The sequence below is a fragment of the Sminthopsis crassicaudata genome, chromosome 2, assembly GCF_048593235.1.
Source record: "Sminthopsis crassicaudata isolate SCR6 chromosome 2, ASM4859323v1, whole genome shotgun sequence".
Lineage (NCBI taxonomy): Eukaryota > Metazoa > Chordata > Mammalia > Dasyuromorphia > Dasyuridae > Sminthopsis > Sminthopsis crassicaudata.
In genome coordinates this window covers 674,274,711-674,418,889 of record NC_133618.1, presented here as the reverse complement: position 1 = coordinate 674,418,889, position 144,179 = coordinate 674,274,711, and the positions used below count along the sequence as shown (strand labels likewise).

At 45.9% G+C, this 144,179-nt stretch overlaps 2 protein-coding genes across 5 annotated transcripts; one reads left to right on the top strand and one right to left on the bottom strand.

Annotated features, from left to right (window-relative positions):
- The first annotated feature begins 43,670 nt into the window (after positions 1-43,670).
- Positions 43,671-57,504, top strand: CTBP2 (C-terminal binding protein 2). The gene is given in 12 exon segments (XM_074297127.1): positions 43,671-43,871; positions 43,873-44,019; positions 44,021-44,722; positions 44,724-45,297; positions 50,157-50,311; positions 51,139-51,283; positions 51,370-51,576; positions 52,147-52,361; positions 52,487-52,617; positions 53,068-53,195; positions 53,556-53,673; positions 56,063-57,504. Coding segments are annotated over 12 exon segments (2,889 nt in total). The 5' UTR covers positions 43,671-43,685; the 3' UTR covers positions 56,244-57,504.
- Positions 57,505-60,272: 2,768 nt separating this feature from the next.
- On the bottom strand, positions 60,273-137,923 carry ZRANB1 (zinc finger RANBP2-type containing 1). Of its 4 annotated transcripts, XM_074297131.1 has the most exons (11): positions 120,437-121,522; positions 118,677-118,770; positions 103,388-104,238; positions 83,792-83,979; positions 77,884-78,037; positions 76,067-76,138; positions 75,196-75,394; positions 64,394-64,514; positions 62,899-63,028; positions 62,326-62,555; positions 60,273-61,633 (listed from the first exon to the last, which is right to left on the bottom strand). In XM_074297131.1, the coding sequence occupies exons 3-11, from the start codon at positions 104,199-104,201 to the stop codon at positions 61,487-61,489; spliced, it is 2,055 nt and encodes a 684-aa protein (XP_074153232.1). In that variant the 5' UTR covers positions 104,202-104,238; positions 118,677-118,770; positions 120,437-121,522; the 3' UTR covers positions 60,273-61,486. The 4 variants fall into 4 exon arrangements, with proteins under 4 accessions (XP_074153232.1, XP_074153230.1, XP_074153229.1 ...); XM_074297129.1 differs by lacking the exons at positions 118,677-118,770; positions 120,437-121,522 and adding an exon at positions 137,545-137,923; XM_074297128.1 differs by lacking the exon at positions 118,677-118,770 and having other exon boundaries at positions 120,172-121,522.
- Between the last annotated feature and the right edge of the window lie 6,256 nt (positions 137,924-144,179).

Here is a 144,179-nt window from a genome sequence, read left to right as displayed (position 1 = left end):
ACGTGTCAGCCCCAAGTGCCCGGTGGCCGTGGCTGACCTGCCGCCGTCAGCTTCCTGGCCTGACGCGCCGTCTGGCCTTTGGGGTGGCGGTTGGTCAGTTCTCGGCCTTGCGTCAAGCTGTTTTCTCTAGCGGTTTGTGTCCCTCTTCCTAGTTTCCTCTGCCTCCATCCCTAATTTCCTTGTGATCATCCGCCATGGGGTTCCTCCCAGGCCCCCAGCTGTCCCTGCCGCTGCTCCCTGTGGCTCGCTTCCTTTTTGATCTCTTTGGGATATAGGCCCGGTGATGGCATTGTCCTCGGAGAAGGTGATCCTATATATTCATAGCAAGAAAAATGATAATATAAAAATCATGTTATTCTTATGTTTTTATAGCAGCGATAGCAATGATCAAGTGTAAATCATATTATTCCTATATATTCTAATCAGTTCCAAGTTTATCTTGGATATTTGATCCAAGATAAGTTTCCTTATCTGATTTTAATTGCATTTAAATGTATCTGTGCAGTAGCATTTCGTCTCTGTTCCTCATTTGGTCAGGAACTAGCATTATCCACAGTTGCAAGAAGTATTTATTTCCGTTCTCTTTTCTTTCTGGGCTGATAGGTTGGGACGTGCGGGTCCAGACATAATTTGTCCCAGACGATTTCCTGGCTTTCCCAGCAGTTTTTGGCAGCTTTTAAGGATTAAGGCTAGTTGGTGGGATCGGTAGAACTGTGTCGTGGTGGTGGTTTGCTTTTGCATGCTGTGCATCTCCTCTCTATTGATCAAACTCTTTTTTTTGTCAATAGGAAATCATTTTTATTAGCACTGTATGGTATAGATTGGCGCCTTCCTCCTCATTTTTCATTATTTCATTATCAGAGACGTCTCTACTCTAAACATTCACATGGATTATTTGTGCGCGACCTGTGGTGGAGCCCTCCAAGCTCCTATTGATCTGATCAGCTAATCAGACTCACCACTCCTTGACCGGGACGCGGCCATGTCACCCTCGTCCTCTGAGCACAAAGGAGCGCAACCCGTCGTTTTTTCCCCATAAATTTTCATTAAGAGATTCTTGACTTCTTCGGATAAATTCTGCTGTTCTTGTTTGTACCTTTGAGACTAACAGTTTGGTTGTTTTGATCAGAATGGCAATGAGTATGGAAATTGGTGTAATTATTTTCATGTCTGGTATAACTCCAACCTGGTTATACGAATACAGAAATACTTCCTTTGCTTTATTTGTTCATTATTACTACAGTGTGCCAGAAAGACTGCCAAATGAGGAGGCTGCGGTGGTTAAGCCAGGCAGACCCTGTGGTCACGCTGCTATTAGTCTGATTCTCAGAGGGGGGGATGACATACAGGGAGCAAAAGCTGGAAAGCTCGTGGGAGGGAAATAAGAACAAGGTGTAGGGTGTGACTCGTGTATGGCCAGGTAAGACCGGTGATCTTCCAAATGTGTTGCTGTAGATTCTTTGCTAATGTTATTCGATATTTTGTGTCAGTGTTCACAGGCGGATGGCTATATAGTTTTCTTTGTCTGCTTTGTCTCCCCGTGGTTTAGTTAACAAGATCACATCTTATACTTGGTAGGTTTGCCTCTTTGCAGCAAGTTTACAGAAATTAGGTAGTTGGCTTATTTTCAAACTTTATATATGAATGACTCCTGCTAAAAGTGCAGTTAAGTTGAATCAGGAATTGTTTCATTTATGTTAGAGACACATATGAAATGATTCCTTTTATACTTCTATTTATCAGTCCTTATCTGGATGTAGATAGCATCTTTCTTCATATATCCTTGATAGCTAATTTAGGTAGTGGTAACAGTCTCGATAACTTGCCATTTCAAAGCCAATTTTAAACAATGCAACCTTCTCTCGGATCTGCTTTTTTTGCTCATCATTATTTCCTGCATGTCATTCAATGCTTTTCTAAGATCCCGAGCTCATAGCGCAGTAGCACGCCATCACAGCCATGTTCCCAGTTTTGATCAGCCATTGCCCCACTGATGGGCATCCTGTAATTCCTATTCTTTGCCGCCACAAAGGGAACTACTATCCATATACTAGAATATATGGAAATAGACCAAGTGGTGGTGTTGTCTAGGCAGTTTAGTAACTCTTTGGCATAATCTCAATTGATTTCTTAAGAAAAGGACAAATCCGGGAACTCCAATCCCAAGCATTTATTAAACTCCCACTTTGTGCTTAGCTCCCTGCTAGATTGTATATAAAGATAAAAAAGAAATCCTCCCTGGCCTCCTGGGTGATTCAGCTCAGTCTTCGGTCAGGCGTCCCAGTGACTGCCCCGCCAGAGTTCCAAGGCATCTTATTTTTGTTGGTCGTTTCTATAGCTGTATGCAAACTTTCTAACTTCTCCTTCGGAATTAGAAGTCCTCGAAGGCAAAGGGGGTGCGGGATTGCACCCCAAGCAGGAGAGAGCAGATATCTGGGGGTATGCAGACAAACGGGAAGCAAACCGTTCTTGCCCTCAACTAGCTTACGTTCTCAGGAAGTGATGGCAACGATGAAGACTCCAGGACTCAGAATTCCGTAGCATTTGGGGGCAGGGGTGAGGGCTCATTTTGTAGAGACTGGCGCCCTGTGGGGGGGGGTTGCCCACTGGACAGGTTGTCTCGAGATCAAACCCCCGCTTCCCTTTGTGGTTCCACGAGAAATGTTTGTTCATTTAATTCAGCTGTGGGAGTAGAATTGGAAGGGGAATGTTTTGGTGAACACGAGGAAGAGGAGTTTTTTCATAGAAAAAGGGCGGCGTGGGGTGAGCCGCGGGAGGAAGGAAGCATTTTGCATCTCTAAGAACAAAGGTTTTTGTTCTGGGTCCAGGGAGAGCCTCCTTTCTCCATACCTTGTGGCGTCTCTGCAGGCGAAACTGTCGCCTAGAACTTGGAAACCTTCTGACGCCATGGGGCCCCATTCACTCTTCCCAGGCTGGAGGGGCCGGCCAAGCTGATCGCATTGTCTCATAAAAGGAAGTCTCATAGGAAAGACCGCTCCGGACCATGTCTGCAAAGAAACAACAATACACGTGGTGTTCCCTTTTGTTTTCTTTCTACTATGAGAGCAAATGACAGCTAGGGGAAGATGATGAAGATAATGATAATGATCAAGAAGGTTCAGGATAAATTCATCCAGTCTCAGGTGCTGACTTCATCCTTCTCAGAGAGCATCGAGGAAGGGCATGGTTCTGTTTGGAGATTAGTTTATTCTACTTTGCCAGGACATTGGACTCTTTTTGTTTTTAGCCAGAAAAGTCAGAGCCCGGCCAGCACTGTCCCAATCTCGTTCTTCTCCCACGGCAGTTAACCGGCTCGCCGTCACCAAAGTCCTTCGTCATGTCCTTCTATTGCCTGCTGACGGCCGAGCTTCGGTTTTACCCTCACACACTTTCCTTCTTTCTCCTTGACACTTCGGACACCATTTTTTCGCATCTTGCTCGCTGCGTCCCAGATTTGTTTTCATCGTGCTTTGCGCCATTTTTGATGCGCCCCGTGACGCTTTGATGATCCCATTTTGTGCCCTGTGATTCTTGGAGAACACATTTCCCTCAAACTCCAAGCATTTCCACGGCACCATTTAACGGCTTCGGTAGGGTGATTGCCGGGCTTTCGTTCCGCTGGTAGAATTTACGCGCCCGCTGTTTTTTCTCAGGCGTGGACGGCCACTTGTCCAGCCAGGTTTAGACAGGATTCCTAATCAACTGTGAGTCAACTCCATTCAGAATGTCCCGTCCAAGTCGGCGGTCTGTGGTGCCGTAAGTTTATGATATATGAATACAGGCTTCCATGTTAATAGAGGTTAATTCAGCATTAATTCAGCAGACTTGACCCAAGATTCTCTCCATTGTGTAATTTCACATTCTCCAGGACAGGAGCCAAAAAGATGCCGAACGGTCACTCGGTGGCGTCCGTGAAATAGCTTCTTTTTGTGGAATTTGGCTTTGGGGGCCCCTGGATTGCCAAGAGTCCTCAATGCGTGTCATTGAGGGCCGGGTCTTCTTGTACATCCTTTCCATGAAATCCGTCTGAAAGCTTTGCCCGTTCAAAACCACATTTTCATATTTCCATTTTCATAAATTGGATTCGAAGAAAAAGCCAGTTAAAAAGGGAATGAAATCCTGCAGGGAAATCACATTTTTATTTCCAAGTGTCTTAAGTGCCCGGTACCAACAAATGAGTGTGGAGAAAAATTAAAAACTATTAAAAAATGATTGACGATGCTCTCCCTGTAATTAGACTGACAGCGAGGCTGCTGATGAAGGGACGGTGTTTGAATACGCAGGCTCTGATTGCAGCCATTATGGCCGCGCTCGGGCTCTGAGCTTCCTCTCGGCTGTTTCCCCTTCGGCCGGGCTTCTTTATTACAGCCAGCGATTGAAATCATGGCCCTCGTAATGATCCGCCAGTTGATGATTTGGTTTTTGAACTCTTGGAGGCTTTCTATATAACAATGATCAGTTATCCCTCTCCAGGTGCCCCAGCGACCTTGTGCCGGAGGTGGGCAGGGCCCGCTCCATCGGCCTTCCTGCTTCCTTGGGAGCGGATGGTTCCGGAGGCCTCTGCCCGGAGGCCCTGGGCTAGCCCCGAGTCTCTGAGAAGGGGGAGTGGCTCAGAGTTGCAGCTGCGGGAGAAGGCCGTTTCCCCCAGTCCCTCTGCCTTGGGCTCTCCTAACTAGGCACTGATTTTTCCCATTTCTGCCCCAACTCGCCCCCGAGGTGGGCAGCTCAGACGCCGCCTCCTCCGAGAAGCCTTCCTCCTTGGCCAGCAGCAGCAGCACTCCCTCCTCTTCCTCTTGGAAACCTTGGTTCATTTCTCACAGCCCATTGGTCTCTGAGTACAAGAAAGGGGCGATTGTGGGTTGGCCTTCCTCCTGGGAAATCGGTCAGAAAAAAGGTGTCGATTCCAAGCGGCCGAGTCCCGGACCTGGGGGGACCCGTCACCGGGCGTGGTCCTGCTCCAAGGCAAGGCCGGACTGCCAGCAGGGTGCCAGCCTTTCACTTGGCACAACGCTCTGGTCGTTAAGATGTGGCGAGGGTCTGCGCGGGGTGCTCGGACCGCCTCCGGCCTCATCCCCCAGAGTTCCATCGAGCCGCTGCCGGCCTCCTTCGATGTCTCCGTCTGGCTTTCCGCTCCCTCCTCTCCCTTCTTAGGAGCGGGACAGGAGAGCCTCGCACCCGGACTTAATTTCCTGTGCCCCCGCTCCGGCTCGCCACCCAGACACAGGATCCGTAAGGAGGCTTTATGGTTTCCTCCAGCCCCAGCCCTCTGCGGGTCTTTTTCCAATTACTTTCCTGGTCTTGTTGTTTTCATTCTCGGACTCCCCAGCGCCGTCCCCCTTTCTCCCAGCCAGAGCCTCAGGACTTCCGTCAGCATCCTCAGAGTCAAGGATTGTGATTCAAGAACCTGATCTTTCTCCTGGGCTGATCCTGAGAATCGGCCACCCTTCCCGGGGCCCAAGCCCAGAACCGGCCGCCGGGAGGAGGTCTTGCCTTTGCAGATGGGCGTGGGGCCCTCGTCACCTGCACTCCGAGAACCGCTTTTAACGTGGCCAGGGCCGGATGCCGCAGGATCGGCTTCCTCGGGCTGATTCCAGCACTCCATCGATCTCCCAGATTGCCGGGAGGGTCCACGAGACCCAAACGATGGAGAATCCTCGACCCTGAGGACGGCGTCCCGGGATCCCACAGAGGAGCCCTCTCCTGACCCAGGAGGACGTCCAGCGGTGGAGGACGTGGAGTCAGGAGCTCTCAGATCCCGGTCAAAGGGTCTGTGTCCCTCCTTAGCCTCCATTTCCTCATCTGTAAAATAAAAAGCCCAACTCGGGGGTCTCTACGCCGGGTTCCAGCTCTCAATTTCTGATCCGGTGAGAGGGATTGAGGAACCACCCAGATGGAGGATTTCCCACTTGGCGGAATGTTTTCCCTGGCCGAGCCCTCCAGAAATTCCACAGAAATGGCCGATTCTACCGGAGGACATCGGCACGAAGAGGAAGCTAGATGGGCTCTCGCTGGGTTCCCAATTTTCTCAGTCATTTAGAGGAAAAATGGTTTCCGGAAATCTGTGCTTGGCCTGGGCCAGATCCGCCCAAATTGCGCAGCCTTTGCCCTGCCCCGCTCTTTTCTCTCTGCTCTCTGGTCCCCAACCATCTCTAAAGTTGGGTGTCCTCTGGGCGGCCATTATGGTTTGGTCATCATTAGCAGGAGGCGGAGGAGCAGGGGCCTCTGAAGGCTTCCCTGGACCAGGTGTGGGGGGTCCCACAGGTGTCTGGATTGGAGGCTTTATGGAGGTGGGATTAAACTCAGACCTGCCAGGGCTCCCCTAATCCTTCATTTCCTAGACCAGGAGCCTTGGGTCCAGGAGAGATGGGTCCAGGGTCCCCAGGAAACAGTGGCCCCTCCCGCCTTCCACTCCCTGTTTGCTCCAGGTGGGTCCGGCCCAGCAGGGGGGGGCGGAGGGGGGGGAAGTGGGTGGGGCGAGGAGCCTCCACTCTGAATTCAGTTTATCTCTTCTTGTGTAATTAGGGGAATTAGATTAGATAAGGGCAGCCTTGGGATTCTGGCTCTGCAGCTGCCGGGCAACCTCCCCCCAGGCCGCCCTTCACCTTCCCTGGCCAAACAAGGACCCTCCCAGTCTGAGGGGAAAACTTTGATCCCTTAAGGCCCCCCCCACTTTATAGCTAACTAGTCACCAGCAGTTAATGAGTGTTTTAAAAAATGCCTACAAGCTGCTGGAAATACCGGAGGACATTTCCGGCTTGTCGGAGCTGGGACAAAGGCGCGGAGGTGGGAGATGGGAGCAGGACAAAAGCAGGGAGGTTGATGGGGTTTCATTTGTGAGGAGGGAGGGCAGGATCCCAGTTCGAGGAAGGGAAGCTTGGGAAGAAAGGCCCTGAAGGAAGCTTTGTAAACTGCCCAGAAGGTATTATCCTGGAAGGAATCTGCAGGGAATGGCGGGCTGGGGGCAGAGCCCGGCCTAGGCTCGGAAGGCTGATCTCCCCGTGGGGACCTCCACAGAGGGACTTGCCCAGTGTTAACTTCCTATAGAGAACGGCAAACGCTATTATTTATTAATTTCTACTTTACCGCAGTTTAATCACCATTATTCGATTACTTTCTCTCTCTCTTTACCGATGGATTATTCTCCTTTGGCTTTGCCCGGCCCCTTGGACGCCGCAGACTGGAGGGACGGGCTGGGTCCTCGGCCAAAGCTCGTGCTCGGGGTTCGCTCTGGGCTCCTAGCCTGGGGATTTCGTGCTGCTCCCCAGGCTTTGTTTCCAGGAGAACGAAGGGGATGGGTACCCGGACATCTCGAGCCTCCATTGGTTGTCGGGGGTGGCTGAGAGAAGACTCGTTCATGTTTTCCTAGGCTTGAATTAGCCCCCTCCTAACAGCGGTTAGCTGCCTTTCGTGGGTTTTAGGTTGTAAATGGCCGAGTTACGGGGCGGTCCTTGTCCACGGGGCATCTGGCGACATAATTACCCGCGGAGTGAAACGTGAGGCCTTGGGGTCTCCCCGGGGAGTCGTGGCCCGAAGATTCCAAAATCCACGCATATTTTTATTTAATATAATGCAGGGGCCGAACAATAAAAACCAGTCCTGGACGATTTGAATGGAGTCAACAGAAAGCGGGCGGGCCTGCTGACAGCCGAACGTTTTCCGGGCTCTGGGGGCCGGCGGGGGAGGGGGCGTCTCGCTCTGTCCAGGATGCTTGAAAGGGCCTGGGGGAGGGGCGCTCTCCACCTTGGGACCTTTCTTCACTGCTTCAATTCAGTGGAACTCCCCGTGGACCTGGGGGGCCGGAGATACCAAGCCGCCCCCCCCCCCCCCCCCCGGCCTCCTCGGACTCGGGACGTTCCCGTGGGGAATAAAAGGGGAAGGGTCTTGGCGAATAGAATGGAGTGTGCTTCTTAGGCGGTGGCCAGGGCTGGGGGTGCCCGGTATCCCGCAGGTGCTCCCCGGTGTCCCGCAGGTGCTCCCCATTGCACTCTTCCCAATGTGTTGGGACCCTGCACCTGTGACATAGAAGTGGGCGATGTGGGGGACAGTCAGTCCTGGGTTCAGATCTCTCTGAGGCTTCCTCCTCTGTAAAGCGGGATTGATGGCCCCAGGAGTCCGGAGGGGAATGGGCCGGTCTGGCCCCCAGAGTATTCCAGCCCCGCAGGAAGGGCCTCCAGGACCGTTGTCTCGCCTCTCCGTGCGGGGTTGGGCCCCCTCCAGCCTGGCTAAGTTCCAGACTTTCCAGGACGCCCCTCCCATCTTCCCCGTTTTCTCCGGTTAGCCTGGAAGCTGTCCCGGAACCCTGTAAGCACTCAATGCTTGCCTTATCTCAGGCGGCTGGAGGGCTGGCAGCCTGTGATTTCAGAACGTCCCTGGCGGCCTTGCCCTTGCTGCCCCCCAAGAACGAGGACTTTCCTGGGAGCTCTCGGTGCATCCGTTGGACACTGGCCCTGCCTCCCGCCACCCTGGTGCAGGGAGTGCTACAAACAGCATGCCGGGGCTTGGTAAGGGTGAGAAGGGCCGAGGGAGTGTGGTTTTCTTGGCGGCCACGGACAGTTCTCCCCCTTGTGCCTCAGTTTCCTGCTATGTCAGAGGAGCTTCCAGTCTCTCTGAGTTGGGATGCTGGAGAAGGAAAGGGCACCTCCAGGTGGTCCATAAAGGGGCCCCCCAGCGAGGAGGCAAGGAGTGTGGGGGAGGGGTCACCCTGTGTAACAGACCAAGTTAAATCCGTCACCAACGGCTCGGGCTGAGGTGTTGGGGAGAGGTTGCAGATGTTGGGATTTTCTGGGTGAAAAAGCCCAGCTGTGGCCACCTGGGTGGGTTTAAGCTGGTCCTGGAGAACGTTTTCCTGTTCGTTAGGTGGGGAGTAAAGCACGTGTGTGAGGGACGGCTCTGAAATTCCGTCCAGAAGCCAGAGCGACTCGGCGAGGGCCGGGCGCCACCCGCGGGCTCTGGGGCCGTCCTGCCTCCTTTCGTCCCCCCGGCCACGCGCGGTCTTGCCTCTGTCCCCCTTGGGTGCGGGGGCACAGCCCCCGGAGGCGGGCCTGCCGGGCTGCGTCTGCCCCGGTGCATCTTGGTCCTGACTTGGTTTCCTCTCAGCATCACCTTCACCGGTCACACTCCAGTGCACTTGAAGGGTTCCAGGGTGGAAAGTTGGGCCGTCTCCAAGAGGGAAGACGGTATTGTGGAGACTCCCCGGAGTCAGTCGGGATTGCAGGCGTTCCTCAAGAACCAAACGATCGGCGAAAAGGATTTCTTAATCCTAGGGGTCCTTGCTGAAAGTTTTCGTTTTGTAAATGCAACTTATTCTTCAGCCAACAGAATTGCATTTACTTTTGTGCGCTTTTTTGCACCCTTCATTCGTGAGGGAGGGGGGCCCGTCCTTGTAAACGGCTCCTTTGGCATCGAGCGCGTCTAGAACGCGTCCCCTCTTTGTCCGGAGTCCGTCCGCTCTCGGGAGGGGCTTCGCCTGCGTTCCCCAGCGTTGGACCGCCGGGGTTAGCTAGAAAGAAGGGCAGGAGCTTGGGCCGCGGGCCTGCTCCCGCAGCTCCCCGGTAGGTTTGGACATGGCCGGGCTAAGACGGGATTATCATCGCTCCCATTTGTGACATCAGAGAGCAGTCCCCCTCCCCCCAACCCAGGTGAACACGGTCCGCTGGAGTCAGTCTGGTGAGGGGAGGGACCCTGGTCCCGTGTTCCAGAAGGACTCCAAAAGAACATGCTGCCCGTCGAATTAGGGGCTGTCCGCTTTCCAAGCCCGCGCCGTTTGGCCCCAGAGAAAGCGGTTTGAAGTTCCTCTGCCCTATTGTCTTCCGCTGCACCACAAGCTATTTAAAAATGCGTTGCCCTTGCCGAAAAATCTAGAAAAAGGAAAGAAAACGGGCAGTGATTTATTTCTTTAATGCATTTTAAAGAACCAGGTCCCTACCTGGAAAGCCGAGCTGGATAATTAAATAGAATTGCCACTAAACTTGGGGTGCCGCACCTTTGGGGGGGAGCGGGCCACCTGGTCCCCATCGGGGCCCGTCTCGTTCCACATGAGAGCACGGATTTGTTCTGCAGGATGCAGTCTGGGAGATTAATAAATTTTAATTAAATAATCATTGAATGCTGGCAACAGTGAACGGTTCGATCTTCCCACTGGCAGGCCGTTCGCCGTGCTCGCAGTCAGCCCGCGGCACGGCCCCCCTTGCCTCAGTCCCTGCTTGGAGGCTCCATGTAAATTCTCTCTGGCCGGAGTTATCGAATGCCTTTGTTTATTTGGAAATTTTGTCCCGTGTTAATGAATTTATAAAACTTCCATTCCCCATAAACCCGTCACTGACACAAAATATCCCCGTAAGTCAGGTAATGTATTTCAGCTGCTCCTCCGTGGGTGCTACCCTTGGGCTGATAAATTGTGTGGCTTTATTTGGCTGGAATCAGCAATTTTACGTGGTAATTAATTTTTACTGCTGTGGGGAGTCAAAGATGGAGACTCAGGGTTTTTTTGCACCGACGGGGAGCTAATGTGGAGCCTTCTTCCCGGGGCAGGGGACGTGGGGGCTTCTTCGGTGGGTTATAGGTTAAGTTTGCGGCCTCCTCCCGCGTCCTTTCAAGGACCGAGCTGAATTCGAGGGCTGGCAGAAATAATAGGGCAGACCCTATAGAACACGTTAGAGATCCGGCCCTCCTATTTTACACATGAGGGAACCCAGGACTCTCCAGGGGAGACACAGCGAGAGTCTAACATGTGATTTCAACTCCAGTCTTGCCTCCTCTTCCAGGGACCCATGTCTTCCCTCCCTCCCTCCCTCCCTCTTTTTCTTTTTTCTTTCTTTTTCTTATTTCCCCCTCCCCCCCCAAAAAAAGGATGATTTGACCACATTGACCCTTGCCTAGCCTTGCGTTTCAGATTTTCTCCTCCTTTCCCCCACTCCTTCCCCAGATGGTGAGAAATCTGATATATGTTAAACATGTTGAAATATATGTTAAATCCAACATGTAAAACATATTTATATAATTCTCTTGGTGCACAAGAGGAATCATATCAAAAAAGAAAAAAAAAAAGAAAGTAAATGAGTAAGAAAACAAAAGGCAAGCAAACAACAAGAGAAAGAATGCGAACGCTATGTTGTGATCCACCCTCATTTCCCCTAGTTCTTTCTCTGGGTATGACGGCTCTCTCCATCACAGACGTCTGGAACTGGCCTGAATCATCTCACTGTTGAGGAGCCACGTCCATCAGAACTGATCCTCGTAGAGTCTGGTTGTTGCCGTGTACAACGATCTCCTGGTCCTGCTTATTTCCCTCAGCATCAGTTCCTGCCAGTCTCTCCGGCCTCCCTGAAATCCTCCTCCTGATCCTGTTCTGACAGAACAGTAATCTTCCATAATCTTCACGTAGCATCACTTATTCAGCCCTTCCCCACTGATGGGCAGCCGCTGCGTTCCCAGTTTGGGCTGCCACGTGGGTCACAGAAGCGTTTTTCCAAATGGTGCTTGGGGACGTCCCACCCATTCGTGGCTGACGCTGTCCGGGGATGAGAAGAGCAGGCGCCGACTTTGCCGCTTGTTGCTTCCCATTTGTTGGCTTAGCTGTGTCTTGACTTTAGGGTTGGGGAGGGTCACCGGGTCCACCCTGGGGCCCTTCATGTTCATAGTGTTTTCCAATTTTCCCAACAATTTTTGTCAAACGGTGAGCTCTTAGCCCAGAAGCTCTGGGGATTTGGGCTTATCAAACACTAGCACACTCCAGCCACGGTACATTCTGTGGTTGGGAAGAGGCGGAGGGCTGGTTTGCGATGGGGAAGGTCGCCCTCATGGAGCCATCGGGAAAAGCGTTCTGTAAGGGATGGCCAGGCCCAGCAGCCTGGACCCCCGGCGATGGCAGCGCTCGCCTCGGGCCCGTGGCCTGTCTGTGCCCTGCCGTGTCTGCTGCTCCTTGGGGAACCGCCATTATTTTGTCTGGATGGCTTCTAGCGTGGGCATTTCCAGGATGGGGACCTACTCCTTTTTTCTTTTTTTTAGATTTTGATTTAAAGTTTTGAGTTCTATCCCTACCTTCCCCTTCCCTAAGATGCCGTCTCACTTCTTCCTCGGGAGCGTGTTTCATCAGTAGGAGGACCGATTCCTTAGGTGGAATTAGGAATAAAAGCTGTTCAAACGCTCCGCTGCTGATGGCGCACAACCCAAAATGGAGGGCCGTGGGTCTGAGGGCTTCCTAGCCAAGATTCAGGTCGGAACCCAGGACCCTTCGGCCCCGGCTCCAGTCCCAGGCTCTGTGTTTTAGATGAAAAGAGACTCGCCGTCAGGAACTAAGTTTCTGCACAGACAGCCTGAGGTGGAGGACCGAGCCCACTCTGGGGGTCAGAGTCCCCCCAACGGCTGACTGACCACGGGCCGTCCCGGCCTGAACTCCTCTGGAGGGTAAGAACAGATGCCCGTTTCTGATGTAAGGGCCCAGTCGGGCCCTTTGGAGAACATTTCCCTTCACCAGGAAAAATAGCGGCCCTTCCCTGACTCAGGAGGCAGCGTGGCTCCCACTCCCCACGGGAGACAAAACACCCGGGGTCGGCCTTTCTCGAGCATCCGTCCTCCTCGCGCTCCAAGACGCGTCCTGGTGGTGGTTCCAGCCGGGAGCCACGCTTGCTCCGGTCAAGCCCCAGCACCTGTCTCATTGGTCGCAGGCCCTCGGGTCGAGTTCGCCACCGCCCGCCTATGGACAGTGCGCCCCCTCACAGAGGGACGGCCGCGTGTATTTTTAACCTCGGCCAGATGCTTTCCCTCCTTCAGTCGTAGCGATTATTTTTCCTACCTCCTCGAACCTGTGAAGGTGAGAGGGGCGGTGAGACTGGGAGAGATCCCGCCTGTTTTCCTCCTGTGTGTCTGACTCAGTTTCCTTGAATGGGCTCATGCGCTAAATCCTCCACGTTGCCACGTGATGGCCTTTTGCAGGGTCTTCCATTTCCTGCGTCCATTTTCAGAATGAGAAGTAGGGCTAAAAACAGAGCAGCCGTGTACGAGGAAGGCCAGTGGCAACAGCGAGCGGAGGATCTGGTTTTTTTTCCCAGAAAACTCTTTTTCTTGGGGCTTACGGCCTTATTAACAAAGCACGGAGCTCCTGACTCGCCGTGACCACGCTCCGGGGGGGTCTCCACGGAGGAGGTTTGAGACGCCGCCTCTTTATCACTTCCATCTGTCCCCAGCAAGGATTTCCTCCGCTATTGCTCCCTGGTGCCGCGGCGAGCGTTGGCAGGTCCCGGCCTGATGCACTGCAGGCTCCCCCCAAAGTCCTGTTTTTTTGCTTCCTAGCAACTCGGCGGGCCGGCTCGGCTACGCAGGACGCGGAACGCCTTCCATCTGCTCTCTGCCCCGGATGCGACCACCCGAGGAGGGGTCTGAGGGCTCTACCTTGAAACCCGCCAGACGGACCGGGAGGCGATGAGAAGCCCCTCCTTGCCCGCTGGGCCAGCCCACTTGTCCTTTCTGCAGCTGTTGTTCGTGTCGTCCCGTTGCTGAAGTCTGAAAATACACAGAATTCTCCTGTTAACGGACGTTAGTGCCTGCTCCTTCTTTAGTTCCTCGGGACGGCTCTCTGGTGTGTGGGAGCCCCGGGGGCCCCTTGGCGAGCCTGAGGAAGTTTGCTAAAGAGCCTATTGGAAATAGCCTCACATCCACAGCCGAAGCCGTGTGTTTCCGGGTCCTTTCTGCCTGAATTTTTTTTCTAAAATTTTAAGTTATTTAGAGTTGATGCCTTTTTCTGATTTTTTTTTTTTTTTTTTTTAATTAATTGTTCCTGTGTTTGACTTGCTGCTTGCTTCTCATGGCTGTGCGGGTCCGGGGGTCGGGAGGACGAGGAGAAGGGAAGCTTCCCCTGCCTCCCCCGGTGTTGGCCACTGGGGTAAGAGACTCCCCGGGGGTCCGAGGGACCCCTCCGTCCCCGCGCCCTCAGTTGAGCCCCCTTGTGCTTGGGCAGCAGGTTTTGCGGTGGAACAGCTCACAGCTTTTCTCACGTGCGCGGGTTCTGCTGTGTTGGTGATTCAGGAGAATTTCACTGGTTTGGAAAACCGGGAAGGTTGCTGGACATTAAATCCTCTGCCCGTAACGAAGTCATCTGTGCACGGACTTCCGAGTCAGAGGCTCCTCCTCCACCCTATTCTTCCGGCACTTCCGGTGCTTTCTTAAGCCAGGGGTTTCACTGGGATCTGTGAACTTGGTGTTTTTTCCTATTTTAATATTTATCGCCGCATAAACATGAATCGGAGCGGGAAGAGGTCCGTGGACTCTCTGGAGGGGTCGGGGACACCAAGGCCCGGCTTTGTTGTGGCCGTGAGGGTCTGTGGGCTTGGTCTTGACAATGGGAGGGGCCCGGACCCCCATGTTCCAGTAGCCCAGATGTTTCCCCCAGAGCTGGGGGGACCTTGCGACCTCCCACCTGTTCCCAGCCAGTGGGGATCCCCTACAGGATTCCCTTTGTGCCGTGGCTTCCTGTGGGAGCCGGGCCGGGCACCCTGAGCTGCCCAAGCCCGGCTCACCTGCCAGGGCTGTGATGTAGACCGGGTCTCACCCCAAGCTGCCCGGCCCAGCTCTCCCTGCCAGGGCGGTGGCGCAGACGGGGTCTGGGTGACCATGAAGAGGGGAGGGGGCCTCTGGACAGAGAGCCCCTGGAGCTCGTCGACATAGGAGCGGCCTGTTTGACGCCCTGCAGGGAACCTCCCCTTCCTGTTTACTTAGGAAAGTCCTGGGGGGGGTGGCCTAGTTTGGCTTTTTGGTTATCGGGGGGACCCCCGCCTCTGCCCTGCACTTGGGGCCTTTCCCCTTTTGGGGTGCCGGGGCGAGCGGGTCGTCAGGACCTCGGAGCACTTGCCTCCCCACTAGGGGGGACGCCCGGGGAGAGAACAATGGAGTGCTTTTGGTGCCGTCCCCTGGGGCCTGCAGCGCTGAGAAGGAGGGGGTCACGGGGAGGGTCCCAGCCCGGCTTTTGTTGGCAGGAAGGCCTGCTTGCAGGGCGGACCCTGGGGAGGGGGCGTTCCGGCAGCGCTAACTTGAGCCATGTGTGGCTCCTTGGAGGGGCGGGATGGCCAATGGGAGCCAGTAAATCACCTCCATTTCCTGCTGACCGCCTCGCAGCGGCAGATGTTTTTCCTCACACAAGCACCACTAGGCCGGCTTTCCGGCCTCAGCCACCGTTAACCCTTCCCTGCCCGCCGGCCCAGGCGGCCCGGCCTCCTCCGAGGGCTCGGTTAGGCTGAGGGCCTGTTCTTGTAAACGCATGTGGATCAGGGGGGGCCGCAGGGAGCTGGACCTCAGCCGGCGGATGCCAGGACACGCTGCGCTGCCGGGCGGAAGCACAAAAGACCCCCCGGCTTCGGTGCACTCGGGGAAGGCTGCCTTGGTCTGCGCCCCCTCCATTGTCCCAAACCACCACAGCCTCCCGCTCCTGTCTCTGTCCGGGGGCCCCCAAACGCTTCCTGAGGGTTCTCTGTCCATAACAGGTGGACAAAGCCGGTTCTGAGTGAGCCGTCCACGTTGGGCAGTTCCCTTAGCACCGGGAGGGCGCCTGTGCTGCCCGCGTCAGCTGTCCGTCGTGTGGTCCGGGAGCCGTGGGCACCCGAGGAGCGTCCAGAACAAGCTTGGGGCTGGCGGGGGGGGACTCGCCTCATGATGGCGGGGATCCGCTCGCCTTCCAGGGAAGCGGTGGGCACCGGTTTTGTTGTTTGCTCTTCGATGCTCATGGAGAGGGGCGTGGTGGGCATGGGGTGCTCCCCAAGCCGGGCCAGGCCCAGAGCCCTCCTCCTCGGCCCGCCCACCGGCCCAACGTTAGAACTGGGCGTGATTTTTATCAGGGAAAGTGACAGAGACACGGTCTGGCCTTTCTGTCCTGCTGCCCCTCAGGTCAGGGGCTTTCCCACCCCGGGTCAGGCCGGAGCTGAGCCTCTCATCCGGGCTGTCTCCCTGCTGGGGCGCGGGCTCCCGGCATAGGGCACCGTCTGGCCGTTCTTTTCGTCTCCCCGGCGCTCAGCATTGTGCTTTGTGTACAGTAACTGTGCAATAAATGCTTTCTCCCTTCACTCTCCCCCTCAAGCCCAGTTAAGCGGAGCCGAAGCCGCACAGCAGCCGCATCTTCCCGCCTGACGCTCGGTGACCTTCCGCTTTAAAACAAGTTCCAAATGAGCATTTCCAGAGAGAGAGAGTGAGAAACTGCACATCTCCCCGAGTTTCTTTTTGTGGTAGAAATTTCAGAACTCCGCCGCTGCCCCTCCCGCTGCCCGGGCTTTTACAAAAGTTCCATTGGCCCCTTTGGATGGGGGAGGGGAGAAGTGCCACTCTCGCCCCTCCCCCCAGACGACGGTCATCCTCCATCCCCCGGACAAGCTTCATGGCTGCCTGGGTCAGATTTCGGGTGGTTTGGGCTCCGGGTCGTAGCACCTTCCTGCGGACGCCCCGTTCCCCACCCGGTCTCACCCATCACGTTTCCGTGAGTTTGGGTGTGGAGCTGGATCCGACCTTTTGGAGACTCCTCGGGAGCAGAGTCAGGTGCCGGGGAGAACTTTAAGCGCAGGTTAGAGTGGAGAGGGGCCCGGCGGGTGCACACGGGGACCACTGGGCCTGGCGAACCGGGTCCTGGAAGAGCCGATCCCATCTCACAAACTTCACTGTGACTCGGTGGTCTCCTCTGTGAAAAGGAGTAAGTAATTAAACCTTAAAATCTAGGGCCTATGAGACGAGGTCGGGGTTCAAATCCTGCGCTGATGCTTTCTCTAGCTAATCTAGGGGAGGTTGTTTAAGCCTTGACCCCAAATTCTATTTCTGCACAGGACGTTTCCTGTGATGAGACCCCTGGTCATCTCATCTCCTTCACTGGAGGAGGCGTGGAGGGGCCTTTGGGAAGGTCCTGGCCTGTCCATGGTCCCCAACATCTTGCCCAGAGGCCGGCCTTCCTGCCTCCCAGTTCAGACACTTTGTTTCCTGCTCTGTCCCCATCTCCTTGAGCAATTTGGAATTAGAAAGCAGGGCTCCCCAAAAAGCGATGGAACCGTTGTTCTCAGGCAGCCCCCTATGGCTCCAGACGGGGAATTTCCCATAATCCTTTGGCCCACTGCGGGCTTGCACAGGGTGCTAAAAAAGCATCCACCAAGCTTGTTCTGGGCTGACCCTCCAGCCTGGCATTTAGCCCATTGCTAAGTTGGGGCTTAATTAACATTTGTTGCCTGACTGACCACCTGGACTACAGGCTTCTTTTTGTAGTGACCCCAGTTCGAGGACCACCTGTGGCAGTGATGGAGGAAGAGGGAGTTTTATTTGCAGTAAATCCCTCTCCCCAGTCCCCTCAGGTAGCGGCGTTTATAGCAGGGGCCCCTTGCCGGTGAGGTCTCCTTAAGTTCCCAGAGTGCATGGCTGCACGAGTCGGGCGCCGGACCCCAGAGTGCCTTTTGTTAGCTCCATGACTATTGAGCACAGCCTGGAAATTGATTTTAAGTGTCCGGAGGTGAGTAAAAACAACTGTGGCTTCGACGTAACTCGGGCTCGGAGTTTCTGCTGGTGTGAGAGAAGGACCCAGAGCTTCCTCAGGGCCGCCATCACCCGGCTCCTTCCCCACTGCCCCGGCCTCCTCCTGGGCCCGGACCGCAGGTCGTTGGGGTTTGTGTCTCACGTTTAATGATGTTACATCTTGTCAGCTGAAGCCTCCTGAATCTTCTCTGTGAGCAGCGGCGTTTTTATTTCTTATCTGGTGGCTGGAAGGGCACTGCCCGTTTGGCGCAGGAAGTGCCCGCTAGGCCCCATTCTGTACCCCTGCCCCCGAGTCTGCCTGTGTCTGCCCCAGACTTAGCCCGAGGCCCCGCGCTCCCTATCAGCCCAGAGTAGCATCCCCTGGAGGAAGAGGCCTCCGGCTCGGGGGCTCGAAAGGCCCCTCCACGCCCTGGCACTGATGCTGACTCCATCCCTTCGGACGGGGCCCGCCTACTGGCTGAGGTTTGATTTGACACATTCTCCAAATGGACTCTGGAGCTCTTAAACTTCCAGCCCCAGGCTGTGTGTATGTGGTCAGAGACAAGGAAAATGGAGGCTTCCTTCTAGAATCCCGGAGTACCCAGCCCAGGGGGGAGGAAGGGCAATCAGACACCCCGGGAGCCACTGGAGCCTGAGGTTTTCCTAGAGAATCTTTGGGGTTTCCTTTCCCTTTATCATTCAGAATGAGCCTTCATTTAAGAAAAGCCTCGCTCTGGGCCCTGGGCCTTGTGCTCTGAGATCTGGACCCTGGGCCCTGGGCCTTGTGCTCTGAGATCTGGGCCTTGTGCTCTGTGCTCTGAGATCCGGGCCCTGGGCCTTGTGCTATGAGATCTGGGCCCTGGGCCCTGGACCTTGTGCTCTGAGATCTGGGCCCTGGGCCCTGGGCCTTGTGCTCTGAGATCTGGGCCTTGTGCTCTGTGCTCTGAGATCCGGGCCCTGGGCCTTGTGCTATGAGATCTGGGCCCTGGGCCCTGGACCTTGTGCTCTGAGATCTGGGCCCTGGGCCCTGGGCCTTGTGCTCTGGGATCTAGGCCCTGGGCCTTGTGCTATGAGATCTGGGCCCTGGGCCTTGTGCTATGAGATCTGGGCCCTGGGCCTTGTGCTATGAGATCTGGGCCCTGGGCCCTGGGCCTTGTGCTCTGGGATCTAGGCCCTGGGCCTTGTGCTCTGAGATCTGGGCCCTGGGCCTTGTGCTATGAGATCTGGGCCCTGGGCCTTGTGCTCTGGGATCTAGGCCCTGGGCCTTGTGCTCTGAGATCTGGGCCCTGGGCCTTGTGCTATGAGATCTGGGCCCTGGGCCTTGTGCTCTGAGATCTGGGCCCTGGGCCTTGTGCTCTGAGATCTGGGCCCTGGGCCTTGTGCTATGAGATCTGGGCCCTGGGCCTTGTGCTCTGAGATCTGGGCCCTGGGCCTTGTGCTCTGAGATCTGGGCCCTGGGCCTTGTGCTCTGAGATCTGGGCCCTGGGCCCTGGGCCTTGTGCTCTGGGATCTAGGCCCTGGGCCTTGTGCTATGAGATCTGGGCCCTGGGCCCTGGGCCTTGTGCTCTGAGATCTGGGCCCTGGGCCCTGGGCCTTGTGCTCTGGGATCTAGGCCCTGGGCCTTGTGCTATGAGATCTGGGCCCTGGGCCTTGTGCTCTGTGCTCTGGGATCCGGGCCCTGGGCCTTGTGCTCTGGGATCTGGGCCCTGGGCCTTGTGCTATGAGATCTGGGCCCTGGGCCTTGTGCTATGAGATCTGGGCCTTGTGCTCTGTGCTCTGAGATCTGGGCCTTGTGCTATGAGATCTGGGCCCTGGGCCTTGTGCTCTGTGCTCTGAGATCTGGGCCCTGGGCCTTGTGCTCTGAGATCCGGGCCCTGGGCCTTGTGCTCTGAGATCCGGGCCCTGGGCCTTGTGCTCTGGGATCTGGGCCCTGGGCCTTGTGCTCTGGGATCTGAGCCTGGGCCTTGTGCTCTGGGATCTAGGCCCTGGGCCTTGTGCTCTGAGATCCGGGCCCTGGGCCTTGTGCTCTGTGTTCTGAGATCTGAGCCTGGGCCTTGTGCTCTGAGATCTGGGCCCTGGGCCTTGTGCTCTGGGATCTAGGCCCTGGGCCTTGTGCTCTGAGATCTGGGCCTTGTGCTCTGGGATCTGGGCCCTGGGCCTTGTGCTCTGAGATCTGGGCCTTGTGCTCTGGGATCTGAGATCTGGGCCCTAGGCCTTGTGCTCTGAGATCTGGGCCCTGGGCCTTGGGCTCTGGGCTCTGAACCTGGGCCTTGTGCTCTGGGATCCGAGATCTGGGCCCTGGGCCTTGTGCTCTGAGATCTGGGCCCTGGGCCTTGTGCTCTGTGCTCTGAGATCTGAGCCTGGGCCTTGTGCTCTGAGATCTGGGCCCTGGGCCTTGTGCTCTGAGATCTGAGATCTGGGCCCTGGGCCTTGGGCTCTGAGATCTGGGCTCTGCGATCTGGGCCCTGGCTGAAATATCTGCCCAAAGGGCCCCCCCCCCCGCCCCGGTGCGCCGCTGTGGTCACACACTGGAGAGCGCTCCATGAATCCCTGTTACTGTTAACGTTCCCGGGGTTTCGCCGCTGGCTGCGGGCTTTTGGATCGGAGCTTTCTGCCAGGCGGCCTTGGGGGTGGGGGTGACGCCGCCTGGGCCCAGGGCCGGAGCACTTGGCTGGCTGAGTGAGTGAGGGCCTTTCTGGCTCGTTTCCTTATGTGAAAAGTGACTGTCAGAACCGCTTCCCCCCGTTTTCTCGGTGTAAGCCCCCCTCCCCCCACTGAACAGAGTTGAGTGGGATCATGGCCTTGTTGCCAATCCCTAACTTAATCCATGTAAAACTAAACGAGCACTTTTTCACAGTCCGGGGACAACTCTTCTTTGATGCTTATGATAAGTAATAATAGCAAATCATAGTTACTGTAAAGCTTGCTTTCGCCTGCTCTCGAGAGCAGGGCTCAGTCCCGGGCTCAGCCGCCGGTCATTGATCCGCCCTGGGTGTGGCGGGGTCCAGATGGAAGACCAAGGCGTCGGGCCGGGCCCGGGGAGCAGCGGGCCGGGCCCGGGAGGCGCTGATGAGCTCTGGGGCTGGATGTGCCGGGACGGCCCCTTCCCCCTCCTAGCAAAGGTCCCTTCAGTCAGGGTCACCTGCGGGTCTGCAGCCAAAGCTGGGGCGGTGTCCTTTTGACAGCCCTCTGCTGAAGCAGGTGTCGACCATCTCCTGCCCTCGAGGAAATGGCGATTAAGTGGAGGGAGAGGGGAGACGGCGGGCCATTTGTCCCTGGGGAGCCACACGCCCCCCCCCCAAAAAAAAAAAAGAACGCCACCTTGGCTGTCCCCTCAAGCTCTGAATGTGGCGTCCCATTTATTGGCCCGTGGTCTTGTGGCCTGCGTTTGGTACCCAAAAATCTAATCACTTAAGAGCAGCACTTGTGGCCGGCTATTTTCTCCCTGGGGTTTCACCGTGGACGGCATTTCCATAAGTTGGCGGGCAGCAGATTTATGAACTTAAAATGACCATCACCTCGGCAAGAGTTCTTTTAGGGGATGTTGCAATAAAACTTAAGATTCCTCCACATTAGCACTCAGTGAATTTTTAATTATTTTAACAGGTTATTTCATCCAAGAAGTTCTTCCCAACCTCCATCATCTTGCTGACATAGAAGGTCACGGGCTAGTCCCCAAGGAGCCCATTTGAAATTCTTCCTTACGCAGCCAATTTGGCCCTGCCAGGGAATGGTGGAGAACGGGGGTTTCTGCTCCTTTGATCCTTTTGTTTTTACAGCGTCGTCTTCCTCCCGAGCCTGGCGGGGTGATTGGAAGGAAAGGGAAGAACACCATCATGTCTCCAGGCTCTCCCCTACCTGCCACGGGCCAGAGAGACCCGTTGTTTCCTCAGTTCTTCCAGGGCCAACTTTGGCCAGCGTCATGGACGGATTTCCATTTTTATCCTTGTGCTCATTGTGCACGTCATTGGGTCTTACTTTACTCTTTTATACTTGATAGAAATCTTCACAGGCTTCTCTCTGTTTCTCCCTCTTGATCTTTTTGAGAGCGGACCCATCTGATGTTTGGGTCTTCAAAGCATTCGGGCCTAGACCAGCGAACCGTAGAAAAGATTGAGACTCACTGGAAGGAAGCCGACCCGCAGGAAGGGGAGCCCTGCCCTCCTTAATCCCTCGACCTGTCACTGTAACGTTCTTTTTCTCTGGATTGTAATCGTTCTCCTGGGGACAGGTTTCTTGGGGATCTTCTGGGAGCAGCTGTAGTTCCGTTCAATAATCCCAAATGCAGCCGGGAGTTAAAGTCCGGATCTCCTCTATTGTGTCCTTCAAAATCCTGAATTTTTCCTGGGCCCGGTGAGCTTTCTTAGAGGCCCCTCTCTCTTGGGTTCCCGAGAGCTCTTGTCCGAGTGTCTCCAGCCAGCACGAACGTGGAAGTGGGAATGAATCTGACTCTGCCTCCCAGAGCGTGGGATTGTGGGTGGGCTTGTGAATCTCCCGGAAGTCCATGAGCAGGCTTTTCCTTTAGACTCTCGAATCCTCTGAATCCTGGCTCTGAATCTCCTCCCGTGGGCTTGTCCTTTGCTATGCTCTCTAAAGGTGTGAAGTCTACTGTGTGAACCAATGAGTGAACTAAGTGCACGAGTACAGAAGTACCTTGTATGAATCCTAACACGTTACCTTCCTCTCCCTTCCCTGCACCTCCCTCAAGCCTCCTGGCTGTCCAGTTCATCCCCAACTGGGCTCCCTACTTACTATTCCCAGAATGCAGAGTGGCCGGGCCATTCCTGGGCTCAGCAAGTCTCTGTGGCTCCCTGTTCCTGAAGGAGTCTGGCTTTTAGAGGAGACAGACCCCCCCGACCTTGAAGGGGGGCTTCTGTCCTAATGTATCGGTGACTTTAAAAAGAGGCGATCTTGCAGAGAAAGGGACTGAAGGACGCCTTCATTCGGTCCATGGCCTGAGTTTTATTTCTGTCTTTGGTGATGTTTTGTTTCTTGGGTTTAACTCGGTGCTAGATGTGGATAGAAAAGGTGATTTATGGGTTTTTTCCTTCTCTTTCCAATAAAGATTTTTTTTAATCAACTCTTGCCGGTTGCCTGGCCAGTGGCTCAGTGAGCTGTGATCCAGAACTCTATTCCCAGAAGCCATCTTTTCCGCTTTATTGGGTGTAACGATGGCACTTTTTAGTGACTCTGAATAGTCAGTGCTGCCCTTAGCCCCATTTCTCAGCTGAGCAGGTAGAGGCGCAGGCGGCATCCACAGGCCCAGCAGGTCGCCAGGCTTCCTTGAGACGTGCGGTTCTCACAAAGCCCAAAGAAGGATCTTTGATTCTGACAATTTACTGATTTACTGGCAAATCCGTGTATTCGTGCTTGATCTTCTGCCGCCTTGTATTTACACTCCCTCACTTGGGGACGTCCCTCAGTGCCCTTGGCTTGCCAACATCCCTGTTTTCTCCCCGCTGCGTTTGCATTGTGGGGTGTGTCCAGCTCCTGGCCCCAGTTTCCGGGTGCCGTCTCCCCCGCCCGGCTTCCGAGTCCCCCAGAATCCTTTGCCGCCGTAGCCCCGGGCTCGGACCCCCGCTGGCTCGGCCACCTTGTACCCCGAGGCTCATGTTTGTGGCGGGGACAGATATTTTTGTCCTTAGGATTCTCTTTTTGGTTGTCGGCCTTTTCCCAAGGCCCGAATCTCTCGGTCTCAGGACAATTACCCTCGTCCTTCCTACTCTTTTTGGGAAAAGTCGAGCCTGCTCAAGTTCTCGTCCCGCATCCCCTCCAGGAAGTTCCCCCTTCTCATCGTTCTTTTCCCTTCTAACACCGGCCACGTCCAAGGTCCGTCCGGCTTCTCAGACTTGCTGGTCCTTTCCTTGGGTTCAGGGGTAGCCCTGAGCTGGAGGACAGGTGTCCCCAGAGCCCTTTGTTGCGGGTCCCTTTGGAGCTTGGTGGGATGCCCGGGGGGGCAGTCTCCTCTGGGTGGGGAGGTATTTCTGCAGGAGAATTAAAAGGGGAGCTGGGGGCGGGAGGCGTTGGGAGGGCGGGCCGGAGAGGCAGGCAGCGGAGACCCAGCGGTCGGTGTGCCTTTATACGGATGACCGCGCCGTTGGCAGGTAAGCTCAGAAAAGGGATGGGGGCCTGGGAGGTCGCAGAGGGAATAACTGACAGTTTGTGCCCTTGGAGATGAGAGGGAGGCAGCTGGGAAAGCGGGGGTTGGAGGGCTGTCCCAGCGGTTCCAGTCCCCTCCCTGATCCGCTAGCCGTGCCATCCTCGGCCAAGGGCAACCGCGAATCCGGTGTCCAAAGTGACCTTCTTTTTCCTCCTAAAGAGCTTTTGTGGTTGGAGCGCAGGTCGTTAACTCTTTTAGAAAACATTCTGAGCCCTGTCTTGGTGCAGTTGGTTTCCTTTTCATCCTTTCGTTTACAAACCCTGAGCGGGGCTCTGTGGGCCTCGCCGGCTGCCCTCGGACCTCCACAGCTCGCCGGGGAAGAAGGGAGAGTTAGTGGCTCTGGCACCGAGGAGGACTTTTCACTTTGGGGGGGGGTGAGCAGTTACTGGGCCAAGAAGGGACTTTTCCCGAAGGTCAGACCGGGCCGGCCCATCCTCCTTCCGCCCGGTGGGCCGAGCGAGGAGTCCCGGCCTCCCGGAGCGGCCTCTGTGCCGCCTCTCTCCACTCGCCCAGAAGCAGCAGGAAAAGCGCCTGTCTGTTCACACCCCACTGATTTTTCTGAAAACAAAAAATATACCGCCCGGGCCAGACCCGTCAAACCAGATTTTTGGAATCGGCCGGGGCCGAGCCTCATCCAAAAACTTGTCAGCCCCTCATCAGATTTCTCCTCTAAGAGCCGTTCGAAAATCAAGTCGATTTTCCGTTAACTCTTAAAAGTCAGATTGGACTCAACGGCCTCCAAGCTCTCTTAGTTAGCTCTGGGGATTTATGCTGGGCCCCTCCTGGGCCACGGCAGCTGGGGAGAGGATACCTCCAGTCCTTCCTGGCCGGCCCGCTCAGGCGCGGCTCCCACACTCCGGCCCAGGGTCTTCCCCGGATCTGAATTTCCTTGTTTGTGCAAAGTGTTATCTTCCCGGCCCCTCAGGAGGTGAACAAAATGGCTTTGACATTGGGAAAAGGCTTAGCAGCTCTCAGCCCTTGGATCCTCCTGACGGCTGAGCAGGTGTGGCCGGGGCACAGGCCGCTCCTCAGATAAGGGAAATGGGCGCGGACGGGGAAGTGACCGCGGGCAGCTGCTGGGAACATTCAGAGTCTGGCCCTCCTGACCCTTAGGCCCGTCCTGGATCCACTGGGGCCCAAACAAGCTCTTGCAGGATCTCCCTCCCTCCCTCCCTTCCTTGCTCCTTGAAGGTCACGGGGGCCCCGGGACAACAAGAGTGACCGGCTCCCCTCCAGCCCCCCACGCAGGGTCTTTCCAGCACCCACTGAAGAAGGAAGTCTCCCAGGAGGCCGCGTCCCACTGAGCCTCCCTCTCGTCCCCTTCCCCGTTTTCTCTGAGGGCCCCTCCCGTGACACACGATGCTCCGTCCTCACCTGTAGGGGCTCACGGTGGGGGGGAAGGAGGGAGCAGGGCCTCGCGCTTGGCCCGGGGCTGGGGGGCGCTGCCGGCTGGGGGGAGCTGCCTCTCCTTGTGGGTGATTGGGTGGATAACGAGGGGTCGTGGCCGCCCAGACCCTGGTTTCTCTGTTTCCTCTGAGGTGGATTGGGGCGCCGGGAGGACGTGCTGGGAGCTTCGTCTCTGGGGGGCGCACTGGCCCGCTCTCTCCCTGGGGTGCCCAGCCTCCCTCTGACCACTTGGGACACGGGGCGCACTCAAGAAGCAAGAAGTGGCCAAAAATGTTCCCCAGCAGCTACAGATGATGGGACAGAGGGGGGGAGGCAGGAAGAGGATGTGTATACCCTGTGTGTGTGAGCGTGTACGCCAGAGTCTGTGGGTCTGCCTGACACGCGCATGTGCGCGCCCCCTCGCGGTCAGAGAGCCGGCCCAAGGACGGGGGGGCACAGGGCCCAGATCTTGGGCCGGAGGGGCCGGGGGGGCAGGGCTTGGTCCGAACTTCCATTTCGTCTTTGCTTTTTAATCTGGAACAGAACGGGGGGGAGGGGCAGCTGAGCTCCTGGTCCTGGGCGGGGCCCCCAGTGCGGCCCCTGGGCAGAGACTCGGGCTGCTCCGGCCGGGCCGGGCTACAAGGCGGGGCAGGGAGGGGGCCAGGCCCGCCCAGCTCTGAGGCCGGCGCGGACATCACCCCGAGCTTTCCCCCGTGACGCCGGGAGCCTGGGCGGTGGGGGGGAGGGGCCCCGGCAGGAGCCACATTTCTCCAGCTCCACGACATAGTTTTAAGTCTTATTGGGGTCGCAGCTTCGCCCCTCCTCCATCGGCTCCTGTCCCCGTGGGCCCCGCCTCGAGAGACTCCATCTGAGTTTGCCCCTCCCCCCGGGTGGGGGGTTCTGGGGGATCCGGTCTCTCCCCCCCCCCCCCCCCCCCCCACTGTTGTCAGAATTGGGTCAGGGGTCCTTTGCTGGCCGCCCAGAACTTGTTCCAAAGAATCCAGAAGAATTCCGGGGACTTGAGCGGGAACTGATCTCACGCCTCCTCCCGTCACAGAAGACGGAACCAGGATCCGATTCGTGGAGACGGCGTGACCCCTGCCCCGCTGCTCATGAGCCACCAAGGCAGCATTCGCAGCCGGGCCTCGGACTGGTCCTTCCAGGGATTCACGGCCGCCCATGTAAGGTCCCGCTTCTCATCCCGTTACCATGAAGACCGAGACCGTGTCAGAGCCTCCCGGGCGGGCTCAGAGTTCCCAACAGCCACGGGAGACTTGGGGTTCAGACTCACTTCCGGGGGCCGACGTCCTCATTTCTCCATTACTCCGTTTCATCGACTGCCGTGTTTACATGGTGGCAGATAAAAGGTCGCAGTGATAAATCATCCGGCAGGCCGGGAGGCGGCGTGGGGGGTGGGCAGCGCGGCCCCCCGAGCGTCCCCTGCGTCCCGGCCTCCGCGTCCTCGCGTGTTAAGTGACTCACTTGGACCCGGATTTGGGGGCTCCCTCTGGCTCGCGTCACCTTCTGGGCCTCAGCCCACGCATGTGGCAGAGTGAGGGGAGGCCGTTGTGTGATCCCAGAGAAAAGAAGCGGGGCTCCCAAAGCCGCCTCCCCGGAGGCGGGCTCCGAGCGCTTCCCGGGACTTTGCCAAGGCCGCCCTCCGGCCGGGCGCTGCAGGAAGGGTCAGCGTTCCCGGGCCTGGGCACCAGACCGGCCTGTGCCGTCTCACCTTCAGTGGGAACTGCCCGAGGGAGGAGATCGCCGCCTCGGGCCAACTTCTGCCTGCGGGAGCCGCTTCAAAGAACAAACTGGGAGAGAACCCAGACTCCGGAGCTTTGGGAGCAGGCTCTGTGGGGGGCCCCGGGCTTCCTGGAGCGCTCTCGGGGGAGCCGTGCTCGGTCTGACCCAAGGAGGGAAGGAGGAAGGGAGCCGGGAGCCCGGTGTGAGGGTGCCCCCTGGACTTTCTAAAACTATTAAAAAACAAACGAAATATAAATAATTAAAACTGCGTGTACAGACACACATACAAGTGCACCTATGTGCCCGTGTTTAGTACACATCTTCCCCCGTATTCCTTCCAGGGGCAGCCGGGCCTGGAGTCAGGAAGATCTGGATTCAATATGGCCTCAAAGCCTCATTAGCCGGGTGACCTTAGGCAGGTCACTTCACCCTGTTTGCCTCAGTTTCCTCATCTGTAAAATGAGCTGGAGAAGGAAATGCAAATCATTCAGTATCAAGAGCTAGACGCGCCTGGAACAAAACGGCAACAAAAATTGTCCCCCCTCCCAGAGAGTGGTCCCATACAAAGAGGTATTTAAAGAAAAAGAGGAGGGAGAAAACAGAGAAAGCAAAATAACCAATAAACGCCGAAAACCTACAAGATGTTCCCAAATCCAGTACTATTTGCAGTGTGTCTGGCGTCCTCGCCCCTGGCTCGCCGCTTCTCTGAGAGCGGAGTAGGGTCTCCTCTCTTTAACTTGGGGCAGGTTTGTGCATTATTTTGTTGTTCGTCGCGTACGTTGTTTCCGTGGCCGGTCCCATTTCACTCTGTACCAGTTCGGGTAAATCTTTCCACGTTCGTCGTGTTTATAGTTTCTCAGAGCTCGTGGTATCCCGGGGAATGACGGACGTCCGCGTCGTTCCCAGTTCTTCGCTGTCACAGAAAGGGATGCGATCCATATTTTGGGTTTTAGGGGAGTCTCTTTTTATCGGTGGCTTCCTTGGGGCACAATCTCTGCATCACATCCCTATCTTTTCTTGGTAACTGCCCCCTCTCCCATTGTTTCCGGTCATTTTTAAAAAGAAATAAAAACAGGTTTGCAGAAATGGCCACTGTTTCTACAAAAGGGGGGCCTTTCAGGGTGACTATGGGGGCGAGCCTCCAGGACCCCCTTCCCACCAGACTGATGGACTTCCCTCTTGTTCAGTCCTTTCTCAGTTGTGGCTGATGCCGTTTCCTTTTCCAGACCATTTTACAGAGGGGGAGACTGAGGCCCACGGGATGAGTGATGTGCCTAGGGTGGCCCAGCCCAGTCTCCCTGCGTCCAGGCTGGGCACTGGCACCCCCCGGTGGTCCTGGCGCTCCGTTCCCGGCAGGTGGGCGGCCGGCTCCTCGCTCCCCGTCGGGCTCCCCCTGGCCTGCACCCTCTTTCTCCCCGGCTTTGTTATTTCAGATACGGACCGGGCTTTTTTTCACGTTGTACAGTTGGGAGCTGCTGCGAGAAGCGCTGCCCTGAGCGTCTGCTTCCTTCGGAGCCCGCCTTCTGCTGCTGGCCTTGGGCTGCCAGCCGGGTCGGGGCCTCGGGGCCGTTCTAAGCCCACGTTGGCTTTTGGAAGGTTGGGCCCCGGCCCGGATCCCCCGGCAGAGCACGAGCGGGCTGCCCCCACCGTGGCGCCCTCTGCCGCTTCCATCGGGCCTGGGACGCCCCGGCTAAGTCCGAGCAGCTCCATCCACGCGGGCCCTGAAGCCCTCACGGCGCCGGTCGTCCCAGGAAGAGTCAGGCATCCGGGGGCTACGTCCGTGATCTCTGGTCCCGGCCAAACCCAAAGCCGGTCGTCCTGGCCCTGCCCGTCTTGGGCCGGCCCAGATTAACTGCAGTCGGCCCCCCTGGGGGACGTGCTCCAGCCGGACTCGGGGCCTCGAGGCGCCCGGGCTTTTCCCTCTGAGGGCGAGTTTTCCAGAGTGATCCTCTCCCCTCCGGTGTCTCCTCCTCAGCCTCCCCGGCAGAAATGCCCCAGACGAGCGGCGCTCGGAGCCGCCGGGCCGCGTCCCCCGAGAACCGCCAGCAACGGCGCCCAGCCGGGATACTCTGTCCCCTCCCCTCGCCGCCCCCCGCGCTCCTTGAACACATTGAAGTCCATTTCCCTAACATAATCTAAGGCCATCATCACGTCCAAATGTTTTTAAAGAAATTTCCATTTTGAAAGACACTGCAGAAGCCGGCAAGGGCACGCAATGACTGTGAATCTGCGCGGTCTCGGCCGGCCCAGGGCTGCAGCCGCCCCGCCCGGGAACTGGCTGAGCCCCTCACGGCGCGTTCTGGGCGATGAGGGGCCGGGTCTCGTTCTCCTCCCGTGGCTCATCACCGGGGAACTGGACAAGATCGGGGGGGGGAGTCTGGTAAAGGCTAAACATTAGCCATTGTGGCCAACTTGGGATGGTTTTGCACAAGCGTCCCATAATGGAGAAGATGGGTGCCTGATGAGGGAGGACCCGCCTGCACGGTTCAGGGGGAGGAGTTCTGTGCCCTTTGAGGGAGGACCCGCCTGTCACAGTTCAGGGGGAGGAGTTCTGTGCCCTTTGAGGGAGGACCCGCCTGCATGGTTCAGGGGGAGGAGTTCTGTGCCCTTTGAGGGAGGACCCGCCTGTCACAGTTCAGGGGGAGGAGTTCTGTGCCCTTTGAGGGAGGACCCGCCTGCATGGTTCAGGGGGAGGAGTTCTGTGCCCTTTGAGGGAGGACCCGCCTGTCACAGTTCAGGGGGAGGAGTTCTGTGCCCTTTGAGGGAGGACCCGCCTGCATGGTTCAGGGGGAGGAGTTCTGTGCCCTTTGAGGGAGGACCCGCCTGCATGGTTCAGGGGGAGGAGTTCTGTGCCCTTTGAGGGAGGACCCGCCTGTCACAGTTCAGGGGGAGGAGTTCTGTGCCCTTTGAGGGAGGACCCGCCTGCATGGTTCAGGGGGAGGAGTTCTGTGCCCTTTGAGGGAGGACCCGCCTGTCACAGTTCAGGGGGAGGAGTTCTGTGCCCTTTGAGGGAGGACCCGCCTGCATGGTTCAGGGGGAGGAGTTCTGTGCCCTTTGAGGGAGGACCCGCCTGTCACAGTTCAGGGGGAGGAGTTCTGTGCCCTTTGAGGGAGGACCCGCCTGCATGGTTCAGGGGGAGGAGTTCTGTGCCCTTTGAGGGAGGACCCGCCTGCATGGTTCAGGGGGAGGAGTTCTGTGCCCTTTGAGGGAGGACCCGCCTGCATGGTTCAGGGAGAGGAGTTCTGTGCCCTTTGAGGGAGGACCCGCCTGTCACAGTTCAGGGGGAGGAGTTCTGTGCCCTTTGAGGGAGGACCCGCCTGTCACAGTTCAGGGGGAGGAGTTCTGTGCCCTTTGAGGGAGGACCCGCCTGTCACAGTTCAGGGGGAGGAGTTCTGTGCCCTTTGAGGGAGGACCCGCCTGCACGGTTCAGGGGGAGGAGTTCTGGGCCCTTTGAGGGAGGACCCGCCTGCATGGTTCAGGGGGAGGAGTTCTGTGCCCTTTGAGGGAGGACCCGCCTGTCACGGTTCAGGGGGAGGAGTTCTGTGCCCTTTGAGGGAGGACCCGCCTGTCACAGTTCAGGGGGAGGAGTTCTGTGCCCTTTGAGGGAGGACCCGCCTGTCACGGTTCAGGGGGAGGAGTTCTGTGCCCTTTGAGGGAGGACCCGCCTGTCACAGTTCAGGGGGAGGAGTTCTGTGCCCTTTGAGGGAGGACCCGCCTGCATGGTTCAGGGGGAGGAGTTCTGTGCCCTTTGAGGGAGGACCCGCCTGCATGGTTCAGGGGGAGGAGTTCTGTGCCCTTTGAGGGAGGACCGCCTGGTTTTGTGCTACAAGTTGTACCGATGGGCAGACTCCTCCTTCAGGAGGTTGTGGCTTTCCAGGCCGTGTGGCCTGGGGCTGGTTTTCCTCGGAGGTCTCTCTTGCCTCTGACTCCCCCAGTCCCCCCTGTGTCCGAGCCGGGTGTGAGTCCAGAGTTTGCCAAATCTGGTCCGAAGGGAAGCGGGGCTCCCGGCTCTCTTGGCCTCTCCGCCTCCCGGGGCTGCCGTGAGCATCGGATGTCTTTGTGGTTGCCGAGCAGCCTCTGGACCTCCAAACACAATGGCCGTCCGGCCGCCGTCGGTCCCCCGAGGAAGTGCTGGGGTTTCCGGATTGTGGGCTCGCTCCCACAAGGAGTTTTGCCTTTTCCAGGAGAGGAGCTTACCGAAATCCAGTGTTGTCTCCACGGCCCCACGTGGTTTCTTAGTTTTTTATTCTGACCGTCGCCTGCTCCTTCATCCCCAAAGGACCGTTTCCAGGTGCAGAACCCAGAAGAGGATGGCATTTAAAGCACGAATTTCTGCCCCGGGCCGTGCTTGACTTCTGAATGTAATTGTATGTTCGGAATAAGCCATTTTCTCTTCCCTCCCTCTCTTCCTCCATCCGGGGCGTGCGTCTGGTCCCTTCAGCAGTTGGGTTGTCGGCCACGTTGTCGCCGTTGGGCGCACGGTCCCCTGGTTTCTGTCACAGCTCCCCGGAGCCTTCTCCTCAGCCTCCTCTCCATTAAGTCCCCGGTTGGGTCAGCCACGGATCAGGCGCCCATTTTGTTCCGAAGCCCTTCTCCCCTTCAGGACGTTCTCTCCCGCCATAAACGCCGCCATTTTCTCCAGCTCTTCCCCTCACTCTCAGATGTTCTTCCAGGCCGTGGATGGCCCCAGGGCCCCATTGTGGCTGTGTGGGGGGCTGGCGCGAGTGCTGGGGGGGAGTTGCCCTAACTTGGGGGCATCTTCTCCAGACCGATCCCCAGGAAGTTTCTGTCACTTAAGCAGCCGCGAACCTCGAGCCGGGCCGGGTTTCCTGGGGGGAGGCTTTTGGGCAGCGCACTAGAGCCTGAGAGTCCTTGCAGAGAGAGCCCGGGCAGCGCCCATCGTTGGGCCAAACAGCCATCCCTGAGCAAGTGCACTTGGAGCTCTGGGGGAGCTGTCCCCACCCAGGAGACATTTTATGTTAATTAAGTGATCACAAGTGGCTTCCCGTGGGGGCCGAAGGGGAGGGGAATTGCTTGTTTCCATAGAACTGGGTGGAAGCCCCCGCGGGAGGAGGCGGAACCTCTGACGGCCGGGTGGGGACCGAGAACGACCCTTCCTAGATCTGTGGCTCCGAGGTCCCGGACGCCCCGGGAGGGAGGGGGCCGGTCTTGGTCTTGCGGCCTGCTGGATTGCGCCTGTTTCTGCCCAAGGATGCCCTGGTGGAGAGCCCCTTCCCTGGGCTCCCGCGTCCCCCTCCCCAAACAACTCCGGCCTCCCCGGGGGATGAAGCTTTCTTAGACCAGCTCCACCGCGTGGGGGTGTCTGGATGCGCCCGTGACTAGTCTCTCCTTTGATTGCGCGCTCGAGACTCCGGTGATCAGGTTTTTGGTGGGTTTTTTTTCAGGAAGTCATCTAATTATACAGATTAAAATTCAAAGGGAAGCAAAAGCGTGATTAGGTCTCACTCTGGGAATTTGGAGAGGAGGGTGCGAGACGCTGCATCGCATTAGAGTCGTCAAAGCACTTCACAAATATTAACTAATTAATTTTTGCAGGGGGGAGGGGGGCCAGGGGCGTGTCCTCCAGCATCCTCTCTGCACATCTGCCCCGCAGCGGGAAGAGGCACCTGGGCCTTCCTCCCGGCCCTGCACAAGGCGGGGGGCTCTGGGCGTCCCCTCGGCCGGACTCCACGCCGGCGACGGAGGCTCTGCTTTCCTCCCGGGCCCCCCCGTTAATTTGTTGGGCCCTTTATGAAGTGCAAGTGGGGCAGAACCAGCTTACTGGCTTTGGAGAGGGAGATCTGTAGCTCCCGAGTTTCATGTCCAAGTAAGAGACCCCCCCCCCCCCCCCATTAATTTCGCTTGCTCTGTGTTGAAGCTCATCCTCGCTCTCGTTTCCGTACAAGAGAAACGGGGACTGATTTTCAGAAACTCCCTTGATTGGGATGGAAGTTTGGGGCCTTCGGAAACGGCGAGAGCCTCACTCCGGAGTGTGGTCCCCCCTCCCCAAACAAGTCATCGTTGCTATGAATCGCGGCGGTTTCGCCTTGTTCCTGGGAAGTTGCCCATTACCAGGCAGGAAGAGGTCCCCTGCCCTCCCTCCGTCCCGTTCCGTTGCGCCGCGAAGCCCCTCACTTTACTCCCCGGGTTCTGCATAATTGAGGCCGTTTGGAGCCGTCGCCGCGGGCCCGGGAGGTTGTCGTTTCTGGGGCGAGGTCGTTGTCGCGCTCCCCGGCAGACCCGGTCTGACCGCCGGCGTTCACGTCGCACTCGGGGCCCGCCCTGGCGGGGAGGGTCAGTGCGCAGTGTGGGGAAGGGCCCGAGGAGAGAGACCCTGGTGACCCTCCTAGGGGAGGAGAGGGCAGAGCAGGAAAGCGGCGGGGGCAGGTGTAGCTCGGCAGGGTCGAGGTCGGGAAGTACCGAGCTCTCCAGGCGCATCTTCAACATGAAGAAGATCCAGCTCTCCTCCAGCTGATCCATGACGGACAGAAACAGCCGCACCCAGAGAGGGAGCACTGGGAAGCGAATGTAGACTGTTAGCACTGCTGTCTGTCTGCCCAGGTGACTTGACCAGGCGCCTGGTGGGAGTGATTCTGATGGGGTGGATCTGGTGGGAAGGACCCTGACCACGGGGAGTGACCTCTCCCTTCCTTGGAGGGCCCCTCGAGGGCCCGACTCAGCTACACCCGAGCCCGGTGGGTGACTGCAGGAGGCAATGGCAGAGCCCCCCAAGGAGACCCCAAGGTGGCGCTACGGGAATTGGACACAACTTAGAAGCCCAAGGCTAGTGGCTGCTCCTGGGAAAAGGAGCCGGAGCCCCGGCAGCCTTTGGGGCGAGGGGGGAGACCACGGGCACAAGTTTACTCCGGCAGACTCATGCCAGCTGCAGGGGTGATCAGCGCGGGGGTCAGGACGCTGGGCAGAGCCGAGGCTGCCCCCAGGGGGCCCAGGGCCAACGGGAGAAGAGCAGATTCGGGGTACGATGGAGCGGCAGGGCGAGGGGCCTGGCGCTGCGCAGAAAGGCTTGGTGCAGAGGGGTGCTGGTCGAGCTTCATGGGAGTTGGGGACTCGGGCAGAGGCCTGGAGGGGGGGGCAGCCACGGCTCGTCCAGAGCGATGTCGGGGGAATATTGGAGTGGCCCGGCCTGGCCGAGCTTCTCTCCTTGGAGTGAGGAGAGCCCGCTCGTCCCCGGGGCTCCTTCCCGGTTTAAATCCGGGAGGCGGGGGACAGTCCTGGGCCCGCTTGGGTTTCCTGAGATCAGCCGTTAATACGCAGGAGCGATCCGCGCCGAGCCGGCCCTGGGGGTTGGGGGGCAGAGAAAAGCAGGGCCGCCCTGCCCTGCAGCACTCGCGCTCTCCTGAGGACTGGGGCTCGGGCTTGGGGCCGATGAGGAGGGCGGGTATCCCCGTGCCCAGAACCCGCCCCCCTCGGCCCAGCCTGCGCAGTCTTACCGGGCGTTGCTTTGTCGTTGCAGGGTCTCCGGAGGCGTGATGCCCGCGGGCCCCGGGGAGCGTTCCTAAAGCCCTAGTGCCCTGCTTTTCCCCTGCAGCGAGAGTATCGGGACGTCCAGTCCAGAATGGCCCTTGTGGACAAGCACAAAGTCAAACGCCAGCGATTGGACAGGATCTGCGAAGGTGAGTCCTGGGAACGGCCTCGGGTCCGTCTTCTGGGAGCGTCCTCCCGGCCTGCCCACGCGGATGGAAACACAGGCGGTGCTCTACGTGGAGGCCGGCCGGTTCTGGGCGGTCGAGACTCGGCGCAAGGCCAGCGTGCTCACCCACCGCGGGGGCTGGGAAGCCCCCTTGGTCCTGCCGGGCACTGCCATCCCTGGGGCCCCGAAGGGCTGAGGTGGGGCCGCCCGTGGGAGGGGCAGGCGCAGGCCTGGGGGCTGATTTCAGCAAGAAGTATGGGTCTGGATGCTCTGGGCTCTGTCCTGTCCCGCTGGTCCCCTGGAGTCATCCTCCTGGGGCTCACGTCCAGATCTGGGGGCTCCCACGGCCCCCGACGTCGTTCTGAGCTCCCCTTGTGACACGGGCGGTTCGAAGCTGCCGTCCTCCCCCGATTCGTCGCCAGTGGGGCTCCTGCCCGCTCCTCCCCCCGGCATGAGCGGCTGTTCTTCCCTTGTCTCCCTGCTCCTCCCTTGGGCCCTCATTTCTTCCTCTAACGAGAGCTTAGATGGGTCAGAGGCTCGTCATCCTCGTCGTCGATGGGCCCCCTATGACCCATCCTGCTGGCCGTGTGCACCCTGTCACCTTGGGAGGGAAACAGTGTTTCCTCTGGGCCTGTTTTATAGACGAATGTACAGAGACTGAACATGATTTGCTATGGTGAGAACTCTTTAAGATGGGCAATGGAATAAGCATTTATTAAGCACTTAGTGTGTACTGGGTGCCGCCTTTACAATTATCTTCCTCAAGGTCCTTGCAGCGTCACTTCTGCATCCTTACCTCTGAAACGATGCCTTTTACACACGGAGACCCAAATCATTTTCTCAGAATCCCCGTCACTTCCTGATGGCTTCCTTTCGTCCCCGGGCCACGTTTCCGCCATAGGGGGTCAGTCTTCCAAATTGGGTATGATGAGCTGCGGCGTCCCGTTCTGTTTCCCTGGCGCCTCTGCAAACCCTTGGAGAACCGGAACCTCGTCCCCCAGTAGATCGTGAGCTTCTCGAGGACGGGGCGGCCCCCTTCTGGGTGTGCTCAGCGATGGGTCCTCCCAGCGGGTGCCGGATAACCGCTCCGGGGGGGACGCTTGGGGCCCCATTCAGCGTCCCCTCTCCTAAGCTCCTCGAGGGCTGACGAGTCCCGCTCCCACTCCCCAGTGGAAGCTTCCTTTGTAACCAGAAAGTCGGGCCCCGCCCGCGGATCCCCATGGCTCCTCCACATCGGTCAGCCCAGCCGCTCCCTGCTGTGTTTAGAGTCGCGTCTCCTGGACTTGGGGAGGGGCTTTGTTTGTCCCCTCCCCCTTCATTTTCTGGAGTATCATTCCCATCTTCCCCATCTTCTTGGAATTCTTCATATTTGTCGTTCGGAACTTCCCATCTTCCCGTTTCTTTCTTTCACCGCTTGGTCCGGCCGGCCGTTCCCAGAGACTACTTTTCGTAGGTCACGGGCTCAGGGTTACGAAGGCCATGGACGCCGTCAGCCCACGCCCCTCACTCAGTCACGCCTTGGCTTCCCTCAGATCCCCGCGCTTCACCCTACGTCATTCTCTGAGAACCCGGCCGACTGCAATTCCACGTCATATTCGGGTCCCCCAAGTTGTTTGTGAGCCTAATTCGCAGACCCGGCTAGAGCCTTAGAGGCCCCTGGCAATACAAAGGGGGAACAGGCCAGAAAGGGGGGAACAAGTTGTCCCATGAGCCGCGTGATGGGCCCCGATCCAGCTGCCTCTTCCCCCTAAAAGCGGGGCCAGTCCTGGGATCAGTCATCGGGCTAGCCCGAGTGCCGGGCCAGAGTGCGCTTCTGACCACAGATATCCCCGGGACCCGGGCCTCGTGAGGCCCCAGGAAGGGACTTGAGAGGCCCGAGCCGCCCCGGTCCCCGTTGCTGTTTCTCGTGTTTCTGGCCCGCGGTGCGTGTGCAAGAACGCAGATCAGAGGGAACGTCGCCTCCCAAACACCGACCTCATCTCCTCTGGAAAGGTTTAATTTTACACGTCACGGGCGGCGTTCGATGGCGTCACGCGGCTGCCTTGGAAAGCTCCCTTTGTCAACGAGAGAATCCTCTGTCTCCTCGAGTCGCGGCCGCGTCCGGACCTCTCTGATCCCACGTCCCCGCCCTCCCGGCGCGATCCGGACCCCCCGAGGCAGAGCGGCCGCTTTGTCAGAGTCAGTGACCCCACGTCCTCCGCTCCCGACGCTGCGAAGATGGAGTTGAAGCCCCGGCGTTTTAGCTCACCTGACTGCGCGTCATGGAAGGAGTGGGACCCAAGGCCCGGCAGCTGCCCCAGGCTCGGCCCCCCTTCCACCAGAGTTCAAGGGGAGTCTTCCGTTTCTCTACAGAATATATGCAGGCACCGCCCTCAAGATAAGGGACCCCGTCAAACCTGCTCCGGGCCGTCTCATCGCTGCTGGAGAGAGAATATTTGGGGACAGAGTAGGGGAGGGTCGGGGACCCCAAACGTTTTAAAGCCTGTCGAAGACGAGAAAGGGGCGGAAAAGGCTCATTTTGTCTCGAGCCCCCCGGTGAGGTTTGCATTTAAGATGGGTGAGAATCATAGAAGTCATGGGTTGGATTCTGCAAATCCCGATTCTTTGAGCCCGCTCGGGGGGTCCCTTAGTGTTGAGAAAAGTGACTGGGGGGGGGTTGTTTCTGGAAAGTCAGCTGAGGGCGGAGGAATGTGGGTGGGGAGGCGCCATTCACATTCTTGGCAGTTTCCACATTATTTTTCCCTTCATTGAGCACCGTCCAGTTCCCGGCTTCATCCCGGGGCGCTGGGAGGTTTAATCATTTGCAAAGGTCCGATGTTGTCTCGGGTCCTCGTCACGGCCTCCCCGAGGGGGCCCCTGTTCCCTCTCTTCCGCCCGAGACCTCGCCTAGGCGACGGGGGGCCCGTCCCTGCCCCGCCTGGTCTCCCAGCTCCTGGCACCGCCCAGAAGCCTTTCTCACGGCTGGGGAGCCCTCACACAGTCCGCTTGGGATGACCAGGAAAATTGGGGTACACGCTTGAGTTCTCTGATAAAGATCTCTGTGAAAATGTGACCCCATGACCCCGGACCGGCAAGGACTTGAGGCTCTTCCATTGGCCAGAAGGTCCCCTGGCGAGGGGAAGTCTCAGCGGGAAGTTATCCAGGCGGGGAGTCCCTTCCCATCAGTCAGGTAGCAACAGGACCCTGCAGGTGAAAATCCCGCTGGGAGATTGGGGGGGGTTAATAAATATAAGTAGGGCCCAAAAATAAAACATATACACGTGTGTGTGATTGTGTATGTATGAGTGCGAGCATGTGTATGAATGTGTGTGTGAGTGTGTCTATGTGAATATGTGTGTGTGTGTGATTGTGATTGTGTGTGTGTATGTGAATGTGAGTGTATGTGTGTGCCATTGTGTGTATGTGTGTGTGTATGTGAATATGTGTGTGTGCATGTGTATGAATGTGTGTGTGAGTGTGTCTATGTGAATATGTGTGTGTGTGATTGTGTGTGTGTATGTGAATGCGTGTGTGAATATGTGTATGTGTGCGTGTGAATGTGTGTGTATGAGCGCGAGCATGTGTGTGATTGTGTGTATGTGAATGTGTGTGTGTGTGTTTGTGTGTGTGATTGTATGTGTGATTGTGTGTGTGTGTGTGTGAGTGCGGGTGTGTGATTGTGTTTGTGTGTGAGTGCGGGTGTGTGATTGTGTGTGTGTGTGTGATTGTGTGTGAGTGCGGGTGTGTGATTGTGTGTGTGTGTGATTGTGTTTGTGTGTGAGTGCGGGTGTGTGATTGTGTGTGTGTGTGTGTGATTGTGTGTATGTGAATGTGTGTGTGTGTGAGTGCGGGTGTGTGATTGTGTGTGTGTGTGTGATTGTATGTGTGTGTGTGATTGTGTGTGTGATTGTGTGTGTGTGAGTGCGGGTGTGTGATTGTGTGTGTGTGTGTGAGTGCGGGTGTGTGATTGTGTGTGTGTGTGATTGTATGTGTGTGTGTTTGTGTGTGTGATTGTATGTGTGTGTGTGATTGTGTGTGTGTGTGTGTGAGTGCGGGTGTGTGATTGTATGTATGTGTGTGATTGTGTTTGTGTGTGAGTGCGGGTGTGTGATTGTGTGTGTGTGTGTGTGATTGTGTGTATGTGTGTGTGTGTGAGTGCGGGTGTGTGATTGTGTGTGTGTGTTTGTGTGTGTGATTGTATGTGTGTGTGTGATTGTGTGTGAGTGTGTGTGTGTGTGCGGTGTGTGATTGTGTGTGAGTGTGGGTGTGTGATTGTATGTGTGTGTGTGATTGTGTGATTGTGTATGTGTGATTGTGTGTATGTGAATGTGTGTGTGTGTGAGTGCGGGTGTGTGATTGTGTGTGTGTGTGAGTGCGGGTGTGTGATTGTATGTGTGTGTGTTTGTGTGTGTGTGATTGTATGTGTGTGTGTGTGATTGTGTGTGAGTGTGTGTGTGAGTGCGGGTGTGTGATTGTATGTGTGTGTGTGTGTGTGTGTGTGTGAATGTGTGTGTGTGAGTGCGGGTGTGTGATTGTGTGTGTATGTGTGTGATTGTGTGTGTGTGTGATTGTGTGTGTATGTGTGTGTATGTGTGTGATTGTGTGTGTGTGTGAGTGCGGGTGTGTGTACACGCAGGTATATATTTCTCTAGGGGTCCTACAAGCATGAACATCCCCCCCCGCCCTGACTGGGTCTGGCAGTTTCCGTTACCGATCACATCTGATAACTTCCTCAAAATCCCCCCAAAAGTCGTGTTTCAGAAGCGGGATTTCCAGGCTCTACGTCATAGCCGCATGTTCCAATTAAGCAATTATGTAGCTTCCACTAATTAGGTGATTAGCTGTAATTACACTAGTTCTGTAAATATACAATAGGCAGCTAGACGTTAACTTAAACCGGGCAGACGGAACCCCAGAGCCGCTGTGACTGTTCTGAGGCGGCGGGAGACGGCCCGAGAACAGAGACCTCGGGGTTCTCCCTCTGCCTTGCCGCCCCCCGTCCCTGCCCTCACCGCTGCTCTTTTTTCGCGTCCTGGAGCTGGGGGTGAGTGGGGGCTGGGACCACGTGAGCGCCCGAGCGTGGGAGTCTAGTCCAGGAGACAGGTCAGCTCCGTGCCGAGTGCGGGCTCTCGCGGCAGGGAGCCCGGGCCGAGGAGGCCGGAGCGGGTCTCGGCCTTCGGTGTGCACTTTCGCCCCCCGGGGCCCGGCCTAGGCTGGTTTCCGCAGGACCATGCGTCCGTCACACAGGGGGCGCGTCCTCGGAAAACGGGCACGCGGCGAGGATCCGCTTCTGGCGGCCTGGAGGCCGGGCTCCCTGTCAGGGTGGCTCCCGGGAGGTCTTCGGCACCTGTCAGTGGGGGCTGACGGGGGGGGGGGGGTCACTAATGAGGGTTAGAGAGTCCCGGAAGGGCTCGTGCGGAGTCCTCGGCCAGAGGGACAGGCCGGCTTGGAAGCGGCTCCCGTGGTGCAGGCGGGGAACAGCAGGGCCCCCAGTCCTTTCTCCTGTGGGATAATCCAAGCCCGCGGGTCCCAGCCCCACATTTCCAAGAAGCCCGGCAAAGGATTTTCCTGGAGTGGTCCAAGCCCCTCCCAGGCCCGATGCTGGGGGGCATCGGACCCGTCCCCAAAGCCATACAGACACTTGGTCGCGGGAGGGCTCGGTCGGGAAGCGCCTCGGGTGGGAGGCGGCCCCGCGCTCTGGGCGTTGGGGCAAGGACGCCGCTGAGGGGAGTCCGCGTCCACTTCCTGCAATCCCTCTCCCCCCGCGTCCCAGCCCAGAGAAGCTCCGCGGAAGGGGCTTTTGTCCCTGGGACTTGCGGGTCCGAGGGGGCTTTGGGTTCCGTCCTGGATTTTCCACTTGCTTCTACAAAGACTGGGGGGGGATTGGGGCGACTCCCTCTCTGCCCTCCCCGTGGCTTCCCTGGGATGAAGGCGAATCCAACGTGGCCGCGAGTCTGGTTGTGAGCTCCTCCCAGCTCCGATGTTCCCACCAGGCTTCCAGGGAATCTTTTCCAGGACTGGAAGCCCGGGTCCGGCCCCGGTCCGGCTGTGCGTGGCCGCCGCGAGCTCCTCGGGCTGGCCGGTCCTGAGGGCCGCTTCTGGTCGGGGCTCAGCCTCCGTAGTCCGCCCCGGCCCGGAGCCCTCAGCCACGCTCCGAGCTCCGGGGCCGCGATGGGTCAAAGCCGCGGCTCCGCTCCAAGGGCCGAGGGCTCTCAGATGCTCCGCTGGGCGTCTGATTAGTGAAAATGATTCCTGTGGAGTTCAGCTACTTTTCCCTTTGTCCTCGTCCGGTTTGGAGGAGGCGGCGGCTGAAGCAGGCGCGCCCCCTCCCCCCCATGCTCGCTGTGGAGTAAAACCGGGCTTTCCCCAGGGCCGGCGGGGATTCAGGAAAACCAAACCAGGCCCGTTGCGGAGTCGGCCGATGCCTAGACCCGGATCCCTGAGCAGGACAAAGGGCCGGCTGCACAGCTCGGCCGTGCTCCGGCTGGGGGGCCTGGGGGGTCCCTCCCCTGCCCTGCCCTTCCTGCCAGAAGCGGCCCCCCCAGCCCGCCCGCATGCCCGCCATTCAGTGTCCCACCCAGACAAGGGCTTAACTGTCATCCTCGTACCAACAGGAGAACAGGAGTACGAGGTCTCGTGCTGTGTACTGCCAGCGTGGCTTCCCCTGCCCCCAAGGAGCCTGAGGTGGTCATCGGCCAGCCAACTGTATCCCAAGCTTCGGGTTTTGCTAGATATGGAGAGAGGAGAAAAAAGGAAAGGATCAGGCGTTCGGTTTCAGGCGCCTTTGGGTTAGTCGGAGTTCAGCGCAAACCGTCCCAGAGTCCTCCTCCTCCTCCGCGGCGCGGGAGGGCAGCGGTTCCCCAGAGCGGGCCCGTGTGGCAGCAAGGAGGAGGGAAAATTTAACCTCAGCGTTTGGCAGAAGTCAGAGATCCTGACCCCGGACGTGCTCCCGTGGGATGATGTTGCATATGATAATTATGTGTTAAATGATGTAGATAATGAGGTTATTTACTATTTGCATAAATCTTTACAAACATCTCATATTATTACTTGGCGATAGGGGTTATTATTATCCCCATTTTAGGGGTGGAGAAACTAAGGCTCAGAAAGGAAAGGCTATTATTTGCCCTGAGGGTGGAAGCCCGGGCTTCTTCACCGAGTCCATCGCTGGGCATTCCTTCATGGAGCATTGTTAAGCACCTACTGTGCGCCGGGCCATGTGCTCATTGCCCACCCCTTAGCACATAGTGGGTGCCCTCGCTGTGGCTAGCGGAGCTAATGCAGAGCCGGCCTTTCTCGGGCTTTTTGGGGTGCCCTGCGTCAGTGCGTCTTTTAGCTCTTTCCGTGGGCGGAAACGGGGCTACGTGAGCTCGGGAAGCTGAAACGCCCTGCCGGGGCCCGATTCGCCCGGGGCCACTCAGCAGGCATTGGCTGGGGACAGCTTTGAGCCCGAGTCCTTTGGGGATGCATTTCCTTCAGTGTAGACACACGCACCCTCCTCCTCCTCCTCCTCCCCCCTGCATCAATCCCATCCAGAAGGAGAGGAAAGTGGGGCAGTCAGAGACAGAGACAGAGAGACAAGAGACCGAGGGAGGGAGGGAGCGGAGGCAGGCGGCCGGACAGACGGGAGGGCTGGCTCAGCGTGTTCCGGCCCGAGGCTCCCGTCTCAGGAGGTTTTCCCCAGCCCCGCCAGCCTGGATGATTTAAGGTGACTTCTCTCCGTAATCCCCCGCTTTTGCTCGGCTGTCTCCGAGGGAGGATGATCTGACTTGTTTTCAAGCGCACATTGGAGGGGATTTGGGAGCACGGACCAATGCGAGGCTCTCGGGGGAGCACGTGACTCGGTGAGCATTTGGGTCAGAGACAGCGGCCACAGGCAGGTGTCCACATTAATGAGCTTTCCCAGATTTGTGGCTCCGCTGCACGGCATGACTCGCTCGCGGCCTCCGCCAGACTCGGGACGATGCTCTCCGCTCTGGAACGTTTTAAGGTAGAGCCGTCGCCCCTCCGCTTGGCGGGAGTTGGCCTGCGCCGGGTCTGCTGGGTCCCGGAGGACCTGCTGGCCCGTGGCCCCTCCCTCGGAGGCGGACCTCATCTGCCTCAGAAAAAGCCCCGGACTGCGGAGTGGAGGCTAAGCGAGCGGTTCCTTTGGGGCCGGAGGCTGGTCCGAGCCCGGCAGCTTTGCTCAGGGGGTCCCATGAGGATGCCGGCTGCCCCCCACTCCCCAAAACTGCCGGGGAGCCGTTTCCTTGGGACAAAAGAAGCCGCGGCCGGCCGCTACCTTGAGGAATTCATGCTTTCCCACGTCCAGCCCTCGTTAAGGCATTATTCCTCCGAGTCCTGACTCCGGGGAGCGGCGCGTGGGCTCCCGGCCCTGACCTGCCCGCCGGCAGGACTCCTTTATCTGGAGGAGCCAGGAGCTCCCTGCAGCCGCAGGATCCTCAAGGCGGGAAGCGGGGGGCAGGAAAGGGGGCCGGCCTTCCTGCCTCTGCTGTGCCCTTTCCCAGGGGCCTCCGAAAAGGCTGGTCCTTCCATCATTTTCCTCCCTGGAAACTGTTTCTTAGGACAAGGAGGAAAAGACATTCGGGCTGGGTTTTGGTCCGTGTGTTTTTAACTGGGGGGGGGGGGGGGGGGGTTCCGGGGTCAGTGAGCTCCTCCGCCCCTCCTTTGGCTTGGGGGTGCCCCGGGTCCACCGGGCTTCCCGTTCCGCCCGTCCTGCTGCTCACATCTCATTAGCGTTGGTCCTGGCCGGTGGATTAACTTCTCAGGGGGATTAGGGGGGGCCTGGCTTAGAAGCCGGCCTTTTTATCTCCCCTCTGCTTGAAAGTGGGACAGACCGGCCTGAAAGCCCGGCGAGCCCCCGAGGGGGGAGGGGCCGCTCGCAGCGCTCCGAGGTCTGCCTGGGTGGGAGCCGCGTCCCCGGGCGGCCTCATTCCGTGCCCTGTCACATGGCACAAAGCTTTGGAGGCTTTCTTTAGCTCTTAATCCCCAGGCGCTGGTGCCCGCAGCCCTGGGAGCCATCGGCCGTCCGGGCTGCGGGAAGGGATAAGGGGCCGGATTACGTGGGCCCGCCGCCCCCGGGGCCGCGCGAGACAGAGGAGACCTTTCATCGCCGCTGACGAGCGGAGCAGGAGCCCGGTTTGCTCTGCTCGAGTTTCAGAGAATTAATAATTCAGGAAAGACTCTGAAACGCAAAACCGCCGGCGGGCCGCGGCTGCCGTCGCCCAGGGGTCCGCGGCCCGCCCGCCGAGGGATGTGACCCAAGGCGTCCGGCCCCGCCCGCAGACGCGGCTTTCTCCAATGCCGGTGCCCCACAAGCCCGTCGGCCTCGGTCGCTCCCAGAGCTGGGATGCTGCCGGCTGGTACGACGGCGCCCCGGACTACGCCAGACCGTCGCCCAGCAGAAGGAGCTCTCTGAGCGCCGGCGGCGAGCCGGGGTGGTACGAGGGGCCCGAGATCGTGATGCAGGGGGGGGCCCGAGAGACCGGACCCCTTCCTGTACCAGGAAGTGGCCTTCGGGGCCGGCCCCCTGAGGAAGAGCTCGGCCCCCGAGTTCGTCTACTACGACAGCAGGCAGGTCGCGCTGTCTGGGCGGAATTCCCAGGAGTTCTACGGCGACCCCCCCCTCGGCGGTGGGCAGAGCCCCCAGAGAGCCTCCCTACTTCAGGGACCAAATGGTCGGCAGGCCGGGGCCGAATTACGGGATGCCCGCGAGCCGCCTGGCGTGGGACCAGACTCGCTCCGAAGGCCCTCGCCTTTACCGAGAGCCCGAGGGGAAGATGATCCCCGAGGGCCCCAGGGCGCGCAGCCGGGAGCCGGGCCCCGGCAGGTTCGGGCCCGAGCCTCCCCCTCTGAAGTACGGGGCAGAGGCGCCCCTTTATCCCAGCCGGCACCTCCTGAATGACGTGGGCGCCAGGCCCCCGGAGCTCCCGCCCGTCGCCAGGCAGACCGCGCCGACGTGCCTGGTGGTGGACCCCGCGGTGGCCGAGGCGGGCCCCGTGAGCCGGGGCTACGGCGAAGCCCTCGGGGCCAAGGGGACGTATGAGCCCTACGAGCCCCTCGCGGCCCCCTCCCAGGCCCCGACCTCGGACGGCAAGAGGGCCGTGGACCCCGACTTCGTGGCCCTGCTGCGGATGGAGGGCGTGTCGGAGGGCACCGTGGGGGCCTTGCTGCAGCAGGGCTTCGACTGCCCCGGCGTGCTGGCCGTGATGGAGGAGAACGACATCAGGGCCGTGGCCCCCAACCTGGGCCAGGCGCGCCTCCTCTCCCGGCTGGCCGGTCACTGCCGGGCCGAGCTGCAGCTGCACCGGCAGGACCGCAAGGACCCCCCCCGCACGCCCCAGGCTCCGCTCCAACAGCTTCAGCCACCGGGGCGACCTTCTGGCCAACGACTACGCGGGCGGCGGCTCCGCCAGGCCCCCGTCCGCCTTCCCGCCGCGGGCGGCCTCGCCCCGAGCCGAGGCGAGCCGCAGACCCTCCAGCGCGCCGTCCCAGCACCTCCTGGAGACCGCCACCTACTCGGCCGCCGGCATGGCCCAGCCGAACCCCGGGTATCACTCCCCCGTGCCGTGCCCGCTGAACGCCCGCCTGGGGCCCTCCTATTCCCCCCAGGCCGGCATAGCCATGACCGCCCCGGCCCAGAACAGCCTCCACCCCGGCCCCAAGACCGCCTACTCTACCGCTTACACAGTGCCCATGGAGCTGATGAAACGGGACCGCACCGCCGCCCCCGCGCCCCTGCCCAGCCCCCACGGCAGCCCCCAGCTCCTGAGGAAGCCGGGCACCCCGGCGGACGCCGCCTTGCCGCCCGCGGGCAGCCAGAGCCTCCACACGCCCCACTCTCCGTATCAGAAGGTGGCCCGGCGCACCGGGGCCCCCATCATCGTCTCCACCATGATCTCGTCTGAGCAAAGTAATTGCCTGGGTCTGGGTGCTCGGGCGGGCCGGGCCTCCCGTGCCGAACGAGGGGTCGCCGGTCAGGTCCCGGGGATGGATGTGGGGTCGGACGGGTGGGGGAAGGGCACAGGATGGGGGCCCCCCAGGTAACTTGTCCAGAGCCGTGGTCCTGCTCGCTGGGAGCCGGGCTTTCAAAGGCCGCCCCCCCCAAGCCTTTCCCGCCGAGTGACCCAGTTCCGACGGAGCGACTCTCGTTGCAGGGCCCTTTGGCACTCGTCGCCGCCGCCGCCTCGCCCAAGGTCTGAGCTGTAGGAGAAATGCTTTTTTCCCGGCCCGGGGAGGGGGCCCGGAGCCACTAATGAGGTGGGCTTGTCCTTAAATCAGCCGTTATCCCTTTTCATGCCCAGCGGCGAAATGAAGGGAAATGGGGGGTCAGGTTTAACGTCTGGTCAGGCAGAGTCACTGGCCATTTTTGGTCACAAACTGTCCCCTGGGGACGCTGACCACCGTCCCTTTGCGGTCTGGAAGGACATTTTGTCCTCGCCCCAGAGCCCCCCGACCCCTGGACATGACCCCCGACCCCCCGGGCTCCAGAAGGAACCACTGGCTGCCAGAAATCACAAAAGGAAGCAGAGGCTGAGCTCACCCTCCCCGAGCATCCCGGCCTCCCCGAGCATCCCTTCCTCCCCGAGCATCCCTCCCTCCCCGAGCATCCCGGCCTCCCCGAGCATCCCTCCCTCCCCGAGCATCCAGTCCTCCCCGAGCATCCCTCCCTCCCCGAGCATCCCGTCCTCCCCGAGCATCCCTCCCTCCCCGAGCATCCCTCCCTCCCCGAGCATCCAGTCCTCCCCGAGCATCCCTCCCTCCCCGAGCATCCCTCCCTCCCCGAGCATCCCGGCCTCCCCGAGCATCCCGCCCTCCCCGAGCATCCCTCCCTCCCCGAGCATCCCGGCCTCCCCGAGCATCCCGGCCTCCCCGAGCATCCCTCCCTCCCCGAGCATCCCTCCCTCCCCGAGCATCCAGTCCTCCCCGAGCATCCCTCCCTCCCCGAGCATCCCGGCCTCCCCGAGCATCCCTCCCTCCCCGAGCATCCCTCCCTCCCCGAGCATCCCTCCCTCCCCGAGCATCCAGTCCTCCCCGAGCATCCCTCCCTCCCCGAGCATCCCTCCCTCCCCGAGCATCCCGGCCTCCCCGAGCATCCCTCCCTCCCCGAGCATCCAGTCCTCCCCGAGCATCCCTCCCTCCCCGAGCATCCCGGCCTCCCCGAGCATCCCGGCCTCCCCGAGCATCCCTCCCTCCCCGAGCATCCAGTCCTCCCCGAGCATCCCTCCCTCCCTCCCTGAGCATCCAGTCCTCCCTGAGCATCCCTCCCTCCCTGAGCATCCAGTCCTCCCTGAGCATCCCTCCCTCCCTGAGCATCCCGGCCTCCCTGAGCATCCCTCCCTCCCTGAGCATCCCTCCCTCCCTGAGCATCCAGTCCTCCCCGAGCATCCAGTCCTCCCCGAGCATCCCTCCCTCCCTGAGCATCCCGTCCTCCCCGAGCATCCTGGCCTCCCCGAGCATCCCTCCCTCCCCGAGCATCCCTCCCTCCCCGAGCATCCCGGCCTCCCCGAGCATCCCTCCCTCCCCGAGCATCCAGTCCTCCCCGAGCATCCCTCCCTCCCCGAGCATCCCGGCCTCCCCGAGCATCCCGGCCTCCCCGAGCATCCCTCCCTCCCCGAGCATCCAGTCCTCCCCGAGCATCCCTCCCTCCCTCCCTGAGCATCCAGTCCTCCCTGAGCATCCCTCCCTCCCTGAGCATCCAGTTCTCCCTGAGCATCCCTCCCTCCCTGAGCATCCCGGCCTCCCTGAGCATCCCTCCCTCCCCAAGCATCCCGTCCTCCCCGAGCATCCCGTCCTCCCCGAGCATCCCGGCCTCCCTGAGCATCCCTCCCTCCCCAGACTGAGCCTCCTTTCACCACAAAACTCGGCCCTCTTAGAGGTTGTTGGGAAATTCCAGAGGTTTAAATGTGAATCCGCCCCCTCCCCCAAGGAGGGGGGCCGCTTCCTCTGCTCTGAAGGTGAATCGGTGAATTCTGTCCCCCCTGGAAGGAGAGGGGGCCGTGGGGGGCGCGGGTTACCTTGTGATCATACTTAAAAAGCCAAAAGAGGCCGGGTTAGGTTTTGTTGGGGGGGGACGGTCGCCTTTTGTCCTAGAACTGACCCTGGGCTCCTCTCTCCGGGGGCTCGATGCCCGTTCTGCCGTGGGGGAGCAGAGTCTCGGGGGTCCTTGGCCCCCCCGGCTCATCTGCATGAGCCCCGCATTTGTTGCTGCAGCGATCTCATCTGATAATGGGCAGCTTGCAAAGCGGATCTGAAAACACATTCCTTAATTATGCGTTGCTAGGCGACGGGAAGGTTTGGTCATAATCACAGAAAGATTATCTCCTCCTTGAAGTCATTGAAAGGTTTAGCCAAAGTCGGACCTGCAAAATTGCCTTAATTTTTTTTAATTTGACGCCCCCCCCCCCCCCAGCACCGGCCGCCGCGTCGCTTTTCCCGCTTGATTGCGGGGCGCCGGGCGGTCCGGGCCCGAGATGACAGCCCCGGGGACGGGGACTGCGGCCTTTGTCCCCCGGCCTCCTGTCGGTTTCAAGGAATTTCGTACAGTTAGAAAAGGAAGCTCAGCAGAGAACAAGTCCATCTCTCTGTCCAGCAGACCGACTGCCCGCCGGCCAATGCCGGCCCCCCTCGGCCACGCCCCGGCTCCCCCTCCCCGGCTCCGTCCCTAGTTTGTAGAGGCCGGGCCCATCTTTGTGCCCCCCGGTAGCCGAGGGGAGGTCCCGGCCAGCTGCGGGACACCTCCAGGCGGGCAAACCCGCCAACAGCCCCAGGGACGTGGCTCCCGCGGACCCGCCGGCTCTGTCCGGTCTGAGGGCAGGACAAACACCGCAGCAGGTCGGGGAGGGGCCCTAAAGATCGGGCCAGGAAACAGCGGGCGGCCTGGCGGGGGCCACGGGCCAGGGCTCGGCGCCTGTTTGAATTTTTTTTAAACATCTCTGTTCTTTCTTCCCCTTAAATAAAAACATGGGACCTCATGCTTCCCCAGCACAGGGCCCGGGCAGGCCTGAGTGATTCGGGGGGGGGGGGGGCTGCCGTCCTGCAGGGGGCTCCAAGTGGGGGCCTCGAGCCCATCCCTGGCCCTGGGGTGAGCAAATGGGGCAAATGCCCATTAATATATATTTTTTTTCTTTTACTATTTGTGTTTGATTTATTGACTATTTTTCTCCAGTTAAACACTGAAAGGTGCTTTCTTTCCCTTTATTTTTAACATTTTTGAGTTCTAGGTTCTCTCCCTCATCCCTGCCCCCAATTAAGAAACCAGTGAAGTTATGGAAAACATTTCCAAGGTGTGAAAGAAAACTGAGACCCCCCCCCCAAGAAAAGCAATCCTCAAGGGAAATTGAGTTAAAAGAGACAGATGGACAGAGACAAAGGGGAGAGAGAGACAGGGACAGAGACAGACAGAATACTTTGGTCCGTGAATCGGCTCCTTCTCTGGGTACACCGGGGACGATCGCACTGCCGACCACGGCACAGTCCCTCCCGGCGGCCGTCCCAGGACGTGGCCGTCCCCTTGTGGACGCTCCTTTTCACTGGGAGTTTGTGGGAGATTTTCCAGGCTGCTGCTGTTTTCCCGAGAGCATCCTGCTCGTTATTTCCCAGACGGCATCCCGTCTATAGAACCGTTCCCCACTGCTGGCAATACTTTCTGTGCACACAGATCATTCTCTTTTGGTATTTGTGCCCAGGAGTGGCGCTGTTAGGTCTGTGCCCACTGGGCACAGATTTTCACCATTAATCCCTTGGATAATGGCTTGCCCATTTAAAACTGTGGGGTCAGAGGGCACCTTTGGACAGTGGGATCCCTTTTCATTTTAAGCGCTTTGTTGCAGCTGCAAGCGCTGGTGTAGACAGGCCAGGCTGACCCTCTGCGTCTTCGGGAGGAGAGGGGGCTGTGGATTTCCAAGACTCCCCCAGACCGTCCCCTCAGAACCACCTTTGCCCCCCGATGGTCTGCTTTAGACTTCTGGGGGCTCTGACCACCTCCCCACTGTCCGAGCTGGAGTCCTGGGCACCTCCTTGGGGCGCCGCGGTCTAGCTGCCAATTACTGCTCAGGTTTTGGAGGGCACCCGCAGACCCCCCGAGGTGACTGCCTTAGTTTGATTCGATGATCACATTCTCCCTAGCAGACTGTGGGGCTCAGCCCGCCCCCCCCCCCCCGAGGGCCCAGGCACCTTCTGCCCCTCCGGGCCCGGCCAGTCTTGGCGAGGGCTCCCCCATGAGCCTCACGCCCAGGTCAGGAGGCTCGCCCCGGCGGCTCGGGGAATGCCCGGGAGTCAGAGCCCACCTCGCTGGAAGGAGATGTGATTGACACCAGCAGCTAACAGGCCGGTGGGGGAGGGAGCCCCCAGATGGCCTCCCAGGCCCCGGAGCCACAGCAGATGGTGGCAGCTCATCCTGCTCTCCGAGCACTCCCCCTCCCCCACGTCTGGGCTGGAACGGCTCCAGGGGGTCCTGGGACCTCAGAGACTTTGAGCTGTCCCTTCCCATCACTGGGCGTGGCGGCCCTTGGGTCAGAGTCAGAGCCCGCGCTCAGCCCACAGACCAGGGGCTGCAGGAGAGCGGGCCTGGAGATCCAGGCAGGTGGAGGGGAGGGGCACAAGCGGGCGCCCGGCCCCGCTGCCCACACACTGGCTCCCTCCGGCCCTGGGTTCTGGGCTGTCCAGCCCCACGGGCCGGGGGGGGCATCCGGTCAGCCTTCGTCCTCCAGGGCTCGCCCCTCCCCAAGCCGCAGCCCGCCGACAGGTCCCTCCCTCTTGTGCCCCCCACAGGCATCCGCCCCCAAATCATGAACGGCCCCCTGCACCCCCGGCCCCTGGTGGCGCTGCTCGACGGGCGGGACTGCACCGTGGAGATGCCCATCCTGAAGGACCTGGCCACCGTGGCCTTCTGTGACGCACAGTCCACTCAGGAGATCCACGAGAAGGTGAGTGGCTTCCTTCCGGGCGCCCCACCCCTCCCCCCCTCCACACTGCCGCTCTGACCCCGCCTCAGTTTGCTGACCTGTGAGTGAGGTAGGGGTGGCCCAGCCCGGAGGGGGAGGGGCAGCCAGGACCCCACCCCTTTCCAGATGAGCCAGCTGAGGGTCCAAGGCTCCCTGGGTCAGAGGTCAGGCAGGCTCGCTCGGATTTGTCTGGACGGAAGGTCGCAGTGAGGGCACAGAGGGCAGCTCTGAGCCCCACCCCCGCCCTCTGCAGAGCGGGGTGCCCGCTGGGGAGCCCCCCGCACCGCTGCAGCCTCGAGGGTCAGAGCCTTTTGGCCCCGACCAGAATTATCGCTGTCCGTGCCCGGCTCTTCTTGGCAGACCCTGCTCGGGCTCGTTTTACAGATGAGGAAACTGAGGCAGGCAGAAGGAAGGAACCTGTCACAGGAGGAGGAGAGTCTGGCTCGGTCTGGGTGTCCCCAGAGCGCAGCCTACTGCCTTGTATACAGTGGGGGCACAATTAGTGCTCTTCCACAGCTCAGCCCGCCCTGCTGCACAGAGCACTCGGCTGGCAGGAAGGGCCTCCCCTGAGGGAGGAGTCCCCGGAGGCTCTTCAGGGCCAGGCCGGGCGGGGAGTGCTCCCAGTGACTGACGCACATTGATGGCTCGGCCTTAGCCGCGTCCACACCCCCGGGACACGTCTGCCGGCCCGAGTCTCCGGCCCCACGCCAGCCCCTTTGACATATGGGGAAACTGAGGCCGTGCCCAGGGGCCCGGGACTCGGATCCCCCCGGCTCAGACCGGCCCCTGACCCCGGTTCTCCTTGCCAGGTGCTGAACGAAGCCGTGGGAGCCATGATGTACCACACCATCACCCTCACGCGCGAGGACCTGGAGAAGTTCAAGGCGCTGCGCGTCATCGTGCGCATCGGCAGCGGCTACGACAACGTGGACATCAAGGCGGCCGGGGAGCTCGGTGCGCCGGCGGGGGGAGGGGGGGGGGGGTGAGAGGATGGCCCTCCCAGGGCCGCCCCGGTCTTACCTCTGCCTCCCCCTCCCCAGGAATCGCCGTCTGTAACATCCCCTCGGCGGCCGTGGAGGAGACGGCCGACTCCACCATCTGCCACATCCTCAACCTCTACCGGCGGAACACGTGGCTGTACCAGGCGCTGCGGGAGGGCACGCGGGTGCAGAGCGTGGAGCAGATCCGCGAAGTGGCCTCGGGGGCGGCGCGCATCCGCGGAGAGACGCTGGGCCTCATCGGCTTCGGTACGCGCGGGCCGGGACGCCCCTCCCACCCTCCACTTCACAAATGGGGGACTGAGGCCCAGGGAGAGACGGGGGCCCGCGGGGCCGCTTTGTCAGACCTCAGTTTCTCCATCTGCGAAGTGGAGGCATTGGACCCGAGTCGTCCTCCCAGCTCGGCCCGACCATTTGATGCACACTTTGAACTACTGGGCGGAGGGCGAGCGGAGATGACCCCGCAGCTGATGGCCATTGGGCGGCCATCGAGGGCACCTTCCTCTTCACAAAGGAGGCTGGTTCAGAGCGCGGCCCTGGGCAGCCGAGGCTGGGAGAGGTCTGCCGGCCCACCCCGGGCTTGTCCAGGCTCGGGCCTGGCCCTGCGGGGTTTGATCTGTGTCTGCTTGGCCACCCTGGACTCTGTGGGAGGCCCCTTCAGGGCAGGGACCCGGCCCCGGTGTGTGTGGGCCCCGGGGAGGGGGGGGGGGGCGGTACGACAGGTGCCGCCAGAGCCCCTCAGCACCTGGTCCTGGGGGGCTGGCCTGTGGCCACCGGTCCGAGGGGGGAGAACGCTGCACGCCCTTTGTGTCTCCGCAGGTCGCACCGGGCAGGCTGTCGCCGTCCGCGCCAAGGCCTTTGGCTTCAGTGTCATATTCTACGACCCCTACTTGCAGGACGGCATCGAGCGCTCGCTGGGCGTGCAGCGGATCTACACCCTGCAGGACCTGCTCTACCAGAGCGACTGCGTGTCCCTGCACTGCAACCTCAACGAGCACAACCACCACCTCATCAATGACTTCACCATCAAGCAGGTGAGGGCCGGCTCGTCCCTCGGGCTCAGGTTCCCCCGCATGAGCCCTTTGGGCACGGCCCCTCTGGCCCCTGCGTGTCCCCTCCGGGCTCGGGCCCTTCACACTCCCCTCCTTCCCCCCTCCAGATGAGACAAGGCGCCTTCCTGGTGAACGCGGCCCGCGGGGGGCTGGTGGACGAGAAGGCCTTGGCCCAGGCCCTCAAAGAGGGAAGGATACGAGGGGCCGCGCTGGACGTGCACGAATCGGAACCTTTTAGGTAAGTCCCCCGGGGAGCGGAGGAGGGGCTCGGCAGCGCCTTCTGCCCCAGCCCTTGTTAGGGACCACACTGGGGCCTGCAGGAGCCCTGGGGGATCCATGTGTCTGTGGGCGGGGGTGTGAGAACTTGGGGCAGCCGGCGGGACCCAGGAAGGTTTCTTACAGCTCCTCTTGTTAAGGGAAAAAGGCAGGAAATGGAGCTTTACAGCGCAAACCCTGTCCCCTAGCTGTCCCCCCTCCTAAGGCTCATTTTGTAGCTCAGCAACGTGCGGCCACTAGATGGCCACTGTCACTTTAGAGTGCCCGGGGTCTTGTAGGCGGAAGGGCTCCGAGGAGGGCCTTTGTGGCACGCAGCCTTCAGGCCAGGTGACAGACTGCCCAGCTCACCCTTTCTGTGCCCCGGGGGCTGCGGCCGTTGACACGCCCCGCTCTCCCCTCCCCGTCTCCCCAGTTTTGCTCAGGGCCCACTGAAAGACGCACCAAACCTAATCTGCACACCGCACACGGCTTGGTACAGCGAGCAGGCGTCTCTGGAGATGAGGGAGGCGGCTGCCACCGAAATTCGCCGGGCAATCACAGGTATCCCCGGGCCCCACTTCCCTCTGACCCTTTTGATTCCCCCCAAGTTACCCTCGACAAGCAAGGCACGGGACCCTCAGACGGGGGGGGGGGGGGGGGGGTGCTGTTCCGGGGGTGGAGAGTGCACATCCCTCATCTCTCCCCACCCCCAAAAGAAATAACTCTCATTCCAACCGAGTGTGACCCAGCTCCGTAACTCCCCTCGTTTGCCTTGTTCCCCCGTCCCCCCCTCAGCACGGGAGGGAAGCCTGGAGCCGAGGGATTCCCAAGACCCGGGAGCTTTCCTGTCCATCTTCGGCGAGGGGCTCGGAGGGGACGCGGTTGGGCCTCCCTAACCGCCGCCCTCTCCTTGGATTGCAGGTCGCATCCCAGACAGCCTCAGAAACTGTGTGAATAAGGAGTTCTTTGTGACCTCGGCCCCCTGGTCTGTGATAGACCAACAGGCAATTCATCCGGAGCTCAACGGCGCCACCTACAGGTGAGAGGGGGAGCTCCCGGAGCCTCTCTGGAGGACTTCCAGGGTGTTCCGTTCCCTAGAGGAACCGCCTGTTGGAAGCCCCCGTCCTTGTGCTTCCGGGGCGCTCCCTCTTCATGTGATCCCCCTTTCTGATATCTGAAGATCACTTTCACCATCCCCCAGTCTTCTTCTGGCTGAATATGTGGCCCAAGGCCTTGAGCCCCCCGGCATTTTCTGTAGTCCAGAAGGTAAAAACTACGTTTCCTCTCCGAGTCAAGAACAGTGTTTTGGGGTATTATTCATTTTTAGTCTGCTTCCCTTAAAAGCAAGAGACGGTTTTTGACAATCCATCCTCCAGCCTGGAACAAGGTAGAGAAATTAAAATGGTAAAAAGGCCATAAAACGCATCCACTTAAGCCAATGACAAATACCAGGAGAGAGCCCTCCCCACTTCCGGACACCGAGCCCGTGGATGGGCGGTGGATTGTCGCATGCTGGCTGGCGGATCGAGGAGGCGACAACGTGGCACTGGTTGGGAGAACTTGGTGGGCTTTCCACGCTAGGATTTCCTATGTTAATGAAACCAAGGATTGGCCCTCAACCTCAAACATTTTAGGTGAAAATGAATTGTAATGGTGGATGAAATCATAATAACCAGTGATTGGTTTAGGCAATTTTTGGAGGTTATGCCCCCATTTCCTCGCATCCCACATGTAGATCTGCAAGGAGCCGTGCTCTCGATTCCCTTCTCCACCCTCTCAGTCACCTTGTGTGGAGGACATCTCAACTCCCCGACACTGAACTAAGGGAAGAAATAGCAAGGCCCCATGTGTTCCCCAGTTATAAATGCTGCTGCCAGAGGATCCCACTCCTTCCCCTGCCATTCCCTGGGAAGCGGCTCGGATCTGAACATTCCCCGATTCTCTTAACTGCGCGGCCTTCCAGGGCCATATAGTTAGTGTATCAGAGTGGGAAGGAAGCTTTGGGAAGATCTGCCATTTTACAAGTAAATACATCATCATTTGTTCAAATGAATAGAAAAGCAGATGTAATTTGCGAATTTGAAGTGGTTGGGCCCGTGGCCGCCTCTCAGGTCCCCTTCCATGAGACAGAATTTCTTAGTTCTCTTCAGATTCCCTTGACCTTCTGTGTCATGTGATCATTTCTGATTTATGTTAATAAAAGAACAAACTTTGTAAGATACCTCTCTCACATCACTCCTCACATGCTCTAAAGCTGACCCAGCCATTGCAGAATTTCTAAAAGGTTGTTTGTCCCACTTGTCAAGGACAGAACGTGGTATTCTTGGGGGGGAAACTCTAATTGTTACTTTGTGATTATAAAGAAAAGTGACTGCTTTCTGATTCCCACACCAGAGTCTGGCGTGATTTGATTAAAGCATTTTAAACATCTGTCCGTCCTTTGGTCTTTTAAATTCTTCTCTCTTCTCAAAGAGGGAGAGAGGAAATCAAAGCTGAATTACCTTATTCAGAACATTAAGGAGGTGTCTGTCAAGGGGCCGGAGGCTAACAGACTACTGCCCACGTTCTTCCCGCTATGTGGAGACGGTGAGACGTCTTCTGTATTTGGCAGCAAAGGGCTTCCACTTCCCTGGGTGACGCCTACTCATGGAAGCCAGTGTGATAGGATGGGGCAGGTGGTCTTTGGTTCCTGCAAATGTCAGCTTCTCTCCCCCTGCCTGATACACCGGGCCAGGAATTCTTGTGGGATCCTATGTTTCCAGCACACCTAAGGTCTAAACCCAGCCAAGTGCCCTTCTTTTTGTTACTTTTAATACATTTCTGTGTATATACACACAAACCTCCCACCTTTTCCCATATATGTACTGCTTTGAACTGCTTCAGTTTATTAAACAGTGATGAAGCAGTAAATTTCATCCCCCAAATTTCAAATTTAGACAAAGTTAAATTCTAAAAGTTAAATGAACACTGTACAAAAACAGTTATTGTATTTCCATAATGTGTGAACATTAAATTCCTCCATTTTGAATTTCAGATGTCATGTCACATCTGAAAAAAAAAATTTCATAAATAAAGGTAGCCTCCAAATGTGGAATTTTGGCAGTGAACTTGGGAGGGTTGCCTGGGTTACAGACTCTTATATGCATATATTTGCACAGGCTTTGAGGGTTGAGGACAGACCTCAAATCTGTTTTCAAGGCAAACCCCTTAAAAACAACCAAATTACAACAAAATTCTAAATTTAAACAATCCCTGCTTTGTGTAGGTTTTCTAAAGAAATGGAATGCTCACCATTTCCAAGTGACGGCCTTCAAGTACACTAAGCCCATTTCCCTGGGGTCTTTAGAATTCAGACAAAAATGCTGGTAATTGACTCCCACTTTGTTTTGTAACTTGCCTTAAAACATAAAATTTTTTTTCCCCCTTAGATACCCACCTGGCATCGTCAGTGTAACGCCCGGAGGAATCCCTGCAGCTATGGAAGGCATTATTCCAGGAGGTATTCCGGTTACTCATAATCTTCCAACGGTGGCACATCCTTCCCAAGCTCCCTCTCCTAACCAGCCCACAAAACATGGGGACAATAGAGAGCACCCCAATGAGCAATAGCAGATAATTTAACGAGAATAATCATTTACATAAACTTGGGACCAAGGAACAGTAAACAATAAACAGGAACTACAAGAAAAGGAATGGGATGCGGAATTCACCACGTGGATTCTGGACTGACGCATCGCTGACGCTGCAGTGTTAAATGAGGAGATCCAAAGGCAAGACGGGGAGAACCAGTCGGAAGTCACCGTGTCTGCGTGCGAGTGCTGGCAAGCTTGGATGTGATAACATTAACAACAAACTTCTGTTATTGTGTGTTAAGTTTTTTTCATCTGTGCACCAATCACAAGAATAAATAGGTCTTTTTCCTTTCTCAATCCACTGGGAGTAGCAGGTCCTGAACATCTGCTTTAGAATGTTGCATCAAACGATCCAACCATCAGAATATGAAATTGCAGAGGGGAAACCTAATCATGGGACTACAGCCTCTTCTGTCCACATGTGGCTGGTTACCTCTTTGCCTAGGAGGATAAACTATCACAAAGATGAGGAGAAAATTGTTTTCCTGTGTTAAGACACTACAAAGCATAAGATACCTGAAGATAGCCACGTTTCCTGTGTACAGTGAAACCTAGTTCTCCCTCATCTGAACTCTATACACACACACCCTGAGCGGTTGGCTTTAAGCTCAGTAAAACCCTCTTAATGATGCAAAAAAGAAAAAAAAAAAAAAAAAAAAAAAAGAAAGAAAAAGAAAAAAAGTATTAAATTTCACAAGCTGTTTGTACTCAAATATATTTTCTCAGTTTCAGATCCTCAGCTATTTTATTGAGTGGAAAGTCTTGAGCTGAAAGAGCTCAAGAAGAATAATGTTGCATTTCCTTATGTCTCAGGAAACACTTTTTATGGTAATTTGTCAGATTGTCTATGAACAAAACCCACTTTTTTAGACATTGATAAAAGTCTTCTTTTCTTCACGTGATATTTTATACAAGAACACTTCAAATGTGTTATTAGGTGTGACTGATTTTAACAAATCCTATTAGATTTGTATCAGCTAGTTACATGTTATATTCATAGTCTTTTGTGAATCATCGCCTTTTTGTTTGAAAAAGATGGCTTGTTTTGAGCCTTTGTATAGGTACATTCCTGTTTCTGTGACAAAAAGAAATCTTGAAAACTGTCCCAAACAGAAAACCAAGAATGGCTATCAGCAAGCAGTATGTTTTGTTTTAGTGTGTTACCCGTTCTTGTATTTGTTTATTGTAAAGGTGGACATTTAGCGTTCAGTGCAGTTTTCAATAAAAAGTGATCAAAACTTCTGTTAAGTTCTGAAATTTCAGGCCCTCCGGGCCATTTTAACTTTGAAAAAAGATGCCGATATTGCAGAACAAAAGGCCTTAGATCGTGGAGCATCCCAGTGAAGCTAGGCCATTACAATGACCGGTGCTCACCATGTTTTATCTTGGTGCCATCCGTCACTGTTGGAGTCAGCTGGCAGGACGGAGGAAAGACAGACTGACTAAAGGCTCAGTAAGACCTCGCAGAGTTTTCTATACAGACGACTAAAAACAGAATTAATTGGTTTGCTGTAAAACTTAGCTTGTTTAGAAATACTTAAATTGAACTTCAAGTACTGAAATTACCTTCTTTAACCTTCTGTGCTATTGACTTCAAGGTATTTTAGCATTAAATATTCATAAATTTCTGCTTTTGATTATAAAATCGGCCCCAAATTAACCTTTTGTAAAACATTAACACAAAAGAGGGCTTTTTTTTTTGGGGGGGGGAAGGGATTACTAGGTTTACAGATTAGAATTCAGAGACATGAAAAAAGTACTTTATCATCCACCATTTATTATTATTATCAAAATGATTTAAAATCTATTTGTGGCCTTTTTTTCTTCCAGGAAGACTGATTTCTATACTTTAGGGAAGCAATATGGCATTGATTGACTGAATGGTTTATGCGAATGACTTCCTACAGAGTGACTTCCAGTACCTTTAGTACCTTCCCTTCATTACATACACTTTTTTTTTTTTTTTTTTGGAAATGTACTTCTCCCCCAAAAGAAACATTTTGCTAACATGTAAAGCTAAAATCAAGGAAAAGTCATCCTGATGGTCTAAACTCACTTGAAAGCTGGGTTGTAATGTAACATCCATAATACAAATACAAAGACACAATTTCAAAGTCCTGGACAATATATGCTACTGTGGCAGTTAATTTCCAAAGGAAATCTGTAACACTGGGACAAGCACAGATCATTTCCTGAAGAGTAACACTGAATGAAACCCCTAAAAGAACAGGAAATACCTACTACCAGCTGAACTAAGGCCCCTCCTGCTTGGTGGTATAGGGGAATGATCTGATTGGGTTGTCATGAATAATCTCCTCTTGATCTCAAATCAGCATTATGGGCACCCCTTCCCCATAGATTTGGTAACTTCCCTGGCAGTCTTGGCATTGACTGCATCTAACAAGCCCTACCACTTCTCCAAGGCCAGGTCCAACTTCAGTGGCCAAAGGCCCGCCGAAGTCTTAAAGCTCAGGGGTGGGTGGGGCTGAGATGGGGGGGAGGGAGAAGAACCACCAGGGATCTGAAGGGGAGATGAACCGATGGAGAGTAGTTCTATACAGCGGCCCTTTAGGATGTGACAAAGAGAGCGCACATCTTACAAAGTTAAAAAAAACTCATCCTGGAAATTGTGGTTATCAGAAAGAAGCTATTTAGCATAAAGGTCATTTGCCCACAGGGTTCATTTTCATTTACTGAAGATTTCATTGTTTCAAAATAAACATTTTGCTCAGAATAAGCCAACCTACTGTGGAACCATCTAAAAGCCCCATAACAAGCTAGAAGCATGGAACAGTAGAGCCAGCAATTATTCCCATAGGGAAATCTCTTAACATGTTGTACTAGCAATGCTAGCTACATTTTTAGGGTCATTAATCTGTAATAAAATAGTAAACAACTGGACTCGAGCAGAAAAGCCTGCAGAGCCAATCTGCCAAGTCTTACTGATGAGAGGATAGATGAGTTATACCTAACTTCTCCTTGGTAGGTCTGAGTGTATAACTACAGTGATAACACAGTGGTTTTTCTCAAAACTTTTTATTTCTGGCATCTCCAATTTGGAGGGTAGTCTCTGCTTCCAACAAAGAGAGTGTCGGGAAGGATGTCTGCCTCCAGAAGGGTTACACCATTTAAGTGTCACATTCTGTATCTATTTCCTAGATAAGGAACACTGATCCTACTGAGGAAAAAAGGTCTAACGAGGCCCTTGGGATAAAGAAAATGCTTTCTTTGATCACCAATTCTAATAGCTTACTGTAGAAGAGAAAGCATAATCCATTGGTAATGTTTATATTAAGACTTTTGTAAGAAAACCAATCCTTTCCATTTCAGAGGGAAAGAGCAGACACTGAGTAGAACCTGTCCCGTGCCCGTGTCTTTCTAACTTTGGGTAAGCCACACAAGTCCCTTTGGGTAAGCCTGCACAGAAGCCTACATCACTCTGCCTGGGATTTTAGCAAGCACCAAAAGAAACTTCTTAGACATGTGAGCGAACATGACGTTTCATTTGGGAAAAACTGTAGTGACTTCTGAAAAGAATGAGACTGGGGGCTACAAACTGACCCAGCACTATAGGAGTAAGTTTTGAAACTTGGAGGTTTTGTCGATAGGACCCAGAAGCTGTGCCCATTTCAACACCTTCTAAATAACAAATTCTTGAAGGTTTTCACAGCCTTCAGCTATGGAATTCAGGGAAGGAGGAGGACTTTACTAGGAGACTTCTTTCCCAATTCATATCTCAAAACAAAGACCTTCTATAATCACCCACACTACCACCCAGTTTTCAAAATGCTCATATCACTAACCTTTGCAGCTGTCTGGGAATAAAACTTGACCCGTTACCAATTGTACAGCTAAAAAGTGTCAGCCATTTACAAGGGTTTTCTACTAAAGAATATACTTCGAACTTATACTTAAAAGTTAAAAAAGAATGGCACATCAATCAACATGCAAGAACATCCCAGAGGTCTCTACTGAGAAATTCATCATACAGTGCATTTCAACCATCTGACTCTTTGTAAAATCTTTATTCTGAACTGTCAACAGTGTCCCCACCTGCCTAGACAAAGGCAGGCCCCATTTCTAACAGGATTTACCTTAGAGCCCCAAAGGGTAAGACAGTAAGAATCACGCCAGCTTAAAAAATGCTCTGCTGTGCATTTACAGTGACAACCTAAGAGGCAGGAAATTCTCAATCAAGTCTGAGTTAGCAAACTTCACACAATTCATTGGGTACACAACGGCCCACAGCCCATCACTGCCTTGGCTACATCCCAAGTGCTTGCCTAATGTCCAGGGATGAGTCAATTCAATGACTGGACTTTGCCAGATATTTGGAATAAGAACCCTAATTTTAGGTCACTATTCCAAAAAATAAATAAGTACTGTAGACAGAAAGGAAAAAAAAAATCCTTCAGAAAAATGAAAACAATGAATTAATGGAAAGCTAGAGGCTTCAAAATAAGGGAAGAATATTCTATCAAGTTCAGTCCATGAGGAATTTGGCTTTTCTTCCACAGTTTGTTCCTTAAGATTTTATGCTTATTACACTGGGCACTGGAGGAACTTAAAAAAAAAAAAAAAATCAGATAAAACTTTTGCCGTGGGTAATCTGTGTGAACAAAAAAAATCCTCCTATTATCTGACTGTGGCACCAGCAGAACAACACAAAATGGTCTTTTAATGTTTCAGAATATTTAAAAAGTGATGTAGACCATCAATTCTACCTTAAAAGGAAATTTCAAAAGGCCAAATATCCATCCAATATGTGCTTTGTTAAGTGCCCTCACTGAATAGAAATTTCTCAATCATTTGAAGATGCTGGTACAACTTTTCCTATTACACAACTTCTTACACAACCACATGCGGTACATTTATAGACAGATTTACAATTTGAAAGGAAAAAAACAAAATGTTCTGTCTTGATAATAAAATTAGCTTTTTACAAACTGTAGTCCAACCAGAGTTCTCTGTTCGCACAGCAGATGAGCACTTGTGTTCTCTCCCTGGTGTATGGATCAGAAAATCCCTGGGACAGCAGGTGTCTGCCAGCCGCTCGTTCGTCCTGTAGTGACCGACTGCTTGCAGCGCGACCCCAACCTTGGGGCATTCACCGACCCCGTGGCACCGACAGCTCCCTCCCCATCACCTCACTCGTCTTCCTCATCTTCATCTTCCTCTCCATCCGACAGGGACGTGCAAGGGCGGATCTGTCTGTAGCGGTCAAGCCACTTCTCTACCATCTGGGTGACCAGGGGGGTGATTGCGCCGGCGGGAGCTCTTCTGCATGGCCACGAGCACCCCACCCTCCGTGACACAGCAGTCCAGCCATTCACGAAGCAACTTTTCTTGCTGCTCTTCATTGCCGAGCTTTGAGAGGGGAAGAGAGAAGGCAGAAACCAGCACTGAGACCAAGGGCACGGAGGGTGTTCTCACAGCCTGTCACTGTCACTATTGGGGCACCCACTGGGGAACAGCAAAGCAAAAGAGAGAGAGAGAGAGAGAGAGAGAGAGAGAGTGTGTGTGTGTGTGTGTGTGTGTGTGTGTGTGTGTGTGTGTGTGTGTGTGTGTGTGTGTGCGTGTGTTTGTCTGTATCTGTGTGTACACGTGTGTGTGAGAGAGCACAAGCCTGTGGCACACAGACTGCAAAAGAGTATTTTCACATTTTATGCTGTTACACTACTTTCTGTGCAGGGCAAAAATGACTAAGAAGGCCAGAGAGGGAGGACAAATGTGTTCCGATATGTCATGAGGATTTTATGCTTCCAAAAGACCTGTCAATACTAGAAAGCCTGATAGATATTCAGAGCACAGAAAGCAGGCAATCCAAGTAAACTACAGGCAATGGGGTCAGCTCCAACTGCCTGATCCCTTGCTGCCATCTGATTCATGGACCCCTGGGCGGACTACTCTGATCAGGCATGAGAACCGCAGGAAGGGAGGCCTTTGTGTGGAGAAAGAATGACTTTACATGGAGCCCAGGAGCTGGGGCAGCAGTGGAGGATCCTCTCCTGAACTCGGCTCAAACCGGGGCGCCCCGGGTTCACCAAACGGCTTCTTACCTCTTGAGCAGAGAGAAAATGGATGTGCAATAGCTTCCTTTCGCTATCGACCAAAGGTAAAAAAGTGATGGTCACATCATCATCTGTGTTCAAGTTAGCACCAGCACCTCGATTGCCATAGCCATCATTCTCCATGGCAACTAGGGCCGAGAAATGGCCCCGCGTGTAGCCCAGAGCAATGGGACTTTTCCAACAGAAACTCTGTTCCCAGAGCAGAGGCAAATACACACCTAGGGGAAAAGTGACAGTCAGAAGTACTTTGGGAAGAACCGTCTACCCTCCAGCCAAATGAGCAAGAGTCACTTCAAATGTAAACCTGGTCATCCCCATGAGGTCATTCATTACTCCCACTCCCACATCCTCAATCTATTTCAATTCATGCTATCAAGAGTCCAAGTAAAGTACCCTTAGAACTTTTCTTTCGCCATAATCTGCTCCAAATTTGGGGAAATAAAGGAAAAACAAGCTGTGAGACCTTCCCACCATCCATCAATATGTAAGAATGTGACAAGTAAGAAATTGCATTGGGCCCCAAATGACAATATAACAATACAATATGACCAAATGGCTTACCTTGAAAACGGGTATATCCTAAAGTTTCTCCTCGGAAACTCTTATAATATTTTACTCCATAAACTATAATTGGTCGTCTAAGAATATGTGCAAGTACAAAAATGTGTGTCTGCTCCAAACTTGCTCCAGGCTATGCAAAACACAAAGAAGAACAATTTCTCCTTTCAGGTTTTAGGAGCAAACCAGGCAAAGGAAAAGAAACACAATGGGAAAACCTGAAGCCACCGAGGTTTAGAGATTGGGTCTTTCGATACAGACTACAACAGCTAAAGCAGACATCACAAACTGGCCCAGCAATCTTCAGAGGCTACAAGGGACCTGCTTTTTTTAATGCTAAGGATCAATTAAAGGGTTCTCTTTCAAGATAAAGACACCTAAGATACAAATCACACTGCAGAAATGGTTTCCAATGCATGCCACCAATTCTCATTTATCTGGCACAAAATTCCCACTGGCACGATGTGCCATTTGAGCCCTTTTTCCAATGCACAGATGAGAGTTTTGTGACTTTCTAAAAATGGGAGTGACAGGATTTCAAATTAATACAGTGTAATGTTTTAGAGGGGAAAAGATTCTACAACTCAAAAACTACTCTGCAAGAAGGCCAAAAAACAGTATTTTACTGTAAGATTATTACAATCCTGGACCCAGAAAAAGTATGTGGAAATATTCCACATGAAGTCAAAAGAAGGGAGAGAGAGGCTACCGGTGTGAAACATCTAATATATATATATATATACACACACACACACAAATACATATATATATACATACATATATATATATATATGTATATATATATATATATATATATATAAAAATTATTATTATCAGTTATGGTCACTGTGTTGGATGATTTTTAAACAATTGCTGTTAAGCTAAAAGGAAATAAAATGTTTTTTTTAACTGACATTCTTTCTGAAGAGCTAAAATGGAAGGGTTCCAATAAAAACTGTAGCAAGTTTGGTTTAAGAAAGACATTTCAGGTTGTACCCATTACATTCATTCATTTCTGCAGGACTTTCTTTTAAAAAAATAAACTAACAAAAGGCATCTGTACCCTTTCTCCCATATTCCAAAAAACAAAAGCCTGAAACAAACAGAACCACCCCCATCCCCACCAAGAATTTCCAGATTGGGAGACTAGAACCTTGGTACTTCATTCACCAGTTCAACATCTCTGCAATCACTCTCTGCTCTGGGCAAGAACCTTGCCATGGATTTGTTCGTATTCACATAATAATAGTAGCTCTCAGTTAAACAATGCTTACTATTCACAATTATTATATAATTTGTTTGTTACCACCACCCAGAGCCGGGTACTATTATTTTCATCCCCATCTTACAGGTGGAGAGACCGAGGCTGAGAGATATGAGGTAACTTGCCCAGAGATATCCAACTGAACTCAGGTCCTTCAGACGCTGGACACCACCACTAATATCCACAACAACATTCAAGGGCAAGGGGAAGGCATCAGGCCCCAAGTGTTCTTACCTGACTAGCAAGAGAGAGGATAAATGCCCAATCTTCCTGCCACTGTTCTTCTCTGAGGGAAAAATGTAAACCAAAGCTCTGAGAATACCACGACTCCCACTCTTTCCACCGTGTATAAAACCTAAAACAGTGAACAAAGCTTTTAAAAAGAAAAACTGTAGTCATTCACATAGTAATATTCACAACACTTCAAGGAAGTAGGGTGAAGTTGCAGATGAAGTTGAGCCAATCTAAATTCTTCAATAAAAGTAGTTGCTGTTTCTAGGATCCCTTGGAGTTTGCCACCCTAAGAATTAGTATCATCCCCATTTTTACAAATGGTGAAACTCCCTCAATCCACCAGTGTTGCCTCTGGGTCATCTGGACTGCTCAGAGTCACCTGTCTGACTCACTCCCCAGAAAGGTTTTCATTCAGAATTTCATTCTCTCTAAAGCAATTCTTCCAAATCATGATATTAGGAGCAGGATGCAGCAGACAGAGTAGTCCTCAGAATCTGTTTTTCTGACCCTGATAATGTCACTCACTTAATCCATGGGCAACTCTTTAAAATGCAGTGGATTGATCTATACTGGTAAAAGGAACTCACACTCAAATTTGGAATTCAAATCAAATCACACAGGCCCAGTCAAAAAGTAAATAGCTGCTAACTAATCTTTGACCAAAGAAAAGTCCAGAGTGCCCCTCTAGATTGGGAGCTATTTGCTACCCAAACCACATTTCTTGTATCAGTTTCATCAGCCTTGCCAAAACAATTAGGAAACACCAGCACATATTTCTCAAACAATTAACAGCAACGCCCAAAATAGTTTCCTTGTAATTTTTTTGCAGTTTTAAAAAAATTCTCTGCTAAAACTACAATGAAATCAAATCACTTGATTTAATAGAAAAAGTGTACTGAGTTGAATTAAAACAACTCTTTTTAATTTCAGACCCAACACTTATGAAGATCAAGATACTTTGTGCTAAAGGGTGGAGTCAAAACTGAAAAAGTCCTTGACATTATCAATTTCATGAGCTCTTTTCCTCAAGTCTGGCTGGTAACATCTAAAGAAGCATCTAAAAATCTCATTTGACCCTAAGGCAATTAGTGGGCTGAGCAGCAGAGTTTACAAGCTGATTTCCAACTCTATCTTTCTATATGACACTTTTCACAAAACTGCTTCTTCTATAGGTCATCCCAAAGTGACCAAAAAGTAAATACTTGTTTTCTTTCCAAGAATGATGCTGTCTATAATGAAAAACTAAGCTGAAAAAGAAATGGGTTCCTTCTAGTCTACAGTAAATCATAATTTAACCAAATAGCAGCCCTAGTATTTCAATAATAAAGAGGTTTTATTCTGATACAAACTAATTTTTTTCAATAAAAATTGCCTTATTAGTTTTAAGTATGCAGACATGTCTGAATACTTTCAAACTAATGAGAAAATGAAAATTTGTATTAAAAGTTCAAGATACAGGATTTTAGTGCCAACAGTGTTATTACTAGACCTCTATCCTAAAGAGATCATAAAGGAGGGAAAGGGACCCACATATGCAAAAATATATGTGGCAGCCCTTTTTGTAGTAGAAAGAAACAGGAAACTGAGGGGATGCTCATCAGTTGGAGAATGGCTAAATAAATTATGGTATAGTAATGTTACAAAATATCATTGTTCTGTAAGAAATGACCAGCAGGAAGATTTCAGAAAGGCCTGGAGAGACTTGCATGAACTGATGCTGAGTGAAGTGAGCAGAACCAGGAAATTATTATACACGGCAATAACAAAACTATATGATGATCAATTCTAATTGACGTGGCTCTCTCCAACAATGAATTGATTCAGATCAGTTCCAATTGTTCAGTAATGAAGAGAGCCATCTATACCCAGGGAGAGGATTGTGGGAACTGAGTGTGAATTACAACATAGTCTTTCACACTTTCTGCTGCAAGCTGTTTGCTTGCATTTTTGTTTTTGTTCTCAGGTTTTGTTTTGTTTTTTCTTTTCGATCCAATTTTTCCTGTGCAGCAAGATTAACTGCTGGATTGGATTTAATATATTTTATCATGTATTAGACTACCTGCCATTCTAGAGGAGGGGGTGGGGGGAAGGAGGGAAAATTTGGAACAGAAGGTTTTGCAAGGGTCAATGCTGAAAAATTACCCATGCATATGTTTTGTAAATAAAAAGCTATAAAGGTTAAATAAAAAACATCACAAAGGCACAAAAATCTACTGAAGAGAAACTTTTTAAAAAGCAGAATATTGCAAATAGAAAAAGATATACAAAAATTCACTGAAGAAAAGAACTCCTTAAAAAGCATAAATGGGCAAATGAAAAAGTAAACTGAAGAAAATAATTCCTTAATAATTATAAATGGACTCCATGAGACATCAAGAAACAAAACAAAAGGCAAAAGAATGAAAAAATAAAATGTGAACTATCTTATGTAAAAACTTGTGCAAAACAGATAAAGGAGAGAGAATATTAAAAATCATTGTACTACCTGAAAGCTATAATAAAAATAAAACCTAGAAAATTTTGATAAGTTAACAATATTTTGATATAGTTAAATTGATAAATATTTTGATAAGTTAACAATAAAAATTGCCCTGATATTCAATAATGAAAGAATAAAATAGAAGTTGAAAGAATCTCCTGACTAACTCCTGAAAAAGATCTTAAAATGAAGATTCCCAAGGATATTATCAGAGTTTTCAAATCAAGAGAAAAACTGCAAGTTGCCTAAAAGAAGCAATTTAAATACTGTGAAGTCACAATCAGGATAAAATAAGATTTAGCAGCTTCTATATTATAGGATCAGGGCAATTAGGTGGTACAATGAATAGAATGCAGGGCTGGAGTCAAAAAGAAGCATGTCTCTGAATATAAATCTGGACTCAAGATACAACTATATACAACCCTAGGCAAGTCAATTAACCCTGCTTGTCTCAGTTCCTCATCTATAGAATGAACTGGGAGGAGAAATGGCAAAACACTCCAAATATCTTTGCCAAGAAAATCTCAAATGGGGTCACAAAGAATCAGACAACTGAAAAACTGTTACACAACAACATCATTAAAGGATCAATGGACTTGAAATATGATATTCAGGGGGGCCAAGAAGCTAGAATTACAACCAAGAATCATCTACCCTGCAAAACTGGCTATAATCCTTTTTTGGGAATGGGAGAGGGAAAAAATGTTTATTTAATTAAAAAAAAAAAAAAAAAAACTTTTAACCATTCTTTTTTTTTTTTTTTTAAGTTTTCTATTTTCACAACATATGCAAGGATAATTTTTCAACACTGACTGACCCTTGCAAAACCTTGTGTTCCAATTTTTATCCCCACGTCCTTCCACCCATCCCCTAGATGGCAAATAATACAATATATGTTATACTTGGTAAAATATGTGTTAAACTCTACATAGGCATTCATATTTATATAATTATCTTGCTGCACAAGAAAAATCAGATCAAAAAGGGGAAAAAACTGAGAAAAAAAATAAAATGCAAAAAACTACAACAAAAAGAGTAAAAATGTTGACATCCATACTCAGTTTCCACAGTCCTCTCTCTCTCTGGGTGTAGATGGCTCTTCCTTCAAAAGATCATTGGAACTGGTCTGAATCATCTCACTGTTGAAAAGAGCCACATCCATCAGAATTGATTATCGCATAATCCTATTACCTTGTACCACAATCTTCTGGTTCTGCTTATTTCATTTAGCATCAGTTCATTTAAGTATCTCTAAGCCTCTATGAAATCATCCTACTGATCGTTTTTTATAGAACAATAATATTCCATAACATTCATATACCATAACTTATTCAGCCATTTTCCGACTGATGGGCATCCACTCAATTTCTAGTTTCTTACTACTACAAAAAGGGCTGCTAAAAGCATTTTTATGATCTCTTTGGAATACAGTCCCAATAAAGACACTGCTAGATCAAAAAGTATGCACAGTTTGATAGCCCTTTGGGCATAATTCTAAATTGCTCTCCAAAATGGTTGGATTTATTCAAACTCCACCAACAATGAATTGATATCCCAGTTTTCCCATATTCCCTCCAATATTCATTATCTTTTCCTGTCATCTTAGCCAATCTGACAGATGTGTAGTAGATGTGTAGTGGTATCTCAGAGTTGTCTTAATTTGCATTTCTCTGATCAATAGTGATTTAAAGCACCTTTTCACATGACTAGAAATGGTTTCAATTTCTTCATCTGAAAATTGTCTCTTCATATCCTTTGAACATTTATTGGAGAATGGCTTGAATTCTTATAAACGGAGTCAATTCTCTATATGTTTTAGAAATGAGGCCTTTATTAGAACGCTTGAATGTAAACCTGTTTGCTAGGCCAACTTCATTTGCCTTTTTTTTTCCCCCCATTAATTCCCTTGAAATTCTTGACCTTTTGTACTTCCAGATGAACTTTATCATTTTTCCTAGATCTGCAAAATAATTTCTTGGGAGTTTGATTGATATGACACTAAATAAGTAGATTAATTTAGGTAGTATTATCATTTTTATTATATTTGCTCAGCCTACCCATGAACACTTGATATTTTTCTAATTGATTTGATCTGACTTTATTTGTGTGGAAAGTGTTTTGTAGTTGTGTTCATATAGTTCTTGATTTTGCCTTGGCAGACAGACTCACAAATAGTTTATATTAACTATTTTAATTTGTTATTTTAAATTGAATTTCTCTGTATATCTCTTGCTGCTAGACTTTGTTGGTCATATATAAAAAAGTTGATGATTAACGTGGATTTCATTTGTATCCTGCAACTTCACTAAATTTGTGAATTATTTCTAATAGTTTTTTAGTTGATTCTCTAGGGTTCTCTAAGTATACTATTATATCAGCTGCAAAGAGTGATAATTTGGATTCCTCATTATCTACTCTGATTCCCTTTATCTTTTTCTTATTGCCAAAGCTAATATTTCTAATACAATACTGAATAGTAATGGTGATAGTGGGGTACCTTATTTCATCCCTGATCTTATTGGGAATGGTTCCCCATTATATATGATGCTTGCTGATGGTTTTAAATAAATGTTACCCATCATTTTAAGAAAAACTCCATTTAGTCCTATTAAAAACAAGTGTTTTTAATAGGAATAGGTGTTGGATTTTATCAAATGCTTTTTCCACAACTATTGAAATAATCATATAATTTTTGTTGGTTTGGTTACTGATAAAGCCAATTATGCTAATAGTTTTCCTAATATTGAACCAGCCTTGCATTTCTGGTATAAATTCTACTTGGTCATGATATATTATCCTGGGAATAATTTCTATAATCTTTTTGCTAATATTTTATTTAAGATTTTTGCAGCAATATTCAAAATTAATCTATAAATTTCTTTCTCTGTTTTCACCCTACCTCATTTAGGTATCAGCCCCATATCTGTGTCAAAAAAGGAATTTGGTGGGACTCCTCCTTTTCTCTATTTTTTCTAATGAAAAAACCAAGGACCAGAGCTAAATAGAAAATCTGACTATCTAATACAAGACTCAATAGAAATATAAAAAGGCAAAAGAGAAAGCATAAGGAATTAAAAAAGATTAAATAAACTATTTACACTCCTACCATGGAAAGATGGTACTTGTAACTTCAAAGAACTTTTATTATTATCAGGACAATTAAAAAGAGGGTATGCACAGAGGGCATGGGTACTGAGATGGTTATGATGAATATAAGAAATTCAAATTTAAGGAATGAGAAAAGGGAATGTGCCAAGAGAATGGGAGAGGGAAAGACATATGACAGAGCTTTTACAGTGGAGAGGAAGATTTGGGGGTAAAGAGGGTTGTTCAACACTTTAACTTTACTTTCATCAGAAATGGTTCAAAGATGGAATTAAGTACACACGCAGTTGTATACAGAAATTTATCTTGTCCTACATGGAAGCATTCAAGAGAGGGTATAAGAGAAGGGGGATGGGGAAAAGGAATAGAAGAGTGGGCAAATGGGAAAGGTGTAGTTGAAAACAAAATCCTTTTACAGAGGGACAGTGAAAGAAGAAAGAGAGAAGGATAAATGGGGGAGAGAATAAAATGGAGGGAAATATATAGTAATCATAACAAAAAATTTTTTTACAGCAAGTTTCTCTAATAAAGGCCAATTCTCAAATATATAAAGAATTGAATTAAACTAATAAGAATGTCATTCCCCAACTGATAGTTAAAGAACATGAATAAGCAGTTTTCAGACAAAGAAATCAAAGCTATCTATAGTTACATGCAAATATTTTCTACCCCACTATTGATTATAAAAATGCAAATTAAAACACCTCTGAGATACTAACTGAGATACCTGTCAGAATGACTAATATGACAAAAAATAACAAATATTGGAGGGGACATAGGAAAACTGGAACACTAAAGCAGTGCTGGTGGAGTTGTGAACTAACTGATCCAATTACTCTGAAGAGCAATTTGGATCTATGCCCGATGGACTACAAAACTATGAATATATCTTTTAACCTAGAAATACCACTGCTAAGACTGCATCCCAAAGAGATAAAAAACAAAAAGGAAAAGGATTTATATGTGCAAATGTATTTATAGCAGCTATTTTTGAGGTGAAAAAGATTTGGAAATTGAGGGGATGCACATCAATGGGGAAATGGCTCAAACCAAGTTGTGATATATGTATGATTATGATGTATGTGCTACAAGAAATGCATAAGAAATGAACAGGCTTATTGCAGAAAGACTTACATGAACTGATTCAAAGTTACTGCGCACAGTTAACAGTAATACTGTTCAATGATCAAATGCATATGACAATTATTCTCAGCAATACAATGATCCAAGACAATTCCAAAGGATTTATGAAGAAAAATATTACCTACCTAAGAGAGAAAGAACTAAAGGAGCCTGATTGCAAAGTGAAGACACGAATTGAGAACAAAGTCAGTGCTCATCAAATAGGGAATGACTGAAGAAACTGTAGAATATAAGTATCTTAGACTATTTACTGAATTTAAATACAAACCAGCATAGGAAACTATGTAACTAATGTTCAAATAAGGGTTACACCTAAAAAAGAGACACATTATTCAGATTTGGGAATTTATATGCAATCATCCTTTTCTGTCTTTGTATAGGGAAACATTCATATCTGTGGGCATTTATCAAGTTCATGAAAACAAAAAGATAAATTTTTTTTAAAAAGAAAATGTACTTCTCCTTTCTTTGCAGAAGTGGTAGTAGGGATTATTAATTTAGAATAACACATATTCTATCAGACAGTTAATGAAACTGTCTGGTTATTTTTATTGAACCGTTTTCTTTCTAAGTCTTTGTTACACAAGATAGCTCTCAATATAGGATAAGAGGAAGGCTAGATTTAGGAAAACGGGTAACTTAAAAACAGACAAAATTTTAAGTACATTTTGAAAATCTATAAGTTTTTGACAAATGGGCTGTTCCCACACTTTAATGATTTTAGAATTAAATCTTCCTTTCTAATACACATCAGGAAAGAAGATACAATATTAAAATTACTACTTAACTCAGACACCCAATATCCAAAGTAAGTTCAGAGAGGAATATAAACTACTTGCTACAACTCAATGCAAATAAAACAATGAGACATTTTTTAAGAATTCATGTCTTGGGGGCAGCTAGGTGGTGCAATGGATAGAGCACCAGCATTGAATTCAGGAGGACCTGAGTTCAAATCTGGTCTCAGACACTTAACACTTCCCAGCTATGTGACCCTGGGCAAGTCACTTAACCCCAGCCTCAAAAAAAAAAAAAAAAAAAAAAAAAAGGAATTCATGTCTTAATTCTTACCATGAATCCATAGATCCACTCATCCTTGTTTGGCAATAAATGTTCACATTTCAATAAATACTTACATCTTAAGCAAATGTAAATATGCTTACAAAAGCATGTATTTCAACTCTGAGGTACCACCTCACACCTCTTAGATTGATTAAGATGACAGGAAATGATAATGATAAATGTTGGAAGGAACGTGGGAACTGGGACACTAAAGCAGTGCTAGTGGAGATGTGAAATGATCCAATCATTCTGGAAAGCAATTTGGATCTATACCCAAAGGATTATAAAAACTATGCATATATCCTTTAACCTAGAAATATCACTGTTAAGATTGTACCCCCCAAAGAAATAAAAAACAAAAAGGAAACGGATCCATATGTACAAAAATATTTACAACCGCTATTTTTGTGATGGAAAAGAACTGGAAATTAAGGGGATGCACATCAATTGGGAAATGCCTCACCCAAGTTGTAGTAAATATACGATTATGATGGAATACTATTGTGCTATAAGAAACAATCTGCAGATTGATTTCAGAAAGGCCTAGAGAGACTTACATGAACTGATGCAAAGTGAAGTGAGCCAAACCGAACTAACAACAGAGTAACAAAATTATGTGATGATCAACTGTGATGGACATGGCTCTTTTCAACAATAGGGTGATTCAAGGCAATTTCAATAGACTTGTGATGGAAAAAGCCATGCACATCCAGTGAGAAAACTATAGGGACTGAAAGTGGATCAAAGCATAGTATTTTCACCTTTGTTGTTATTATTGTTTGGGTTTTTTTTTTTTTGTTTTTTTTTTGTCCACACAGCATGTGGAAATATGTTTAGAAGAATTATATATGTTTATCCTATATTGGATTACTTGCTGTCAGGAGGGGTGGGAAGAAGAGAAAAATTTGGAACACAAAGTTTTGCAAGGATGAATGTTGAAAACTATTTTGGCATGTATTTGGAAAAATAAAAAGCTATTATTATCATTTAAAAAAATCCTGGAAAGACTTACATAAACTGATGCCGAGCACAATGAGCAGAACCAAATCATCATTATATATAGTAACAAAAAGATTATATAATGATCAACTGTGACGAACTTGGTGGTTCTCAACAATGGTGATTCAAGGCAATTCCAATAGACTTGTGATGAAAAGATAAGGGAAGGAGGGAGAAAAATTTGGAACACAAAGTCTTACAAAAACGAATGTTGAAAACTATCTTTACTTTGGAAAAATAAAATACTATTGAGAAAAAAATTAAAAGCATGTCTTTTGATTTTTTAGGCACTGCTCACAAACAGAGAAGTTTTGGGGTTTAATATAAGAAGTTAAAGTCCTACATCAGGTTTTGTCCAACCCAGAAAGCCACCAGGTCTGAGATGCTTCCTCTTAGCTTACGTACTCAGGGATCAGGTACGCTTTCTAAGGCAGGCAGGTCTTCTTCCATGGTCTTTTGAAGCATAGCTAACCCTACCCCAACAACCAAAACGAGCCTGCACTTCCTCCTCCCTGAGCTGTCTTCCGTGTTTCTCTAGCTCACTTCTTATGGACCCCACACTCATGGCTTCAAGCCATTCTTCCCATAGACAAGCCCAGCAATCCCTCCTGCCACACCTTGGACATCGCAGACCACAAAAGTAGGCTTCCCATTGTTATTATCAAAGTCTTGGTACTACCTCTGGGAAGTAAGAGGCAACAGCTTTGTAGCCACCAAATGATGGGGGCACAAAAGCCCAGAAGGTGGGGGAATACTCTAATACAGTTCTTTACAATATAGTACAGTCCTTCTCCCTTTTCAGGCACTCAAAGATGATGATTTTTAATGACTCTCAGCTATTTGTAGTATACACATGCACAGCTCTCCCTCCCCCTCCCCCAATAGCAAAATAAGAAAAAGAAAACCTGAATGTAAAACAGAACAAAAACATAAGTAATTATTTATAACTTCTTCACTCAGATCGTATTCCAAATCCTTATGATAAAACAGAGATGACCTCAAGTTTTTAAAGGCCTCCAAATCCTAATAATGAAAAAGAGATGAATCCAAGTATTTAATGGCCACCCCAAGTAAATACAAGTTCTAGTGTCAGCTAAACAACATCTACCTATTTAAGAATGAAATCAAATTCAGTTAAGAGAGGATCACCACTAGAAGGTTAGCAGAACCCAGAAGGGATGTCCAAGGCTATCTCATGCAACCTCCTCATTTTAGAGATGAGGAAACTGAGTAACTTGCCTAATGTCACAAAGGGTCCGAGTACCTAAGGAGAAATTTGAATCCAGGTCCTCTGACTCCATAAACAATACTCTAATCTTCCCATTGTACCATGAGGAATTTTTTAATGGGCAAAGCTACTAAGAACAAAAAAGGGCCTTTACTAAGGCAAGGAAGTGTTGTGACAATAATAGAACTTCTGGAGTAATGAATTCAACTATAAACTCCTTAGGGGCTATTTTTGCCTTCCTTTGTATTCTCAATGCTAATAAACACAGTTCATGGCACATAGAAGGCCTCAATGCTTTTTAACCAATAAAGTATCATAACCATTATCTTTAAAATTTTCTTTATTGTTTTTAACAGAGGGGGAAGAAGGGCAATTTTTAGGGTGGGAATGATCTTCTACTTCAATTACATCTTACCTTGTGCAGTACTTGGCATATAGTCTAAACTCAATAAATACTGTTGATTAGCAGGCACATTCATAATGTCTAGTAGCAGATCTTTAAGGGTTAAACACAGACATCAAGAGTCTGTAAATATTATGTTTCGCAATATAAGGAAAAGATAATTATTTAAAAATCACTTTCAAATACTATACTTAATAACTTGAAGCAAAGATGTGAAAAAAAATGTTAAAATGATCAAACTCATACTTTACAAAGCTTTTCTTAAAAATAAAAAATAAAAATTAAAAAAAATTAAAAAAAAAAAAAAAAAAAAAAAAAAAGCACCACACCAAGCCAAAACTTTATTCTATTCTGAGCTTAGCCAGGGCAGTGTCCCATCTCACCAGTGCGAGCAGTCGTGGAGGCTGTCATGGAGGGCTTTGCGCAGCACTGAGTCCTTGTCATAGATGCCCCATGTCGCTTGCAGCACCGAGTCCAACAAGCAGTCCCCTGCAGTTCGATTCCAAAGTGCATAGAGTCTACTGTCCAAGCGGGTAGCCAATTCCAAGGACCAGTTTATAATCGGAGATTCTTCTTCTAACTCTAAGAAGCATTTAAAACACGCTCATTTTGTGTCTGTGCAATTAAGGAATATTTTAGTAAGAAAGCCTATTCATAACTAATCAGAAATGGAGTGGCATATAATTTATTAGAGATCACATAAGTAAAGTGGGGGAAAAAAGTCTTCTGAATTGTCAAAACGTCACAGAACCCACAAATAAATTATAAAACGTTATTAAAAGACCCAAAGCAAAATGCTATTTAAGAATTAAGTGAATCAGGAAATCACAATCTCATCAACTTACAAAATTTTGTATAAGCATGATACTAAGACTTAACAGTTGGGGCCTAGAAGATAATCAAGTCAAATTTCAAAAATGGTTATTTTACCAATTTGCTTGCTTTCTCCTTTATTTTAGCAAGAACTGTGATACAGTACTTTATAATTCTCATAAACATACAGACGCCAAACAACTATCACAGGGTTATAAAAACTGAAAAGTGAAAGTTTTTATTAAGTGATCAAAAACATAAAAGGTATATGCTCAGTCCCTAAAAATCTGTGTCATACAAAATTTATTCCACTGACCTTTAACAATTATCAACAAAGCAACAGGTTACACAATATAATTAAAGCTAACTATTTTCACTGGTGATGTCACTGGTGGTCTTCAAAAACAAAGGATGAACAACAACAATTACCTCACTGCTTACCTTTCTGAACATCCCTATCAAGAACTTCATCAAATAATTTTTCTTGTACTGAAGGAGGCAAGTCTTCAATATCTGGAAGAATGAGAAACAAAAAGGGAAGGGAGATGTGGAAATGGAAACGTACATACTATAAAAAAGAATCTACTTGATAATGGTGTCAAATTCCATTAACATATCATTTCAACTCAATGTTACAAGATAGCTTTTCAATAGCAAAAACATATAGTTATATTTCGTAAGCTATCAAAATACCATTTTAAAATGCTGAATAAAAACTCATCACTTGCCTATATTTAATTCTATCACAGAGGATTTCCTTTCTAGTCTTCATTTAAATGTTTCACATCTCTTTCTTATTTTCACTCCTTAAAGGTCAAATTCAGTACCTAAATCCAATACTATATCACAAGATCACTAATACTTATAACCAAAATCCACTTTCTCATATGCAGTCAACTATCCATAATACTGCATCCTCTGCAAGACTTCTCCTAATTCAGATTCCAACCCTTCTTAAAGTCACAATGAACTAGTACCCTTAACACAAAATGAAAATCTAATCATTGTGTTGTTGTTCATATAAATTCTTATTGTTAGGACCTAAGTTATACAAGAATATACCGAAGTCTTTTTCAAATTAAGTTTACATAAATTATTAGTTTTAACCTAAAACTACTACTTTTTTTTTCTTTTTTTTTTTTTTTAACCTGGAGGAGCAACTAAATAATTCCCACATTTCTTTGGGGAAAGAATTATTTATTATTTTGCAAGGGTGATTCAATGACAATTGTCATTCCAATGTTCAAGAATGAATTTGTCTTTCCCCTTTAACCCTTTGCAAACTCTGGTCTTTTCAACTATGACAAACTGTCCAACAAATTTAAATCCTCAGAAGGAACCTTTACTTTAAAGAAATGATGGACTTTGGTGATGACTTCAATGACAATTGGGGAAAAAAAAAAAAAAAAAGAAAAGAAAAGAAAAGAAAAAAGAACTTGGGGACAATGTAAAGTGTGACTGCTCTAAAAAATGAGCTACTTCACTAACACAGGTGGAGCCAGAGTGTGACATATGAAAAGGGGAAAGCAATTTTTAGAAACACTCTTATTTTTGGTTTGCTCAGCTACTTTAATGCTAACAGAAGGATTCTCCTCCTATTGTCTACTCAAGTAATGGTATAATATCCTAATCAGGATCTAAGATATTTTGTTACATTTAGGATAAACAAATCTTGATCTGAATAAAACAATCAATAATTTCCAAATGAAGCTGGTGTAGAAAACAGCTGATAAAAAGCAGAACCATGAGGTGAGGTCAAACAGAAGAAGAGAAGGAGGGAAATAAAAACTTCCCTTTACTATTATTATCTATTATTACTATACTATCAAAGTTTGTTTTCATGAGGTCCACGGGAAGCCTCAAAGGTATCATCTACAAAACGAGTCAATTAAAATGGATGACTCCAACCTTAAAACTCATTATTTCTATGGAGAAATATGGAAGACAGGCTACCACACATGAAAATGTCTTATGCTAAGAGTAAAAAGCAGGCTGTGTAAAAACAAAATCTAATCAAAACAAACCAACAATACCAACCCCACCCCATAGTGAAAGGCTTATTATTTACATAAACCAAACAAGCACAGAAAATTACAAATGTAAAACGGATAAAGGTTAGAACAGTGGCTTACTTTTTCTACCCCTTCCCCCATAGAAAGGCAATAATCCAGAAAATGTTCTTTGAAAGATACTCTTCATTGTCAGCACAGTGCAATTAGATAAATAATATAAGAGAAAGGTTCCGGTTTCATAGTTACCTGCAGGTAATGTGAATGTAACAAGATCTGTTAGAAAATAGCAAGCAAAATCCCCCTTTCGTTGATGGAGAGAGGCAGCAATCTCACGCCGGATTTGCTCTGTGAGCTCAGGACACACCATCGCTGGAATGCACTTTGCTGCATGCTGAGATACCTTAAAAGGGAGACAGTTTTGAAAGTCCTTTATCTTATGTCACACATCAGCAACATGTATTTATGTAGCCCCTATTACATATGCCAGCCATTGTGCTGAGAGTTACAATACAATCTCATTCGATTTTTCCCACCATCCTGAGAGGCAGGTGCTACTATTATTCCCATTTCACAAGTGAAGAGACAAATCACAGATTGAGGTTTAAGGCCAGATTCAGGCTCAGCACTCTGTCCACTGTGTCACCAGCTGTCCTCATTTTACGTTGAGGAAACTGAGGCAGGCAGCCGGGATGTGACTGCTGGGGGGGGGGGGGGGGGTGTCAGACAACTGGCGAGTATATACAGATCTCACCACTAGCCATTTCCAGACTGCTGGTTTGGGGCTCTCTCTCAGCTGCTTTCTTTCCCCCAGTTCCCACCCTCTGCACATATGAAATCCAAGTGTTTGGACTACCAGGGGTGGAAAAGCTTTGCTCTTCCTCTCTCCTCCGCCACTGTCCAGTCTGTGGGGAGGGAGATCAGGAGTTCTCTCTCTGGCAACAGAGAGGGGATGCTAAAAGCCCTGCAGCAGTGCTCCGTGCTCTGGGCTCTCAAGGCAATTCCTGGGGCTGCTGGTTTCAAAGGGAAAAGGAACCAGGAGATGCAAGGTCTCAAGAACCACAAGAAGGGTAAACAAAGAGACACATTTTCACAAAGATGGGGTTCCCTCAGTCGGCCCCAAACCCGTGAAATAGCCAGAGAGAATGGGTACGTTTCTCACTGGTGACATATTTCATATAAGAGTTCTAGATCAATAGGATTTCAGCAATTCTTTCAGAGATCTTCATCTAACAGGTAGAAAGAAGGATTTATCTTATGCGAGAAGAGGGCCTGGCTGTCAGAGGCTGATGCTGGCTACTTTCTGCCTCTGAGAAGGTAATAGAAAGGTGTCCTGAGAGGGCACATGGAGATCCTTTTGTCCAAAGTCTCTTTATTTTACATATGAGCAAACCAAAGTTTATTTAAAACTTTGTTAATTAAAGAACAAAGTTTTTCAGTGATAGCTCCTGCCCAACAAGGCAGGCTAGCTCTTTGTAGGCCACCAGGGGCCCATCACATTGTTCTCAGAAAGAATGCCAGCAAATCACCAGCCTGTGGAGCCCTCTTGGAATTCAGGAGCAGGTGAGCCTCTCCTTAGGATGGACGCTTCCCTGTTTTCTAGTCTGGCTATATTTGGGACTCTCTGCATTAATCTCAGAAGAGTAAACAACATGTTCTACTTAGAACCTTGGTCAAATTATGGTGGAGCTTGCCCAACATTACTGACATTTTGGACTGGCTATGAATTAGGACTGGAGTCGGGAAGACCTTGCTCCTTAGATAGGCCCATGTGGGCAACCAGAGAGCCAAAAAAGCCCTTGGAAGCTTTGACAACTAAAAGTGTACATCAGAGATGAGCTTCCTTCACTATTAGTGGAGGGCCTTCCCACTCTGAAACCACAGACATCAAGCCTCAAAAACGAACAAATAAATAAATACATGGGATTTCTTACTCTACTGATGAGTCAGCTATTTTCTTCCTCTACTCAAGTCCTATATTCATGCTTTATTGTGAATTGGGGGTAGATTTTCTCCAAAGCACCTCAGGCTGAATGGAAGTTTTCTTCTCCTTCTGAGTTGGGGAAACGCCCGCCCAGAGCCAAAGGCCAGGCTGCAGCTGTGCTGCTTGTCACTCTTAGGAGGTCTGAAGGGGATCCGTATGAATTGCATCAGAGAAGTAATACCCAACTCACAAAATCCAACATGGAGCTATAGTCCAGGGGACTCTAGGGTGACCCAGCTAGGGAAATGTCTGAGGCAAGATTTCAAGTCTTGTCTCCCTGCCTCTAGGCCCAGCATGCTACTTTTGTCTTATTAAATAATGTGTCTCCAAAACACGCGCAATTTCTTGTGGATTTCTAAGACTCTCTTTTTAATGGTCTTGAGGGACAGCTGGCACAGAAAGCATGCTGGGCCTGGAGTCAGGACCTTGGACACTGACTGTGTGACCCTGGGCATGTTCCTTAACTCTTGCCTACTTCAGCTTCCTCAATTATAAAATGGGCACAATGGTGCCCCTCCACCTCCCAGAGATGTGAAGATCCAAACTGAGGATACCTACAGAGTGCCTGGCCTATGGTAGGCACTACACAAATTCTATGATGACCTGCTATAGAAACATGCCTTCTCCCTCTCTTCCTCTGACCCTTCTGGGGATGCTATGAGGATCACGTAAGAGAGTGATCACAAAATGCCACACAAATGTCAGCCTCCTCTTCCTTATCCTTGACTAGTACCAGCAGCTCTGTGGACCCCGTCCTAGCTTATCTCCTTGTGAAGCACAACTTGTGAAAAAACTGCTGGACACTGTCCAACGGAATGTAAACTGCAAGCAGGCCGTTGCAGGGTCTTTTTGACCCTCAGATCTTTCTGCAATAGGATGTACAATGCTCCAACAGAGTTTGGAGAGCTCTCAATGGGAGAGCTTGCTCAGTCAGTCACCAAGCAATTATTAAACACTTACTACCAGACCCTGGGCCAAGCAGTAAAGCAAAAAGAATCCCTTGCCTTCAAGGAAGTCACATTCTATCAGAGACAACAAGAGGCGTGTAATGCCCCAAAGGAAGGAACTAGCAGCTAGGACAACTACTCCAAGATCCTCAGTTAACCTTCACTACAGTATGAGCCCATCTTATTTGGGGGAAGGGGGTTAGGGAGAACTACCCATGTTTCTGATGATAGCTTTCTGTGCAGCTTGTCCTGTGTCATTCCCTGTTTACAAAGGACTGAGCCTGATCTGACCAAATGACACTATCTTCAATTCAATGAGCCCAGGAACAAGACCCTCCACTTCTCAGCCTTGGATATTTTCTCTGGCTGTGCCCCAGGCCTGGAATTCTCCCTATTAATTTCTGCTTCCTAGACTCCCTAAAATTCCATCTTCTCCAACCCTTCAATGTCAGTGTCTTCCCTCTATTAATTATTTCCTAGTTATTCTGTATATCACTTGCTTTGCCTATTTATGTTTGTGTGTATTCTCCCTAGTCACTAGGTGGCACAAGGGATAGAGCACTGGGCATGGAATCACTCATCTTCATGAGTTCATGTCTAGCCTCAATCACTTACTAGCTATGGGATCTAGGTAAGTCATTTCACCCTGTCTGCCTCAATTTCTTCATCTGTAAAATGAGCTGGAGAAGGAAATGGCCAACCACTCCAGTATTTTTAGAGTCAGACATGACTGAACAACACATAAAAAACAATAAAAGTCTTCCCTCCTAACTGTAAGCTTGAGAACATGGTCTTTTGCTTATTTTTGTATCCTCAGTGCTTAGTACAGTGCCTGACACACCATAAGAACTTAATGCTTCTAATTGGTTATTTAGACTCCCTACTGTCCTTGTGGTGATCCTCAGCTTTAATTCTTGGAGATATTGGTGTTTAAAAAACAAATACACACACCCCCCCACACACAAATATTGTGTGCTTCTTCAGCCTCTTAAAACAATAACTTCACATTAATTGAGCACTCTGAAATTAAGAAATATCTTCCCTCAGGCAGCTAGGTGGCGCAGTAGACAGAGTACCAGTCCTGAAATCAGGAGGACCTAAATCCAAATCTGGTCTCTGACACTTAACACTTCCTAGCTGTGTGACCCCAGGCAAAGTCACTTGATCCCAATTGCCTCAGCAAAAAGTCTTCCCTCAAAGACAACCCTCTGAGGTAGAGAATATAAATTGTACCCATGTTTACAGAAGAACGCAAAAATTCAGAGGCCAAGCTTCTTCTCAGTGACAATAAGAATAAGGTCAAGGGCATCATAATATGGTGGGAAAATGTGCTGTCAAAGTTTCAAATCCCATACCTGCCATTTACAGTTTCTGGGACCTTAAACAAAACATTTATGTCTCTGGGCTACGGCTCAAATTTTCCAGGTATAAAATGAGATTAGATGAGATGACCTCTTGATTCCTTCTAGCTCTTCCTTAAGTCTCCTGGCGTACATCCAAAGCTGCCCACAACAGGCACTTCAACAGGGAAAGAAATGACACGTGCTCCAGGGCATGGTTCCACTGCTTGCTAAGCACATGTGCAACCACAGCAACAAAGGGAAGAGGAAGAGTACTGCAGACATGCTCCAAGAAGCTGATGACAAAATGTAATCTAATTGTGCCTCAAACTGTGCTCAAGAACATCCACATTAGTAGTTAAGTAATGAGAACCTCTCTGGCAGAATAAGCACCTTACAGACACCAACCCATGAAAGCCCCTTTTCTCAGTTTTTGTCTTCTGTAGGACACGACTCAGGGCTTACTACTCTACTCTCCCTCTAGTTCTCCTCCCAGGTCTATCTCATTCCTATAACTGCAGGTGAACCTCAAGGGTCTGCCCTGGGCCTTCTCTTCAGTGAGACACTTCACTTGATGATCTCATCAGCTCCTAGAGATTCAATTACCCTCTCTACAGAGCTGATGATTCTTGGAAATATCTGTCCAATCCTCACCTTCACTCTTGCATCTCGCCGCCTAGAGGACATTTCAAACCGGATGTCCCACTAACCAATTTCAACTCAATCAGTCCAAAACCAAGATAATCATTCCTCACCTCCCATGCTGTCCTATTGCTAGCAAGGACACCACCTTCTGCTCAAGCCCTCAGGCCTCCTCACTGCCCAGATCCAAGCTGTTGCCAAGGCCTGTGGATTTCTTCTGTGCTGATGCAATACTCCCTCCCCCCCGCCTCCTTTGAACACCATCCCTACTGGGGCCCACCCCATCATCACACTTCACTTGTTTCAAGAGCTGATGCTGGGTCTGTCTGCTTCACGTCTCTCCACTCCAATTACCACTAAAGTGTAAGTCTAATCAGGTCACTTCCCCTGTCCCCCCCCTCAATAAACTCTAGTGGTTTCCCATCACCTTCAGGACCCCAACCCCCCTTTCCCCCCCGTGCCCCGGTTTGGCTTTTAAAGCTTGTTTCTCCCTGAACTGTCTTCTTGTGCTTTATACTCCCCTTTAGCAGCTACTCTACAAATCAACCTGAGAGGTTCTTGCTCAACCTCACACAAGGTCTTCCCTCTCCCAACTCCTGGCTGCTCCCCATCCTTGCATGTCCCTCAACCCCACAATCTCCACTTTCAGGCTTCCCTGGCTTCATGCAAGTCTCAGATAAACTCCCACCTTACATAGGAAGCCTTGCCCAAGTGCTCTTCAGGCTAGCCCCTTCATTCTGAAATCACTTCTAACTTGTCCCATATGTATCCTCTTCTTTTCATGTTGTCTTTCTACCAGGCTGAGCTCCTTGAGGATAGACACAATTTCTGGCTTTGTAGCATGGCGCAATGTACATACTAAGTGCTTAATTAATGCTTGTTGACAAGAAATGACAAGCCAGAACTGGACCATCTTTTAAGACTCTCCCAAGGTTCTCTAGCACCCTATATCTCAATACCTTTCCTTCCTTGTGTCTTTTACATTTCACGGATTCCACTGCAGTGATCAGGCTATAATTCTGTTAGCTTTCCCTCCCTAGCAACATAAGAGGTGATTCTGATCCATATTTTTGATTCAGATCATATGTCTCATCCAAGAAGATCCAGCCCTGACTTCATTTGTTATGAACACAGAGTGTCACCTACTTGCAACAACCTTTACCTATAGCTTTCTCTCTGGATCATTTCTAACTTCAATTCTTTGAAGATTATGATGTACCCCACATATCAAAGTTCCTACGTACCTCTGTCAGCAATATTGCTAGCATATCCTGCCTCTGAAAACGTATTGCCAGATGTACCAGAGTGTACCCCACATCAAAGGCAGACGGGCGATTCAGTAAGCGGACTTCATCAGCAGTAAGCTGTCGAGCAATATCTCCACCCGAGGACTTATATGCTTCTATAGCAGCTAAATCACCCTCCACAACTCCTAAAAGACAACAAAAGAGAAACATGATTAATTATATATTTCTAACAAGGCCTGAAGTTGTATCAATTATTTCAATGCTAAGTTTTGCCCCCTGTCCTATCGGAACTCTAGTTTAAGCCTTCAGTTATATTTATAAAGAGCAAAAAACAAATAGAGATAAAAATAAAAAAGGGGAGTAACCTATAAAATTAAGCTTTCTTGGTTGCATACTTACCTTACCCATTTAGGATTGACTCTAAGCTTGAGTAAGATTTTGACACATCTAAGAAGAATGGGAACTTCTCAAAATAGGTATTGTATTTTGCCAACTTGTATAGTTGCAGGGTTAGCACAGGGCCTACCACAGTCACAGTGGCTGCTACAGCAGGACCGCTGGTGCGGGGACCAACACTACTAGGCTTCTAGAGTAAAGATCTGAGTCTGGTTTGGCCAAGTAACCAATGAAACCATTGGTCCAATTCATTGATCGGGAAGTTTTGCTTCAGGCTTAAAAAAAAAAATGCTCTCACTGCCTTTACACTTCACTTTTAAAGTTGTGTGAAAACAAACACTGGCTTCACTGGCTTCAATGGTGTTCTGAAGTTGTTTTTGTTTGGATTGGGATTTGGGGGAGGTGGGGTTTGTCTGAGACAAGTATTATGATTTTTTTTTTCCCTTCAGATGCCAATGAGAAAAAGATTGGCAATGAAAAATTACTAGTTTTCTACATTATTTCCAAAGTGAAAATAAAAACCAAAAAGCCTCACTCAAATCTATTACAATTGGAGAAGGGAGAGTAAATGGTAAAGAAGTTCTGGGAGCATAGCTTCAAAGTCTCCTAGCATCCACCTGGCATGAATATCAGAATCAATGTTGTTATATACAAGACAAAAACACTCACCATTCACTATACAAAGTTGTAGGTTAACTTCGAATTGTCATAAAATGACATTAACTAAGGTCTACAAAGTACTAGGTAGAAACATAAAATCACGCAACTCAGCAACTATCTAGTTTAATCCATATACTACATAAACCAAGAAGGGAGCTCCATGGAGTCCATTCAATTTGGAACAGATCTCAGTACATTTTTCCCTGATGAGGAAAATGGCCTCTCCATCATTTTTATTTAGCTACTATTACTAGCTCTTTTCTGTGAGGTCAAACAGAATGAGCCAGGAGTCCTCTGTTACATGACAGACCTATAAACACTTGAACACAGCTCTTTTATCATCATGTCCTTCTGAATCTTCTCTAATCTAATTACTTCAATTGAGCTTTGTAATTAATAATGTTATCAATAATCAGTTGAGCAATATTATGTATCAATAAAGTAAAAATGGATAAATGATTTAGATATTTTAAAGGTTAATTAAGCGAGCATGGAAAAATTTACCTGACGAATTTGTGGATAAGGGAAGATTTTAGAACCAAACAAAAATAGAAAGATTCACAGAAAAATGGATAATGCCAATTATATAAAATTAATATTTTTATACAAACAAAACAAACACAGACAAAATTAAAAAGAAAACGAAAAACCTAAGGAATAAATTTTACAAGATTCTCTAATAAAGTCCTCATTTCTTAAATATATGGAGAACTGAGTCGAATCTATAAACACAAGATCTATTCCCCAATTGATTAATAATCAAAGGATATAAACAGTTTCAGAAGAAATCAGTTATCAATATTTTATGTGACTACCAAAAAATGTTCCAGAAACAAATTAAAACAACTCGCATCTATCAAATTTGCTAACATAATAGAAAAAGAAAATGACAAATGTTGAAGGAGATGTGGAAAAATAGGGGCATTAATGCAATGTTGATGGAATTATGAACTGATCCAACCATTCTAGAGAACAATTTGGAAATATGCCTAGAAAGCTATAAAACTCTGCATAAACACTGACCCAACAATAACACTATTTCTAAGAGATGAAAGAATAGTCATGGTAACAAAGAACTAGACACTGAAGAGATGCCCATTCATTGTATATAACTGTGATGGTATATTAATGTGCTAAAAATAAATTACAAAGAGGATGGTTTCAGAAAAATCTGAGAAAACTTATGTGAATACAAAATGAAATAAACAACTAGGAAAACATTGTACACAGAAACAGCAAGATCATAATTATGATCAACTACGAAAACCTTGGTGATCAATCGAGTCAATTCCATCTGATGAATGGTGAAAAACATTATTTCATCCCAGAGAAAGAACTGATCAACTCTGATGGCAGACTTTAGCATATGTTTTTAATTTTGGGAAGGGGAAGAGTTGCTCTTCTCCACCCCCCAACATGGCTAATTCAAAATCAACAGATGTTCATTAAATGCCAACTCTGCATCAGTCATCATGCTAACTGCATCACTCTTTAAATGTATCCAGGAAAATAGCTGTAATGAACAACTATAAATATATTAATTCAAGATTGTTTACTAGGACATATAGCAACAATTTTTCCTAACTCCTTAACCAAATGCTAGAAAAGCCAATATAATGCTTTTGCTTAGGCTTTGCCCTGTGTGGGTATATGTTTTAAATACTGCAAAATGTCAAACACTAGTGAATTTCACATGGGGCTCTTTCTATGAGGGACTCAACATAATGTGGGTTATTTTGTTTTGTTTTACTTTCACACAACATCAGTGCCCTGTCCCAATTTTCATGTACTTAATGCAATGATAACTAACTCTTATATAACACTTATAGATTTGTGTTTTTGTGTTTTATACATATATAAATATAAAAAAAAAAAATGACCTGCCCCAGCCATTCAGCCAAGTTGTTTTAAGAGGCACAATCAGAATTGAGGTCTTCCTCACTCAAAATCCAGTATGCTCTACAAGTATGCCATCTTCTCAGAAGATTGTCAATATGACTGTGTCTTTAAATTATGAGTTCTTGACCTAGGTCTATAAACATACTTCCCCCCTCCCCATTTTCCATTTCTATTAAATTTAACATAGTTTCCTTTGTCATTCTATGCATTTACATTCTGCATTTTTAAAAACATGCTTCTGAGAAGCAATCCACAAGGGGTTCAGGATAACAAAAGTTAAGACCCCCACCAAAAACTATAATAAATGATTCTAAAACTGAAGGCTTTCCTAAAAAGTTATTTTAGTAAATATTCCCTGTACATATTTGATTATCTCTAAAGTCCACTTCTGCTCCAAAGACTATGGTCTCCTAATAATATTATTGAAATTCAGGAAGAAAGCATAGACACAGAGATTCTTAACCTTTTTTCGGAACATTGACTTCTCTGCCAGTCTGGTGATGTCTGTAACTCCTCAGAACTATGTTTTAAAGTGCATAAAATAAGTATTTGGAATTACAACAGAAACCAGTTACAGTGAAATACAGTTATCAAAATATTTTTAAGTTCTCAGACTTCAGGTTAAGAACCCCTCAAACAGAACAAGTAGAAATATATGCTTTTAGTGGAAAATTTTAGCTAATTTTCTAAATCTCAGTTTTATTACTTTCAAGTCCCTGAAAAACTCCAGAAGTACTCCTAAACTTGCTTAAGCAATTTGTGAGGCAGCTAGGTGGCATAGTGGATAGAGCACCAGCCCTGAAGTCAGAAAGTCCTGAGTCCAAATCTGGTCTCAGACCCGACACTTTCTAGCTGTGTGACCTTGGGCAAGTCATTTAACCCCAATTGCCTCAGGGAGAAATAAAAAAGAAAGAAATTGTTGAAAATTTAATTATCAAATTGTTAGTTTGTAACTCGGTGCCAGTATTGAGGGGATTTTTGTTTGTTTTTTAAAAGAGTGCTTTATAACAGGTCTTTGAGGGTGCAGGCTATTTTATCTGAATAATCCCAAGTTTTATCACTGTATGGTATCTTAGATGGGTGCTTAAAATCTTTATTGAATTTGAAGTAGTCTAAATATTACACAACTATCACTGCTGCCACCCTCCCCCACCCCACCAAAAAAAAAAAAAAAAAAAAAAATCACCACTACCACCAATTCTTCAATACCATTTAGTGCTTAGAAATGAAAAGCTATGTTCCTTTTTCCAGGATGAAAAATCAAACTCCAGCTGATATTGATTATTTATGATTAATTCCAAATTAACAGTTTTACTATATTATATCTAGATTATACTCCATTTTAAATTCATTAGACTTAACAGACTTCTTAACTATTTAGGAAATATTAAACACACTTCAGGAAACAACAGGAAAACTCAAAGATCTTACAAATTCCCACCCTCAACCCCCAATAAAAACTACACACAAGGTATGACTATTGTTTACTCAGAGTTGTAAAAATGCCACCAGACAACCCAGGAAAGAAAGTCAAAAAACTGGTCTCTCTTATCATCCCCTTTGCTGTGTTGACAGATATTCTTCTAAGGTGTTTTTGGTTTGTTAGAGGAGTTGTTTTTGTTGCTGATCACTATCGATCAAGTCTTAAGAAATACCTTTAAAGCTTTCAATAACTTAGGAGAATCTCATTTTGGCATTTACATCTATGACCTTATTTCACAGACTGATGAACATCATGGCCATACCACAAAACACATGAAATGAAATATGACCACCAAAAAAAACTCAAAGAAGCCTCATGAGCATGACATCAGGGATGAGAACTATGGTTTTGGGACTCTGGCTTACACAGTTACAATTACCACCCTGCTTTACCAGTAGCAAACAAGCTATTTGTTTATTTTAATAGTACAGAAGCCAGGGAGTAAAAACAATAGTAAAAGAATCAAGTACAGCCTCTGTGGCTCTCACCAAGGCTACACACCAGTATGATGGAGGACCTTGTCCATTAGAGATAATATGAAATGTGCAAGAGGCAAAAAATGAGAAGATAGAACAGAATAGAAAAGCTAAAAACAGGTCTTTAGACATATCAATGATTTTATAACTTTTAGAATAAAAGAGATATAACATATACAATATACAAAGCCACAAAAACAAATTCCAAAGCCACAAAAATAAATTCCAAGGCCCGAAAAAACTATTTTTTACATTACCAGTTACCTATTTTAATGTTATCTAAGACGATACATTAAGATAATAAACAAATTATTGAAATTCAGCCTACAGTCATCAAAGTCAAATCCTATTAAAACCAATGCAGAAAGTTTATGCATATTTTGTGTTTTTGCATATTAAGAGTTTGAAAAACTTTAAAGACTTTAAAAAAATACTTTATTTCATTATGTTAGCCTAGCTGTTCGCTAAGGAAAAAAAAATTGTACTGAATATAAAAATGGTCTTGCAAATTCTCCCTCAAATACCAATACTATTTTCAATTTCTGTACTAGAAGGCCACTTCCAATGAGGTCACTGAAGTATAAGATAAGTATATATAGACAAGTCTAGATATTTCTAGGTCTACTTTCAAATGGCAAAAAGTTACTCAAAAGACATTGGTAAGAGAGAATCAAAGTGGCCCATATATGTTTTCTAGGTCACAAACCTTAAATTCAATCCAAGAACATCTGAAACATTTCTTCTTGAAAAACTTGCACATTTTGAAATTTTAACAGATATTGAAATTTCTATTACATATACTTTCCCTATCTACCTCCCAAGAATACTGGAAGAATAAGTGGGGAGAAAAAACAATTAAAAGCAATTTGAATTCTCAGGCACGAAATAAAAAAGTCATATAAAAGAAGCCTGAAGCTTGAATGACAACTTTCTGAATTTAAATATGTGAAACCAAGCAACATTATTAGCCAATATTAACTAGAGAAATTTTTCCACATTTACAGAATTGAGGGGGGAAAAAAAAGAGTAAAAATAAGGATATATTAAAAGCTCAATTATTGGAAACTACAAAATTTCCCCCACTTAACATGTAGACCTTTAAGCACAGATACTAAAAAAAGCACTGTGTGCTTAACTGGTCTATAAGCTAGGCCTTATTTCCCAGTAATGTTGATCCTGTTGAGGTCAAAAGTCACACTGATAGAAGACTCCACTCAGACCACAGCTACTATGGAACTCCGTAGAATATGGAGCTGGCTCACAGGTGTTTTAAAGTAACACATTTTTTCCCCCATATATGGCACAATTTTCAAAGTTTTGTGGGTTCTTTTATTTTCCTTTATGGCATTAAAATTGTCAAGGTAACGAACTTTGAAAAGAATGCCAAATGGTAAAAAAAATCTAGGACTTACCTGAGCCCACGTGGGCCAGCTCAACCTTACACTGGAGTTCTATGGTAGCTGTGACATCACAGCATGCTTTATTGCTGTGGGGTCAAGGTAGGCCTGGAGGCAGCGGGCACAATTTCAGGAACCCTTGAAAAGAAAAGTTAGTTTTAAGTGGTAATGTTTTCAGAATATCCTTTCGCATGGTTAGCAGATAGTAGATAGAATCAGATGTGGCTATGTCCCTGGGCTGCCTTTTCTCCACAGCTTAGCTCTTCATCTATTCAACCACTCCTTTTCCCTGTTAAAATCCAGTTGTCCTTTTTCATGTATGCTGTTCCTACTCAGCTATAATTCAAATAAAACTAGCTATTGCCTTAAGTTTAATTTACCAAGGCATATTCAGAGGGATTTTTTTAAAAAGGATTTTTCTTAAATTAAAAAAAAAAAATTTTTTAAGACTTCTAAAATGTTTTTTAAAAAAGTCTTATTTTTTTAAGAATCCTTGAAAAATAGCATAAGAACTTGCACACACTAAAGCAGAGTACTTACTATAAATTCACTTCTAATTTTCATTTTTCATATAGTCCAATAGCAAGAAAAGACTTTATAAGTTAAACTCATCCCCATCTGTTACTGGAATGAAAATACATTAAAATGACCCTTTTTGAATACTCATTATTAAAGATATTCATATTCCATAGTCAAAAGCAACTAAAAACCACAATTATGAAAGACTCCTAGTTTTAATTCCTGTCAAATTCCAAGAGAAATAAACTATGCTAGCTAATTCAATGTAATAATCATACAACACTATTTTAAAACATCTGTTTTGAAAAGAATAAAAAGCAAGATCTCTTCAGATTTCTTAATCAAAATCGACTATGTCAAATACATAATAGATACTTCTTAGTTCTCATTTCCATATATGTCACTCATCAAATTGTTCTCAACATAGCAATCTGAAATAATAGCCCATCACTCCCAGATCTGACTTGTATAAAAATAGAGCAATCCATCAGTTTTTCAATGTATTTTTATATTTTTCCTTTTGACAAATTAGTTATAAGTTATAAGTACTAATTTATCTTCATGGGAAAAACTATTCAGGTCAATATAGCAAAATTCTCAAATACACAAACAGCACTTGATCAGAAATATGCTTTTGAAGAAAGAAAAAAGGAAAAGATTCCAACACCCCCCCAATGAGAACGCCTCCTAATAAGACATTAGAAATGAATATCATTAATTACTAGTGATAACAAATCCTGATTTCATTAAATTTACTAAAACAGGGAGTAGCCGGAGGCTGCATTAGATAGAGCACCAGGCCTGGAATCAAGAAGATATCTTCCTGAGTTCAAATTTGGTCTTAGACACTTACTGGCTTGTGTGGCCTTGGCCAAGCCACTTAATTGTGTTGGTCTCAATTTCCTCAACTGCAAAATGGGCTAGAGAACGGAAGTGGCAAGCAAACCACTCTAGCATCCTTAGCAAGAAAACCCAAATGATTTCACCAAGAGTTGGACATAACTGAAAACTACTGAACAACAAAAAACAAAAGGCCATCAATATTCAAGTAGATATTTGAGGGGGGCAAAGGAAAATGGAAAAATGTCTTTAAAACACAGAAGTTTCTTCCAAAATCCATATCCAAAGAGTAATGACTGGTATTTTCATTAACTGTATATATCACAACAACCTTGCTGTCTTTTGAGCAAAAACTTAATTTACTAGATTGTGAAGTTAAATTCTCATAGTAAGAAACTTATTTGGATTATTTATCATGTTAAAATTTAAAAGGAGAAATGCATGTTCCTATTCCTCTAAATCAAGTATGATCAATGTTAGAGAAAAATTAAGTTCAGGTCCTTCCATTTCTCCCTGAGGTGCCCATCATCATCAGAGGTCCATGAGTACAGGACCACAAAGTCAGAAAGGGTTTTTAATGCCCTTTATTTATTTATTTTTTGATATGTTTCATGGTTTTCAGTTGTGCCCAACTCTTTGTGGCCCCATTTAGAGGATTCTTGGCGGAACTATTGGCTTGAGTTTGCCATTTCCTTCTCCAGCTCATTTTACACATGAGAAAATGGAGACATAGAGGATAAAGTGATTCATCCAGGGTCACACAGCTCATTATTTAGTGTTGGATCTGAACCTTCTTAATCATCTAAACAAAAAGCCAAAAGGGCAATGTCAAGATCCTAAAGGCCAAGGAAGTTTTTCATTTTCACATATTTATAATCCAAACACCTCACCTAGGACTTGCAAAAAGAAATGCCTTAATAAACAGTTACTGTTAGGTTGACTCATTTTTATCTTCTGATTGTCATTAGAAATGGTATCCATTGCGTCTGTAAATACTACTACTGGAATAGAAGGATTCTGGGAAGACAGCAGAAACACTAAATGGAGAGCGTTGGGGTGAGCTAGGTGTGGCTGGAGATTCAGCAGGAAACTCAGAAACTTTCACCTCTCAGACAGACTGTAGAATCAGAGTCCCCAGAGACTGAGGCAATCTGGCCTGATTAGGAACACCAGGCCCAGCTGTGCTACAGAGCAGAGGCCCTAGGAAAGAAGGAACCAGCACATCTGGAGTGTGTGGGGGAAAAAGAAGCAGAGATGCTGCTAGCTATGGGCACTTGATAGAGGGGGAAGCTCTAGGCTTGGGGTTTCTGGTAAGAAGGGAGAGCTAAAGGGAAGCTTGAGGCACCATCTCCCCACCCCACCATTACAAGTGCTTATACTAATACTTCTTATTAAAAAAATAAATAAATAAACCAGCAAAGAAAGAAACCATCACAGAAACTTACTATAGGAACAGGGAAGATGGGGATTCTTCAGAGGAAGACACTTAAGTAAAAAAAAAAAAAAGTTCTACCCCAAAGAGTAATGTGAAGTGGCTCACTGCCTAGAGAGAATTTCTAAAAACTCAAAAAAAGAATTTAAAGATCAAATGAGAGACAGTGAGGAAAAACCAAAATAAATAAATAAATGAAATGAAAACCATCAAAAAAAAAAAAAAAAAAAAAAAAAGGATTATGAAAAAGTTAACCAACTAGAAAAGGAGATAGAGTCTCAAAGATGAAAATAATTCTTTAAAAATTAGAATTGGGCAATGGGAAATCAGTGAAGCTATGAGACACAAGGGGAGAAAAAAGCCAGATTATATAAAGAATGAGAAAATAGAACAGAATGTGAAACAAAAGAAAACAGATCTGGAGAAAAGATCAAGAAGAGCAAATATAAGAATAATTGGACTACCTAAAAGTTGTGACTAAAAAAAAAAAAAAAAAAAAAGCCAAAAAACCTTGACACAATAATGCAGGAAATAATCCAAGAAAATTGTCCTGGAGTGATAGAACAAGAGGGGAAAGTAGAAATTAAAAAAAAAAAAAAAAAAAAAAAAATCCACCCATCATCACCTCAACAAGATACTTTGGGAAAACACACAGGAATATTATTGCCAAATTTTGAAACCCCCAGATCAAAGAGAAAAATTTGCAAGAAACAATTGTACAGGACTTATCAATAGCTACAATAAAAAACAACAGATCCTGCTATCATATCTACAACAATTAAAAGAACTAGGACTGCCACCAAAAATATCATATCCAGCAAAATTATCCATAATATTGAATGAAAAAAGTGGACATTTAACAAACTTGCAGATTTTCAGGATTTTCTATCAACCAAATCTGAACTCAATAGAAAATTTAACATTTAAGAGCCAATATCAAAGATTAATTTCCAGGAACTCAACATGGACAAATAGTTTATGGCTTTTTTTTTTTTTAATATAAGAAATGTATACTATGGGTCTAAGATTCACAGAATCTTAAAAGAAAGAGGGGCAGTTAAGATAAAAATGTTTAACTATGCCATATAAATGAGGTGTAAAGGAAAAATAGATATAAAAGCATTAAATAGGGAGGAAGGCTCATAGTTCTCAAAACCTACTCACATTAGGAATGAGTTTAATAGACAACACTACATATATACCATGAAGGGTTATAGCACCCTCCAAAATCTATAAAGAAATAAAGAGGGAGGAAGGAAGAGAGGGATGATCCAATGATGGATGGATGGAAAAGCAAAGTTGTGAGAAGACTATATGGGAGGAGTCCATGGATGGGGGGAGGTTAAGTAATAAGACAGGAACAGAATTAAAGCAGACAGCAGATATTTTGGGGGGGGGGGGGGGAGAAGAATGTATATTTACATATGTATAAATAAATATATATTTTCTTAACAATAGTTTGCTTGGGGGTGGTGGACGAATGAAAGGGGAGAAAAGAATAAAGTAAATAAAGTGCAGAGAACAAAGAAAAAACAGACATTCATCAATATAATTTCTTCTACTAATATATATATACTTTCTTGATCTGATAATTTGTTATATATTTTGAATCCTCCCTGATGTTCTACTGGGCATATGGCAGTGTTCTCTTTTGTTTTGTATTTTCCATTTTTCTGTTTTTCTTATTGTTTGCTTTTTTAAATAATAATTAAAAAAAAAAAAAAAAAGAATACTAGAATATTCATCAAGTAAACAGTAAACTTCCTCCTCCCAAAAGTTCTTTGGCAAAAGATCTGATCTGAAGAGATCACCATGAAATTGTTTCATGAAAGAAGGGGGTGTGAACTGTTAAGAGACATTAAAAAAAAAAGAAAAAAAAGAAAAGAAAGATTTTAAGACAGATTAGAATTTAACCTAAAAAAAAAAAAAAAAAAAAAAAACAATCTTTCAAAAGTCTACATCCAAGTCTCACTCTAGTCCACAAACACTAGAAACTAAAAACTCAATCCTAAAGACTATTGAGCCAAGTTAGTGACTTCTGCAAGTTACGGATCTAGTCCCATCTCTTTCCTACAGCAAAACCAGCCCATTATTCACAGCAAACCTGGCCCACCATTGTAGCCTTAAAGGAAAACTTTAAAAGAGGCTCCTACTTTTGCTGCCAATGTCAATGAAACCTTAAGGAGGGCAAAATGACTTCTAGAGATTCATTTTCCCCTTAGTTTAACTGGGAAACTACATACCGAGTTCTTCCAAAAGCTTTGACAATTAAATAATCAGGAAAGAATGAAAAACCAAAACATATATGGGTCCCTCACAGATGGTTTATTGAAGACTCAGCACAGATATAAAAACTATTTGTGGTGCCAGGTGTTTTTCAGATGAGACATACACCACCCAGAGAAATGCTGTTTTTAAAATGCTGTAATAAAAACAAGTTTAAAAAAATGTTCAGTGGAATATATACTTTTAGGCAGAGTTATCAGAAGTAGTAAACCTTATCTCTAGGAAAACAAGGAGGTGTTTATGATATTTTACAGTAGATACAGCATTGAGCCTGAAAGCAGAAAGGCTTGATTTAAAATTCAGCCTCATGTACTTTCTAGCTGTATAACATGAGACAAATCAGTTAACCTGTTAGCTTTGGTTTCCTCATCTGTAAAATAGTAACATAACATAACATAGTTATGAAGATATCAAATGAGTAATAATGGCAAAGCAGTTACCATAGTGCTTGATATATACAGTAAGAACTATATAAATGTTGACTATTACCTATTTATATTTTAGTATTCTGGCTCTTAAAATGTATGTTATGTGTATACACATGTGTGTGTGTGTGTGTGTGTGTGTGTGTGTAGAGAGAGAAAGACACAGAAACAGACAGAATGTGAGTGTAGTATATGTCTGGGTAACACAAATTGTGTGTGTGTGTTTGTGTAAATATATATACACATAAATATACAGTAACAATATCAAGTTGACTAAAGACATACACGAAACTGCCCATACACTAAAAGTTTTTTTTTTTTTTAAGACAGTACGAAGTCAGCTTACACATAAATGTATAGTCAATGTAGTTTGAATGTTATATTAATTAACATTTTCTCTGGATCATTAGTTTTCTCACATCCCCCCGAAAGTTATAACAGGTACAAGTGTCTAAAAAGACTGAACCCCAAGGTTTTTACTCATGAATACAATTAAAGAGAATTTTTAAGGAACATCAAAAACTTTCTATGTCAATCAAAAAAATAATAAGCCCCTACCTTGTCAGGCATTGTGCTAAGCATTGATGATATTAAAAAAAAAAAAAAAAAAAAAAAAAAAAAAAAAAGAGGTTCCAAAGAGAACCTCTGTCCTCAAGGAGTTCCCAATCTAATGGGAGAAACAACATACAAAACCAATCTGTATCCAGGCAAGCTATATACAGGATAAATAGGAAATAATTAATAGAGGCAACGCATTAGAATTAAAGAGGGCAAAGGTCAGAACGGCTTCTTGTGGGTGATAGTCTATGTGTTCTAAATTTCATAAGTTAAGATCTAATGTACCAAAATGCCAAGATATAGAGACAAGAAAAAATTACTAAAAAAGACAAATTCTGAAAATAGCAAATATACTTGAGGATTTGATGAGAGAAAATATCAAGTCAGAAGAAAATAACATACTACATTAAAGCATCACCTCCCTCCCCTATCCCCAAGACAAGAGACACCAAGTTCATAGCAACTTCACCAGGTGTCCAACTCAGAGTGCCCTCTGTCCCTCTGGTGGCAGAGAGTAAGAGTGAAAATCCTCTCTTTAAGGAGGAAGGCCTAGGGCTGACCTATCACCTGCCTGAGTAGACATCACCCCACCCTCGGCCAGACACACTTTCCTCCCACCTTGGCATATGTGTAATCTCCTGCTGGAATAACTGAGGCAAATGGTAAGTAACAATGAACTCCAATGACAATTTGAAATGATTCAATTGTACACGCTTATAACCATGTCAAATAGACCACATAATTTTACTTCCCTCAAATAGCGCTAATTTTTTTTTTTTTTTTTTGAGAGGCAACAGGTGCAGACCAACAAGATCCAGGTGCTCAAGACTCACTTCTTGGCACATATCAGGTGTGTGATCCTGGGCAAGTCACTTCCCTCCCAATTCTGGGTCTCTCCAGAATTATAAGAGACAGAGGTAGTGTCCACCTGCTTCAGTAGAGGAGCTCCCTCATCCACAAATCTGATACACCCCTGACATCACAGTTGCAGCTCCTATCACTACTACTTTCAAGATACCACAGACGAAATGAATCCTGGAAAATATGTCCAACTTACTAATTACACTCATTCTTTGCTTCTTTTTTTTTGTATGCTTTTTTCCTACTCAGATATTACCTCTCTAACAATCCTGATATCTCAACTGGGCAATTCATTGTATTTAAAGAGAAAATTCTAAGGAATTAAGAAAACAAACAAATAATGGCTAAATATTACAGAAGGCACATGTTCTTTTCCTCTTTTTCATGATGATGATAATTCTGTTGATATTTTACCAGCCCTAAAGAGTTCATTTCTAAAATATAGAGAACTGACTCAAATTTATAATAGTTCAAGCCATTCTCCAATTGATAAATGGTCAAAGGATATGAACAGGCAATTTTCAAATGAAGAAATTGAAAGTATTTCCATTCATATGAAAAGGTGCTCCAAATCACTATTTATCTGAGAAATGCAAACTAAGACAACTGTGAGATATCACTACACATCTCTTAGATTGTCTAAAATGACAGGAACTAATAATGACCAATGTTGGAGGGGATGTGGGAAAACTAGGACACCGATATATTGTTGGTGGAATTGTGAAGTGATCCAACCATTCTGGAGAGCAGTTTGGAACTATGCTCAAAAAGTTATCAAACTGTGCATACCCTTTGATCCAGCAATGTTTCTACTGGGATTATATCCCAAAGAGATGTTAAAGGAGGGAACGGGATCCACATGTGCAAAAATGTTTGTGGCAGCTCTTTTTGTAGTGCCTAGAAACTGGAAACTGAGTGGATGCCCATCAGTTGGGAAATGGCTGAATAAATTGTGGTATATGAGTGTTATGGAATATTATTGTTCTGTAAGAAATGACCAGCAGGATGATTTCAGAAAAGCCTGGAGAGACTTACATGAACTGATGCCAAGTTAAATGAGCAGAACCACAAGATCATTGTACACGGCAACAAGACTATACAACGATCAATTCTGATGGACCTGGCTCTCTTCAACAATGAGATGATTCAAACCAGTGCCATTTGTTCAATGATGAAGAGAGCCATCTACACCCAGAGAGAGAGGACCATGGGAACTGAGTGTGAACCACAACATAGCATTCTCGCACTCTGTTATTTGCTTGCATTTTGTTTTCTTTCTCAGTTTTTTTTTTCCTTCCTTCTTAATCTAATTTTTCTTGTGCAGCAAGATAACTGTATAAATATGTATACATATATTGGATTTAACATGTATTTCAACATATTTAACATGTACTGGATAATTTGCCAGCGAGGGGAGGGAGGGGCGGGGGGAAGGAGGGGAAATTTTGGAACAAAAGGTTTTGAAAGAGTCAATGTTGAAAAATTACACATGCATATGCTTTGTAAATAAAAGGCTTTAATAATATTTTTAAAAAATATATATATTTTATCAGCCCAAGAAGAGTTTAGCCAATCTGTCATCTTGTGTCTTTCAGCAATTTAATCTGGAAGCAGCAAATAAAGCCAGGTGCCTTAAGAGCACTGTGATTTGTACATTTTTTTTTCTTAAACAACCACCATTAAGCCTGCCCCAGCCATCTAACTTAGTTTTGGGGAATGATTTCATCACTACCATATTTAGTTGTTTTTCAGTCATGTTTGACTCTTTGTGACTCCATCTGGGATTTTTCTGGCAAAAAATATTTGCCATTCCACTTCCAGTTCATTTTACAGATTTTACTCAACAAACTCCAGGGGCTTCCTATTGCCTGTAAGATCAAATACAAAATGCTGAGTTTGATATTCAAAGCCCTTTATAACAGCCTCCTTCTTCCTTTCCCCAGTCTTCTTACACCATATTCCCCACCATGTAATCCCGGATCCCATGACCCGGCCTCCAGGCTGGTCCATCAACAAGACCCTCCATTTCTTGACTACAGAAATCTCTGTGTCCCATTCCTGGAACACTGCCTCCTCCCATTACACATATTAACCTCCCAGTCTTTAACACCCAATTAAAAATCCTATCTTCTACATAGCAAGACTGTCCTAATCTCTCTTCATTCAAGAGTCTTCCTTCTGTTCATTACCCCCTATCTATCCTAGGTATAGCTTGCTTTTAATATATATATAATTTGCTTGCAAATTATCTTGCAAAAGTTGTCTCCCCCACTAGACTATAAGCCATGAAGGCAGGAACTGTCTCTTGTTTCTTTTTTGTATCCCATGGCTGAACATAGCCCCTGATACACAATATTATTGATAAATCGAAGCTCTGATTAACATTTAAAAAGATAGCAAAGAACATGGATATGGACACTAAAGAGTTACTTGCCAGGTGAACAATTTCAGTAGATAAGTCCAATCTGATATATTCCAATGACAACAGGAACCATACACACGCTAGTGTGCCAAACTGAGAATGGTACAAAGCAAGGCCGACAAACCAAGCATAGAAGATAAGTGGTCAATGAAGCCCCAAAAGCAGAACAACTGACAGAACCCAATAAGCAACAATCCCATATGGCAGCAGCCTCAAGCTCACAGGACAGCTGTACAGTATCACCTGGAGCCATAAGCTTAAAGCACATTGCTGAGCATCACGGGAGAGAACATACACAGAGCAGCTTCCCAAAGGCTCCTCAATACCCAATTCTGCCCTTCCCATTTCTATTTACAAAATACAAAGGATAGTCTCCAAGGGAGTAACAACCCTGTCTATTCATCAACTCCCTAAATATAAAATGAAACCACTATTAACATCCCTTTAGGAAAGAATTTCTGTTAATCTTTTGTGTGTCCAGCACCTCTTTGACAATCTAATAAAGACAATGGACTGCTTCTCAGAATCACATCTTTAGATTCACAAAACAGAGTACCTAAGATAACAGCATCCAATTATATAATAAGATAGTTATCAAAAACAAAACAAAACAAAAAAAAAAAACAAAAAAAAAAAAAAAACTTTTTTTTTAAACTCAGGCTGTAGGATTAAGAACCCCAACTTTCAACATGATGAGGATCAAATTTAATTTTGCTAAAAATATCACAGTAACATGATATTCTGTGGACAAGATGATCCTCTTGCACAGGACCATTGTGAGGGAAAAAAAATCCTGGGAAATCAAATAGAAAACAAACACAATTTTTTGCAATCTGGAAAAAAATATACATACCATTAATGACATGCTTAATATTCATGTAATGCTTATTCGTTTGGGGGCCATATTAAAGCCCTCTATCCTTTTCAACTGCAAGTGATAATATCTTCAAATAAATTACCTTACTCTGAACAGAGAAAGAATAAGCGAAGATGTCAGCTCAATAGAGGCACTCAATGCTATAGGAGTTGAAGAAATAAAGCTTCAAGAAGTAAAGATCTCAAAAACTTGGTCTTCTCAAAAGGGATACATCAGGAGTTACTATTACAGAAATATGATTTGGACTTTAATATCTAACTATCTTCCTATGATCTTAGTTGCAATCAGATAAAAAATCCAAAGATTTACTAGAACTTTAAATGGGCACTTACCACAAAGGTGAAATAGTCATCAACTTCAGCCTGATGGCTTGGCTCACCCCTTTCAATATGAATTTTCACCTTATTTGAGATATGAGGTCTACAATCATATTTCACCTCTTTGGTGAAAAGGAAAGAAACTGCTCAACCCCTAAATTCAAACTCTAATGTTCTTAATCATCTAGTTTCTATCGTTTCTGATGATACAGGATCTCCGATGATTGTCACCACATGTGCTTCCATCTTTCCTCCCCACAATATCCCCCTCCCAAACCCCTATTCACATAAAGCAAATGTGAGCCACACCTCTCTATGACACATCATGTATGTGAAATTTGTATCTAGCAGTCCAGAACTCTTACTCAAATGTTGGTGCTTGGACAAATGAGTCTCTCATTCCTGGTTAGCTAGCTAAGAAGGTAGCAAAATTTTTTTTCATGGTCTCAGATTTAGAAGCTCCACAGCCCTCCTTTTGCAAGCTGTATAAAACAATAAATAGCTACATTTGTAGACATTGGACCTGGGAAATAGATAAGTTTCTGTCTAATAAATGAGGAAACTGGAGCCTAAAGAAGTGAAATGACAGCCCAAGAAAACATAGGAAGGCAGTAAACAGCAGAGCCAAATGTCCTCCAAATGCAGCGTGTGCCTTCTCTCTGCCTCAAAGCAAGCAACAGCCCTAACAGTTACTCCCACCCCCACCCCCCACAAGCAGCCCAAAAGCAGAGTAAAAGAAGAGAAACTAACACAGATTTTCTGATATACATCTCAGACTTCTTTACTACCATGATTACTTAAGCAGGTACTCTGTTTAAGACAATTATGACAGAAATAAAGAATTAAGTAAGACATGTGTTTACATAACAACTTGAGGCCAGGACAGAGCTATCAGTGTCAATTAAATAAGAACTATGTTCTTTTCCCTGGATATGCTCAGAACACATAATTATGGCAGATGTGCAAAAATATCTGCAGAAAGACAAGTCAAAATTCATAATACAATACTAAAAAGCAGATCCCATCAGCCATTAAGCTCAACATCAGATACTTAAACTAGAACAAGGGCTCAACAGATTCAAAGACTGGCCTGACAATCTTATCAGAGCCTGATACTGGACTTGGGAAGAGAACATAGGCTACTGGCCACAGAATGCTTTAGGCAGACATGGTACTAGGATCAGTCAAGGAAACAATTCCTTCTTTTGGTTTCTCTGTTTCAGGGACACAACCCAGCTATACAGTTCAATTAATTTCCATTTGTAAATCAATATGCACGTTAAGAGATACTTTTATTTATTAAAGCATACAAGAATCACTAGCATCTACTAAGAGGATTCATTAAGTTTATTATAAAAGGTATGTGATTAAAAGAAAAGGGCACTTGTTTTTTTTCTTTTAGGTCTCCTCTTTTTTTTTTTTTTTCCAACAGTGTATTTTTAAGTCTACCTGGAAGTATTACCTTATCAAGTTTCAAAATATGTCAATGACATAAAAGAGAAGCACAGATAAATGGAGAAAGATTCCTTGATCTCCTTTTTATACCCCAATCCCACATAAAGGGCTATTCTTTCAAGTCAAAAGCTAGCATATAAATACCTAATATATCTGCAGTTATGTATACTCAACATATATAAATAGCTCCATCTTTCCCTTTATTTAAAATATAGTCACCAAATTAAGCAATAAAGAAATTAAATACTAGGAAAAGATTTGATATTTCCAAAAAATTTAAATCTTTCATTTTTCATGCAAAATAAATTCACTCAATAAAAAAAAAAAAAAAAAACACCACAGGATTTCAAAATAGTTGTTCCTACCCAAAATAATTTACATTATAAAGTTCAAATGTTTAATATACTCCAAGAAGACTCATAAGACTCAAGTATTTGCTGTGAGATTTCATCACAAAGAATTAATTCACAAGGTCAATAATAAAGGAAGTACTGCTTATTATATATTTTTTTCTTTAACAAATCTGAGCTAGTAGTTGGGACCAATATATGACTTAAGAAAACACTACAAACAAATCACAGATCAGAATCTGATTTTATGGAATCAAATTGCCATAAAAAAAGTAGTTTCCTCAAGCTTGTAAATATTTACAATAGGACATTCCTATTACATTAACATCAGCATCTTCAAGGTCAGCATTATGTAGACACCATCTCCGAATCACATTTTTGTGTTATTTTTAACGTCTGACTAAAGCTTCTCTCATCTCAAGATGCTTAGATTGTTTACAAACACTCCCAAACTTGCAACTGGGGTGTTCCACAATCACATCTTGTTAGAGTAAACAACACAGCAGTTTTGAACACAGGTACATATTTGATATTGGTTTGTTTTTTTAAAAATGTACTTAAACAGGAAGACATTTATTCAATTAAAAATAAGTTATGATAAAGCAATATTGAGGAAGAAGGGCTGTGAAGAGAGAAAGATTCAGAAACCCAGGTCCATTCATGCTAGTGAAGGCAACAAAGCACAAAGCACACGATGTAATGGCATATACACGTTATTAATGAGGATAAGAATGCTGAAGAAAACTGATCCCAGAGAAAAACTTCCATGTCAGTTTTAAGGCCCCTTTCTTCTCCCTCCCTCCATCTCTCCCTCCTCTATCTTCCTTTCTCTGTCCCTCTTCTCTCCACCCCCTCCCCATCACCTTTCTCCTTCCCTGCCTATCCCCTTTTCCATTTCTCTCGCTCTGCCCATGCAAACAATGCAAAAATAGGCACTTACCCACGCAAGCATTGAGGAACAGCCAGTCTGTCTTTTTCATTCGGTTTTTAATTTGCTTTAGCTTTTTGAAGTCTACTTCAAGTTCCTCTTTGCTGCCAACAGCACCAGCTAATTCAATTCTCTGAAAATCCATATTCATCTCAGAGTCCCGCTGAGGTGTAGGAGGAGATCTTCTCTGGCTATTTCCCCCACTGCAGCTTCCTCTCCACCGAGTTCGGTCTTGTTCATTGATTAGGGAAGAAGCCTCTTCTGTCTCTGCCAGTTCTATAGCTTCAATGTTGTTAGGTCTGGGATGATCACAAACAACACATTTCCTAGCCTTGGCCCAGTTTTCATATGTGCAAACAGAACAAGTCCAATGCTGGGTCCTTGTGTTCAGTTTATTTCTATCATTATACTCCTCACAAGGATCAACTGAAAAGGGGGCTGGCCTTGAACCTGATCCTGAGGACTGAGGAGATTCTGTGGGACTCCTGGTCCTTCGCTGGGACAAGCATTGGGTACATCTGATTGCTCTTGGCCAGTTCAAATACGTGCACATATGGCATGACCATTTGTTAGCATTTTCCACAGTGTATGAAGACTTAACTCTTGGTCTTGCACTGGAATCTGGACATATCAAAGGGCTACTTCCTCCTTCAGTAACAGAAGGATCCCAGTCTCTACCAACATCACTCGAACCGCTTTTAAATGGATCTTCAGTAATAATTGTTCCACTTGGTCTCTGGGCACGACACATGGTACACTTGATTGCAGATGGCCAATTTTCGTACGTACAATACTCACAAGCCCACTTAATTCCACGTTCTGACATTGTGCACTTCTTGAAGTGAATTATGTCAGGCAGGAAGCTATAAATAATTAGGATATGGTTATTAAAATATAATGACTACAAAATAATTTTACCTCTGAACAGACATTGACAAGTTACAAGTATCTCAAGAAAACATCAAATTTCTTAAAATGTGTATAAAAAAATGAACCACCCTCCCTCCCTATTTCAGTTATGAAATTTTATTTTATTAGGTAAGCTTTAGGGAAAAGTTTTGGCCCCAGATGTAAAAAAATTATTATTTCAAAAACTACATACAGGTACAGAGAAAGGAAAGAGGGAAGCACGCATAGAAGAGGAATTTTCACTAGAAACTACTTAAAAAGGAATGGTTTTAAAAGGGAATATGCTAAAAATAGAACAGTTTTGAACCAAGACACAGTTTTGAGTTTCCCAAAGCTTATAGAAATTATGGAATGGAAAAGATGATAAAAACCCAAACAATGCCTAGGAACAAACAAAAACCTTTCTTAAAATTGTCAAATGAAGTTCCTTTTTTCACTATTCTTCCCCTACATGTAACATCTCTTGAAAAAAAAAAAAAGAGCAACAATTTCAAAAGTTTCTCAAGTCAAAAGCAAGGTAATACACTAATCCCCTGCTAGACTGTTTCCCTTTATTTCCAAGAACAGTTTGCATTAGCTCTTCCTCCAGTGCTTTCAAAAGCATCACTCCTAAAATACCTGCTTTAAAGTTCATAATGAAACAATAAAAAATTAAAGATGTTACAGCTCCTTTTAGAAACATTAAATTCCTAAAAACTACATTTCTTATGTAAGTAGAAAAGGCATTAAAAGTGAATTCCAAAAAAAGTATATGTATATATACACACATATATACATATGCATACACACACAAATATACATTACATAAAGACATACACATATACACACCATATACGATATATACTTACATATACATACATGTACACACAAGCTTTTCAAGTCAAAAAAAAAGTCTTAGATGGAAGTCCAGTTGGACCAAAAGATGGGAAAAGATAGATGAGGTACTATATAAAGATCTTGATATCATATGATTCTATTTTCCCAATATTTAAAACACGATTCAGTGTGTTCTATATCAAACACAGACTTCAAAAAGTAAAATATAGTCAATTCTATTATTTCTTCAGTTCAATCCACCTATCATTTATTTATCTAACATTATCTAGGAGTCTGGCTAAGGGGATATAATGTGAAATCACATATAATTCACTATTTTGTCCCATTAGAAGGACTATAAACAGAAAGATGAGCCTCATTTGTGAAATGATGTAGCTAATGTAGAAGCATGTCATTCATTAAATACAATTGTAAAATCTGAGATAGGGCTCCCCAATCCTCCACTGTCTTTGTACCTAAGCTCAAGAAGAAATTCAATATTTGAAAGCTAACCTGAACTACTTACTAAGCACACAAAGAGATTACTTTCACTGGGACAATAAAACTGAAGGCACTTTCCTAAGACTACTGATAACCACTACAAACAGTTAAGTCCATGTAATTCTAAATATACTTTAAAAAAAAAAATTCAATTTACTAAAGTTCTACTCTGGTACTACTGATCTAGAGAAGATCCAAGGTTCTCAAAGGGGAACACAGACTCTAGCTCTCAAGCTAGCTATCTCAGGTGCTCTCAAGCTAAAAATGCTTCACAATAAGAGACCTATGACCAAGAACTTATTCAGATAAATCAGAAAAGATCCATTCACCATGATGGTCAAAGAAGATGAAGTAAACATTTAAAATGTAGCAACTCTACTAAGTTGCAAAGTAGTTATAAGATATCTCAATGGAAAATTTCCAACACCTCTAAAATCATAAATACTTGAACAAATGCATAAAGGAATCATCCTTAAAAAATATATATAGATCACAACAAAGAAAAACTTTAATTTTTACAGAGAATGACAACTATTTTTGTAATAAAAAAAAAAATAGTTAAGTTTTAAGTCAAGGGACCTTGATTCAGATTCCCACTTACCTTTCATATGACTTAGTCAAATCATTTATCACGAGCCTCAGTTGTTTCCACATCCATAAAACAGGATGAGGATAGTACTAGCTTTACCCTATATCTCACAAAGCTGTTTCAAAAAACTAAAGAAACAATGCATATATTCTTTTTTCAGCTATAAAATGCAATGACAGTCGGAAGTTATACACTAACCATCCAATACAACCTTTCTTCCTATTTACTCAGTAAAAGGAGAGAGTTGGAAAAGATGATAGTTTTTACTCTGTGATCCTATCTGATGTCTAGTTCCTTAAACCTTTGCCCAGAGTCACCTCTCCTATCACCAGTTTATATCTGGGTAGGCACTAGAGTTAAGAGAAATGCAGAGAAACATGAATTCCTTCCTCACTTTTCTTTCCAGAGTGTTAATTAGAATTTACTATGGGAGTGTCAATGCTCTTTCCTATGCTTCCACTTCCAAAATATACACTATTAAAAAGACTGCTTCTGACTACACATGCATTATTTAGATCAAATTGCCTATCTTTACAAGAAGGAGAGCAGGGAGGGAGGGAAAGAACATGGAACTCAAATTTTAAAAAGCAAATGTTAAAAATTGTTTTTATATATAACTTGAGAAAAAATTTAATTAAAAAAAAAAGATTGTTTCAAAACCAACAATATATTTAAGACAGCTACTCTGAAAGTTTTTAATACCCAAACTGATAGCTTTCCATTTGTTCATTGATTTGATTTATAAATCTTACTTTTTTTCTAACAAAGACAAGATTACATCTTCAAGTGGTACAGAATCTGATTTTCTCAAAAAGACACTACAAAGACCCTATGTGATTCTGGACTCTGAAGAGATACTTCCACCAAGAGAACTAGAGCTGAGTTTGAAGTGAAACTTTCAAGTGGACCTAAATTTATAGAAAAGTTTTCCTTTTACCACATTTTAAAAGATTGAATCTATTAATTTCTTCTTACTTAATAGTGAGCCACTATATTTGTAATTTAAAGTTAACAAGACTAAACAGCCTTAAAATATGCCAATGTCTTTATATTCAGTATTCTATCTATTTATAGGAAGAATTTGGGATTATAGAGAATATTTATAAGACTAGTGACAGGTCAACTGATTATCTGCATTAATGGAGGAGAAAAAACAGAGTGACTAGATAAAAGAAGTCCAACATTATATTGACTGGGAATGAATTCAAATTTTATTACAGAGAATTTCCATAAAAGTACATCTACAGAACTAACTGAGCCAGGTGCCAGAACAAGATATCAAAAGCTACAAAAGAAATAAACCAGTTTCATATTATAATCTTATAATTAAGGAAATTTTGTGAAGGGAAATCACATATCAGGGATGACCCAGCCAGTTGATGAAAGATAATTCAAGAAGTTATCATAACAACTTAAGTGTTTAAGTTTCTTTCATTTAGCCACACATACAGCCAAAACAACATACAGAACCAACGACAAAATCGAAGGTCGATGCCTTCATCAGAGAAGTAATCCGCCATCCTTTACTGCCAGGCCTTCTACACAGGTGCCACTAGGGATACAAAGACAGTCCTCCTCTTGGAATTCGGTCTGGCGGGGAAGATTTTAATGTGTTCTGAGATAAATAGAAATGGGTTATATAGAAAAGAATTTGCCCGAGCAATTGGGGCATCCGGAAGACCTTTTGAAAAAGGTGAAACTTTCCCGGAGGCCCAGAGAAAGAAAAGAGGAAGTGGAGCATTTTAAGCATGAAGAGGTGAGAGATGGAATGTTATATATATATGGAGTCCAACAATGCAGTTTGGCAGCAGCATACACTGTGTAATCGGCCTGGAAAGGCAGAATGAGCCAAATGTGGCAAAGTCCAAACCCAGCTTTGCTACAAAAAATTTCACAATTTTTCTGATTCTAATGGTAATTTGATACTCAGAAACCGGACACCCAAAAGTTAATAAGCATCTAAACTGTGGCCATAGAGCTGGTACCTTGTCATATAGGCTTGAGCGCTGCCCAGTCAGACTCCTAGTGTAACCGTTTTTAAGGCGCTACGAAGAGGCCTCAGAGGCTAGTTAGTCTACTTCCTCACATATCACAGATGAGGAAACTGAGACAGAGAAGGAGTCTTCCCTAAGGTCACAATGAGATCAGAAGACAAGCAGTCTTAAAAAGTTTTAAGCAAAAAATGATACCAGCACATAACATACAATAACTTTGTCAGAAAAGAAAGTGTATTAGGATTTGGGGGTGAAAAACATCGCAGAATATAAGCAATGGAATTGCTTATGAAATTCAAATTACATCTATGAATACCCATAGTAATAATAATGATTCAAAAAGAAATATTTGCTCAAACAAGTGATTTTGCATTTACTAAAAGGAAATGTAATGCTCGACACTTTTCTCCAGATCACTTAATATAAGAAAAAGAAAAATAAATCTCACCAGTGCCATTATGAAATTAAGATGTAATTGTACATTAATAATACTTTATCACATTCATTTCAAATTAATGTATAAATTCATCTGAGTGAAATCCAAAAAAAACAACAGGACAAATTCTCTTGTATAAGAAATATAACTTAGCTTTGGCATATGGCTGATTTACCAAATATTCTTTAAATGAAATAAAAATCACTGTAATAAAAAGCCTAGATACAAGACTTAATTCAATAAAACTTGTCCTAGATAATCTGCTCTACCTAGTCTTCTCTCTCACTATCTACTGGCTTCTTCCCTGGTGCTTTCAAAGCTAGGTCTGCCCAATCTTCAAAAACTCCCCCCTTGGTGTCTCTCAATATTATCCTCCATCTCTTTCGGTATCTCTCCTAGCCAAACTCTTAGAAAATGGACATTTATTGCTTCCATTTCCTCTTCTTTTACTAACTTCTTAACCCTTTACGATCTACTTTCTAAACCAATCACTCGGTTGAGACCACTCCTTTCCAAAGTTACCAAGCATCTCTCCAGTAACAATTGTAATGGTCTCCCTTTCAGTCCTCATCCTTCTTGAGCTCCCTGTACACCCCAAGATGGAAATCCTACCAACATCTTCAACTCAACATCTTCCAAATGGAAATCATGATCTATCTACCAAAACCCTCCCCCATTCTCAACTTCCCTGTTATTACTAAAGGCATCCTCCTGATCACCCAAGTTTGGTGTTATCCCCCCACTTCTCTTTCGCACCAAGCCGCCCCATGGCCAATCTGTTGCCTTTGTAATATCTTCCATACATGCTTCCTTCTCTTCTCTGAGACTGCCACCACTTTAATGCTCCCCCTTCTTCCCCCGTCTCAGAACTCCCTTCAGAACTATTTCAACAGTCTGCTGGTTGGTCTCCCTGTCCTGTGGCTCTCGATTCCCATCATTCCTAAAGGTCATTTTTCTTTCCTTCCCCCCCCCGCCCCCTCCCCATTAATACAGTCAGTAAATTCCAGTGGGTCTCCATCAACTCCAAAATCCTTCATAATCTTGCCCCCAACCTATGAATCTCCAGTGTTCTCTATTCTATACTCACCCTCATGTATCCTGTGTGATCATTTTGGCCTCCATACTATTCTTTCTACAAAATGTTCCATCTCCCAACTCAATCAGAAGCCCTGTGCTTGTAATGCTCTCTCTCATCTTCACATCCTCCCAGCTTATTGACTTCCTTTAATTCCCATCTAAAAACCCACTCTCTATGAGCTGGGTGGCCTAACAGATCAAGCACTAAACCTGGAATAAGAAAATGCAAGTTCAAATCTGGCTCCAGATTATTAGCTGCATGACACTAATTATAGTTAAGTCAGTTAATCTGTTTGCCTCAGTTTCCTCATTCTAAAATTTGACACAATTGTTGTGAAGACCAATAGACATAATATACATCAAGTGCTCAGCACAATGCCTGGCACACAATAAAGAGATATCTAAAATAGACTGTTCCATCACTCCTTCCCTTCCCAGTTCCCCTCCCCCAAAGCTAGCCTTCCCTCCATTGATCATCTTTCTAATTTATCTTGTTTGTGCACAGTTGTTGTTCACGTGATATCTCTCACAAAAATCCAAGACCTGTGAGAGAAGGTATGGCTCTTTTTACTTTATTTTGTATCCCAGAGCTTAGGATGGTACTGACAACATAGTTAAGTGCTTAATAAATGCTCAATGGTTGACTTGCAATGGCCTTTGAATTGGTCTTCCTGCCATAAGTCTCCTCCTACGCCAATCCATCTCATGTCCTGTCCCACATCTCCCCACACTGACACCAGCACTCATCTGGATTGCTTTGATATCCTTCTAACTCATACCCCCACCTCCTTCCGAACACATCTCTCCACTCCTCAAAACTTTCATGGCTTCTTAGGCCTCTAGCATTAAATATGAGACTCTTCAGTTTGGTTTTTAGAGCCTTTCCCAGCCTGGTTCCAATTATCCAGTGTCATATATCACTGTACACACTTAGCCTTACAGACAACACTCCAGTTCCCTTGTACTGGAAGGCATTCCCTTCTGACCTCCACACCACAGAATTTCTTCTTTCCTTCAAGATTCGGTTCAAACATCACCTTCTATATGAGGTTTCTCCTGATCTACTGGTCACCCCTCTGACAACTAGTACTCTCTCTTTCCCTAAATGATCATGAAGTTCTGTATGAGATTCTCTGTGTACATATTTCTCTCTTTCAACAGAATATAAGTTCCCAGAAAGCAAGGAACGTTCAGCTGTAGCACAGCTCCTGACAAACAGCAGACATTTAATAAATGGCACAATGGATAGAGCACCAAGCCTGAAGTCAAGACAATCTCGGTTCAAATCTGGCCTCAGAAACACACTAGCTATGTGTGTGCCTCATCTTTCAAATGAGCTAGAGAAAGAAATGGCAAAATGGCACTCCAGGATCTTTGCCAAAAAAACCAAACAGGGTCCTGAAGAGTCAGGCAATCAAAATGATTGTACGACCCCCAAAAAACAAACCCTTGATAGACAAATCATGTCCTTCAGGCCTTTGGAGTCAATTTCAATCCTCTCTTTAAGGCTGAAGATATCTAAGCCCAGGCTTGGTCTCTCTCCTGAGATCAAGGTCAGTATCATCAACTGAATATTGACCATCAGATGGCAACTCAGCTTCAACATAAAACAGAACTACTCAACCTTGGCCTGCCAACACTGACCTAGACCCTATACTTGTGTTGAAATCACCAACATTCTTCCCATCACCTAGGTCTGCAGCCTCAGCATTATTCTGAACACGTTGTCACCCCTTAAGCCCACAAGGTCCTGTACAGCTTCTGGGCTGGCTTCTCAACACCTCTCCCAGGGCCATGGCCATCATCTCGTGAGGAAGTCATTACTGCCTCCCCATCACCATAACTACAGTAGTAGGCCCCTCTTTGGCTTTCCTGCAGCAAATTTCTCTCCTTCACAGTTGCTAATGTGATATACTTAAGGGGCATCCCCATTTTAAACTGCTCTGGTAGCTTCCTATTGGCTCCCATTTAAAATCCTTCATAACACAGTCCCAGATTAAAAGCTCCAAACAAACCAGTTTTCCTGCTATTTCTCCCAGTGCCCAGAACATTACCTCTTAGAATCCTGAAGAATCCTTCACATCGCAGTTCAGATGCCACTTCCTACCTGAGACCTTCCCCTCCCTTCTAATTTCTAGTACCATGTCCCAAATTATGTTTTATATAGTCTATATTTACCTGCATCCATGTTATTTTGCCAAAAAAAAGTAAGTCAGGCTGAAACTATATTTTTGTGTCTGAATAACACAGTAGGCCTGTAATAAGCTGGTTATAGGTAATTAAAAGAATACCTATATTGTTAGACTAATACTGATTTACCAGTTCTCCAACTGTGAACTGATCAAAAAATTCTAGAAATCAAAATTCTGAAAATCAGTTCAAAAATCATTGGTTTTTGTAGTAGCAAAGAACCAGAAATAAGGTAGTTAAACAAATTATAACATATAAATGTAAAAGAATATTATTACACTGTAATATGAAATGGGATAGATCCAAAGAAACTTGGGAAGACTTATGTGAACAGATGCATAAGAAGTGAGGAGAAATAAATACACCACCACCACAGTAATATAACAGGAACAACTTTAAGAGCATTAAGAACTCTGACCAATGCCAGAGCAATCCTAGCTCCAAAAATCATGAAGCAGGCCTCCCAATTCTTGGTGGAAAAGTTATGGACTCAGGGTTCAGAATGAGATGTACCATATGAGATATATATATAAATCTGTCTTTTCTGACTCTAGAATAAGTGAATATAGAATAGGAGAATAGAAGTTCAGAAAGGGACACAACCAAGCATGGCAGAGTTGGGACTATCATGTTAAATATACATTTTTTTTAAAAAAAAAAACAAGCTACACATAAAAAAGATTCATGACTTCATATACAATCACCATTTCTTTATATAATTAACATTCCTATTTGCTAAGTTCAGAATGAAAAAGAGAAAAGTAAATAGCAACACTTTGGAGTCATAGAACCTGGGTTCAAATTCTGCTTTCTTCAACAACTACCAAAGGCAAGTCATCTCAGTTCCTCTAGGACCCAGTTTCCTCATTTGTAAAAACAGGGCTGGCCCAAGGTCTTTCCCAGCTTCAGGCCTGAGATTCCATGATTCCATGATCTGATGTAACATATTTCCCCTTAATCAGATGTTTGTGTAACCTTAACATACGCTGAGACACATCACCCAGAAGCCCTAAACATCTCAGGCAGCTCTTGGAAAACCTAAAGAGGTACTAGTTACAGACACAAAGCACTGGGCTAAAATCATTCAGCCTCTACTAGATGCTTCAGAAGCAGAATGGAAGAAGCTGATTTCAACTTTTGAGAAAGAACAAATGAATGCTCTTTACAGCCCAGAGTACAAAGGGCATGCGCTAAAATCCAGAACGTGTATGTATTTTGCACATGTTTAAGCAAGTATGCTGTATATATGTGCATTAATATATACATGTACATACATCCATGGTTCTCTCCCAAACTACTTCACAGCAAGAAATGCTTTGATTTCTACCCTTTTACCTGGTGTAGTCAGCACACAATAAATGCTCCACAGAGACCCAGTGGCATCTGACCAAGCCTACTCTGACCAGGACTGGGGGATCCCCGCTCCTTTTATCGGCCTGTCATTTTAAACCCTCCAAAACCAGGCTGTAACCTACTTTTCCAGACATGTTCCTTACTGTTCTCTTGATCTCACATCCATCCTCCAAGGCTCAGCCTGAGATCGTATTCAAATCAGGTTGAAGAGGAAATGGTAAAACAGATCAAGGGCTAGGCTTGGAGTTCAGAAACTTGGGTTCAAGTACTATGTCAGATGGACAAGTAATGCACTGCTTCTGGCATCAATGGCCCTTCCTCAGCTGTGAGCTGTGCTAATGTTTGAACTCCGTGTCTCAGGGTTTCTGTAAAGAGACTGCTTCAGGTCTTAGAAATGTCAGGTATTGGGTACAAAATAAATCCACATAAATCCTCAGCATTTTTATACATCACCAACAAAATGCAACAGCAAGAGATACAAAGAGAAATTCCATTCCAAACAAATGTCGAGAGCATAAAATATTTGGGAATCCATCTACCAAAGAAAAGTCAGGAATTATATGAGAAAAATTACAAAACTTACCACAAAAATAAAGTCAGATTTAAATAATTGTAAAGACATTCAGTGCTCTTGGACAGGCCGAGCGAATATAATAAAGATGACAATACTATCCAAACTAATCTATTTATTTAGTGCTATGCCAATCAGACTCCCAAGAAACTATTTTTGTGACCTAGAAAAAATAACAACAAAATTCATATGGAAGAATAAAAGGTCGAGAATTTCAAGGGAATTAATGGGAAAAAAAGTCAGATGAAGGTGGTCTAAAGCTATATTATATAGCAGCAGCCACCAACCATTTGGTATTGGCTAAGAAATAGACCAGTCGATCAGTGGAACAAATTAGGTACAAAGGACAAAAAAGGGTACAACTATAGCAATCTAGTGTTTGACAAACCCAAAGATACCAACATTTGGGATAAAAACTCATTATTTGAAAAAAAAACTGTTGGGAAAACTGGAAATTAGTATGGCAGAAATTAGATATGGATCCACACTTAACACCATATACCAAGATAAGATCAAAATGGATCCATGATTTAGGCATAAAGAATGAGATCATTAATAGATTAGAGGAACAGAGGATAGCCTACCTCTCAGACCTGTGGAGGAGGAAGGAATTTATGACCAGAGGAGAACTAGAGATCATTATTGATCACAAAATAGAAGATTTTGATTACATCAAACTAAAAAGTTTCTGTAAAACAATACTAATGCAAACAAGATTATAAAGGAAGTAACAAATTGGGAAAATATTTTTACAGTTAAAGGTTCTGATAAAGGTCTTATTTCCAAAATATATAGAGAACTGACCCTAATTTATAAGAAATCAAACCATTCTCCAATTGATAAATGGTCAAAGGATATGAACAGACAATTCTCAGATGATGAAATTGAAACTATATCCACTCATATGAAAGAGTGTTCCAAATCACTACCGATCAGAGAAATGCAAATTAAGACAACTCTGAGATACCACTACACACCTGTCAGATTGACTAAGATGACAGGAACAAATAATGATGAATGTTGGAGGGGATGTGGGAAAACTGGGACACTAATACATTGTTGGTGGAGTTGTGAAAGAATCCGGACATTCTGAAGAGTAATCTGGAACTCTGCCCCAAAAGTTATCAAACTGTGCATACCCTTTGATCCAGCAGTGCTACTACTACTACTGGGCTTATATCCCAAAGAAATACTAAAGAGGGGAAAGGGACCTGTATGTGCCAAAATGTTTGTGGCAGCTCTTTTCGTAGTGGCTAGAAACTGGAAGATGAATTCAGCAGGATGAATTCAGAAAGGTTTGGAGAGACTTACATACACTGATGCTGAGTGAAATGAGTAGAACCAGAAGAGCACTATACACTTCAACAACTGTATGAGGACGTATTCTGATGGAAGTGGTTATCTTCAACATCAATGATGGACAGAAACAACTACACCCAGAGAAAGAACAATGGGAATTGAATGTAAACCGTTAGCACTACTGTTTATCTACCCAGGTTACTTATACCTTTGGAATCAAATTCTTACCGTGCAACAAGAAAATTGGTTTTATACACATATATTGTATCTAAGTTATACTGTAACACATGTAAAATGTATGGGATTGCCTGTCATTTAGGGGAGGGAGTACAGGGAGGGAGAGGAAAATTTGGAAAAATGAATACAAGGGATAATGTTATAAAAAAAATTACTCATGCATTTGTACTGTCAAAAAATTTATAATTATAAAAATTAATATAATTTTAAAAAAAAGAAATGTCAGGTATTATTATTGTTAAGGAAAAAAAAATCTCGACTAATCTTTAGAGAGGTTCTCGTTTCTTTAATATCTTTGAATCGGGTCAGACTAAAAACTGGATTGTGTGAGCTTGGGTGCCAAGCACAGATTCTGGTTCTAAAAGCAGAATAAAGACAAGGTAGATATACTGTAGCCTCTCCTACAGAGGAGGAGATATATTCAGCTAGCCATCCAAACTCCTGGAAAATTCCAATGTGAGCTGAGGAGCCTCTGTCACACACCCCAGGACTCTGAGCACATCATCCCATGGCTTCTCAGGGTACCAGTGGCTGAATGACAGGCACTGGCAGAGGGAGTTTCCTCCCATACCAAGATGGCAACTGAGGAAGCCAGGGAAACAAACAGAGCACTGGGGCTTAGAGTTAGGAAATTCTGAGTTCAAATTCAAATTCAGGAACTAGTTCTATGATTTTGGGCAAGTTACCTCATCACTGTTTGCCCCTTCTTCCTATCTGTAAAATGTAATCCTAGAGTTAGCTCATGAAGATCAAATGAGACATCTGTAAAGTCTTAGCACACTGCCCGGAGCATACTATATAAATGCTTATTCCATCCATCCAATAAAATCACAGGCCCTGGTCCCAAAACATACAAGGCACAGAATTAAGTGATGGAGATTAAAGCAGGAAAAAAAAAGAGAAGTGTCCCTATCCTCAAGGAGCTCATACTGTGTTAGGCATGGCTGCCCTAAAATGTACCTTTAAGCATTTGCTAAAATCCTGTTCCGATGATAATGAACACTATTTTAGCTTAAATATTTTATTTTTCAAAAGGCAAATTTCCCAAATAATAAGTGATAAACCCTGCTTTTCCTCAACACTCACCATTACCACCAGACAAATGGTTTAGACCCCCAAACTACCTCTCCATTCCTTATTTTTGTCTGGCTAACTTGCAACTACATCTTGAACATTCCATTTTAACATCCTATCACATAAAAATCAACCTAACAGAACTTATTCTACCCACCAAAAAACTGTCCTTCCAAAATCTATATCCAGAACTAAGTGTCCCTCCCTAAACTTTACTCCCACATCAACTTCCGGCTAGACATCTCCCGGACACTTCTTTTCAAATTTAACTGATGTGGACAGAAAAGTTTCATTATCTTTCCCCCAGAACTTATCCTTTTGTCCAAGCCTGCCTATTTCCAAGGAATGGCATCACACTTGTGGCCACTCTATTTCATAACCTTGGAGACAGACAGATAGACACATTCTCTCTCCCTCCACTCCTCCCCCCTCTTTCTCTCCCACACTCATTACCACTTGTCAGTCATATCTTTTCAAATACTCATCCCTTTACAGGGTCAACACACCCTCATTCAGGTCCTTCCCAACTATAATGTGTTCTCCATACAGCTGCCACATTCTCTTCCTAAACATAGATGCAACCACATTATTTCTTCCTCTCCTAAAAAAACCTCTAGAGTCCTTTACATAAAACACAACTTCTTCTCAGACTCCTCTCACAGACACTTCACACTGCCTCCATCAAATTCCAGGCCAAAAGCACACAATTCTTTTCCCTCATATACTCTACATTCTGGCCAAACCAGCTCATCTGCTATTCCCAAAATGTGACGCTGATCTGGGTGTTCCCCATGTCTGGATGCATTTCCTTCTCATCTCTCAAAATCCCCTGAATTCTTTAAGGCCTACGTCAGAGTTCATCCTCTATGGAACAACCTTCTGAGACCCCCATGTATTAGTTAATTATCTCTCTTTTCAAATTATCTTGTATTTACTTATCTGTTTATATGTTGTATCCCCCTAGAAGAATGTAAGCTCCTTGAGGGCAGAGACTGTTTCTGCAACTGGTTTCATCTACAAAATAGAGAGGATAATAATAAATGCCCTTCCTACTGCTATTAGAATAAATACAGTAATTCACATTTCTTTATCACTTTAAGATTTACAAGTACAAAGTACTTGCCTAACAAGAACCCTGTAAGACAGAAGATCTTGTAAACATTAAAGCCCAAGACAAGCCAGGAGCTGCCATCTTGATGTTGATCACTGCAAATGCTCCCTGTCTCTGGTTTTAAATGGCTCTGGAAATTCTTCCTTCTCTATGTCTCTCCCATCAGGACTTTGCTCCACACTCCCTCTTGCCTATGTCCCAATTCAGTACCCCTCTCAACTGGTCTGAACAAAGGGCTTCCTCATTAACATGCTCCTTCTCCAGGTCTCTCTCCTTGACTCAAGTCATGCACAACGACAACTTCGCTTACTTCCACAGCTCAAAAACCCATTCTGAGAGGCTCAAGAGCCTTCATGACTTTCTTCTACCATTCATAAACCCTGACCTTCTGCAGAATTCCCAGAGCCTCCATAGACTGTCAGGTGTTACACAAATAGTCTAGTTTCTTCACCTTTCCTCACAAACTCCTCCAACCTAGAGTTAAGTGTACAAATCACCCAACCTAAAGTGTTCAGCTGCCAAATGGACAAAGCATGACCTATTTCACGTAGTTTTTCAATTATTTTCTTGTTAAAAAATATTTTAAAAATAATTTTCTACTACATGCACAGCAAGATCAAGCACTTGTAGAAACTGTAACACTGGATAACATTTCTTCAAGCCTGCTACTCATGCCTTATGTTTCTATGCTTTACTGTAAAGCTCAGATTTGATCATCTGTAGAACATAATATATGGTAGGAAAGTGCAAATTATTATGGCTCATCATTTTAAGTCAAAAGGGAATTTTAAAAATAATGTATAATTCACTTGCTTTTTTTTTTTTACAATAGAAGTATGTTAAACCAAAATAAGTAGGAATGGCAACAATTTTAAGAATGTTCAAATGAATATTCAAACTGCAAAAGCCCACAAATCTGACTCCATTTTTCCTATCCCATACATTAAAAAAAAAAAAAAAAAAAAAAAAAACGGTTCTCAGCTTTACTTAAACCATACACAAATAAAACCCAATAATAACTATGATTCTTTCCAGAGGAATTTCTCACTATCTGCAATTAGATTATTTTCCTAAAGTAAGAAGAATCTGAACCAATTTATATAGTCATACATAGACCAATTTATATAGTCATACATAGTCTTACCTTTTATGCAGAAATATTAGAAATAAGAGGCTAAAAATGATGAGGCTCTCATATTTATTAATTACCTCCTATGGATGAGATCTTGTGCTAAATTCTGGAGACACAAAGGCAAAAACAAAAAATGATCCCAGCTCATAAGGAGTCAAGCCTCCATTAATGGAGACCCCAGTATATGGAAAGTAAATAGAAGATATTTCAGAAAAGAGATGTCCTCAGCTGTTAGTGTTATCAGAGACACATGGAGGCAATGATGGGAGGACAAAATTCAAGTCAAGCCTTGGAAGAAATTAGGGATCTGAAAAGACCCAGATAAAGTAAAAAACACTGTATAAGTAGAATTAGCAAGATCTGCCAACTCACTGTATTGAGGAGGAGGGGAAGCATATGAAGAGGTGAAGGAGAGAAAAAAGTCAAAGATGATTCCAAGGTTCTGTAAAGAACTAGAAGGTTAGTCTAGAGGCCGAATTTTTAAAAAATTATGAGTTCACTTTGATGCATTTAAGTTTGAGGAGAGACAACCAGGATGAGATACTCAGAAAGCAGTTGGACAATAGAACTGTAATTCAAAAAAGAAGTAATAGATGAATTGATTAATTTTAGGAATCATCTATGAAGAAATAACATTTTAATCCAATCAGAACTTCTAAGTTTACCAAGAAAAAGTAAAGAAAAGCAGCCAGAACAAAGTATGGGCAAAAGTCCATGCTTAGTGACAAGGGGATGAATAAGATCCAAAAAGAAGCAATTGAGAAAAATAGAAGGTCCAAGAAAGTAAGCCAGAGGAAGGGCCAAGGAAGGGCCCAGAAAAGACCACAAGTTCTAGTAGAAAAAAGCCCGAGGAAAGCCCACGGAATTTAACGAGATTACTGGATCCTCAGAGAGCAGTTCCCCAAGAGAAGAGGTCCGAAATCGGATCACAGTGGGGTGAGATGCAAGTTTCATGGTTAAAAAAAAAAAAAAAAAAAAAAGGAACAAGACGTAAGACAACTTCATTCTAAGAGTTTTGCTGTGCAAGAGAGAAGAGGCCCTAGATGAGAGAAATGATGAGCAGGTGCCAAAGGCTGGAGAGGGAGGGCCCTTTGTTTTTTAAAGCTGAGGAAGATTTAGGTAACTGGAAAGAAGCTAGGAGCAAAGGAGAGATGGAAAATGTGAGAGAGAAGGGTGTGACAGAGGGAGTGAGGCATCTGGGGATATCCAGATGACCTTCCCCCACCAGGGGAGACGAAACCATGGGTTGGCCTGAGCAAGGCAAAAGGGTCACACTTCTTTGAGATGGGAGACAGAACAGAGATGGTATTGAAGGGTTGTGAGGGACAAAGTGGGAGACTAAAGGACTTCACAAGATTTTGTTTTCTCAGAAAAGAAAGACTGCCTAGGTCCCTCTAGAGAAGAAAGCAGGAAGAAGCAGTAAAGGAAGACCCTTGACAGGAAAGTTTGGAAGAGGCATTGTAGAGAGAATAAAAAGCGATGGAGCAGGAAGAGGGGGTGGGGTTACCTTGTACAGCGGCATGACTGATCACATGCAGAATTATGGCTGGAAGACTGACGTTGGGGACACCTCGGCCTGTGGCTGGCCAAGACCAAGGAAAACCAGGGATTCAATGGTAGCCCAACATGAAGACTGTGAAGAGAATAGGAAACCATAACACAGGGGACTAACTGGAACAAGGCTGACGGTCTATGAGCAGCAATAACAGAAGCAAGGCTGAGAGAGGTGGCAAGTCCATGAGAATTTCAGAGATGAAAATCACCAAAGTTACCTAAGTTATATAAGTGATGGGGAGAGCTCAAGTATGACCACACCTGGGAGCAATTGAGCTGGAAGAAGGGTATAAGACATAGGAACTGAGAAGGCTGAATAGAAGGGCAGGTGAAGGAAGGGTCATCAGCATCTATCATCAAACTGCCAGAAGGTGTGAGGGCTGATAGATGCCAGTAACCAGGATTGGATGGAGTAATAACAGATAGAAAGTGAACCCCAGAGGAGAAATAATTTTGAATTGATGGCAGAAAAACTTGGACCCTCCCTACCCCTTTTGCCTAGAACACAGTTTTGGGGAAGACCTACTGGAGAGGATGTTCAATAATGCAATGTTTTCAGGAAGAAGCCTGATTTCTACCAAAACCAAAATTATTAGGAGTTTCGAGGTGAAGAAATCTTAAAAGATTAAGAATTAGTGAACGATCCAGAGGGGACTTCCCAGGGCAGAATGAAACAAGAGTTCAGAATAGTAAATGAACTGTGGAAGGGCAAGGGAAAGAAAGGTTCACTCAAGAAGGAAGCAGCTCTGAGTCATAGGGATTAGGGGTGCAGGAGGTAAGGAGTCTACACACTAAAGAATGGAGGAAGAACAAATTGGGTCAGCCCAGCCCCACCCAATTAAAACTAAGCATAGCACTAGTTCAAGGGAGATAGCCTCAGCTCCCAACTGATTACTCTAATCACAGAGGAACTGGGAGTAGAGGTGGCAAGTAGCTCTATCTGGGCAAGTGGGTCGGTAAATAACTAGTTTTCTTGCCTCAAAGACCTAAATATTCTGTGGCTGTTAATTATATACTAATTGATTCTAAGTAATAATTATGCAGTATTTTTTACTATATTTGTGAAAGTATAGCTTAATATCAAATTTCCCAGAATTTGATGGCTTCTACTTACACTTACATTCATATTATCATAGCATTTTAGAGTGGGAAGGGACATTCAAGACCATCTTGTCCAATTCTCTCATTTTTACAGAGAAGGAAAAAGAAGTTAATTTTGTTCAGTTACAAGGTAGTTAAATGAAATGTTGAGATCCAAACCCATTCCTTCTGATTCCAAATCCAAAGTTCTTTCTGCTATACCAATTAAATATTACTCTCACACAAAGTAAATAGGCTATAAAATACTTCCCCTTAAACCTTCCCCCTCTAAAACAAGAAACCCCTGTATTTCCAATCAATCTAACAAACCTTTAGTAAGCACCTATGTGCTGAGCACTAAAGGCACAAATAACAAAAACCTCTGACCCTCAAGGAACCAAGGAATCCTGATGGAGATAAAACAGTCCACAGACAAACGAATAAAAGATAAATTAAAAAAGAAGAAAACATTGAAATTCAGATAAAAAAAAAAGCCTTTTTATAAAAGGAGCATATTGGTTGACCCTTGAAGCTAAGGATTCTAATAAGTAGAAGCAAGGACCTTTTCAAGTATGAGGGACAGTTTTTACCAAAGCAGAAAGGTGGGAGCCAGCCCAAATGCCAAGTTTGAAGGAACAGCAAGTTGACTAGTGCAGCCAAAATATAAAATGAATGAAATTTAAGTTTGCAAAAGTAAGCTGGTGTCAAATCTTGAATGACTTTTAAATGGAAATTGAGTTTTATATTTCATTCTAGAGGTATGACTTCTGAGAACGGATGCAGGAGCTCAAGACCATAACATACCTGCCAACAACCAAGGAAGAATTCCATGTGAAATACTTAAATTTTTAAGAATCTTTGTGTTTAGGAGTGAAGAAAGGTTAAATCAGTTGTGGAAAGTAGGTGCTGACACTAAAGAATAAAAGGAAAAGACGGACAACTCTGACCCTCAGTATCAGGGGGAGGAGAGAGGCACAGGTCTGATGATGGGACATCAAGCATTAGCTGAGGAAAATATGAGAATATTGGGGCACATATGGACCTAGAGAGAGGAGACCTTCTCAGGGGAAAACGGTATACAGAAGGTGGAGCAAAAGAACACCAGAAAAAAAAAATTGGCCTATTTCAAAAATTGCTTACGCATGACCCTGAACCCAGGAAAAGAAAATTCTCTTTCTCCTTCTTCTTCTACCACCACATGGCTCCCTGGCTCCCAGGACCTAAAACTCAAGTTAGTGTTATAGCTCAGCTAAACTATGGGTTAAAAATGACTTTTGTGGATTAGTCTGGGAACCTAACTACCATTTATGGTATTGTTTCTATGGCAAAATGTGTTCCGAGTTCCAAACAACTAAACTTCTGGAACTCAACCTATTTCTACATTGATACAAGACTTTATCTTATATCAATAAAAGGTTTAAAGACATAATTTTTTTTTTTTTTATAAAGTAGGACCTGGATATACAACCCTTCCGAAATCATATCAATACAGGGCTTAGACATAAAAATATTTTTAAAAAGAAAAGTTATAAATAGGACCTGAATAAACAACCTTTCTAAAATCAGTTTCCCACAGCAATTTTTATACAGTAGTTGAACTACTATTTACATGTAAATCTAAATCATTTCCCAAAGGGAAAACTTTAAAAAAAAAAAAATCCACAAAATTCTCAAAATTCAGCTTTTAAAAATTACAAAGACCTGTAGAAAGTTTAATTAGATTAAGTGAAATTGCTCAAATAAGCAGACTTATGAAAAGTTTTTGAAACTGTTGAAACATATTATGATTTTACTGGCTTTTTAAGAATAAACCAACACCCTGAAGTTATTGCTACAATTTTAGAATATTTGTTAAAACTCTCAGAGGAAAAGAGGGAATATAGCCAGCTCAATAGGATCTGTAGATTAAGATTTAAATTAATCCATATTTCCAAAGAAATTCCCATGAAATACAAAGGAGAAAAATATGATTTTTAGGAAATTTAAATTGTTACCCACATGAAATGATGGTCTAATTCTCTAAAAATCAGACAAAAGCAAATTAAAATAATTTTAAGATTTACTGCTTTAACAAATTTTTTAAAAATTATCAAATGTTGACAATAGGGCTTGGGAAATAGAAATAATCATATTCAAGTTGAGACTATAAATTAGCACAAACTTTTAGGAAGCCAATACATTTATAAATTTATATTAAAACTAACCATATGTTTTGACCTACTGATCACAACTTTTAAAAAAGTTTATCTGTCAGAACAATAATATTCTTGACTGGTTGTTTGTAAAAGTGCAAAACTAACAATCTTCATGACTAAGTTTACAATATTCATGTAAAAGATTATTATGCCATAAAATGACAATTATAAAAAGAGTCACATGACATTTTCTATAGCAGACAGGAGCCAGTTCCCCTCTATGATAGTACCTTCCTCTCAAAAGCTCCTTTTAGGCAGCTAAGTGGTGAAGTGGACAGAGAGTTGAAGGCAGTCAGGAAAATCTGAGCACATATCCTGCCCTCAGGGCACTTACTAGTTGTGTGACTACAGACAAGTCATTTAGCCTCTCTCTACCCTCAGTTTCCTCTTCTGTAAGATGAAGGATTTAGAATGCTTAGACCCAACTTCCTGCACACTTTGATCTATTCTCTATCTATTCTGTACATATCTTCCTAGTAAGAATATAACTTTCTCCAGCAGACACAATTTTTGCTTTACTATTTCCAGTGGACCTGGCAGAGAGCACAGCAGGTATTTAATAAATTCTTAAGACCTAAAAGAAGTGATACAAAGTTAAGATGAACAAAATAAAACACACATGCATACACACACCACTATACACATACATACTGACTTATATTTATTCTTCTCTGTGTTGTAGTATGTTAATGTTTTTACTTAAAATCAAAATTATATTCTGAATTTAGGCAAAATCCCAAACTCCTAAAACATCAGACAACTAAGGTCAGGCACTGTTCATTCAATCCAAAGAAACAGACCATTTGAAGGCCCCTCTTTTCCACACTTTCTTGGCTCACATACCCCTTTTCTCCTTGACTTCAGTCTCTGATGAGGAATTGGCCCTTATCTTGATTAAGACTAATTCATTCCTTAGTACACTTTTGATTTGGTCCCTTATACAACAGATTTCCCCATTATCATTTCCACTTCCTCTGTAATCTTCAATCTTTCCAAATTTACTGATTCTTTGTCTCCTCTCTACAAACAAGGTCTCTTCAGATACCAATGGTCTTTTTAATTGTCCAGTTCTAATGACCTACCTCTTCTCAATCCTCATTTTTCCTGACCTCTCTACAGCATCTGACACTGTTAAAAAACCTCTTTGGATACTCCCATCTCCCTCACCCATATGTCTTACATGTCAAAATGGCCTTTCTCTTTGCCAAACCTCTACCTACACAAGCGATTCCATTCCATCCTGTCTCTTCTAACAGATTGACTCCTGTATGTCATTCCCATTCTATTATTAAATTTTCAATCTTTCCCTCTCTCTTGGATCCTTCCCATGACTCCCCCACCCTCAAATTCACACAATCATGTCATTTCTACTAACTAGTGTTTTGCAGAAGTTTCTGAGAAGACTGTCTACAGGAGGTGCCTCCAACTTTCTTAAACATCCTACAGACTTCAGACCTCATCATTCCACCAAAACTGCTGACTCCAGTTACCAAAGATCTCTGAATTTGTTGTTCTGATTTTATTATTACCTGTCAATAGTATAATTATTCATCCAATCTCCACATTTTCTTATGCTTTATACATAAATCTGATCCTGGTATTCTTCTTGTTCAAACTATTCAATCCTAAATGCCTTCCAAAAAAAATTCAAACAAATTCATGCGCCTGACATTCAAAACAAGTTTGCTCTAGAACCTATATAGATAGGTTCTCTCCAACATAATTTTAAACCTATATGCCCCATTTAAACAAAACTACTCACCGTCCTAAACCCACATCCCATATTATCCCACTTTCTTCTGTAAATGGCCCATCTTCCCCTTATACCCTCTTCCCCCTCCCCTCACACACATACATATTCTTCTTACCTATCCTTAAAACCCAATTCAAACACTATTTCTTAAAAGAAACCTGGGCTCCTCCTCTCTCCAGCATCTTTTCCCAGGTCACAAAAGCATTCTTCTTATACCTTTCATATACAACTATGCGTTAAGAATATTTATAATAGCTAGTATTTATATAGCACTTTACAGTTTGCAACACACTTTATACACATATGTATCATTTGATATGCTAATATATCTACATGTATCTCATTTTTTCAAATTAGCTATTTGTATATTATATATCCCTACCAGATTACCAGATTCCATGAAAGTGGGACCAGAGTCTGAGCCTTTCTTCAATACATAAATGGATAAAGGATATCTAGTTTTCAAAGAAATTCAAGCTTTCAAAAAAACATTATTAAAAGATTCTCCAAATCACAAATAATTAGAAAACTACAAACTCTAAAATTTTAACTTGTATCCATCAGATTAACTAAGATGACAAAAAAAGGAGAAAGACTGTTGAAGAAGCTATGAGAAAACAGGATTAGTGCATTGCTAAGTGAAACTGCTTTAAGTCAGGAAGACATCTTCCTGGATTCAAATCCAGCCCCAGATCCTTCCTAACTGTGTGACCCTGTGTAAATCACTTCCCCTGTTTGCCTCAGTTTCCTCATCTATAAAATGAGCTGAAAAAGGACATAACCAACCACTTCAGTATCTTTGCCAAGAAAACACAGTGACGACCAAGTAAATCTATGAAACTGGCCCAACCATTTTGGAAGGCAGCTCAGAATTATGCCCCAAACATCCCTGAATGTCAGATTCACTGAGACAAAGCTGTGCTAGAAGAAGGGGGTCAGAGAAGCAATGAGGAAAAACATAGCAAGGCCCCAATGATGAACGTTCTTTTTGGAGTAGCAAAGAACAGGAAACTGGGAGCTCCCCCCCAATCTACTCCAGAATGGCTAAACAGATTATCTTATAGATGAATGGAATCAAATATTATCATTGTGCCAAAACATACAATGAAGTGTACAGTTTCCAAGAAAAACAGGAAAACCTTTATGAACTGAGATAGAACGGACAACATAATGAAGAGAACCAATCATGAAAGATTTAAGAACTTTCCTGATAGTGACCCACAAAACTTCTGGTCTCCATTTCCTGGTCGAGCTGCTGGAGACAGGTCACCCCTTTTCAGGTCCAGCCAAGGTGTCTTTTCTCCTCTTCCATTACAGGGAAGAGAGTTTGGGTAGGAAAGGGAGAAAAGGGGCAAGGATGCAAAAAATAAAATAAAGGTCAATGAAAAAAAAATTTTTAATACAGAGAAGAAAATCACGGTCAAGACTTTGGTCCAGTAGAGGCAGGGTGACCAGAGGCCAGTCATCTCTCCAGCCCTTCTTGTCCTCAGCTTGTAAAGCAGGGGAGGTAATTCCACTCCCCAGTCTTACATGCTTCTAGTAAGAAAGGACTTTGGTCAGCTATAAAATGCTATGGAAATCTAAGCTGTCCTACGTAGTATTCTCTTCATTTTGTAGAAGAGGCTTAAATAAGCTTAAGTAACCTGTCCAGGGTCAGAGGATGATGGTGAGTAAAAGATGAAGAGGCAGGAGAAATTGTGAAGACAGAGATGTTAAAACATATATCCAGTGACCAGTCACTTAATGCTTATTGAACTGAACTGAAACTGTTAAATTCTCTTGTCAATTTAATGGACTATTAGTATGACAAATATAAAAACTGTAAATACAAGGTTTGTATCAAGTGATGACAAGTAGATTTAGAACTTATAATGATGAGAATGGCAAAATCTAACAAACATGAAAAAATAAAAGGATACATTATTTTGAGTCTGTACTCTATTCTTTATATCAAGTTGTAAATCATCTGAAATTTAGGATTGGCTTTTCCCCCAATTATTTGAACAAGTGCTTATTTTTGTTGCTTTTTTAAAAAAGATAATCATTTGCACCTGTGGAAGAATAGTAGGTTGGAGGTTCTAATTAGGGAGGAAAAAATCAAAAATGAGAAGCTGATCCAAAGTTGGTGTTCTCTCTTGGGGCTATCACAGTGTTCCCCTAATGGGGTACTTTAATATTTGTTGAACTGAAATCATAAATAACATTTTATCAAGAATATATGGAGAACAAGTTGCTTTCTAGGACAGACTAGCAAGCATCTTTAGAAAGGAAGAGACAGACCAAAAATATTCTCAAGGTCCCTAGAATTCTGGAAATCTACATATTAACATCACATTTAAAAACAAAAATTTTCCTTTAAAATAAGCTTTCATTAATGTCATATGTTTTTATATTGCCTAACTTTCCTCAAGCATTTCTTCCAGAGCCATACATTTTTAAAAAGGAACAAAAATTTAGCGAAACCAACCAATACATCAAAAAAAAAAAAAAAAAAAAAAAAAAAAAAAAAAAAAAAAGCCTAAAACATGTTATGTTCCTTCTGCCCTACCCCACCCCAACTCCCAAAGGAGTGGAGGAAATACCTCTTCATCCCTTCCCCATTCCCACTCCCACCATGCTTTGTCTTTGTAATCCTACAATATTCACTCTCCATTTTTTTTTTAATTCACTATATGTCATTTCTTAATATAGTGCTTATTTCTCTAGAGCTCAGTTCATTTTAGTCTTTCCATGCTTCTCAGAATTCATCCTTCAAGTTTCTTCAAGTTCAGTAATATTTACCAGTCAATGTCAAATACTCTGGTTCTCATTCTTTGCTACCAGAATAAGGGCTGCTATATACATATTTGGGAGTATCAATGATCTCCATAGAAATGGTTAATCGCAGAAACTTTGGGTCAAAGCAAATATTTTCCTCGATTGCTTTCCAAAATGTTTACACTCACAGCTCAATCAACATTACATTAACATGCCTATATTTGCACAATAACTCCAACAGGAACTGATTCTCATCTTTTTTTCATCTCTGCCAGGCTGTCATGTATTAAGGGAAAACTTGGAGTTGTTTTCTTTTGACTTGGATCTCTCATTATCAGGTACTAGGAGCATTCTTTCATGTGGCTGTTGACAGTTTACAAACTTTCTCGTTTTTTTTTTCAAATTTTCGTTTTAAGAACCACTGATTCATATTCTTTCACCACATATATTGAGAAATGGAAAGGCAATTTTTAACTAAAATAGGGGAAAATCTGCTTCTTAGCAGTTTTTTTATAACAGATATGAAGTCTCAGGACAGGGATTCAAATTTTATCTGTCACACTCTACTACATATGGGGCTGGGGGTCAACTAATTTCCCCTCTTTGGACCTCAGTTCCTAAGTATGCCCATTATTTCACATCATTCCCTGACACCATGGTCCAACCAAACTGATCTCTTACTGTTCCAAAGGCATCTCATCTCCCATTTTGGTGCTATTGCATTGTCAGCCTTCTGTGACTCCCATGACTCTCATAGCGCTTTCCCTCCTTAATTTCCTTCAAGCATCTGTTAAGCCTCTACTATGTGCCAGATGTGCCACTAATGCTGGGGGCAACAAGACAAGCAAAAAGAAACATTCTCTGCCAAGGAACTTCCCATCTAATGGGGGAAGCTAAACTTGGAGAGAGGTGCCCACTCAGAGGCACATAGCAAAGGCTAGAGAGTCAGAAGAACCCAGAAAGGAAGAGAAGGAAGGCAAATTCCAAAGTGAGAAGACCATAGCTGAGGAGTGGAGGCCAAATCCAAAAGTCAGAGCAAAGCCAGTATAGGAAACTGAGGATGGCTGACCTGGGCCCTCCTACAAAATGTAGGTCCTCAAAGCTTGGCTCCCATACCACTTTTTGCCAGAAGCTTTTTCTGACATCATCTTACTCAGTAGTACTCTCCACAACCCCACCCACCCAATTAAACTTGTTTGCATTTTGTTTGTGCCTTAAGTAGTAGAGGCCTACCCTGACTAGATTTGAAGTCTCTTGTAGTTCAATTTTTGTATTTGTCTATCCAGTACCTAACATAGAGTATAAATGCTTTAAACAAAATGTGGTGATTGACAGAGAAGATAAATGACTTGCTAGTGGTCTCTGCTAGCATGTTCCAGTTAGAATTACAACCTCGGTCTCTTCACTTCTGGCCCAGTTTTTTATCTTTCTACAAGACCTCTAAAATACAATATAATGCTGAGAACTTGGATTCTTAATAAATCTTTCATTTTCTTGTATGGGATAAAATATTCTAGTTGACTATAAATAAAGTATGCTTAAATCCATGTCATGTTAATCCTATAATTTACAACTAGAAGAGACCTCAAGGTATAACTGGGCTATATATTCTTTTATGGGGAAGGAGAGGAGAAGAGGGGAAATCCCCTTAGTAATTTTTGATTGTTCTCTCTTCCTTACTACCCCCATTCGCCACGGTTAAAAATCCTACTGAATATTTGTCTAGAGTGTCTCTCACATTTTCCCCTTCTTCCACTCCCAATGGGTCCTTATCATACTTCAGGATACCCTCACTACCATTAGCCTAGTCTTTCTACCAGAATTTCCCTTATCATTCTATTAAAAAAAAATTACATATAGGAAATACATGTAGATAGACACACATAATTTTAATTGATATCTTTAGTTTTTACATCACTTACTTCCCTCTGTAACTTTACCTTATGCCTGTTCTCTTTCATAAAATCATCCCTTATAATAATGAAAAAAAGGAAGAAAAAAAGCTCAGTAAAAATAACCTACATATTGAAGTCACTTTATATACAAAGTTCCATGATGATAGTCCTTATGCCTCTGCAAAGAATGAGAGAAGGGGAAAAGTTTATTTTTCCCCCTTTTTTTCCACACATTGCCATGGAGCAAAGCTTAAGTCATTATAATTTCAAAGGTTTAATTTTGATTGTTTAATTATTGTTCTAATTTCTATATCTATTCACAGTATGTCTAAATACACCTATCTATGTATATGTTCTCTAATTTATAATAAAATAAAGTGGGTATGAAGGAGGCATTTTATATAGACATTAAAAACTAAAACGAAATGTCAAAAAAAAAACAAATAAGTTTTTGAAAATGTTGTGAAGTTATGAATTCTCAAATGACAACTAGTAAAAGTTATAAGGTTGAAGTCTCAGACTAAGCAATTTATCCACTAGTAGATATTAAACATGAAAACCTCATTTGAAACTAGTATAAGCTTTAAGGCTCTAAAATCAAATATTTTAATCTAGAACATAAATGAGTTTCTTTATTACTATTATTAATAAATCTCAAATTTTTTCTAACAAATAAGGGGAAAAAATTAACTGCATATGGTCCAAAATTAAGTCAGCTTTATCATTTTTGGCTCCATAGACATGTTTGTGAAAAAATGAGTTCAAATCATTTGTTTAAAATAATATTTTACTTTCTGTTTGAGTTGTACTAAAATTATATCATTCTGAAATTGCTTTATTTTAATGTCTGATCGAAATTCGATTGACAAAAGCTTCTATAATTTTAATCTTTGAATTTCTCCTTGCTACTCCTTTTCTTCCTGAACTATAAAAATAGTTAAAAATCCTACACAATACTTATATGTAATGAGTACTTAAATTTAAATAATGTCATCCAATTTCATTTTTGTAAAGTTTCTAAAACAACTTCATGTAAAACATATCACTAAAATAAGCAGTTGTATAGTCAAGGAGAATATGACTGGAATTTCTAAATATGTATAATATTTATCTTATACAATGACATTTAATTCCTTTACTATGTCTTATTCTTCAACTACTCATAATAAATAGAGGTAAAAAAATTTTAAATACAGTAAGTTATCATAAGTGAATTTCTGCAGTAAATAAGCCTCCAGTTCATCATCAATAAACTGATCATGCTATAATAAAGAATACATATACATTATGGAGCTATTGTACTGTAATACATTACACGTATTACATAGAAAAGGAACACATTCCCTTTTTAATTCAGGTGTTGAAGATAGCAAAATTGATCCTAAAGCCTAGGTTCTATTGGGCTTTAACTATAATATATGCACATAAATTTCAGGGAACATTTCTTGAAATAGAGTATACCCAAATTCATTTAATAATGAAATGTTTTAAGCAATACTTTTTGTAGTAACAAAGAATCAGAAACAAAGTAGATGACAATCAATTAGAAAATGGCTTTTAAAAAATGTGTTAAGTGAATATAGCATGGAATACCACCATAAAAAACTGATGACTATGTTTTAAAAAGAAGAAAATGAGGAACAGAGGGAGGAATAGGAAGGCTTTTTTAAACTGACACAAAGTGAATCAAGCACTTTCATTAGAAAAATATACAAAATGAAAACAATAATGTCCAGTAAATAGAAAAAAAAAAAATGAAACTGAATGTTGACTAGCTATAACAATCAAGTTTGGCACTCAAGAGCCAGGAGAAGTAACTCCCCCTTTCCCTTCTTCTCAGAGGTCAAGTCAAATCAACAAGTAAATGTCTTAGCCCTTACTAAGTGTCCCATTATGTACTAAGTGCTGGGGATACAAAGAAAGGCAAAAAGCAGTCTTTGCTCCCAAAGAGTTCACAATTTAAGGGGATAGAGAAAAAAGTAACAACCAAGCTATAGCTATCTCTCATCATAAGCTGGAGAACAGAGAAAAGGCACTAAAATCAAAAAGAAGTCAGAGGCTTTTTGTAAAACATAGTATTTTAGGTGAAACTGGAAGAAAGCCCAAGAGACAAAGATAAGGAAGTAGATAATTCCAGGCATGAAGGACAACCAGTAAAAATAAAATCAGGAGGAGTGTGAAAAATAAGAAAGAGTAGAAAAACCTATCAATGGCACTGACTTACTTGTTGAGTCTTTTTTAATCCTGCCTGACTCTTCTTCAGTATCCCATTTGGAATTTTCTTGGCAAAGATATTAGAGTGTTTGCCATGTCCTTTTCCAGCTCATTTTACAGATGAAAAAACGGAGGCAAATAGAGGTAAGGTGATTTACCCAGGGTCACACAGCTAGCTAATGTCTGAGACAAGGTATGAAGAACTTTAAATGCCAAAGAGAGGATTTTACATTTGATCCTGGAGGTGACAACGACCCACTGGAATTTGGGTATGATCAGACCCGCCCTTTAGGAAGATCAATCTGACAGTGGAGTGGAGTACAGACTTAAATGAACAGAGACTAACCAGCAGGCTGCTGCTATTGGACTAATTACTATGACAATAACACAGGGAGGAAGTGGAGGGAGGAGCTGCATCCAGGCTAGAGGTAGCATCAGGAAAGGGAAGGATGATCTACACCATAGATGTTAGAAAGTAGGAATGAAAAGGACTTGGCAACAGATGGGGGTGTGAGGGATAGAAAATCCTATCCAAAAATGACTTCTCAGAGACCTCTCGAAGTAAAAAGCAGAAAAGTTGTTTATTTAACAAATTCTCATGAGAATGAGCAATTCCACCATGAGGAGGGAAAGAAAGAAATCTCACGGTAGAAGGGCTAAAGAACTAAGTGAAGATATACAGTTTTTATAGGTTTAATTGCAAAAGGATTACGTCATGAGTTTGGGGAACATTAAGGGATAGGTGCCCCCCTCTTCCCCACCAGTTAATTGAATGTTATCATTCATGTCAAAAATGACAGATTCTCCAGTTCAGGGAAGAACCATACATTAAACAATTAGTCGCCTAAACACTGACAGCCTGGACAGACATAAATGTCACCATATATCTCCAAAAACTAAACAATTAGTAGCCTAAACATCGATAGCCTGACAGACATAAATGTCATCAAAAAATCTAAGCAATTAATAGCCCAAACATTGAACATACCTATGCAGGTCACAGAGACCTAGAGAAGATAGAATACAGAAAAGGAATTTAACATTGCTCTAAGTTCTTCACCATATCCTTACTTCATACTTGCTCCACACAGGAGGGTAACAGAAAAAGGAGTCAAGAATGACAAGTTGTAAAGCTGGGTGATGGTGGATGATGGTGTCCTCAATAGTAATAGGAAAGTTAGAAAGAAGGGAGGGCTTGGGCAAAAAGGAGATATGTTTTAGACACATCAAGAGTAAAATGTCTACAAGTCATATAGTTCAAGATGTTCAATAGGCAATTGAAGATAAGAAGTCAGAAGAAAGGTTAGGTCTGAAGAAGTAGATCTGAGAACCAGTATAGAGATCATTGAATCCATTAGGGTTACCCAGCCATCTTTTATGGAGAGAGAAAAGAGAAGGACCCAGGGTACAGCCACATGGCATCCAAAAGTAGGGAACTCTGGAGGTGTAATACAGAGAGGCTCCTATATTTCCTACTATCTCTTTTAAATCCTTATAAGTGATTTAGCTCTCGGAATGGGAGGAAGGACACTTTAGGAAATGAAGGTGTGAACACAAAAATAATCATTAAAACCTTTTTTATAATATTCTGGCATGGGGGCAGCTAGGTGGCGCAAGGGATAGAGCCCCAGCCTTGAATTCAGGAGGACCCTAGTTCAAATCTGGTCTCAGACACTTAACACTTCCTAGCTGTGTGACCCTGGGCAAGTCACTTAACCCCAGCCTCAGGGGAAAAAAACAAACAAAAAAACCTCTAAGATGGAAACAATGTTATTATAGTTCCATATATTTTTAGATATATGAATTATCACTAATTTATTTTCTAAATTGCCAATGGATACAAAGTTGAAATTACATTTTCACAAGAACAAATTTTAAATTTTGCTCATGTGACCTGTGGTATGAAAACAATAGTAAACTTAATTTTTTTTTTAAACCCAAATTTAATTTATGTACTTGAGAGCTAGGTAGCTTAGAAGAAAGAGAACTGGTCTTGGAGTCAGAAAGATCGAGTTCAAAGACTGCCTTGGACAATCACTAAGCTGTGTGACTCTGAGCAAGTCCCTTCTTTGCCCCCCCCTTCTTCAGTTTCCTCAATTGTAGTAAGAAAGATAATAATGGGAGGCAGCTAGGTGGCTCAGTGGATAGAGCCTCAGCCTTGAATTCAGGAGGAGCAGAGTTCAAATCTGGCCTCAGCAGGTAACACTTCCTAGCTGTGTGACCCTGGGCAAGTCACTTAACCCCAGCCTCCAAAAAAAAAAAATATATATATATATATAATAAAGACATCTATTCTTAAGTTTGCTGTGAGAATAAAATGAGATAATTTTATGTATATTATCTAATTGTGAGAATAAAATGGGATAATATATAAAATTCTTTGAAAACCTTAAAACATTATGTAAATATTGACTATAATTAATTCACAGGCTAGGTGAGAAACTATTTTACCACATTTAACTTACTAATTCAACTTTCATTTTAAAACTCAAAGTGATGATTTTTTATTAAAACTAAACATAGAATTTAGATTTGAAAGCCTCAAATGTTAATAACTTTGGTTACCATTTTAAGTATCTGTTATAAATAAGACTTTTTTTTTTTTTTTTGCCTAAGCAAAATATTCACCATTCAAACCTGTTTCCTGACATAATCATGATTTCCTTTAGGTTTCATTAAAGTCAGTAACTTAACCACCTTTTTTTTCCTTTTAAAAAATAATCTTACATCATCTGCCATATGAATAAAGTCATGCAAGAATTAATTATTCTGTGGATGGGTGAAGTCCCTCCATCAGCATAGATAGCAATTCCTATACTTTAGAATCTGGGGCACCTTTTAGAGCTGTAAAAAGGAAAATGCATCTCCTGGCAGGTAACCAGCATGAGATGCATCTGAAAATTTAGCAACACTAGTCTTGAAAGTTCAGGTCTAAACAGAAAGTCTTTCCAACATGGGAGAATCTTATGGTCCACTGGCAAAGCCTTGAAGAGCCTAAAATGATACCCATACCATGAAGAGGTAATGGAGTAGGATATGGAGCAATGATATGGGCAAGTTTTAAAATACCCCAAAAAAAGGATTTCAATGGATATAAGAACAGATAGTTAAAGTATATATGTGAACGAGATGAACCAAATCAGTTCCAAAGAGCAGTAATGAACTGAACCATAGAAAGAACCCTGGGAGATGACTATGAAGGCTGATTGTACACTATTTCAAAGTCCGATTCTTTTTGTACAGCAAAACAACTGTTTGGACATGTGTACGTATATTGTATTTATATTTTAACATATGTAACATGTATTGGTCAACCTGCCATCTGGGGGAGGGGAGTGGGTGGGAGGAGGGGAAAATTGGAACAAAAGGCTTGGCAAATGTCAGTGTTGTAAAATTACCCATGCATCTATCTGGTAAATAAAAAGCTATAATAATAAAAAAAATAAAAAATAAAGTATGTGAAACAGCTAAAATAAGCTGATATATTTGCAGAGAGAAACAATCACAAAATACCATATTTCTTCTATATACCATTCTCACCTAACAAAAGCTTATGTCCAAATTCTCTACTGAATAGTACCGTGATCAAATGGGAAAGAGAAGAAAAAAACTGTACCATCATAACCTCGTTTCCTTCAAAATCACAGGACTTAAAGCTCCAAAGATTCTTAGAAATCATGTAATCAAGTTTAACTCCCATCCCCCCAATTTTACACATGAACACTGAGGTTGCGAGGATGTGATTTGTTCAAAATCATTGCCGGTGGTGAGTTCCCAAACCAGGAGCTGGGACTAGGTCATCTTCCTCCAATCCCAATGCTCCTTCCACTGCACCAGGCTGCCTTACAGATCATGGGGACTGATGAGTTTTCGTCTATAAGACAGTTGTTCCTTTCTGTGAAACTGCTTGGTCTCTACATGGGCCGCCTGGCTTGGTCTCGTCAGAATCTCCTTAAGCGCCTTGCTCTAACAAACTGCGGTAATCATTCTAGAATCACTTAGGTGTCCATCTCCACAAAGACTGGGTGAAATAACGTTTGGGACAGGTTAGTTGATTTTGAAAGGCGGCAGCATCATTCTGAGCCCACAATCAGGAGGACTTGCTATTTTGCAAGTCCCCGAGACACTGCACTTGGACAACGTCACTATGGAATGTAACTCCCAGGGCTCGTAATCTACTTAGGGAACGGGATGCAGACAGACCAACCCCAACACTTGGTACCAAATGAACGACACGGGCAATGGGCCTTACGGAGTTCAGGGGGGGCGGTCACTAAGGAGGCCCTTCCCAACAAGGTGGGCTTTTTGGATGGGCTTCGAGGAAAAGCCAGGATTTCGACAAGTGGAGAGAGGGGGAGGGCATTCCAGGCCGGGGGAGTAGCTTGAACAAAGGCGCAGGAGGGCTGCACATGTTATTTTGGGGGAACAATGAATACTCCGGTTTACCTTCTAAAAAGTGTTCGATAAAAAGAAGCAGTGGGAGACAGGCTGCGGGAGGAGACGGGGAAGGTTTCGATAGGCGCTAAGCTGGAGTCAGCAAGGAGCCCCTGAAAAGGGGGTGGAGGGACAAGAGAACTGGGGGTAGCGGAGGGAGGCGGTTACATGTACAAAATGGCATTTTGTCCAGAACACAAAGCAGAGCAAGAATGTTCCAAAAATACAGCGCCGCTAAAAATAAAAGTCGCTGCAAACAAAAGCTGAGAGACTAAGAAGCTCCAGAAGAGAAAATTGGAAGTATCCCAGGTCGACATACACGGGACAGCGCGTGTGGGGCTGCCCCGCCAAAGGGAAAAGTGCGCCCCCCTTCTCCTTTAGTATCAATGCACCGGGTGCACACACGGACCCGGGACCGCGGCCACCTTAAGCTCTCCAACACCTTGAGCCCCCCAAACACTGTCCAACGGCCCGAACCGCTCCTACATTCACCGTCAAACTTGTGGGAAAGAGCCCCCCAATACCAAGCTGAAGGGGTCGCGGGCCCCGGAGAGGCCACAGGGGGAAGAAACGGAGGAGGCGGCCCGCCGCCCCTGCCCGCCCCTCGCCCACCCCCCCGGAGCGGCCTCGGGCTTCCTTTAAAGCTCCTCAGGAGTAAATCGGGGTCTTCGGGGGAAGGAGGCAGAGCTCGCCTCCGCGGCCCAAGCCCGCTCGCGCCCGGGGGGCACTCACCCCCACAGCCCTTCCAATGCGGAGGCTGCCGCCCCCTTCCTCCGGCGCCCCGACCGAGGTCGGCCCCGGGAAGACAAGATAAACATGCCGGGGGAGGGGAAAGGTGGAGACACGCCCAGCAGGAGGGGGGCGGCGCAGAAGCACACCCCCCCCCCCCCCCGCAACCCCGGAGCTGGAAAGCAGCGCGACCCCTGTCACGACCCTGCACAGGGCAGGGCGCCGTCCCCCCCGCCCGCATATGCCCCCTCCCCGCGTGCCCCGGGTACCTGGGGGCGGAGGCGACGGCGGCGGCGGCGGCGGCGGCGGCTCGTCCCGCGGAGCTGCGGGTCTGCTCGGCCCCGGCCTCCCTCCTCCGTGCCTCGCCCGCCCTGGGCCTGGGCCCGCGCCCGCTGCGGCCGCCTCCGCCTCCGCCTCAGTCAGGACATGGTCCCGTCAGGCCCGACCGCGGCCCGGAGGAGGAAGGGACGGGGACGGCGGGGGCGGGCGGGCCCGAGGCGGCGGCGGCGGCGGCTGCAGAGACCGCGAGGGTCTCGGGGCGGCTCGTCTTCTTGGGGACCCAGCAGCGGCAGCAGCAAAGGAGGTCGAGGCACACAGGGAGCAGCAGCGGCGGCGACGGCGGCGGCGGCGGCGGCGACAACGTCAAGGCCCAACCTGCGCGCAGGGCCGCCTCGTCATTGGCCCCGCCGCAGCACGCACGTAGCCAATGGGCGGGCGTCTCTTTCGGCGCCGAGGGGCGGGGCCGGCGCCCGGTTTGGTGACGTCATCCCGCCCTCCGACGGCCCCACCCCGGGGCAGCTGATTGTGAGGCGGTTGGTTACTGAGCTCTCCGACTCCTCGGCCCCGCCCCCATGATCCCCTCCCCCTTTCTCACCCCTAGGTGCTCCGCCCCCTCCCCTGCTCCGCCCCTTTCCCAGCTGCTCCCCCCTCCTTACCCTCTCTCACCAGTTGCTCCGCCCCTTTCCGCCCCTCCCCCTTCACTCCAGCTGTTTCTTCCCTCCACTCCTTCCTCAGTTCCTCCCTTCTTCCCTCCCTCCCCAGCTCCTCCCCTTCTCCAAGCAACTCTTCCTCCCCTCAACCCAGCTGCTTCTCCCCCTCCTCAGCCCAGCTGTTCTAGCCTTGCCCCTCCCCTCCCCCATGGCAGCTGCTCCTCACTTTACCTGCCCTCCCTCATCTCACCTGCTTCTCTCCTTCCCCATCCCAGCTGCTGCTCCTCCCTCCCTTCCCCATCCCAGCTGCTGCTCCCTCCTCCTCCTCACCCTAGCTGCTCCTCCCTTTCCCTCCTCACCCCAGCAGCTTCTTCCTTCCCCCTTCCCATGCCACCTGCCCTGTCCATCCCCTCCTCTCTGCCTCCAACAGCTTTCCCATCACACAGATCTCTCCCCCCACTCCCCCTCCTCCCCTCTGAGTGCTTCCCAATGCCTCTTGCCGCCTCCCAGTTCCTCTCCCTCCTTCCCTCCCTCAGTTTTCTCCCCATTATTCCCCCTCCCTCCCCCGCAGGTAGATGGCACCAGTGAGTATGCATCTGAGTTCAGATGTGGACCCAGACTCTTGTGAGCTGTGTGAAGCTGGAGCCCGCCACTTAACCGCTGTCTGCCTCAGTTTCCTTATCTGGGCAAAGGAGGTAATGATAGCATCCGCCTCCCAATGTTGTAGTGAGGATCAAATGAGCATTTGTAAAAACCATTTAGCACACAGCAGGCACTTAATAAATGTTTATTCCTTTCCCTTCCCCCCTTGTTTTCCTGGCTCCTAGTATAGGGTCTTGCATATGGTAGGCCCTTGATAGGTTGTGATGGTTAGGGTTTACACTAGATCTCAGGAAATGTCAAGCAGCCAGACACCTTAGCTTAGAGACCTGAAACTTGAATACAGGAAAGGGTCAATTAGAATAGTTTGTGGCATCTCTCCTTTGGAAGGGATTTCAGAAGTCCTTTAACCCAGCCCCAAAGTAAGGGCTCCCCCCTCCTTGTACCTGGAATTGGAGATTCTGGTGCCCACCAAACCCAAGGAAGAGCAATGGCGAGCTGCTCTCCCCACTAGCATCTCCCTTATATATGGATGAGCCAGGAACTCTAAGATCATCAGCCTCTTTAACTCAGGGACGCTCCAGTCAGCCAAGAGCCCTGGCAGGCCAAAACCAGCGCGCCATTAGCAGAGGCTGCAGGTTCTCCTGCTGCCCAAACCACTTCTGCACAGCTAAAACAGTCCAAAACAGGCACTTCCTGAGGGCTCCCTCCATTCAAAAATCCTCAGCTCAGAAGAGGAAGGAAACCTCAAGGCCACAGGAGTACTTCCACATGACAACCGGACATGGACGGGGGCATCAGAGCGCAGGCCAAGCCCATAGGATAACAAGATCATAGAATAGCCACGTTCTCAGTAAGGGGATGGTGGCTCTTTCTTGGATGACTTCAAATCTCTCTGTTGGGATTTTATCTTTCCCAATCAGCAGAGAGTCTTCTGATTTGGACAGATCACATGAATTCGGGGAGAAAAAAAGCTTCCATTAATCATGGCCATCCTTTTGTGAAGATGTTAAGGGATCAGGTCACCAGATGTCTGAAAGAAGGGAGATGCTTAGACCAAATCATGGACCTGATAATCAGGTAATCAAGCAAATCTCGATCACTACTGACCCATTAAAGGGAAAGAATGGATAAATGAGAACTGGTTATTAATCTTGACTGAGCTAAGTACCAGTCGGAGACTAGGAAAATGACTATAAACACCATGCAAACTTTTCCCTCAAGGAGCTCATAATTTAATAAAAGGAGAGAGCACAAAAGCAATATGGTGCCTACTTTTCCATTTTGCAAATTATTTACAATAATAATCTCCACCCATGTATTCTGGGAATCCTTGATGAAGGTATGGAAAGGAAACATTCTTTACATCCACATGATTGGTTGAAAGGTCACTATGGTCATTATTAACTTTAAAAGCAATTTGATTCAGTAGAGTAAAATGTTGCCCTAAAGTCCCTCCACCAACATTGTATTTCCTATGCACATGTCAAAATTATAGCAGGTATGCTGGTAAACGGTACAGTATGAGATTTGAAGGGCTATCTGGATTATTATCAAGAGAGGCAGAAAAGGGAGCAATACGTGCTCACCTAAAATGATGCTGTAATGAAGAATTTCCAGGGTTTTCACTAGATGTTCCTGCATTTAGATGATAAACAATAATTTCAACAAGCCTTGTTTACCAAGCCACACCAAGAAAACAAAAACAAGCCAGAAAAAGTAGGCTATCATCTGTTTAAAGATAAAGATATATTGCTTTATCAATAAAAAGATAAAAACAATATAAAACTAGAAAAAAATTATAAAAACACTAAAAAATTATAAAAAGAATTATCTTACAAATAAACTGAATTAATTAAGAAATGGGAAATGGAAGGAGGAACAGACATTGACAAAAATTAAAACCATTGCTTTAGAAAGTTGATCTTTTGCAAAGCCATCTCCATAGCAGGCCACCAAAAAGACAACACATTTGATGTTCTTTCAAGTGAAGAGATATGGCAGCTGAGGACAGTGCCAGTTTAGAACACAAGCACATTCATCAAATCTTACAGCAAAGGAGCATGGAAGATCACTTCACCCAACAGCTCTTGTCACCATCAAGGAAAGCAGAATTGCCATCTTGGAACTCAAGCATCCCAGCCTTGATTGCACTGCCAAAGGGCATAGAGATGGCACTAAAGAAAACAGACTGAAAAAGGACATAAATGAGACCACATGTATGAAGAGCAGGTTCAGTCTAGAGAAAATACATTTCTTGGGCGTTGAAACATCAATTCTCAAAGCATATTTTTAAAAAAGGATGCAAAAGGCATGAAAATTTTTCCTGAACTTTTTAATTCACTTCTTCCCCAAAGAAAGGCAACTGAGAGGGTAGCAATAAGTGCCCACTCATTTTACTACCTTCCCATCGATACAAACTTTTTGAGAATAATCTACATAAGCATTAAGGATGCTCTGGGTGGGAGTATTAGGAGAGACTAGGAAGGCTTTCACAAGTAATACTAACTGACTGAAAAAATATCAAAAATACAAGATCCCACTGTGCACATTCTTTGTGGATTGTAAAACAGCATTGGATTCCAGAGGGGAAAGTACCTCCTTAGAAAGATGACAGTAATACGAGACGACTTGAAAGCGGCTAAGCCTTGCTTGTTACCATCAAATATGAAATAAAACAGGATGACATGCTCACCAAAGCATTCTCTATCATCCCAGAAGAGGCCCAGGGCAGAGGCCAAGAATTATTCCCAATAAATGATGGGCCTCTCCAGATGTCCTTATTTCCAAATGACATTAGGCTGACTGAATTCCAGAACACTGCAAAGCTTCTAAATGAGATATATCATCACACAACAGATTTCAGTCTTCTTATTCCCATAGGAAAACCAAGTGAGTAGTGAAAGTAGAACCAAGAGAGTATTTTACACGGCAACAAGAAGATTATAGAATGATCAGCTTTGTTGGACATGGCTCTTTTCAATAATGAGGTGATTCAGGCCCATTCCAATAGACTAGTGATGGAGAGAGCCATCTGCATCCAGAGAGAGGGGGCTGTGGGTTCTGAGTGTAGAGCACATCACCTTTTTTTTTGTTTGTTTGCTTTTTTTCCTCATTTTTTTCCTTTTTGAACTGATTTTTGCTTGTGCAGTATGTTAAATGTGGAAATGTATATACAAAAATTACATGTTTTACATATGTTGGATTATATGTTCGATTACTTGCTGTCTAAGGGAGAAGGGAGGAAGGAAGGAAGAAAAATTTGGAAGACAAGATTTTGCAAGGGTAAATGCTGAAAACTATCTTTGCATGTATTTGGGGGAAAAAAGCTTTATCTTTTAAAAAGAAAAACCAAGTGAATTAAGATATCTATGAGCTGTTCTATCAGTATATGTATTTTGAATAGACTTTTACTTGAACAATCTTTTAAACAAAGATTGAGTTGGGCTCAATATGGAATGGAAAATAAGAGCAAACTGAGTCATATTTGGAAAATTAGTTTCGTTAAAGGCTTCAAACTTCTCCATCAAGTAAAACCTACCTTTCTAACACCAATATTCTTCCAATAACTATGCCCAAAGGGCTATAAAACTGCACCACCTTTGATCCAGCAATGACATTACTGTGCTTTATCTCAAAGAAATCATAAAAGAGGGGAAAGGATCCACATGTGCAAAAATGTTTATAGCAGCTCTTTTTGTGGTGGCAAGAAACTGGAAAATAAATAGATGCCCATCAATTGGAGAATGACTGAATAAGTTATGGCATATAAAAAAAATGAAATATTATTGTTCTATAAAAATGAACAGGCTGGTTTTTGAAAGGTCTGGGAAGATTTACATGAATTGATGTGCAAGCAGAACCAGGAAAACATTGTACACAGCAACATCAAGTTTGTGTGATGAGCAACATGACAGACTTGGTTCTTCTCCAAGGCAATTCTAATAAACTTTGGATGGAAAATGCCATCCAAGTTTACCTCTCAGATCTGTGGAGAAGGAAGGAATTTGTGGCCAAAGAAGAATTTGAATCCATTATTGAATGCAAAGTGGATAATTTGATTACATTAAGTTAAAAAGTTTTTGTACAAACAAAACCAATGCAGACAAAATTAGAAGGAAAGCAATAAACTAAAAAAAATTACATTCTAGGGTTCTGATAAAGGCCTCATTTTTAAAATATATAGAGAAGTGATTCAAATTTTTAAGAATTCAATCCATTTTCCAATTGATAAATGGTCAAAGGATATGAACAGGTAATTTTCAGATGAAAAAGTTGAAACCATTTCTAGTCATATGAAAAGGTGTTCTAAATCAGTATTGATCAAAGAAATGCAAATTAAGACAACTCCGAGGTACCACTACACACCTTTCAGAATGGCTAAGATGACAGGAAAAGATAATGATGAATATTGGAAGGGATGTGGGAAAACTATGACACACTAGTACATTGTTGTTGGAGTTGTGAGCCATTGATTCAGCTATTCTCTAGAGCAGTTTGGAAAGATGCCCAAAAAGTTATCAAACTGTATATATCCTTTAATCCAGTAGTGTTTCTACTGGGCTTGTATCCTAAAGAGATCATAAAAGGAGGAAAAGGAATCCCCCAATGTGCAAAAATGTTTGTGGCAGCCCTTTTTGTAGTGGCAAGAAACTGGAAACTGAATGGATGCCCATCAGTTGGAGAATGGCTGAATAAGTTATGGTATGTGAATGTTATGGAATATTATTGTTTTATAAGAAATGATCAGCAGAATGATTTCAGAGAGATCTGGAGAAACTTACATGAAGTGATGCTGAGTGAAATGAGCAGAATCTGAAGACCATTATATATGGCAATAGCAAGAATATATGATGATCAATTCTGATGGATGTGACTCATCAACAGTGAGATGATTTAGACCAATTCCAATGAACTTGGGAGGAAGAAAATCATCTACATCCAGAGAAAGGACAGTTGGAACTGAATGTGGATCACAACATAGCATTTTCACTTTTTTGTTAGTTTGCTTGCATTTTGTTTTCTTTTTTTCCTTTTTGATTTGATTTTTCTGGAGCAAGATGATATTTTTGGAAATATGTATAGAGGAATTGCACATGTTCAACATGTATTGGATCATTGCTAGCTGAGGGAGGGAGGGAAAAAATTAGAACACAGGTTTTGTAAGGATGAATGTCAAAAATTATCCATGTATATATTTTGAAAATAAAAAGCTTTAATTAAAAAAAGAAAGAAAATGCCATCCACATTCAGAGAGAGAACTATGGAAACTGAATGAATGTAAATCAATACATGCTCTGTTCATTTTTTTTTCCTTTTTTATCTTTTTTTTTTCTCATGGTTTTCCCTTTTGTCCTGACTTTTCTTTCCCAATG

Bases quoted from the DNA above. Each gene is read 5' to 3' on its own strand.
- ZRANB1 (XM_074297128.1), bottom strand. From the start codon at position 120,320: ATGGTTTCCTATTCTCTTCACAGTCTTCATGTTGGGCTACCATTGAAT. The intron at 104,239-120,171 runs GTAACCCCACCC...AATTATTTATAG, and splicing joins CAGTCATGCCGCTGTACAAG to CTTCCTGCCTGACATAATTC. The intron at 64,515-75,195 runs GTGAGATGGGAC...TCACTGTTTTAG, and splicing joins CTCCACGACTGCTCGCACTG to GTTTTATACACGGTGGAAAG.